This window comes from Calliopsis andreniformis, chromosome 3 (genome assembly GCF_051401765.1).
Source record: "Calliopsis andreniformis isolate RMS-2024a chromosome 3, iyCalAndr_principal, whole genome shotgun sequence".
NCBI lineage: Eukaryota > Metazoa > Arthropoda > Insecta > Hymenoptera > Andrenidae > Calliopsis > Calliopsis andreniformis.
The window spans coordinates 19,303,651-19,447,829 of record NC_135064.1 but is presented as its reverse complement, the minus strand read 5'-3'; the positions used below and the strand labels follow the sequence as shown (position 1 = coordinate 19,447,829).

Genomic DNA, 144,179 nt, shown 5'->3' with positions numbered 1-144,179 from the left:
ACATTTGCAGTCCTTGGAAGCTGGCTGATCCCCAGAAGATTAAAAGACTGTCCCCGCAGTCTTTTCAAGCAGAAGACCTTTAGATTGGCACAAAAACGTCATTCTCTACTAATGTTCGAGGTATCGAGAAGCTCGAGGCCTGAGTTTACAGAGACTCAATGGATACCCTGTTTCAGCTATCGGATATCTATAAGATCCCTTTCCTGGAAATCGTTCCGTTTCAATGCAAGTGCATCTGCACGTCGGCGTATGTTACGTGGGATTCGCCACGTTCATTGATCCATGAACAAAGCTTAGAAGAAGTCTCTGGACTTGCCCTTGCTGAATGCTACAGCTTTTAGGGCGAGGGAACGCGGGCAGCAAAGTCGAAGCTCGAAGGAAATACGGAGCATCGGAATTTTTGCGCACGGTTGCCGCAACAGATTCGATTCGGATCACGTACACTTGGACAACGAGTAGATTGTCAAAGTCCTTGATTCGTTCGGTGACGAATAGAGCGGCGCTTTTCCCGCGACTTTGCATGAATTCGCAACGGTGACGTTAAGATAAATGCTCGTTGCTCCACTGCAACTCGCGGCTGTCTTAGTGGTTGTCAGCTGAGAGACTGTGGGAGGTTTGACAATTGTGCTCCAATAGTATAGACATTTCTCGAAGATTAAATTGGGGCGTGTTTATCCTTATGGTAAAACTACTGTCAGCGCTGTAATAAATATTATTTCTCCAATAAAACTGATTTTAAATTTTTAAATATCTAATTGTGAGATACAAATCTTCAATTTTTAAAATTTTCGAATTTTTAGACATTTAAAGCTTGGAAATTTTCAGGTACTTAAATATTAAAATTTTTTACTTTTACATCGAAATAGTTTCTGGAATAATATTTCTGAGATTTCATGTGTTTGTGTTTTGCTGTGATAAAGTCTGCTTTAGGTTTTCTTGGATTTTTCATTTACTTATGGCTTTCTCTAAATGAAAGTTCGTATTGTAATTCACGAAAATGTTCACTGTAATGTTAAATAGACCAATCTGTAACAGCGGTGGCTGCAGCTGCAGAACGTAGAGCACATGCTGCTCTTTTTGCACAAAAGATGACACAAGCGAGAAATGCTGGGAATGCAAAGGTAGTCAACACGTCGAGGGGCTGTTTGCTTTTCTTCAAGCGAGTTACGAGTGCAAATAACGTAAATTATTTAACGTTGAGACGAGTTTTTGGTGCAGGGCTATTCGCAAAGCGAAATAATCTGTTATTTGCTGCTGGATATTTAAAGATAACGGTTGAATAAACGCAACTTTTTGCTATTTTCTGAAGCTACGAATTATTTGAAAAAGTATTTCAATCAGTGCTTTTACCTTAGCTTTGATCATTTTTAAGAAAATGCGTAAAAGGAAGGTATACATTTTTCTGTTAATCCAATGAAATCATTTATTTGAGTTTGTAAATTCGGAATTTTATACACATTTTGGTTCTAATAATAGTTAAAGTTTCTTCTATCTAATCTAAAGTCCAACATTCCAAATGCTTCCTAACTACAGAACTTAACCATTAACTAGTCTTTCCAATACAACAGATCAAAATTTTCCATCAAATTTCTGTAACAAATTAAAAAAAGAGAACAAAAGCAAACTAAAAATTGTAAGAAACTAAATTTACATAGGATGAAATAAACGTTAGAATTTGGACAAAAATTCCATAATTCCAAAATCTAAAATTTCTAGAATGAACATATTAGCAATTTAATTTCAAAGACTACTTTTTTACTTGAACCCACGATAATCAATTTCTCGCCCCTCTAATTATCCCCCACATTAATCCGCGGAAAGAAGAAATTGCATCCCGCTAGACGTACACAAATCCTCGACAAATCCAGCTAACGACTACAAACAGCATACTCTCCAAGCCTGCCTTTACCAGTTGCGCAAATTGCTATCCACAAACGTGCTTAATGCAATTTCTTTCGTTTATAACCCGATCGTTATGGCGACCCTGAAACAGACCTCTGCTTTGTTCGTTTTGCGTCCAATACAACGGAAACGGAACGGTTGCAATTACGCGGGGCAATAAGCGCAAGACAAAAGGTTAGAATGGCCCCTTCCACCTAGAGAGCCCACTTGACGAGTATTTGAAAGGCTAACGTTACTAGGAAGTAGTCCTTAGCGAGGATTCTCGCGACAGAAGAGGCGAACCATGTATTTTTCTAATCTTTAGCGAGCGGAATATTTATTTTTTTAAAGAGACTGTTCCAGACGGTTGAAGCAACCTTAACTTTCTTTCTTACTTGCTGGAAAAAAATGCTGTACTCTCTGCTACTAATGAGTTTGCAGATGGCAGACGTTGAACGACTTGACGGTTATTAAGAAAATAAATTTCTGGGGAATGGGTTTTAAAACAAGGAAAATGTACATGATTCTTGTTGTATAGCGTGCTCAACATTTAAGGATCGAAATGTGTTGAGACGAGAAGAATGTTGTATAAACATAAACGTACAAGAATTACAGGCTTTTTCATTAATATAGAAAGTGTCTAAGTACATTAAAAAAAATTTGTGAAAATGTTTGAAATTGAGAAATTGAAAATTTTTTAACTTGTAAAAACTGTATATTTAAATACCTGAAAATTTCAAAGCTTTGAATATTCAAAAGACTGAAAGTTTAAAAATTAAAAAAAGTATTTAATATTCGAGGCACAGTAAAATTTCACTGCGCTATCATCGTAAAATTCTAAGGAAACCTCTTTCAGTTATTAAAAATTATGCGCTACGTTAAGAAGTCGATAGCCCACGACAGAGCCGCGAGATAAAAAGTACCGACTCACGACCGCGAATTAATTATGCATACAAGGATACTCATTAAGGATGCCAGACTCACGGAGACCGAAGAGATGCTATCAATTAATTATACAACCTGGAATACTTTTTCTAGTGATAAACAAGGAACAAGTGATAGTCGTATATCTCTCCGTTTTTGAGCCCCTATTGTTATCGGGATTACGAAAATCCTGAACGCTCGAGGGTAGTCTAGTCCTTGTTCCAAGAGCACATGGCTCGTAAATTGAACAACCAGGGTGGAAATGAAAACATAAATATACAGCAGCAGATTTTCATTTTAAACAGTAGAGAATCGTACCTTAAGAAAATGTGTCGCAAAGAAGTTACACTTTTAATCAAAATAAAATAGTCTGGGACACAGTAATCGAGAAAATAGAATAAATAAAAGAAATTTACAATTATAAGTTCAAGAGACAAACTTAAAAATTATAGAAAATACATTTTTACTTGGCCTGAAAAACTTGGCACTTACTGTTATTAATTTTATTTCGTACAAATGGGAACAAATTGTCACGTGTTATTGAAAACCCTAGTTTTCAAGGAACCTATAATAAATTAAAATCTAAGCGTAAGTTTTTCAGTCTAAGCCAGGTGCCTATGGTTCGAGAAGACTCGACCAGAATTCGTGATGCATGAAACGAGATTCGACTTTCGCCGTAATTAACACTAACGTGACTGGGCACACATTTTCGGTAACGCGAAGTTCGAAGCTACATACGCGGTCGCGTTCTCGTATGGTCACGCAAGTACAACATTTCCCAGAACTTTCGACCTCTCGAATTCCCTATTTCCGTGTATCGGGTTAATAGCTCACACGTGGTAGTAAAAAATTAGCATTCGCGAGATCGAACGGTCACCTTTCGTTCTCGACACGCGAAATTCATTTGCAGCTATTTAAATTATTCATTTAACAGCGATTAATTAGAATTGAATTTCTTGCACGTAATCAGTCAAGCACCACCCCAGACTGAATTCTACTTTATTTATTCCAATTGTAAAAAGATAGATGAATGTTACACGAATGGTCAGAAATTCGATGGAATTTGTTAATCAGTAATACATGAAATTTCTGCATATATATAATTAGAAATAATATTTAAATTAGCAATTAGGGGGATTACTAAAGGAATATCTTGTGGTTTGACATCTATCCAAAAAGTAGTTAGAGTAATGACGTAGAGACTACGACTGTCAGACTGCGCGAGGAACTAGTAAGCAAACGTGAAGTAGTCATAGACAGGATTGGTCAGGCAGTAGTATTAGTTCGAGTTGGTACGGGAGCGTTGCAGTGATTGCGATCAATGGATGTTGGGATAAACTTTCTGTTCGCTAGTCACGAAAGCAACAAGACTTTACTGCAACGCGAGAGCTTCAGCATTAGTTTTCAATTAAATATTACTAAGCATAAGTAAATGAATACAATATAACGAATCCTAGTGTACCAGCTTGTGCAAAGTGCTACCTTCATTTTAATACACTAACTTAATTCGATATCAATTTTTAACTTGATAAAGAAAATAGTTATTCTACCACATCTTATTATTGCATTACTCCTACTTTGTTACGACATACTACTGCAATTACTACTTTACAAACAAGAATAATTAATTGTAGCTTCTCCAGAATTTCTGTTCTCAAATTTACTTAGTTAACAGAGGCTCATAGTTATTGAATATGGTTCGTGTATTCAGTTACGTAATTAAGTAATATTTTTAGATCGACATCCAATAAGTGATGTTTAACAGAGTTTCTGCGTCGGGGGTAGAATATCGAACTAGAGAATATTAGATACCCAGCTCCTCGAACAAAGTTTATGCACAAAGTAGTTCCTAAATACGTCTCGACATACACAAAGCATTATGCCAGAATACAACTCTCGTTATCTATTCCTTTCTGCACGCAAATCCAGCCTAGTCACGTCACCTTCAGAATGGGCTTAAATATTGATTTCCAATTCCTCTTGCGAGTCCCGCGCTATTCTTACCGTTTATAAATATATCGCGCTAGTACTTCCCGCTCTGGCATGGCTGAAATTTTTAGCCATTATGAAAATATTCTTTTGATAAATATTCTATTGACTAAAATTTCAATGAAGACAATTTTCCCGCTGATTTTTCGTTAATAAATTGCTCAGGAACACTTTACCCCTCATTTTCCACGTTTCCCTCATACGAAAATTTAATCCTTTAAGATACAGTTTTAACGTTCCTTCCATTATCTCGTAAAACTTTCTACTTAATAACTGTGCCAGAAAAGTATTCCAAAATTTTGCTAAATAATATAGATTAATGAGATATCCTGAGATGGTAAATGCACGGCGAAATACACCCGCAAAATCCACTTTCATGGAGCTTAAATAGATAAAGGTTAATGAAGGATCGAGGATCTTAGGTGGTTCAAATATTAGTTAGGCAAGATACGAGGTTTACACACTGATACGTATTTAATAATAAGACCGCTCAGGGGGATATTACACTCGATGGTAGCTGTTCTATCAATAATTAATACAGCATGTAAGTTTCTCCTAAGATACGTGCAATAAATTCCATCTTCGTAACTTCTCAAACTCGTGTCACAACAGCGCAGGGAATTTCAATTTAAGCCACTATTCCATGAATGAACTTATGAATACACAAAACAGAAAGAAAATATCCCGATACAGAATGTTTATCTTTCGCTAAATAAATACTGCATTCAGTAAACACCATAATGTAAACTTAAAGGTACGTGTAATAATATTTTTGCTGAAGTAGCAGAGAACGTAAAGTACACAATGTTTATAGAATTCGTGCTATCAAAAAGACGAGAAATTCGTGAATTTCTACTGACACGTGTACACTGAAAAATTGCTCAACGATGGGTATCAAGTGTTCAAATTACTAGCCTCCTATTGCCGAGATAGATGAGGGTTGTCTACGATATCACGATATAAATCAAGCGTCGGGATCAACACCCCAACCGCGACAAAACTATATCTTTCCTCTCCGATAACATCACTCTTCGACTTCTACAGATTAACACTTCTGAAAACACATTGTAAGCATATATCACTTCATGGTAGCATGAGTCTCCGAGTAATCGCCGATATAAATTCAGGAAATGCAAAAGGATTTATTTCGGAGCGCGGAATTGCAATAAGCACGTAAATATTCGTTTATGAGGGATGAATAACTTATAAGGCAGATGGCACTGGACCTTTGGAATCAGCCATAACCGATAACGCTCCATCAGTCACGGTACAGACACTCATGGGATTCGTAGGATTCAATATCGACAAAGATAAATTTATGGCAGACGAAATGGGCAATGAGGGACGCATGGTTTTTAATGTATATGGTTTCAGAATCGTTCAGACCCACGAAACTCTAACCTGATCGTATTAGAGATAGTACTCGAACCTTTGACGATGGCAATGGCGATGTTTGACTTATGGGGTTTGATAGCTACGATTTTGTGCAAGATGTCTCGGAAGTTGCGAAGTTTGACTAGGTAACTCTGAACCGAAGAGGCTTAATATATTCGATGTAAACACCAGTTTATGTGAGTCGATAGTGTATAGTAATATAATACAGAAACCTATGTGCACGATTAGATGTGGGATTAGATCGCCTTAGAGTCCAAAGAGCCTATGAGAATATTCTATATTTTAGAAGGTTCAGGATTTGAGAGTCCTAAAGGTACCCATTAGTTTGTTCTCAGCTTCCATGGGTCAGTGGTGTCCTGAGGCATTCTAAGTGTCTTATTTTTAAAAATTCTGGGAGATTTTAGTGTTTCCTGATGAATTAGCGTTTTGAAGAATCCTAGGAGTTTATCTTATTTCTGAAGGGTCTAGAGATTCCTGGTATTGTAGAAACCTCTTCTTTGGAGAAAGTCCTAGGTCCTCCTAATGTTCTAGAAGTCATTTATATTCTGGAGGAAGTCCTAGACATTCCTGATGTTCTAGAAGTTCCTTATAAATTAGAGGTCCTGGACATTTCTAGTGTTCTAGAAGTCCCTTATATTTTGGAAGTTCTATATATTCTTGATGTCCTAACCTACTTAGTCCTTTACATCTTGTAGGTCCTAGACTTCTCTGTTCTTCTAGAAGTCCCTTATATCTTAAACGTCCTAGACATCCCTATTCTTCTAGAAGTCCATTGTACCTTGAAGGTTCTAAACACCTCTGTTCTTCTAAAAGTCCCTTACACCCACTTCGGTCTTAATATTTCTACAACTCTACAAGCCTCAGGAGTTTTAGGAATGCCTGTCGTATTAAATCTCCCAAATCCCTTAAGGTCCCCATACATTTCAGGAAACCCTTAACTAATAAGTCTCGACCTTGTTCGCGAAGTTTCACGAATTCATGGCCATCAGCACCGAGTCCCCCGAGTTTCAAATTCTCTTTATCATGTTCCACAAGTCTAGTTCCTCCTTATCGAGTCCTCCGTATGTCCCACGAGTTTGGAGCTGTCTTTATCGAGGACAACCAATCAAGCCAACCTCAGTACGAAGTTCCAATAAATTCTCGACCATTGATATTGACTTCAGAGTCGTCGTATTTAGTTGCCTTACGCCAAGCTTTCAGCTTACTATTATTACATTTATTACATCCCCCCTTATGTTATTATACTATAATCGATCCTCCGCGAGGATTTCGTACATTTACTGCAGCCAGGCGTTGCTGCATTCTGAACGAGGTCTAGTTTTCAGAAATGTATGGAATTTATATCGGTATGTAATTCGACTAGGAGATAAAGAGGTATTATTATATATTATATAACAACTCACGCAGAATAGTTTAGCGATTACGTTTCGATGGAACATATACTTACGAGAAAGAAAATGGTGCACCATCCGAAATAAAATTTATGAACCTTGGCACAGAGGAAATGGTTGCGGTATGCGGGTGTACACACACCACTTTGGAATTACGCGTTCACCCACGTATCCGACATTCGTATCCGCATTTTCCGCGGCAACCACTATTTCCTTGCCCGAAATTTAAATCCGACGCCTGGTTCCTCGAGACTTGTTCCATGAGAATTAATATTCCACAAGGATGTACAGTATACAATAGCCATTCTTGGCATGCTGTTTTACTGTACAATCAATAGTCTGTTGTCAGACCTGACCGAGGTTTCCATGCCACGTACTGAAATACTAGGTACTCAATTTTATTTGACATTATACTTTTTGCAGAGAACACAGAAAAATCTTAAATTTCAAAAACGTAGGTATAACTAAATTTCAAAACGTCTTCAAGACTGCTAAAACATACAATAGCTTCTTTTAATAAGACAAATTGATCGAAACATCGCAAAATAATTGGGATTACAGAGCATTTATACTAACTCAAATTTTAGTTCAGAAAATACTCATGGATAACCTATAGAAATTAATAAATTTAAAAATTGTAAATTTTCTGTACTCTACTTTAAATTATCTTCATAACGAAATCATAGCAGCTTCAACATTATTTATTGTAATATTAATAGTACCCCAGCTGAAGATTAATGTTAAGATTCTTTCATACTTCGACTACTGTACGCCCTAAAAGTCCTGAATGCCTTTTCCAGAATCTATCCAAGGATATTTGTGTCGCGATTCAAGCTTCCCCTTATCTGGCGAAGTTACGAATATTCCCAACCCTAATGATCGGGAATTTCTATTCAAGCCATCTTCACGTATTCAGAGAAAACATCCTCCCTCTTCCTTCCCCACGTGGTACGTGCTTTATGAATGATCGTTAGCGCGGGCTACGTAGTGAGATAAATGTCGGATACGAAAAAAAGTAGGCGGAGTGGCTATTGAAACAGATGGCACTGTCGTGGGGCGGTGGTCGTTCAGCAAGGGAAAAATAGGATAAAAATGACGAGGCAGGGAGAAAAGTGCAGGGTTTCTACTATTTTCGTGGTGTGGCAGGCATTACCAGATTTCGCCTCGCGACGATTCATTGTCATCTTCAGGGCAATTTTTCTTCAAGATGCCTGCCTACGAGCACTCGATGGCGAGCGTGTAATGAAAACGTACGATCCCGAAACTCTCAAGTACGACGGTGTCCAGTGACGAATGCTACTTAGAAAAATTGGCCCTAAAGTTCCAGAATTCTTGTTTGGTTTGCACGTACAGCCGTCGCCAACAAGATAATTGCATCTGGCAGCCGAAAACTTGGCGTTCTATTCCAGAAATTGAATTTCCGAGTTTGGCAGATGGAGAGCACGAACATGTTCTTCATTTCACTATTTACCTATGTAATTTTCAATTCTCTTTTTCTATCTTCTAGTAAACTGATATATTTTTGAACGTTACTGTGTGTATGAAAATTATTAGTAAGACTCATTTGAGGATATTCTCGTAAATAGATTTATGTCGTGTAAAGGGAACGAGGTTTATTCAATTCCATGATTAAGTTGACAGTAATTTTGAATTTACTACTCCATGCCTCATTTAAATCCCTAAGTGGCCCATACATGTGATATATGGAAACCTTTACGTCGTGTATCGGGATTCGAAATCAATTCGCAAATGGGAGCAAAGTTATTTGGAAGTTGCGGCAGTTTGGGAAGTCCTTCCCCTTAGAGAATGGAACAGGGACAAGATATTGCTGAAGTTAACGTCAACAAACAAGCATGATTTTATTATAGATATCTGCAGTTCTAGGGATCTGTCCTTAAACGCTGGATTGCAGAGATTAGTAAAGTACTAGACTACAGATTTGCGAATCGACGATAGAACTTGAAGAAGAATTACTAGTTGTTCTTGGAATAATCAATTTTTGTGTCTGAAAGTCTGTTCTAATAGAAAGTTAATCTTTTAGTAGATTTTCTCTTAAAATAAATTCATATATGGAGATCTGTAGAATTTAATTCAAGAGAGAAGAGAGAGAGAGAGAGAGAGAGAGAGAGAGAGAGAGAGAGAGAGATTATTTAATCTGTGCGAATAAACAATGTCGCCTCGTTACCTTTACTCGGAGTATTGTCGTTCGGATCGTTAAATGCAAATGTTCGGAAAGGCACACGGATTTATAGACACGAGTGTTGCCTCGTCTTGAATGGCAATTTCGACGATAATGCGTGTGATTCAGTATTATTCTAGGCTTATAGCGAGACACTGCCAAGGATGTAGGGAGATTTCTACGATAATGACGTAATCTCGACCTTGCAAAATAATTCCATTGGAAGAAACGAACAATATACATATCTTTTTGCTATAAAAAATAGCAGCTAGAGCAAAAGTGGCAAACCTTCAGCGATTTTAAGTATATAAATAGAGATTAGTCTTTCAACCCATCTGAATTTATGCTTCAATTGAAATATTAAACGACAACTCGAAGAAAGTTACGTTTATTGAAGTCGTTGCTTATTGCTTCTTCTAACGAGGTCAACGTGTACTTCCTATTAAGTATTTCTCGGTAACGAATATAACTCGTCTTTCGTTTGAATAAAATTAAACAGGAGGGACCAAGCGTTAATTAGTTACTGGAGGAAAATTTATCACGAATTTAGTAGTATTTCATTAACTGACTACAGAAGTTCTGATAGTAAATGAAGTTAAATGCTAGGGGATACCTTTAAGCAAAGGTAACCAAAACTCGTCTAACTTGACAATTTGTTCTGGAAACGCCCAAGTATTCGGAACGTAACTCGCCTTAATTGACTTATGGTCGTTTGTCGGCTGGGAGGAACAACGATTTCAAGGACCATAACTTCCTCGTTACGACAATTTGGGAATGGCAAGAAGCTCAAGTTAAACGTACAGCTGGTTGTGCATGAAGAAAGGATATAGCACAGAAATGGGTTGCCTCCTGGAAGCGTAATAACGTTAAAGTTTGATGGGTTAATTAAGTTCCAACAAAGATGTTGGTTAGTCGAGGCAAATCGCCTTACGAATTCGTTGAATATCTTTGATGCAGAGTACACTCGAGCGCAAAATACAAATAGACTTCTCATTATACAAAATAATCCCTGGAGAAGTTGGCACACGTTTGGAGAGGTGTTTAGAAAGTCGAAGAAAATTAGGGAACCAAAGTGTATACCCCACTTTTCCATGTTAATGAGAGAAAAATATTACAATATTTTTTAATGAAAGATCCTAGTATACTGAAGCAGACATTTTATCCTTTCGATTGTGATAAGAATAGCGCCTGAAAGGGGACACCTGGCGATATCTACGAGACCTGGAAAGCTGAAGGACCTTAAATGAAAGTGTTCAAGGTGAAGCGTCTTACGTGGAAATCAAAATGTCGGTAATCGTGCCTCCGAGGGTTGGCTACTCTCTGCTGTTTTCCTATCGACTGTTTTCTTTCCGACAGTACGCGCAGCAACCTCGCCGCTGGTAATTTTATTTTTGCGTCCATCCGACTATTTTTCTGTCCTTGCTTCTTTCAGTTATTATGTTGACACAGTATCCCTGAACAACTTTCGTTGACATGAAATCGAAATGTGTGTCACACCTTCTAATTCCATCAGAATAATTTTCCTATTTCATAGGTTTGCATTTCTTTTATTTGAGAACCTTAATTTTATTTTATTTTTGAAGCAAGTCTCGGTGCAAACTTTTCGTACGTGACTGTCTGCCTAATAGTTATACTTTCGCCTCTGGAGATGCACGAAATATAGAAAAAGATAAACAGGCCGTAAGATTATCCCGAGTCCAGTTTCCTACGAAGAAAGTTAGTCTTGCATTGTATACATCTTTGTAGGTCATCGCTATTGTCTGGACTTATTGCTTTGTTCTTCACCAAGTGTACTGTCTTATCGTTTTCCTGCAGAATGTTTGCCGTTCCAGAATTTTTCTATTCTGCAAAGTGGTTGACACAGAAGTCAGTGGTGGTGGTCTCTGACTAGAGTTACAAGTTGAAGAAATCGTACATTGTAATAGGAAGATTTATTATTTCGATACCTTCATAATAAGACTTCAGGAGGCAAAGTGTTATTATCAATTTATAAATTAAAACAGAAACAAGGAATGCAAACTAGAATCGATATCAAGTGCACGAGTACTGTATACTCATAAAATGGAATCTCGATACTTTTAACAGAACCTTGTTTTGTTTATACCCCACTATGGGATAGGTAGATTACTTAGCAACACGAATAAAAATAAAAGAAAACTGATAGAAGGAAATCCAATCCCATCTCGAAGCAACCAATTGATTGTTTAGTAATTTTACCCATTTCTATATTTCGTTATATGCACCCTTAGAGATTAAATAGAAGATAGTAGTAGAATATAATAATAGAAACTCAGTAGCAGAAACATATACAGTAATCCACATAATTTCGTTTAAGTACCAAACAAAGGAAACTATTTTCATATTCTGGTCTATATTTCACAAGGAACCACCTGTTTCACCTTCACCAGGAGTTGCATTTAACTTCATATATTAAAATAAATTGTTCTAATCTGTTGCCAACATGAAGAAAGAATCTCAACTTAAGTTTCATGCAAGAGATCCCGATAAGAACTCATTACGATCCGAGAAAGGTCCATTACCGAAATCTAACGCGACGTGTATTCATTGTCTGCGTCTTGGGAGGTCTTGACGTCTACTTAGTAGGCATTTCACGGCAGCTTTGTCCGTTAAACTCTGATGAAGCCTCGAGTACCGTAAATTGACGTTGTTGTACGTATAGGTAGCAACTATTGACCGAAACTGCACAGTCGCATCCAATTATCTGAGTATTCGGAACAACCTACATGTTCACTGGCGCCTCTTAGACTAATTAGTATAATGCACGAGGCAAACTTAAAGCTGTATTGGGAGTTACATTTTCCAGAGTAGTTTCCAACTCGTTCCGCGTGTAGTGGCCAACATGTCGCGTGTAAAATCTCTCCTCCCAGTTGTTTTTTCAGACAAGCGAGGTCTTGCGGAAAAAGCAACATGAGCTTTGCGTGAATGCAAGGTTTAGACATTAGAGAAATTACTGTCCTTAGAGGGAGAATTTGAATAATCGAAATTGAAAAATTAACTCAATTTTTGGATCATTTCTTGGGTCTTGCAAAATGGCCTTCTTAAAATTCTGATTTTTTAAATTGAATCTTCATGCACTTAATCTTCGAAGAAATTAAGGAATAGTCCAACTTGTTTAATTGAAGCTTCTTACTTTTGGAACTGTAATAAGTATTGACACAACCATATTATCTAATTATCATCAATCTTTATAGTACCAATATCTCTAAAATACACGAACAAACGTAAACGCCTTGTGTCCCAATTCCCGATTTTTCTATCACATGTGAGACAGGCTTCTGCATTCGCCCCTTTATTCCATTTCTATCTTTCCACCAGAGTGAACAAGAGACACACAAAAGACACAGAAAAATAGAAGACCCGTTGATATTTCCAGCAGCCTCTGAGGCAAGGCCGAAAATGCTAAGCGTGAGAATCGGGGTGGAATGCTCGTGTACCTGTAGGTCGAAGGACAGGCGTTAACAGGGAGATGGCGACAATCCTAGGCGTTCAAGCTTATGTTGTCAAAGTTCAGACATGACAGACGGCGAGGTTAGCCTTTCTCTAACCGAAGCTGGCTCTCACCTAACCCCATCGCGATTCAATCGATACCGCAGCCTGCATACTGTTGGTTCCTCCTTCTATCGTGGGATAATGCCTCTGCATAGTGTTGCATTCGGGGCTTTAACTGCAAATAACAGTGTTTCCTATCTCGAAAGCTAAGGAATTCAGCGTAAAGGGGTCAAACAGTGAAAACTCTCAAGGATTAACATCAAAGAATGAGAAAAAGGAATATCGAATAATTGATTGAAAAATAAAAGCTTTTGGTGGTTCATGGAAAAAATGGTCATACAGATGTTACAAAAGTTTTCTAAGTAGACTTATGCGAGGTGAACTTTTGTAAGATCTGTGATAGACCTTTGTAAAATTAACTAAGGTAGTTCGACTATGGTAAGAGCAGCTTTGTTAAATTTACAAAGGAGATTCTAATTGATTCTATTAAACTCAGGCCTGTTAGAACACTGTTGTAAATTCTACAAGAGACTTCAACAACTTCAGCTTAACATTTTTCCATGTTAGTGGAAGGGTTTCTTATTTTGGGTTAAAAGGTTGAAGGAGGAGCATTTTATCGTAATGATAATCGTGAAGAATTGTGCTGGAGAGACTGAAAACTTGTTCGTGACACGATAAAAACGCTTTGCATACTGCTCCCGTCGTATTTTCAACTTATGCACACGAACAGCTACGTTCCAAGGAGCGTTAATCACGAATGTACTGATTATTCGGAACTGGGGAACGCTGGGGTTCCAACCTGTTCTGACAAGTCAGAATACATTTTTCTTCTCCCTATGATTTAATGTTATAGTTGAAAGTAACAGTAACTTAGCTTTTACACAGTTATTTTTTTAATTTATCAACTAAATGCTGCTCTAACTACAAATGTCTCTATTTAAAAAAGAATAATAATTTGATAACGAATAAGGTAAATTTAATGCGAGTCTTCATCGATTTCGACGATTTTGAAATACATTATAAATCCCAACATTTTGAGTAACTTTTTCCTTTGACACAATTGCCAGTCGACCTTAGTTTCCCAGATATTCGCAAGAAGACTTTCATGTATAAACACTTCACAGCGGCGGTGTGCAGCAAGTGTATATAACTGGTGGCTCGTGTGGTGTTGCACTTGCTCGAAAGAAAAACTAACTCAACTCATACCTAACTACAGGGTATTAACAGAACACACTACTTTTAGTACTATATACGTACCCAGATCAAACAAACTTTCTGTGAATATCTAGGAAACTAAAGTCGACCGACAATTTTGTTAAAGGCAACAGTGGCTCAAAGTCAGGACATTTATAATATATTTAAAAATCATAGAAATCAGCGAGGACTCACATCATCAGCAACTTTACCACGAATAAATTTCGAGCGAGCATGTAGACGTAGATTCCATATTAAATAGTCAAAATTGTTACACATTTAAAACGTAACAAAAGTTTTGTTTAAAAATACCAGAATTAATCCATTACAAGTTCCCACATTTACTTTCTGTCACGTTCTCTTTCTCCCCGAGGAAACCCTTAAGTCTTAAAAGAAAAATAGATTTCGGATCGGAACAAGGGAACGAATGTCCCCAAGCTCGAAAGCACATTTATCGCAACAGCGAAGCTTGTTACATCTCTATTCTTCTATACCGCGCGTTTATCATCCGACCTCGTGAGAACCGCATAAATTTCGACGAGGGAAAATCGTGGTTTCGATAGGAAATCCCAACGCGCATACAAATGGTATTCGCATAAAGCACTGTTGAAATATTGCGCGTTACCGATAAGCGTGTCAGGCTACTCGACACCTCTCGGATTTGCGCTATCACTCGTCCTGGGGGGTGGCTCCGTGGGCAGCGAGAATTTAAGTAAGCTCGATCCATCATCCACCCGTGTCATTTTTAACGCGCGTTGTTTATCGGAGGGTTCTCTAAATGCGAGCAAAATAATGTAACGATGCCAGTGAAAAGGTCACGGTTGCGATGCCTGAATTCATGAGCCATTACATCGTGAAACTTCACGAGTTTGTTATGACTTGGTGCTACGAATTGATTTACGATGAAGACCAGCTATTCAGAGTCGTCAGCTTAGTCATTCTCGTGGAGTAATTATGTTGTATCTACAGTAATAGTCGACAGTGGCGGAAAGAGGGTTTATTACAGACGGTGTTGCATAAAATGTTCGGTAAAGGTAGATGCACTTATCGTTTTATAGGATAGGTGCTTAACTGACCAGTAAATTTATCATAAAATTAAATTAATATACAGGAGAGTAAAAACATTAATACTATTAGTATTGGAAGCTGCTTTTTTAAAATAAATAACACTTTAAAATTGAAATATGAATAACTACATGTTTTTTTCAATACTACTTTATGCAGATGAAAATATTGAACAATTGATTGTAATTATGATAGTAGATAATAATACTACACCTAAGTCATAGTAGTATCTTATATTAGTATAATGAAAAAGATGAAACTGATGTAAAGTCACTTGTAAGCTTAGCTTAGGAATAGCTAAATAGTATAATGGATGTGATCTTCCCACTGTGGTAGTCCAATGGATGTATAATATTCACCTAAGTCCTAGAATACTATGGGATTAGAAGAGGTAGGGAAGGACTCACCAGTGGTCAGGGCTGACCAGTGCCAGCCAGGGGTAGAAGGGTCAGGGATGACCCATGAGCCACGACCAGGGATCAGACGAGTCCCTCGGAGACCACCAGAGGATCGACAGAACGATCCGACCCCTCCGAAGTCTCGGAGACGAATGAGGAATTAATTGACCCCGCAAGGGTATTTATACCTTCGCGATCAAAACAGAAAAAGTCACGTGAATAACATTGTGGTTTGACTGAAACCGTGAGATCAATTTAGCGGGGAACAATTTGCACAAAATTTATATTTTCGATAAAATGATGACCCTAGTAATAATTTATTATGTACGTATTATTAACAACTATCTTACGTTCCTTCATGCAAAATATGAGAATTAATCGTGTACAATATTGGACTGAACTTTCTCCTTTTGTAGAATTTTCAGTATCTCTAGCAACTATTATGAAGTTTATGGATTTCATAAAATATACTGAGGACTATTTTATTTTAGCTATACTACGAGTTTATTCTCCTTTTTAGAGCCACTTGAATAACGTAAAAAAGATTTCCTTCGAAATGGTGGGGAGTTTATCTTAGCAGAATTAAAAAATAAAGAGTGCATTGTAAATATTTTTCTGTAGAGTAAAAATACATTGTTTCGAGAACACTTCGCTGACAGTTCGATACTCGTTGTTTTTGTTTACCCTCACAGCTAAAGCTTCATTGGCTGCGACCCTCCCTTTCAGAAACTTTACGCGAACGACTTGCTTAGAACAAAAACGGTGTTGCAGTAGAATTGATCTCACCGCGTGAAAATGTAATTTGAATGACTAAGAAAAAGACAATTATTTCTATTCTTTTGTACATACATCTATACACGTGAGTATACAGAGCGACGTAAAGCTTTGGGAAATATTTTAGTAAATTCTTATGACAAATTTATTGAGAAAATAAAGAATTGAGAACAGAATTAAAAAGTAGCAAGATCTCTCAATGAAAGAGATTGTTAAGTATGTTAAGTAATTAAAATGATAGAAACGGCACAAAGAAAAAGAGCTAATTTTAGGAAATACTGTCTTTTAATTCTGCCAAGCTTTAATATCCTTTCTGCTAATGGTACGAGATTAACCGGAAATGTTGGACTTTCGTAATTTCCGGTAGGGGTCGGTAAAACAGAAAATACCTGGAAGCTGACCGTGCTTTCTGCTTCGGTCGTGGTGGTAGCTGGAACCTTGTAGAGATATACGCAACGATATTACAGGAAACTGCACGAAATTGTTGATAATTGTGAATCGATTCTTGTTTCGCGAATCAGTTAGGGATTCGTTCCCGCAAAAGCACATTACTGATGTACTGAATCTGATTAATTAACTTTCAATAACTCGATTTTGTACATACTAGATAGAATTTACAAAAAAATTACTGATACTTAAACTTTTCAAACCTTGCTATTATAAGATATGCTGAATTCGACAAATTTCAGTAATTTTAAATTAGAAGCCTAAACTACACAAGCTGAATCCCCACAATTTTTATGAAAAGCTTTAAAGCTTGTAATTCTTGGATTTATTGAACTACGTGTAAGTCGATTTAAATTTAATAAATCTTTCGAATTCCTTAATCCACTTACAAGTTAGAATGTAACTCGAACTCGTCGCACTACCCAAACTTTCTAACACAACGAACTCGTAATTAAATCTATTGAAGAGGATTTTGTCGAGTGTCTGCAGATGAATACACATGGTCAGACCCAAACTCGAAGCGCCGAATATTCGTGTAATGCCAATAAACTTGTCCATTCTATTCATTTGAATGTACTACGTTGTTATTAATACAGTTCTATTACGCGTGGCAGCGTAAGCACGTTCCTGTTATCGACTTTATTGAAGCAATCGTATACTTTATATGAAGCAAACGGGGACGCAGTTTGACGTTTAATATCGACTGCTTCTCATAAAAGTTTATTGTCAAGATCCCAGTGAACCAACTTTCCACGTGTTTGTCGTCCATACAGCAGTATCTCATTATATGCACACTGACAGAATATACTTGCGTGCACATAACGAAACAATCATGCCTGGCTGAGATTCACCAAAGTGAAAGTCCATTGAAAGCAATGAGGATCCTTTCATATTGACATCAACGACATTATCGACAAATAAAAATTAAAATTTTAAGAGTTACTTTAGGATATTCTTGATATTGCACATGTGTTACAAAAGTGGCACAATTAAAAAAAGGATGTCTTTGAGGGGAAGCAAAAAACTATTCTTGAGTTTAGGAGAAAATTACTTGTTAAATATAGAATATTGATATGAGGAGTAATCTTAATTATTAAAAGTTATTTTACTTGAATAACTAGTGTAAAAAAATAGTTACGTGTTACCTGTATTAAATAATTTTCTTGTTATTATTTAAATAATTCCTAATTTACATTTAAACAGTTCTTTGAATAAATTCTATAATTTCGATCTTTAACGAGTCAACTCTATAACGAATATAGGTGCATTTACCAAACTGATTTATAGCTGTAATTAAAAAACCACGTTCCTGAATTGTGTCATTTTTGTAATACGTATGCAATATAGAATTTTCGATAAAATTAAAATGTTGAGAACATTAATCATAAGATATCTAAATCCCTTGTCTTTTAAATGCATTAACCATTCAAGTAAATCTCGAGCTGCAATAATCCTGTACCCTAGCAAACATAATTATAGGTAGCTGCTATAATCTCCAAGATGCTAGCACCTGCAGCGCTACTGGAACACCACAATCTTCCCGAATGAATGCACCGATAGCGATCAGTTGCACGTCACTGTCTGTCTCCCTGACATACGCAATAAAATTTCTATCGGCGATAACGCGTGGCCGATAGACGACGCGCCAGTCGTTGGTACCAGCGACAGGCCTGCTTCCGTTTTGTCAGGCTCGATTTAAGCTGTCCTAGCGATAACGTCGCTGAGTTATCGATGCATACTTCATTACAACGTATTGCAATACATTCCAAGAGAGGGGATATCCAAAACATCCGCAAGCAAAGTGCCTAAATTTCGATCGAAATTTCCTATAATTGAACCGATTTAAACAATACACACGATTCATAGTCAAATGAAATGTACATGCACTTGTTATAATATAAATTCTAAAGTTATGTCAGAAGAATATGGGAAGCTTCTTTTCAGGCTTGGACAACTCATTAGAATTGCACCTAGGGAAAAAATATCCTTTTATGAATAATATTCTCGTGCTTGAACAAGAGTCACTGAATTCTGTTTCACTTTTATTTATGTCAAACGTATTGCTGTTTTTAGTATGCCAGTGCAAATAGAATTTTCAGAAGTTGGTCGAAAATGTCCAAGTCTCGAGACGAATATACATACTTAACATGCATACGACGAGTTGACGTAAACGTGTATACGCGTACTGCTTTGGATGGTGTACTCGAAACTTCTCAGATTTACATGCCGAGTTGTCGTAAATTTTGACAGCGTAAGGAACGAAGGAAGAGATTTGCCGACTTTGGTATTCGGTTAGATGAATGAATTTTATCACACATTTTAAAATCTATGTGTATTGAGTACTTAGATATATGTTACAGATACAAGGTATGTTACTACAAGTCTCCTATAAGTGTAATTTATGCTGTTCAAAAATAAAATTCTGTGAGTTAATATCTAAATGTTAATATTTATGTATGTCAAGTGCACTTTAGACTCGTTTCGAATAAGGCACAAAGTACATCGCATTAAATATGCGTATTTTCATCGCATGCGCATTCGAACACAAATTCTCTTTTATCGAGCAGAATGTACATACTATTAGTGTACTGTCGATTACAGACTACAGTACGAGTGCATTTCGACATGCACAGGTTATGCATCCCTTTTGTAATTTCTATGAGCGTTATCTTGTTCTATTTGTAATATTCATTGTAGTTTAGTATCACGAATTAAACTGATTACTTTGTTTAGACAATAGCGTCCAAGAATAGTTAAACGAGCGCACATTTTGTCTTCTAATACGATTAACTGTTTTAGAATCTGAACTTAATGTTAATGAGTAATGCGTTTATTATGGATATTTTAATCGTGAGTATTATCAAGGATAACTTGGAAGTTATAAAACCTATATCCCCAAAATTGGCATAAAACTAGTTTCGTAAACGCAGAATACTAGTTAATTCATTTAGCAGATTTTCAATTACCATTACCTACCTCAAATTCTGTTGCGTGGTTTAATTACATAGGTCAGTGGTAATTGGGGCAGGATTCAAGTATTCGCGGAATCGTTTAAATCAAGTTGGGTGTAGCAGAGAGACCGTAATATTCAGTGGCCTCTTAATGAACCTTTTTCCCCTCGGTAAAATTGATCTACGAAAACATTTACCGAAAATTAATTGAATTTAAACAACTGTTTCCAAAAGCCACGTAATTTCTTTTGCCGTCACAGATGTATTGGACCGAGCATTAAATTTCCATTTACATTCTTCTGTAGGATCGTTTAGCGTTATATCGAAATAAACATAATACTTGTCAAACATAAATTTAAACAAATAATTGCAGCAGTTGCGTATTTCCTCTAAGAATTTTGCGAAACACTTTGCGTGCAATAACGCTCGACAAAAAACATATTCATCTACATTTTTCTAATACTTTCCGCATATATTTCCCATTTCGAAGCGTTATCGCGGCGTTCATATTAAATTCTTGGGATGTTATTCGCGTTGCATATATTTTTTCCCTCTCCCCATAGTCATTACTCGATATTACTCGGCACTGTCCATCACGACGCTTCCCTCTTCGCGCAGCGAGTTTGCTCTTTCAGGGTCGATAGGTTAAAAGCAAGCATCACTTCGTTTACGGCCTATGCATCAAAGACGAAAGTGCTTCTCGAGCAAACAGACGTACGGCCCTGCTTTTAAAGAATATTAATGCCTCGCTAGTAGATAAACCGCAAGTAGTGAAGTGCAACGAGTAATTTTGCTGCAATATTCGAAGATACAAACGAGCTCAATTTAAATTTTTTGTGAAGGACGATTTACTTGTAGACATACATGTTATAGTATTGTCTCGTTTTTTAGAAACTGAAATATTTTTTAATTAAACTGAATTCAGATATCTTCTGGTGAAAGAGAAATTGACTGACAGAAAGTGAGAAACGAGAAATATTTTTATTAATAATACAAATTTAAAAAAATGTTGAGAGCAGTCGAGTGACTTAATTAGAAGTAGATATTATTTTTGAGGATGAGAACTTTACCAATTTACACATATAGAGCAAACTATAAAATTATGTTCATGTATCCAACACCTCGACCTCTCAAATACTTAAATCTACATTTGATAGGATTATACATGTATCCCTAACTTCGAGTATCCAAACACCTCTAACATTTACCTGCACAAGTATTCACTTAAACTGTAAACAGAATTTCTTCAAAAACAAAGCACAATCTCAATTTTTCTTTCACTTATAATTTTTACCTTTCTCTTGCATACATATAATCGGTAGCAGTTCTAAAGTCCCTGAATAATGTTCAACTGAAATCAAAGAGGGTGAAGCAAACTATGAATCCCAAAGATTAATACCCTCTCAGCTTTATTTGCACAGCGACTCGTAAATTAATCCCGCGATCCTTAAATACAGTCTGTTTTGACCAAGGATTATTTATCATCAAATCCGCTTTGCACGTCGAGGAACCTCAAATTACCGATACCATCGTCGGCGATTTGCACTCTGACTCCCCGTAATTAATATTCCCCCCTCGAACGAAAAACGTATCCCCTTTATCGTTTATCATCAGAACGTACGCGAAGCGACACTTAATCGTGCACGAAGGAAGAATAAATCTACGTAGACTGGGGCAAACGACAACAAGGGTGGCGTACGAAACGCGTTTTAATACGGCTCGTTACGTTTCTCTTCCGTCTGTTTAACGAGTACACGCGCATTAATTGATGGGTACACAGTGGCTGCGATACTTTCCATTAAGTGCTCGCTCCGTGATGAATGCTAAGACCGATGCATCACCTGCAAGCCTCGTATCTTTAGCAGAGTGCATAAAAACGTCGACGACGTTTGTTTATTCGGGGTGGATCAGTGGATATGTGACGAGGGGGTCAGGGGGTGCTTCTACTATCTACGCGTGTATTCGCAAACAAATCTACTCCTCCAGCTTTGCTTTCCTTGCTTTGCATGCATGTAAACGCTGGTTCGTGCGTTACTGTGGGCGCGCGACATAAAGAGATAAGATATGACGTGTGAAGGATGAGTGGACACTCGAGGATTCAGTGGTAGCTTTAGTGGTAGCAAAGTTGAAATGATGAGATGGATTTTTGCGATTGGAGCTTCAGTTTTGAGAGATGTAAATTTTGGATCTACATATGTTAATGTTGTAAGGGGTACATGTAGCCATATGGACGACGTGCGTTCTTGTATTATGAAATATTCGATTTCTTTTTTAATAACGTTGGATGACCAAGCTTCTGTTAGCCATGTGTTATCGATAAGCACTGCTAATTACTCCTGTTTTCACTTTCTATATGGAAGTATAAATTCGTCAGGCTTACTCATAGTTATCTAAGGACTCTGCTCATCATCTCTCCATCATACTAAATAGTCTATATAAAAGCGTATTCTCAGACATTCTTAGACATTATACTAGACTGTACTACACTCTAACTCTCAAATTAAACTCAGACTCAGACTTCTAAGAAAATACATACTTAATTCTGCATAAACAATAAATACCACATTTCACTAAAACTGGCTTCAATTTTCAATACAATGCCCCACGAGATTTGCAGACATTAATCAGTGTCCCAAGAGCATAAAATCGAACAAGTGTAAATAAAAGATAAGAGCAGGAGGTTTGTAGCAGCTTCGACAGATATGAAAAAAATTATACGAGCACGGGGTATCCGAGCGGACTTAAAGGCTTACGTGAGGTTCAGTTTACGACCTGCCCGCGCGGACGGAATTTTCACGCGAATATTCGACTGTGCCTTTAAATTATTCCGCCTTCCGGAAAGCCGAGCTTCCGCCCGCGTTAAATCGAACAACCAAGATAATCCCAGACAATCTTTCCCCGTCGACGTTCCAATGTCGTTTCTGAGTGTTCGCCGTCTTCGAGTTATGGTCGAGGATCTCAGGGAGCTCGTCTGCAAACGACTCGAGACGACCGAGTAATTAACGTAACGAGAGCTCGTTTCTTGATTCCGAGTTTCCGCGAACAGGGGAGTACATTAGCGACATTTCGCTTAGCAAGATCGCGACTCTACTATTGGAACGCGTGAAACCAAGATTTTGAATTGATCGTTGGGATAGCTGTGTCAGCAGTTCCACTTGGATTAAGCGCGGGAAGCATCCGAGGTACTGCGCAGAGCTGGTAAATGTACGAATATACCAGAGTTCGTGAACTGTTTGCGAACAATGTGGAAATTGATTTTCCTAGAAATCGTTTGTTCACTATCTGTTTGTATACTGTGTTTTGTGTTCATGGAAACATCGAGTAATGCCGAGTCCACACTGCAGAGAAATGTTTGTGAACATTTTGTGAGGAGCTTGTCCATATTGAAGCTCGTGAACAGCTTGCGCTCTGCTTTCGAATATTTGTGGGCTGTGAGTTTGGGAATAGACTCTTTGATGTACTGCTCCTCGAGTGATCAGTGTTCACAAACTATTCGTTGGTGTGGACTCAGCTTAAGATTGCACTCGAGATACATTTTGATATAGTAGTAATTTTCTGTATACGTATAGGGGTTACGTCGAGTTAGGTAGTGGTTTTAGAGTCCCTGAAATAGAGAGTCTTGCAAATCGTTCGAACTCCCGTGATTGGACACGTGTCAAGTGTCTTCAGGAGGCAGCGCCAATAAAAAGCTTTCTCGTAAAGCGCGAACAAGACAAGAATTTAGAAGATCGTATTTGTAGCGTTGCTTGTTTCACAAAATGAAATGGAGAAAGGATGACAATGTAGTAATCGTATTGATATATACACACATTCAGTGACATGTGACATCAGTAAAAAACACACATATTTACGTATCGTCACCATTTTGAAGACAATTCGCTAGACTCTCTACATTTCAGGGTCTCTAAGTAGTTCTGATTAGTTTGGTTACTAATACGCTACATATGAAGTGCGTGTGAAATCAGGGAATTCTATCTACTGTAACCATATAGATCGACATTTTTTCTAGATGCAATCTTACCAGCTCTGTACAGTAAATCATTTAGGTTAGTAATTGGGTCTCATTGGAATAGGGTGAATTCAAAACGATCGACGAATGGAATTGGTAATTACCGAAAATTGAGAACTGTGTAAATTAGGGGCGGTTAAAGAGACTGAATGAAGCGGAGGATTGAAAATTGGAAAGGGAAGAAATTGAAAAAGTCAAGACAAAGAAGGGGGCGAAAATTGGTAGCTGAGAGTGGAAATTAGAGGAAATTAACAAGTAGGGAAAGATCGTGAATTTGGAATTCGAAAGTTTGAGGAATTGTAAAATGAAAAATGCGAACTAAATTAGGACCAGTAAACGTTGTGCTATGTAAGTTATACATTTGAATAAAGTGAATAATAAGAACGTAAACAATTGGAAATTACTAAGAAATTTCAAGGTGATGAAAAATGTATCTAAAAAGAATATAAATATGTATCTAGGACCTACGATACATGCTCGAGTTTCAAACAAATTTTGTAACTTTCACAAACATTTAAAGGAAACTTTTATTCTCTTAAATAAAATCTAAAATTCGTAATGCTAAAAGAAACCTCCACAATATGTAACATGCATCAATAATATCAATATCATTAAATGCAGAAAACTATCGAAACGATATTCCTAACCTTCAAATTTCTACACTGTTTTAGAAACCCGATGGCTTGAAAACATCATGACAAATGATCCTTTCACTTGAACGCAGACATTACAAGTGCTTTCCTAATCGACCGATTTGAATGCTTCAAATGTCGTATTTTCTAAAGAACAGTAACAAGGTCGAGCATTCCACACGCGGTAAGGAAGAAACCAAATAACAGACAAATGCTCTTATAACAACACGTTGTAATCAAAGCAGAATGATCAAAATATTCATATTGTTATTCCAATAATTCTAGAATTCAATATGTTTGCGTTAGAAATGGTATATACATGTCATAAGAAAGGTTCTGGAAGCGTCTCATAAAATTATGACAAACAGTCACTATTGTGTTTGTCACATAACCTCTCTTACGATAATTCAATTAACAATCATTCAAGAATGGAAATTAAATTAACATAGGTAAAATAAATTACGTACTTGGGATAGAAGTTCATGAGAAAATTGGATGAACAGTTCGACGATAACCAACATGGCGGTTCTCCACTGACCGAGCACACAGTCTTCAAATGTCAAAAGTAATACACTTCTCAACTATTACACTTATACACAATTAGGTTATTTATAATCACATTTATCTTTACATAGTCCCGTATTAAAAATTTTATGATAAAACTTCAGTAAATATTTATGTTGACGCGATCGAAAAACATGACTATCTCAACCGAGCGCTCGAAATGAAATGCCACTAATGGCGCGCTTTTCCAACTCCGAGGCCCCTCGGGTGTCTTCGGCGTCGTCTTCATCGAACTTCGGCTTTCTTCGGATTTTGGAACGCGGGAAGCCGCCGACCCGCGTATTTTACTATTTTCAAACGTGTAATCAGATACAAAAGTTCAAAAAGTAGATTTACTTTAATTAAAATATTATTAATTTCAATTTTATGAAATATATTTCAAACTATTATTAGCAAAACTTGTAGTGTATAAACATGAATTATTAAAAATATAGTTTAGCAATTACAATAATATGAACTAACTAATGGAATAATTAATATTATAATTCTTCAATTATTTAATGTACTTACGGTGTAAGTATCGTTTCTAAAGACTTGAATAATGTAGAAAAAGCAAAGTAAGTCGAATTACATGCAAATTCCTCTAATTTTCACTTCATCTTCATTAATTACAAATTATCTTATCCTCCTTTATTGTCACTAAAAGTTCGCAAGGCTCGTATGAATACCTTCATCTTTTAAAATTCTCGTAATAACGAAAAATAGATTACTCGCAACTCACTTAGATGTATTCAGGTTATTATGAGAAATGGTTTTTACTTAATGCAAAATTCAACAGCAGCGGCTGAGTCAAGTACGAGGCGAAACGTTGACGCTACTCTTCCTGGGGAGAACTATAGCGTGGCTTAGAATTTCCAGAATTGGGAAACTCATTTTTCTGGACTCATGCCACGTTCCCACAAATTTTCGAGCTGGATAACTTCTTATTCATCACGTCGGAATTCGTTATCGACATTGCGATAAATCGTCCTGGAATGCTACTCGATCCAACTCGTTCGAGATTCTTCTGTTGGTTATCCGCCCAAAGGTATCTATGAACTTCTGAAAAAGGGAAAGAGTGGTCCGACCTACAGGTAGTAATGGCGGAGAATAAAGCCACTCGACTGGAGAAATATTAGTCGTTCAAGTGTCTACGAGATATCTAAAAGGTAAAAACTCTATTCAGTGTACATCTTGAATGCATGAAATATTGTTAATCTCTCATCCAATAGAGAGAAAGTAATCGAGTTATTCATGCTACGAAAGGTTTGTCCTTTAATTGCAAGTACTTTGAATTAAATATGAATTTTTTAAGCTACTCGTATAGAGCAGCTTAAAATAAGTTTTTCTTATACAGCTTTTATTTTACACAGTATTGGAATGAATCTTTTTTATAGTGTTGAGTATTTTTATTAAGGATATTGTATGATAAAAATGTATATTTACTAACTAATAGGCTTTTTATAATAATTCTATAATCGTGCAAAAATTTTAGTATAATGTATAATAGTATAATGATTTTTTAAGATATGTACATGTACTTAAACTATGTAAAAAAAATAAGATTGAGCATATGTCAGAAATATGTAAGAATTAGAGCCAATTATGTCTACAATGAAACACAATAAAGAGTCGAAGAAGTTGTTTCCAAAGTAAATATTGGAGGTCTGACATTTTTCAAGCAATACGCAGCCGATAAAGTTTGTTTGGAACGATTTAACTTTGAAGATACAGATCAACCAATTCCAAGGGGATTTCTTTCAAAGTATACACATTAAGACCTCCTTTTATAATAAGAAAAATTCAAGATTGTTGAAAATTGTCAAGAGTTTTACAAAACAAAATTTTCAAATACCATACGATCACAAAAACCTTGGAACTCCCTCCAACGTTCTTTTTAAAAAACAGAGAAACCCTTTCATATAAAACAATAATAGACAAGTAGAAAATAAAGAAACAAACTAATGCAACCAGATCTCCTAAAAATAGAAAAACAATTATTCATCACGAATCGCCCACGTATGAAAAACACAATCAAAACTGATGACGTTCTCTGATACGGTTAAACAACACGCAGAAAATTAAAGAAGCAAAATAAAAAAAAAGTCGCCATTCTGCGTCACTGGAATTCCCAGAACGCGGGCGATAGTACAATTCATCAACGTCACTGCGTACATCGTCGAACTTTTCGCGTGGAAAACTACTTTCCTCTTCACACTCCTCCACTCTGCCTCTAAATACGGTCGCAGTCAAATCGAGCCATTACAGGAGGAAACCGCGGGAACCACGGGTTTGTCTCTCACAGAGTGAGCCTTTAGTGACTAATTTACTACCCTTTCGAGGCGAGCTTTATGGATATTTCAAATGGGGGCTTCACGGAGGTGTGCCCAAGATGTTGCCAAGATGAAGAGAAAGATAGATGAGGAAGGGACGTATAAAGGATGATACGGTTGGGATGGCGAGGTATATCCACGATAACGTCGGTGGTGAGGCGTGACGGGGCGAGGGTCTACGAAGTGGCAGGGGATCGTGTCGAACGGGGGTTGAAGCAGTTCGGTGGATGCGGTGAGGCTCTCTATACCAACCCCTTGAAGCTGAGGTTTCTGCACGCGTAACGCCGCCGTGTAAAACAGATGTAGCCACGTACAGAGTTTGAATTTGAAATGTTCCCTGGCTTCGGCTATAATATAAAAGGGATGACGGTGCTTTGAGTGGGAACGTTTGGATTGACGTACGAGTTAAACCACCCTGATGGAGTTGAAGGAGGTTTCGCTATTGGTAATTATGATCTATATTTGGCGCAGATACCACCCCCTCCATTCGTTCTGTAACTTCGTTTATCAGGCGTGGAAAAATGTGAAACGCGTGGAGTGTAAAATAAATGTCACGTTCGAAGGGCTGTGTAACAGCGCGACGCGTATCGCGCGATATCGTTGATGACAGATAAAGGATTAAGTTGCTGTGTCGTGCATTAGAGTACATTAACGCGCTGATCTACACCCGTGACACAGGAATTGAATTAGGGATTATTATCTCTCCAAAAAGTTAACGCTGCTTCAACGAAGCCCCTTATCGACCCCTATTACTTCTGATAAAGCTATGGGCATGAAAAATGTTCCTCGTCTGATTCAGGAGGAAAGTGTTTTTACTACTATGAAGACTAGATTAGTATATTCTGTTTCTTTTTGTTCTCTTTATTACGTGCAAGCTCGAGTGATGTCATAAATACTGTGCAAAAAGTGGACAAATTTTTTATGGTCTTTAGCATGGTAGAATTTGAGGTTTTCGATGAAAACGTGTTAATATAAATATGTTTAGCTCTCGTTTGTTTCTTTTTTCCAGTTTCATATTTTTTATTAGATCTGTATCCTGAAAATAATAAATTCAAATATAATTTTTTTTGAATTATTTTTCATTCTTCTGCTTTAGTAGAATTTGACTCTTCAGGTAAATAAATTTAAGAACAGAAATAGTACAGGTTGCTATAACCCCATACCTATATTTTTATAAAGTTGAAGTTAGTAACTTGTTTGTTCACACTGCACAATAAACACTGTTCTTTTACACTGCATATAGAAGTTTACTAGTGAAATGTGAAAAACATGTATTCCTTGAGGGAGTAGTGTCTATAGTAGGACACTCAACAATCAACTGTATGCTGAACCTGTTCACTCCTCTGAGGTTTGTTCAGATACGCTGATTACTCGGCTGACCTGTTTGCACTCTCCCCTAGGGGAAGAGAAGCGCAGTGGAACAGAGTTAATCGTATGAAATTTGCATGAATCTACAAAAAAGGAAGGGAACGATATTAGGGCACCTCTGAAGGTTAGAAATGGAAAGCTTCAGCGAATAATCAAAGTTAAGTGTAACTATAAAAGATTCAGTTTAAATATTCAATATCCCCCAGGTGGAAAGAATTCAGTGGCATCCATAGCCAAATCTAAAATGAATTTTTCTTTTGAAAGCTTGTTCAATTCATCGCTGTTACAATAGTTTACAAAAGACATAGAGACAGAGAGCCAGATTCCATTAAAATCTACAAGGTCAAGGGCGAAGGAAAAGGCGTTAAAGAGGCCGAAGAACTTCACCAGGCGTGAAATTGTGGGGACAATAAGAATTATGGAACAAGTTTTCTATGGGACACGATTATTGATACTTTAAAAGTGAAGAGACCTACTGAAGGAAATAAGGGAAACAAGATTATTCACGGTATAAGAAGACAACAAACAAAGATGTCTGAAGCCGACTGCGCGACGCAGGTGTCAGAAAGCGCAAGAGGAAATACGACGGCGAAAGTGGCGTGTCGAAAGGATTGGGTAAGGGGTAGTTTAATGAGAGAGGTGAAAGGGGAGAGTGTACACGAGCCGTACGGAAAAAATCTTGCAAAATAACGAAGCACAAACGAATGACTCGGCGGCTGTAAGGGCGCTGAAAAGTTCTGTAATTATTCCCGTGGCAGGACGTTCCTCATTTGCATTGTTCCAGAAATTAATGCTTCTCATTTCGATGCTGCGCGCGATCAACTTTTGTTTTATTTTCCCCCGCTGCGCGCTTTCTTCCTGCAAATTTCGAAGCGTGTCTTAAGAATGCCTTGCAAAAAGAAGATTAAAAAGGTTGGGTTGGTAGTTGACTACACGATGACGGAGATTTTAAATGACAAAGGTAAGAGGGTTAAGCACGGGGATGGGAACGAAGGAATATAAAGAGATGAATATGGTAACATTCAGAGTAGACAGAATTATGTACTTTCTTGCCTTAAATGACTTTGCATTAAGTACCATCGTACAATTTTTAATGTCAGTGCCCTCGATAACAGCAGTTGTAAAAAGAGTACCATCATAAATAGAATAAGTAGTATACCTCGAGGTAGAACAGTATTATTCTCTAATATCTTCAGTCATAGTACTACTTTATATACTTTAATTATACATTTTAAGTACTCTGTTCACGAGGAAGTACCGTGACCATTTTTGTTGCTTGTATGGTCGATAGAAACGTTCAAGAGGAGCCACGATATTCTTACACCAATTTAACATTTATGCAATTACTTGGGGTAGATATTATTTAGTTAGTCTGGTTGGTTAAACAGAAGCCTTAGGTAGATAATTCATATAAAAATAAATTCATAACATTAAATATTCATGATACATAAAATATTAATTAATCATTATGTTATCATTAAAATGAGGTTAAATCTTACGTAAATCCATACTAAAATACATGAATATATGTAGACTTTAGGAATCCATTGAAGAAGAAGAATAACATTTAAAACTGAAAATTAATTAAAACTAGAATGTTGCAATACAGTGCACGCATCTTCTTTACTTTAGTGTAAAGTGGTCTCTGTAGATTGTGAACATCGAAATCACAATTAGCCACGAATATTTTTCTCATTATTTCTACACAAAATGTGTTCAAGCTTCACGTCCCTCTAATTCTCTCTTTCTATTCATAAAACATCACAGATCGATTCCTCACCCTCTCCGAAACCCTCGATCCACCTTTCTCAAAACTAAATCCCTCTCTCCCATCATCATCAAAAGAAAGTCCTCAAGATAAACTACCCCGACACCACCCACATCCACACACTCCACACTCCACCTGAAACACCCCATTCGCTCCACTAAACGAATCCTAACGAACCAGCTCAACAGATTCACTTAAACCCCCTCCTACCTCGACCACAGCCCCCCAGAAGGCAGTATCCTCGTCTCTCGAATACCCCCGCGAAGACGCTTTAGCCAGAGGATACATCGCCACAGCGGCGCGTGGAAAGTGTTCCCGGTGTTTACCTGAGGGCGATCGCTACTCAGCAGGCTTGGGAAACACCGTAATGCCGTGGAACGACGAGTGAATTGTAGCGGAGAGGAAGGAGAGCCAATGACACGGAACGAACGACAGAGGAAGAGTGACATACGGTGGGAACGAGAGGACGACGAGGAAAAGAGGGAACCGTCGGCACGGTGGAACGGAGGGAGACGGAGTGATCGACTCTGAGAAAGGTGGAAGGAGAGCGAGAGAGTGAGAGGGCGGCGTGGCGGGTCGGTCTGAGGGTTCCCAATGGCGAGGAGAGCGGGAGGGGGCAGCTGGGCGAGAGGTGGAGGTTTCGAATGGTTCAGTTGTAGCGGTACCGCGGCTCAGGTCGCACGTGTGTCTCCGTGTTTTCGCGTGGTCGCGTGTTGTCATTCGCGCGCGTACCCTCTCTCGCCACGACCCCCCCGCGCCACGTCTCAACCCTCACGCCGACAAGAACGACCGCGCCGAGCCCCTCTGGCGCACGAGATCGCCGCGTGACGTCCGACCAAGCACGCGGTTCTTCTACTCGCGCGCTCCTCTCGCGAAAGTTTGCCCCGCGCCGGCGTTTCCTTGGTTCCCCCGATCGCGCAATGCAGGCCTGGGGTCAAAGTTCTGCTCGGTCAGCTCGCGGCTGCGATAAGGGCTGAACCAGCTGTCCACCGCGATACCAGTTTCGACGAGTGACCGTCTGGGGAACCCGTTTCGCGGATATCGATCGTGACGATGGATTGTCGGGGCAATTAGCGGCAGTGAAAGCGGCTAGCCGACTGTCGAGACCGCGGGCTCTCGAGTGGCAGGGGTAATCCTGGGTATCGAGGAGAGTGACGTTAATACCCGAGAAAGACGATAGTGAACGATTTTGGTTATTAATAAGTGGTGAAGAAATACTATAGAAAGTTTCCGCCCGAACGACATCCCTCTTTCCTCGGTTCACCAGCGACGGTTAAATGCCAGCCGTTTGAGGGGAAGACGCACTGGAGGATCGACGGATGAAGGAGGGATCCCGATGATCGGCGGCTGTCGCGAGATCGATCGTCAAATGATAACGCGCGCCGTGCGCGTGCAGGCGCGCCGGTGCACGAGCGGGCAAACTGAATTTAACGTTATGGTAACGTGAATCGATCGCAGGATATAACCACCCTCTCCATCACCGCTGCCCGTGCGTGCACGTAACGCTGCAAACGGCACCGCGAAGAAGGCGAAAAGGTAATTGAACCATCGCGCCTGTTCCCTGGCTAAATATCCACGCAGGAGTCACCCTATTCGAGGCACTCTGGGGACTCGGTTTACAACGAGCCCTCGAGCAGAGAGTCAGTCAGCTCGCGCGAAATTTCCTGTCCCGTGTGTGTGCTTTTGGCGGCGGCGGAGCGATCCATCGATCGTCGGGGAACTTCAAAGACGAGTGGGCAAAGAGCGTGGCAAAGAAAAAGGGGTGAGAACGGTGTCCATGGGTGCACTGTTTGCGCTGACCCGAACCGAGCCTCGCTTGGAACACGTGTTAACACACCGACGCCAGTTTGGTGGCGATCAATCAGTGGAAAGACCCGCCAGCGTGGAGTGTGTCCATCGGGGAGGGATAGTGGCAGATCAACGTCCCTGTTTATTAAAGTTAACAAGAGAACTTTGATATATTACTGTAATATTAATCTAAGACACGGAATTTCGCGAAGAAAGACGCTGAGGAAGCTGAAACGACTCGTCGGGCCAAATTGACTGTAATTGATTACCAGGATACTGTATTTATGAGGGTCTTGAAAATTGTATACCTAAACTTACCACCAAGTTTCCTCGAAAATATGTGTACTCACATATAATCTCGAAAAGGATTTTGGGCGCATCTCTTTAATCGCGCCACTCTGGAAGAGTGCCGAGATCGTAGGCTGCATAAAATATTTCCGGGTGCCTGCATGGCACGTATTTGCCAGTAATTTCGAGGGTATACGTGACGAGAAAGATTCCCGATTCGAGGAACGAGCTTGTCAGGCGAACCTCGTCTGTTGGCTGGGGATCGTTAGGTCGTAATCGGCGCGGCGGGGTCAGTGTTCGCGACATAAATTTTTGCGGTAGAGGAAACCCTATTAGGCCTCGAGCAGGAATGCCTGGGAAGGTGTGAAGGGACAGGGGAGAAGAAAAGAGTAACGAGAAGCGTGTCTATTTACTACCAAGCTCGAGCTATTTACTTATACGCAACACACACGAAGACTTCGATCCCCCTCGAAGAGTAATTAAATAAGAAACCAGAGTTCTCGGCAAGTCAGAAATAAAAAGCCCGCGCACTGGATGGCTCTAGAATCCACAGGTCAATAAATTAAGGATCAACGACTTTGGAAAGGGATAGGAACTTCGCGTCTCGATCGATTCGCGAAAGTGGAATGCCCGTGGAAAGGTAGGCAACCCGTGCCACGCCGAGGACGAGATTGGCAACTGTCGGCCAAGCGTCACGGAAGCTCAAGAGGCTCCGTTTGCATTCATTGGCATTTTTCTAGAGGTGAGTCGATTTTGAGTCGACGTTTCCCGAAGAGGGAAATCGGCGCGAGGGAAAGCTGTTGTTCGAGAAGTAATCAGACTTAGTTGAACGTAATTTGAAAAATCTTCGGGTGGACGGAGCAGAGGAGCGACACGCGTCGAGAAAGTTTCCGCGAAGAGAACCCTGCTGGCAATCTGAAGCCCTGTGCTTGAAATCAGCACAGCCGGAAGCAATTCCAGAAGATAAACAAGCTCACGGGGAAACACTGGGTGTGCTCTGATTGTCATTGAAGTTGATCAGACCTGGGAGCAGTTTAACAGCCGGGGATTCGTTTACCGGAGAGAACTGTTGAAGAGCAATCAACAAAGTGAAACAGGCAGACCGAAGTTTTCAAAAAGCCACTTAAGAACGATCTTTGTCATTAGAATATCCCAGGTGTCACAGAGCTGTGACCCGAAGAAATTCACAGGACACTGAAGGGAAAAGGATAACCCAAGGGTCTCTCCTAGAGACACGAGATAAATTGTTCAACACACATCTCTGACAAACAATACCAAAGACACCATCAAACAACAGCTCCGCAAAGAGCACATACACCGACTTCATAATCGCGATCGTGTTTCGATCGAAATCCGCGGGATCTTCCTTCGTCCACGGCTGGCTGATCCTCGAGACCTCGCGATCATTCATAATTCCAGCGACGGGAAAGGAGGAGTCTAAAGCAAGATTAGAATTTCACCGCGTATTTCGTGGTTGATCAACTGCGTCCGTGACTCGCCCGCTAATTCACGCGAACAGCAGACCCAGAGCAGAGACGATGGTGAAATAAATCGAGGGGCATTGCTGGAACGAGAATTTCGACTCGTATTGTATTTCACGGCCTCTAAACAAACTGGAGGACCCTTTAGAAGCGAGCATCGGTTCGTTAGAGCGCGAGAGGTTGACGAGAAGGGCAAACAGAGGTAGGGGGTGAAGGAAAAGCGTGGAACGAGCGAGGGAAAATCGCGTGTCGCGTTCGAGGCACTCTGTCGGTCGGCGGTGCGAGTGGAACCCTGGTGGGGGTGTGAATCAACGGCAATAATGAGTGTCGAATGCGTGCGTGGAGGTCTGGATAAGCAGTCGGTCGTGCCAGAGTTCGGTGGATGGTCGCGTGGCTAAGTAGACTGGCGGAATGGCGCGGAAGTAAGCTACCTTTCTTCCGGCTTCTCCTGGAGAAGCGGCGTACGAGTGGTGCAGAAGAGTACGATGATGTCTAGACAAAGCAAAGACCCTGTGCAGAAGTGCCACTCGGACCCAGGCGCTGCAAGTACCGCTGGTACTCCTTGCAGCCCTGGTAAGCGAATTTCTCGCAGACTTGTGCCAAGCATTCCGAGCTCCTCCAACACACGCAAGTGTGTTCTCACCTTGGACGGCTATAGCTACGTGATCGGTGAGTATGGAACGATGATAAGGGACGAACTCTTTCGCGTCTACGGTTGTGACTCGGGGGCAAGGGTGTCTTATCTCTGCTAGTCAACGGCGTGGCGCGTGCGAAGTATTACCGCCGTTATACTATACGATCCCATGAAGACAACCCTCCTGCTCGGAACCTTCTTTCATACTGTTTTTATCGGCGCTCTGATTATGGTAGTAAGTTTGGTACGAAAAGATCGAAGGGACTGCAACCGTCTGGATTTTTTGCCTGGGCATTCTTGTCTGATAGCTAGATTAGTGTCTCGGGGGAACCACTTGACTCGTCCTCTTTTGATTTTCTTATTTGGCTGAGTGGTGGTCTATGGGCTCCTATTGATTAATGTGCAATCATCTGGGGGATGTGAATCACCGATATTGCGTATCGTTATGAGGTACTGGTAAACGTACTTGGATATTTTCCGAGCAATTTTTCGTGGAGAATAGAACTTGAACCTCTGAACTTTGACGTAACTAAATTAATTCTGTGTACCATCGTGTTGGTTAAAAATCGTTTACACGTACACTATATCATCGTAACATATAATTTCATTTTTTATGGCTCTAAGATACTAAGAATAGGAGCACAGGTCTGTATCCTGTAACTAACAGTTTGTATAATAAAAGTCAAAGGGGACAAATTGACTTCCGTCCTTGCGTTCAGGATTCGAGGAATTGATAGTCACGATAGGGTTTTTGTTTCTTTTCTACTGCACCGTTTCGTGTTATAAAGACGTTCGTTATCGCGAGTGACTGATTCATAACAATCAAAAGTTTCCTGCTCGAATTTGTTTTCGTGCGTTTCATTTCCCCTGTAGAGGATTAGTCTTCTTTAGTACAGGCACGCACAGTGACAGTAATAGAGGCCGCAGTTTCAGCCGCCTCGTAAATTGCATTCTCATATACGTGGTCGCTGTGTTACAGCGATGTTCTGTCTTTCACCCTAATTAAGCGGAGCACGCGTGCCTGTTCGGAATTGAAGGAAAGGTGTCGCAGAAAACCTGTGCGAGCTTAATTAATCGAGAGAAACGCGCGAGTGGCCCGACAAAGGGAAGAGTGTATAAACACAAGCGAATTCCGTGAAGCTGGTTCGCCTCAGGATTTTCATTGAATCGTCTAACGAACACGCTCCATTCGTTATCATTCGACTCAGAAATGCGCCTGTTGGGTGAGCCATCGCGTCATTATAGGTATGTCGATGTTATATTAACGAAACTCTCGCGAGGTATTTCGAGAAATTGTTACTGTTCGTTATTATTCCACGAGAGATATTTACTTGTTCGCCACGGAATTATTCCCTATTGTACAGACTGCTCATTTCATTTTGGCTCGATATGCAGATAGGTATGGAGAAGCATCTTCGTTGTGAACGTGACAACTTTGCAATGGTGCATGGTATTTATCGAAGTTCAACGATAATTTAATGATTAATGGTAATATTAAAAGTGGGAATTGATGTATTTGGCACAGAAATTTAAACAAAAGAGCCTTAAAGGTCCAGTTATGCAACCGATGAACCGAGCATGAGCTGAGCCGAACGATTACACAGATAAAACACGTATTCATTGTGTTTTATAATTTGTAATTGTGTATTTGTGATTTTTCGCTAATATATATAATATTTGCTCGGCTTGTCAGTTGCTTAAATGGACCTTTAAATATTTTCAAATTTCCAGAGTTATACATTTTCAAATCTTCAAACCTCTAAATTTTTAATTTCTTAAGTTTTCAAATTTTCAAATCTTCAAATCTTTAAATTTACAAGCTTTAAAATTTTCAAATATTAAAATATTCAAATACACAAATCTTCAAGTTTTGAAACATTTAAATATCTAAATCTTTAAATATTCAGATACTCAAACCTTCAAATTTTCAAACTCTGAAATATTCAAATCTTTAAGTTTCCAGTCTGGGTTAAGTCTGATTTATATTGAAATATATAAATTTTCAAGTTTACAAATGTTCAAATATCTAAATGCTCAGATTCTAAAGTTCTTTATTTCTTGCAATTTTTTTAGATATGGATAGCTGTTTCCCTGTGTATGTGTCTATACACGTATATGTAGATATTGATTCAAAATCAAATAAGTCCTCTGTACCCGCAGACTAAATCCCACTATGCGAAATGCAAGACTGGATTTAAAAGGAAAGTTTTGACGAGAGACCGCGGTTCCAGCATATGCACGACGGACTTTTATTTCTAACAATTAGACTTTTAATGACTTCTCCTCCGGAATGAACTTCCGTCACGAACGGATACCGAATATTAGTTTCCTCACCCCTTTGTGAGAGGCGGAATGTTTTGCAGCTAGATTAGATGAAACACAGTGTGCTGTTTCTTGCGACAGTTTATAGAACTAGTGAACGAACAAACATTTCATCCATATTTAGGAATTTACGTAGGTGTCCAAGAGATAACCATTAATGAATCTCTCGTTTTCGTTGTGTATGTATTAATAATAAAGGAGCTCAGGCTCTGTTTCTTATTAATGAAGAAAGTTTAAATAAGAAGTAATTCTTTGGGCAACTCAAACCTTGTTATCAACTATTAAGTCATTATCTTGCTTGAAGACATTTGAAGTAAATGAGTCTTAGCGCGTCGCTGGTAACTTTGCTGTTGGCTAAGCTTGAAATACATATTATACTTAATTTTATATTCTTCCATTAGATCTTGCACAATGAATCTATAGTTCAATAAAACTTGTTTCAATCTTTAACGAATCTCTCTTTTACGATTACTCTATTATAACAAACTACCACCCCAGTGAAATATAACTTCAGAGGCCATTGAACGTTCGAAGCGAGTCCACCGTGGAAAAAGGGGAAGGAAAATGAAAAACCACCCCAATGAGCTTACTATTGTCGCTATTGTTTATAGAGCGCTAAAGCATCGTCGTTATTAGGCTCCGCAACGATGCACCTTTTTTGCAGTGAAACACCTTTCAGGGGTGCACTGTCTCCCTGTTACGTCGTTAATTTGCGGCGAGTTCATTTGCATTGAACTTTGTTCGAATGGAGGTCTATTTACGGCGCTCGCGCGTAAATACGTCGCCGACGACGACGAGGGCCGCACGTGCTCGTTAGGAGGCAAGAAAGGTAACGAAGGCGGAAAAGAAAGAGAGGAAAGGGACGCTTGCATCGCGTGCAACAGACTCGGGGAAGTTGCGGGGAAATATTTTTAACGTAAGAACATGCACCGCGGCGCACGAAATTGCGAAACGCCTGGAACGAAGTGATTTTATCATTTTCGTAGCCGCTGGCATTCCCTTTTATTTTCACCCGCGGTAACCGCCCCGTGTCATTGTATTCTCTTTCTCTGTACCGCAAATTAACCCCGCGCGCGTTGCATCCACTCCGCTTGGAGAGGGATCCTGCGTCGTGATGCATTCAATTTTACCTACGCAACTTTTTCCCTTTATCCTTCCACTCGGAGAGCTTTCCTTTGAAGGATCTTCATTATGACGTTGCTGTTCATTTACGAATTATGCAAGACTGATGAATTCTGTATTGGCTAAAATGTGGGCAGCTTAATCGTTCGATTGAAATATCATTGTTTCAATCCTTTATCACTATTACATGGAATGAAATGAAAATACTGTTTATTTATTTAATTGCGCAGTGACTGCATTAACATCGTTCGATTGCAATTGCATTCTCTGTGAGGGTTCCTTAAATACTTGGAATATTACTTTCTGTATTCTGTTACGGTATAGTTGGATTTAATTTCGTGTTAATTGCTTTTGTGGAAAAGCAGTTGTAAGCAGAAAACAGAAAGTCGGGAGTATATATGTGTGCGAGATTAAGCGCAATTTATGTGAAGATTGTGACAGTTTGAGAAATTCTGTGAGGAGTTCGTCGTGTGCAAATGCGAATCCTCGTTAGAATTCATTCATGACTTTTTGAAAAGTACTTTGAATTGAGAAAAACTCGGGAAATGAGAGGAAATGAGAAGAGTGTTGAAAATTAGCAGAATTTTGGATTCTTGGAATTCTCAGATGAGATTCTTAGAACTCTGGAACTGAGAAACGTTCGTGATGTTATGCTGAAGCTTTCGAACTTCACAACTTTAAAATTTATGACATTCGAGTGTTTCGATCTCTTAATTCTATGATGGCTTTGTTGAATATTGCAAATTTTTATAACTGAATATGTTACAGTAATCTGAAACCAAATTTTAAGGGAAAATATCGAGAACTTTTCATTACAAATCTTCATTTAAAAATCATACAAAGGCATACATAAAACATTATAATTTTTAATGGCTGCTATCACAATTTGTTCCGAAATTAAATGTCAACTTAAGAAAAGAGACACAAAAACTTTTCTCTGACTAATTTGTTAAAGAAATATTTATTATTTCAAGTGTATTTGTTTGAGAATTTGAAGATATTTCAAGAAAAGTCCAAGATTTTCACTTTATCATCGATTTTACGTAGTCTCATTATAGGGCGCCCAGTAAGCGCAAACAACTAATAGGTTCACTCATTAGTTAAATTATTGGTATTCCACGGTCTCTTCGTGGTCTGGGTAAATACCATTTTTAAGGGTTAGTAGACGAATTGGAGGGTTGCTAAACCTTACAATGGGCTCTTAGCCATCTCTCTCGAGGAGGCGAAACTCGTCCCACCTTCTTCCTCCCTTCGGGCAATATTATCTCTTCCTTTGCGCGGATACGACTGCAGGATATTACATATAAGAAATCCGGTTAGAGTATTCCTAAAGAAAGAGCCGGGATCTTCGCAACAAAGCAGAACACCTGCGCGATTTCATTCACCTTGGATCATATAGGAAAACGGAAACACCAGTTGCGATGTCCTGGGTACATTCCTACGATTTTTAGGATTCTTAACGAGTGGTATTCAACACAACACTATCTCGATCATTTGAATTGAATAATGGTGATATATAAATGTCAGGTAAAGAATTCGTCAGATAATAGAGCACTGACTTCTTTATATTATACAGTCTTCATACATTTTCTCATGTGATCTCATATTGGGTTTTATAAAATCTTTTCAGGAGTAGGACTTTGTACGTTAGTACCTTCAGCGAATTTAATCAAATAAAGTTGAGTTCTTTTTAACCCTCACGTCATGTCAGTTTTCTCTAAAGCTTGAAATCTTCAAAAATGCTGGATCACGTCTACAGTGTCACTACTTTTTATTTATTCAATATGCTGAAGTTATTCGAAGAAATGGATTTTTCTCAAATTTGAATAATCAAACTAAGCAAAATATTAATTTTACTTAGATAATTGTCTATTGTGCTTAAACAAACGAGTCTTGAACATTCTGTACATTTGGACAGTTCTGTTTTGAGACGAACGATAAAAGAGGTCATTAATCCATGCTTCCTCAAAACCCAACGAGAGTAGCTTCTGAATGCAGCGAAATTGATATTAATAATACAGCTTTCGTGCTTGTAATTAACGTGCGCTTTGGCCGACGCGTTAATTAAGCGATGCATTCTGCTCTAAATATTGCGATGTTCATTTCCGATAAAACAGTCGTTAATAAGAAAAGAGGGGCAAAGAAATATTGTCGTATGCAACCGTGGAATTCAGGAACCTTGTTTATTATGGATTATGTAAGCACGCGTGATTATCACGCGATGTGTCGTGTGCTTATCTCATTCGTAGCATCGTTAAAGCAAGAAGTGTGTGCTTTTTCTTACGCTGCTGGGACATAGATGCAGGTGATCGTCGGTCGGTGACGTAACAGGAAAGTAACTGTTATTAAAACAGGTTGGGCAAGCACCCATGGAACCATAACACATTTTAAGTTAATAGAAGACACAATGAGTTGATTGTGAATCATCAGATTGCATTCAGAAACTTGAAAAATTTGAGATTGAAACATATATTTTATTCATAAATCTAAAGAAACAATTCTAGGGAAATAGTATCATAAAACTTGAGCAAAGGTTACGAACTAATATTCAATAAACAGTAATTAATCTTTTTATAAAAGAGTAAAACTTCATACAGAGAAAGTAAAGCATGAAAGTAAATAAAAATACGAGTGTCTTGTATCCCGACAGAATTTCACGAAGAGAAGCTTCACAGAAATGATCTGAGCACATGAATGTTCTCCTGCAATTAGGCATACAGGACGTGTAAAGGCCTGGAATAGCCGTCTTTAATTACAAAGTTAAACTTACACGCCTGGCCAGCCGAAGCTATCGGCTCTGACAAAGTTTCCGAGGTACTATGACCTCGCTTCAATGTATTCATCAAGAAGTCTCAAAGCTTATTACAAAGGGCTGTCGTCAACCATGATACCTTGTTCTTGCTGCTTGTCGAAGGCGAAAACTTTCTTAATCGTCGCTATTAAGTGGTACACGTGTAGCCGGAGTATCGAGGCAGAAGAATCGCCCAAAGCGCTACACGGAGACATGTAAGTAACGTTGAAGCAACTGTTTCGAAATTGGGGATTCGATTCTGTTAAAAAATAGATGGCAATATTATCTCAGAATTTTCTTAATTATATTTTTTTATCATTATGTAGAGATCTTCAGATCACAAAACTTTTCGTCTAAACTTTTTTCTTGCAGAATTCCTGTAGAATGTTATGGACTACATAGGTATAAAAAGTAGATTTTCATTGTTATTATCTTAAGAGTATTTGCAGTTACTTCTAGTATCCCTGGTCGTTTGACGAAACGAAAGTTCTCACTATCACCAGAAAACTTTCACAGTCAATCTGTAAGTAGAACAAGGGCAAAGTGGAAGAGGAAGTTGATGATCAGGCAAGATTGATTCTATAAAGTTTGTAAGAATCTCCATAAGACTAAAATTGACATATCTGTATAAATCGGAAACAGTCTTCGTAATCGATATTGTCTAATAGTTTGCTTCGATATTACAACACACTGTACAGATGTACCTAAATTGTCACTGAAGGCGCTAATTAATCAACGTTCTTGAATAGTTACGGAACTCGGTGAAAGTTCGTGATTTAGTAGTTTAAACTTCATTACGAAACCAAATTACCCAAGTTGAACCTAAGATAAGGTTTGTTCTGTCTACGTAGGTCCTCTGATTCTACACGTGTACTGTCATATGTTATGCTGCGATGTTTCAAAGAGAACAGAACTAATTATATATTAGTACATAGCTAGACACTTGACTTAAATACATAATATTTGCAATATTCCAATATTTCCTTGTTGAATATTCGACTTTCTGACAAATTGCCAGGGATCGATTGACGAATGACTGGGTCTCAAAAATGTTATCCACGTCACTTTGAAATATCGTCACCGTTCCTCACTGGCGAGCGTTCTTCCAGCAAACACTGCGTTATGTTGAAGGTATACTTTCTCAACCTCTCCGTGAGAAGAAAATATTATTTTATGAAGTACATCGAGGCTTTCTTGTGGAACTAATATTTCCAGTAGAGATCAGTCTGGAAACTGATGGGTCATGATCACTCTATCAAATTTCTCACGCCGATGACGAGTGCACGACGCCATAATTCTATATACGTCATCCCGTCCCTTTACTACGTCCTCAAGAATTTACCGCCTGAAATCTCACTGTCTCATCTTCGTAACACTCTCCGTTACCTTTTACTCTCGCTCCACGTTGCGGCATCATTGATCGCTGGCTGGCCATAGAACTCCTTTCCCTCATTTTTTCGTCGCCACTGTCGAAGAATAAAACCATGATCCGACGACCTTGCAATTCGATTGTTCTCGAACGAAACCACTTCTTCACTCAGAGGGTTCGGTGAATGGTGTCGTTCTTATTCTTTTGCATCGAGAAACACGTCTCACGTTGATAGAGATCCCTCAGTGGTCCTAATAATCTTGGCGATAGCTTCTGTCCTGACCCCATTACGCGTGAACACGGTCCAGCATTTTCACGCAGCCATTTCAAGGCCACTGATCAATTCACTAAGCAACGGCTGCAGATGTTGGATTAAATTGGAGGCGACTCCTATTCGTGGACCGTCGTCTTGACCCCGGACGTTATCGTCGGATTCAATTTAGGGAGTTGATGCAGTCAACTAAAACTATTCCAGCGCGGAAGTTAAAGGCCATTACTTCACGGCGTGCATAACGTTTCGTTTGATTCTGATCGTGGCCACAGCACGAGTTGCTTCAGTGTTGTTTCAGTGTTGTTCAACAGTAATTGTTTCACTGTTGCACCGTGTGAATCAAAATCGGTTAATAGGTATCGCGTTGCAGTCACGGGAAATATTCGAGGATTTCAACCTGCTGGAATTAAATCAAATATTTTAAAATGTAAAACAGACTTTGTATATTACGAGGAAAATCATATAAAATTTATTTTTGGGATAATTGTCGGCATTAAAATTTTTTATTATTTTCAAATTAACAAGCCTCGTGAAACGTGCACAGGTATATTCGATGAGAGATATGCAGTAATTTGCAACTGAATCTTTTCCTCGTGTTTTTTATTCTGAAACGTATAATCAAGTTATGCGTAGTTTGAAAATATTATGCATACCTTTTTTAAGATCTTAACCCATATCCCAATGACGAAATTGTAGATCAATCAAGTTTAAATTGTATGACAGATAAAAATAAGTACACAATTGGGCCATTTTAATTTGAACGAATCAGGTCGTCCAACTGAAACGGAAGTTCTGGTCAAGGACTGGATTAAGATTTAGTTGTACCCTCAATGGAGCGTCAGAAACCGGTTCAGATGAAATTTCGGCTACTTGTAGGCTAATCAAAATTCAGACTAACTAACTACTCTCCATGTAAAGAGATCTGCAGGCTCAGGAGGTGATATTTTTAGTGGCAGGTTGTCTGCAGAAAATGATTTACTCCCAGGGCCTTGACAAGTCGAACAATAAAACTCGAAGGAATATACTGCTTCAATATTCCCTCGATATCTTCGGGAACCCTCGTATTCGACGAATGTTATTGCTTCGCGTTCTTTCGAAATATAAAACCCAGGAAGATGGAACAGGCGGCCTGTTGCATCGAAACACGATCGCTCTCGGTTTACACGTTTCCATTTTCGAGGTCGCAACATTTGCGCGACGACTCAATGCCAATCAATTAATCGCGCGTGGATATTAGAGTCGCTGGGAAATTGAAAATTCCATCTACTAGTGATCGAACAACCCTCAGCTTGATAGCACAGGGCTGCTGTCGTTTCATTTCCTGCCGACGCGACAGGCAACTGTTACAAACTTCTGAATCTCGAGAACTGTTGTCTGTAGCGACGATTCTAGTAATCTAGCATCGATTTGCGAGTGCTGGATGAAACATGGCCTCTCCTTGGCTGGAGACTTACTGTGTTCTATGCTGTGAGCGTATCTACTTCCAGGATCAAAATTTACCCCCCAGTGTGCTAAGGACGACAGAAAGCGACCATCTTTATGGGGCCTGAGAGCAATATAATTTTCTGGTATTGTAAGTAATTTCAGTGGGACTCTTTTTATGAGCGATAATATGAACAAGTTAAATTTTTATTTATTTTGAAGTTGCAAGTTAAATTATAAACCAAGAATATATTTTGTATGCTTTCATACAGGTATTAGAAATTATTCTGTGAAGAACCATTGAAGGGAATTTTTTTAAGTTTTTTTTAAATTGTTATACATAGATAATTTTTATTTTAAAGAGATTTTGTAATTGAGAGAAAATTGCGTGTGCTTCTTTTTATATAAGAAAATTTTAAAACGAACAGGTTCAGTCACTTCGGTTATTCAATATAAGGAAAACGCTCGCAGTCTGACCACTGATACTACTCAATCTACTTAAACCCGATCTCCCAACGCCTTGCACTTTCCAAGCCCCTCAAACTCAACTCTAGTACACATACGCCTGACTAAATCTCAAAATCGATTTCCTCTCAAATTCAAGACACCATAGAATCTTGTATTCCATATTTCCAATTTATTCTTTCCTGTAAACTCGCAAGCCTTCCTCTTAAATCATCAACTCTGAAACCCCAGTATTCTATAAACCCTTATCGCTACTCTCAACAATTAAAAAAAATCACACCTTTAACTCTTTCTATAGCCACATAAAAGTATTGACCATCGATTCTATTCTCAGACTCTTCGACAAATAGTCACCCTCGTCCACAACAAACATCTCTAAAGCTGTTGGTATCGAGTGTCACAGAAAAATTGTGCTGAAATTAGCACAGAAGTAACCAGAAATATTCGCGACATTTCCCGCTAACGTGAATTCGTAATGTCGACAGGAAGGGAACGAGCGCGCGAAACTCGCGCCTGTTTCGGGCCAAGTAGGAAGTCCGTAATAACTGAAACAGCTGTCATTTCGACGAGCGCGAAAACGTCGTCGAAGAAAATTGCGATTCCCCCGTGTATTCTGTGGAATCGTCGAAACGGCGCGCATGTAAATTACAGTTACACTTTCTCCTCTCGCGCGTCGGGCAAAAATAAAAATGGTCGGTGGTGAAATACGTCGCGGCAAAGTGCACCGCGAGAACCGCGTAACACGCTCCTCGAGGATATTACTGCGTTAAGGGAAAAATTGCACGTCGCGATCCTTAAAGTGCGTCGTAACTCGTCGACGAAGGGATTCGATTATTTCTCGCGTAGATCAAACTGTAAAATTCGCGTCGTGTGTACACGCAGGCGTGTTCGCCTGCATCGAGGAGAACGTCATTGAAGATATTGAGTTTCAGCCAGTAGAGCGTAATAACCATTCTGTTTGGTCTTTTTCTGCGTTGGAGGAAGCAATTTTTTCTAGGGGGTTTGCTTGTATAATTGATTTCACTTGGTTTTCAGATACATTCTTCAACAGTTATTGAAAATATAGAGGAATTTTGGGGAATTGCTGCGAAAGAAATTGTGAGATGCGTGAAATAAGTACAGGATGGAATATTTGGAATTTCTTTTATATTTAAATCTGGCAGATGCTGGAAAGTTTGATAACCTTTTGCTTTAGAAAGCTTGTGATACCTTTAAGAACATGTTTTCCTTTGTGTTGGGGGATTTGGTGAGAGATTGGGTGAGACAGCGTAGTTGCAAAAATGCAATATAGACAGCCTTAGAATCGTGAAATTGAAGTCCTTCGGATGCATGGCTTACGTGTACGATTTCTCCCCACGATACTTGTACCGCTCGTACGATGTTGAAATTTCATGTTATTCGAACCGCAATTTTAATAATTACAGTATATCTATCTGTTCATTCATATTGCATTTATTTTTTTCTCTGACGAGAATTAAACATGATTCAGTCTTAATTATTCTTCCTTGATAAAATACTGCCTTCTTCAGAATAAACACGCAGAATGTTGAATTACCGATAAAAGATACGGTGCTGTTTTTATTTCCTTGTGAAGTAATTTATAAAAAAGGTTTAATAAAATTTCATTAAAGTGTAAAGTGTAAGTTTTATGTTCTTGCAGTTTGAGGAAAACAGGAATTAAATCAAATTGTAAAGCTTTTTATTAGCCGTGTTTATTCAATGCTTTTTCTGTAGTGATTGTTAATTCAATTAATTATGGATAGTGCCTCCTCGAAGTAATTGTAATACACACGTAAAAAGAGGTAAACATAGTACCTGTTGTGCAAATGATGAGGGTATAAAAAAACGTATTACAACGATGTTCGTTAACATTAATGCAATTCTGTGGGCGCGCAAGGTTGGCTAAAAATTTGCATTACAGCCATTTCGCTCGTTAGTTCGTTAAATCATTCTATTATACTGTAATCGCACTGACAACTTCATCCTGTAATTTTCGTTCATCGAATCGTTTACAGTCTTATGTCTCAAGTCCTACACATGCTAATTTCGTACTTAAAGCTTCTAAAATTGGCGCGATACCTCCGTCGTATCGACTATTTTCATATCATACAAGATATTCACTTAAGGGGTATGTAGGATAATTATTCATCATTATTAATTTACTTAGTTAGTTTAGTCTGAAATTGTTCCATTAACCTTTGACGATCACATGGGTAGAAAATGCTTAATAAAAACCACTATGATTACTCGTTTAATATTCTGAAGCATTAATATCCAAATTAATTACCTAGAAATATACTTTCAGAAAACCTTACTCACCTCTCACATTAAAAAAAAATATTTTGATATATTCCATTAAAATCGTATGAAAAGTTTTAATTATATCCTAGGTACATTTTCACAGTATATCCAAATGCTTTCAATAATTGGATTAATTAGTGTAGTATAGAGAGATATATTTCAGCATTCAAACTACGTCACTGAATGGAAAAACTCACACACACCTTTCAACCTACTGATTAAATTTTTGTTTCAATAAAAATGAGATTTGGGACCCTATAAAGATCGTATATAAAACGAACGTAAAGTAACAAGTTACTATCTCCAAAATTTAATTCCTTAATCCAGGATATAAAAAATTGCTATCCAGGATGGAACATGTTTAATCCCTGCAGCCCTGGATCTTCATCAACCTACGTTATTTCATTAAAAAATTTTATTCATGCACTGTACATGTTCATGCATGGGAAAATTAAAAAAGGGTAGAAAAAAGTAGACTAAAAAATTTACATTCCTAATATTTAATAATTTGTGCTTAGGTTCTGCCTTTTGATTAATCTTCACCAAAATATGAATCTTCAAAAACATGTACAGTCTATTCATTTATTATGCACACACATACCTCTGCTTCCATCGAAAGCGTCTCAAGGCTACCAAGGAAAGGTAGTATTTCTACAGTGACCAATCGGCCATCCAATATTTAACCGATAATCGAATCGCAGCGGTTGGCTGTCGTAATCTCTCACGATTTGTTCCGTTTAGGCTGTCGTCGAGCAGCTTTATAAGCAGTCTACTTCTCGTAGAGGTGTTTGGATCCGATCGCTTGACCTCGATTCCAATCGAACTGGACCCACTGGTCGGCTCTGGGTACACCTGTTCTCGGTCCAGTGGCTTTTTATTATTACAGAAATAACGCGAGCCCCAATTTAGCGACGCCCATTGTGGGGCGAGATAGCGTCGACGTTGCAGTCCATTCCTGTGGTTCGATCGTTAATTGGATAATATCGAATGATGTGAAAAAGCTGGGACAGGGATCGCGCGTCGTTTCACCGCTCTTCATCTACGACCAACGGGAACTTCGCTTTGTCACTGACCTCTGATGGATTCAGGATTGCCAGAGCTGCTCTGTTATTAATAGCGAACTGAGTTATGCAAGGTGTTTCAGCAATGGGCGTCTTACTCGGCTCGAGGATGACAAATGGTCCTATTAACGTGAATTTAGAGAGGTTCCGTCTTTGAAGCATAAACACTTGTTGTCTAGGATGGAGATACTTCATCGAGGAAGTCGCTGAAAATGATCCCCCGTCGAAATTGATGACGCTGCAACATTGTTTCAGTGTTCTGATCTTTATTAGACAAAGCAGCAATGGGAAGACATTTTCCTTAGTCCATAGTAGATAATAAATTATATCAGATAAAACAATTTAAAGGTAAAAAGAGGGACGAGATTGTGTAGAAATAATAAAAACAAGAATTATACTACAATTTATTTCTTCATCGTAGAGTATATGAAATTTTGAAGGATTAAACGAAAAGCAGGAGAAGAAACCAGGGAATATGGCTGGAAAAATGAGACTAGAAAAGACTGCAGGGATCAGAAGAAAAGAAGTAGACACTAGACGCGTGGGATTAGGCTGTACTAAAAGCAACTAGGAAAAAGAATAGAACGAAGAAGAAGGAAATGCTGCCATCCTTTTCCCTTCTCCCCAAGATTAATTCCCCCAGGGGTTAAGGTCGAACACGAAGATGAATAGACCTCCGTGACCCTCTAGCGAGCAATGAAAAATACATTTACCATTTCAATCCTCGAGGAGACCCTCCACCCTCGCCAAATTTCTCCCATTCTCTATACTTTCACTTGCCACGTCGTCGATCCTCGCCTAGCCGTCAAATAAGCAACATTAACGCAGCCTGTTCACCTCAGCGGGACAGATACATGCGTGAGTGGGTCGAACAATGTCGAGGAATAGCCTGGTCGCCGCGAAAGAGCTTCCGTCGGTTAGTTAAGCCGACCGCAGAAGTTTCGAGCTCCAATTGGCCAGCAAAACGAGCGCGTCGACAACGGACGACTAAACTTGGAAGAGAATCCTACGTGCCCCGCATTGTTCGCATCACGGCTGGTCGTGCAACTGGATTCTGTCCCATTGCGATTCTCTCGAAGCGGTCGCCTTCCGCTTCCTCTTCTCTTTTTTCAAGCGACAGGCCTCGCCATCTGCGCGTCGCGATTCGTTAACCCTTGCCCTGGATCGCTTTGAGAGGAGGCATGATTTTCATTGTTCGACTCGACTAGATATTCGAGACGGGGCTTTGTTTATGCGGACTGATCTAAAGAAAGAGCTCGTTCGACAGACGGGGGATGATTGAATGTGTCTGCAGCTTTGATTCTTGAGTCTTCTTTAGATTAGTCGAATTACTTGAATTCAAGCGACTCGACTGCAGGTGATTTAGGGTAATTTGGTCAGTGTGAAAAGTAAAGTGCAAATTGTGGTACTTGAAAGATGAAGCAGATTTTCATTTTGGTTCCGTTTCTTTAACTGTGTTTATGAAAATATGAAATTGCATCAAAATCTACAGTCTAGCGAGTAGAGTCATATTTTGCTTATTAGAAGTACTCGATAGCTGGACAGCTGAAATCTCTTATAGAGGTACCGCAGTAATTATCTGAGGATTGTAAAGGGTAAACATATATGTTCTTTCTCATATTTTATGCATATTGTCTGTCTGAGTAGGTATTCAAAATCGTACCCATGATTGATGGAGATTTAATGAGAATTCAATTACTTCCTGAGCGTTGTTCGCGTAGAGAAATTACAATTATCCATATTTTCAAGCACCAGAAAAGTAATCGCTCAAGTTTTAATAAAATGCTTCTTCGAAGCGATTGAAACTGCAATATATTTGAGAATAATGGAAATATCGCAGTTACTGTTTCGCCGATTAAACTCTCGTGTTTTATCGGTGCATGGATGTCGGAAATAGGTGGTCAGACTCTGATAGCTTATTCTACTTGATTAGAAGATGAAACAGACTTACGCGATCAATCAGCTTAGCGTTTTATTACACAGTAATAAATCTATGCGTCAAGGTGAGATTAAATGTCTATAAAGATTATAAGTACTGCTAAAACTCAACTATAAGATATAAAATAAACTTTTCAAGCTTCCTCATTCGTTCGTGAGACACTCCACAGGCTTCATAGATTCTTTGGTGCACAGTGTTTAACAGTATACGCTCATTATCAATTCTACTGCCAATTACATCGTCCATAGAAGGAAAGCCTTGTCTCTTACGATCAAGATAACGATCGAAGGAAGCATCGTTTTCTCTGAATGATCGATCACATATCAACGATGATCGGATCGCGGTCGAACCGAGTTTTCTGTTCACGATCGACACGTTTCACGTGACTGTCTAATCGACCCAGTTTCATGACATCTAATTCGAAAGAGGACCGGTTGTACCGGTAATTCGTGAGACTGGAGTTTTCGTGGGTCGACGAGCAGAGGTCAATGACCTGGTTCATTCGATCATTGCAAAATATTCCAACTAGTTATTTTCAGCTTGAAATTACGATGTCAATACTTATTTCTATCCATACAGTTTACTTCACAATTTAACATCTCAGCAACTCACGAACGTCTCTCCAAACGAAGATCACATTATGGACAAAGTCGCTCGTTGCCACTGTCTCAATGAAAGATAACGAGACACCATATATTACTGAAGTCCCTTCTGTGTTTCCTCCATAAGTAGAAAAATTAAAAATAGACCAGTCATTATGCGTCACACGGATCAATACCAATCGAACGAGAACCAAAGTTGTCACATGAAATTGCTCAGTCCTATATAAGGAAGTTAAGAAATTGAAAGTTTGATATCCTCCATAGGTAGGATGCCCCGCAACTCATTACAGATTCAAAACGAAATTTCTGCTGCAACTATAAATTAAAATGTCAACAAGACAGAAATACTGTCCGCCGACGTGGGAAGGCGCGCGCAAAAGTAATCAAAACTGTTTCACTGGAATTGCTTGAATTTCCAGCGTGGTCGGGCGACGTAAGAAAGTTTCCCTGAGAAAGAGACAGATACGGGCCGACTAACAAGGCGCAATTTTATTGTGCCCGTCGTTGAAACTCATTCTTTCAGTCGGTTTGAGAAACTGTCTGTGTCATACTGCGCGAAGGGACGATATTAATGGTCGTCGAGGATATTCCTCGAGATAGACATGCGAATGAGCGTAACGCCTGGAATAGGTTCCTGCAGTTTTGGTTCTGCACGAACCCCCGCGATTCTCCCTTCGACTTCGTGGAATTTGGGACGATATATCGTGGCGTGGAACAATAATTACAGAGACTATGTTTGCGAGCTTCTCGTGATTGTTGATTTATTTACTTTGGGGAGGCTGGGCCTCCAGCTGTCACGTCGGCGGGAAGAGGGCTGATATGGAAGAGGAAAACTTGGACTAAGTTCACTCACATTTTTCATACAGAAAAGTGCCACCATTAATTATGTTCTTAATACGCTTTTTCTAATTTAAAGGAAAACGCATTGTGCCTTCTGTCACATTTTTTTTATTTCTTTAGGTTTGTAAAGAATATGTAAAAAAACAGGTTCTCCACGGTTATCTAATTTTTTTAAGGTTCATAGGAATCTACTATTGGCTTCAATAGTCCTAATTTCTTATTTTTAATCATTGTGATTTCACTTGGGCACGGGAACAAACTCGGCTATTTACAAAAATGGAAATTTCAAAGAGAAGAGAGACTACAAAAAGATGGGGAAGGTAAAAAAAGAAGAGAGGTAGGAGGTAAGAAGTGTTGAGAGGTGGTAGAGAGAAGTGACGATAGATTGCTGACATGACAGATTGTTTAAATGGATATAATGTGTTAGACGAAAGGTCAATAGTGTCACATATTTCCCTGGTGAAGTGAGTCGTAGTAATAGGGTTATAAAAGTGGCTTGTTCGAGTGGGGTGTATTTACAGTGAGTTCTGAAACGTGCAACTAATTCAATAAATTGGGACACGATACTACCGATATCGAAACAATAAAAGTAAATTTTAAAAAATCAAGCTATAATAATACCTCTTAATTTGAAACTAATAGCCACCCTAATAATACGTTTTATTATTTTTTTCTACTTAAACAAAATTTTTAAAAACTACTTGCAAAAAGTTCCACTAGCCTAAGTAAAAAGTAAGGTAAACATCTCAGTACCTGGACGCTTAAGATACATGTCGCAGTAAGTGAACAATTTTGCATTTCAATAGCTAAATATTTTACTTTATTATACCTTTTTTATTCTGAAGGTTTCTTATTAGACACATAAGAATTTAAGACCAAAATTAAATAAAATCAGCGTTAGTGTCCAGGTAATGGGACATGCTCAGCTACTGGGACATTTATCTTAGCTCTTTTCTCACTATAATAACATCTTTAGAAAAGAAACGCGATATTACATGTAAAGAGTACAGCAAGACACAGGCTAGCTGACGCTTTCGCCCCGAATAGAGAGATCGCGTTACAGTTTCGATGGGTCTCATCGATGCGAGAATTTCGAATGTCCAAGAAAGCCCTAGGTGTTTGGTATTCGGGTCGGCGGGTCTTTGTTAATCGGGGGGAGAGAAAAATCCAGTGGGAGAAATTGGTTTTCGATTCGTCGGATATGAAGGCAAGGAGATACGAAGGTCCGCGAGAACACAGTTGGTTAGCATGTAGAAATTGGATGGAACCGATGGAAACGCTGCCGTAACTAACTTCCTTTTATCGGCCCCAGAGAGAATTACCCTTTTCTGCCTCTTCCTTGTACTCGTTTCACACGAACTCCTGCAGACATGCACCTCAAAATGTGCTCTGAAACATAGAACAGCCCCTCGGCCTGCTGCGTTGTCTCCGATCATTCCTCAGTATTAAATTGCCTGTAAAATTTCTATCGATATTCTAGCTCCATATGTTCGTAAATTGGTTTGGAAATTTTTAGAATAACCCTAGAAAACCTAGGTATATTTCTGGGTTATTTGAAAATGAATTCTTCTTAAAATACTTTTGAATAGAGAATTAAAGAATTACATCCACCTAATGACCCACAGAAAATTTACAAGTTCAAGAATTTTAAAAAAGACACCTGTCAGTGGAAATGATATGAAAGGTTTTTCTGGTGGAAGATACATCTCTTAGCTATATTATCTTAAATTTTCTTCCAGAAATATTAGTGACTAAAAGAGATATAAAATTTAGGATCATTTTTGCCTGAACTTTCGAAGTGAAACAGAGTATAGCAACTTCTATACACATTTAGAGAATTTTCGCTCTACAGAGCACAATGTAATTGTGTTTTCTGTGCCCAGGAGCCATTTTCTGACTGTAGCTATTTGCACTGCTTTATGCTATTTTCTTGAAACAAATGCTGCCACAGTTTTCGGATCCTGAAGTTCAGATCCACTTTTAAAATTGTTTCCACTCAGCGCACCAACAGAAATGGTTTTCATTTCTTTCGTTCAGCCCTTGCGTCATCTAAATCGTTCAAAAACGTCTGGGAATCTTTCTGTGCTCGTTCGATTCGCTATTCCGCTAGGTTTAACATTACTCCTCGAACTGCCTTCTTCCCTTTGATATGATAATACATTAAACGCACTTTCCATACTTTCATTCACAGAGAAAGCAACTGAATACGTAGTTCGTTCGAAAAATTTGCATAGTTCACGATTCATCACACGCAGCTTGATCCGAGCTAGCCTGGGAAATTATGCTGCTGCGATTGTCGGTGATAAATCACTGATTTATCCGAATAATACGTTCCAAACGCCTCCTATTCAGCAAGCGTCGATACTTCAACGAACATGCATAATTCATGGCTCGACAGCAGCACTGAGTATGTACGGTTCAGTGTAAGTTGACACGCGCCGCGTAACCTTTATCACTTCTTCCTCTCTTATCTTGTTTGCAACTGTTCCCCCTTCGACGCTGTTCAATCTGTGGGAGTACCACTTTTAAGCAAAATTCCCTCGAATTTTTACTCAGACCTACTGTTATCACAGAATTTACCTTAAAAGTAGAAATTTTTGCACTAATATCTGGTATTTATATTTAAGTCTCGTTAGTATACCCTTACTCAATTATAAGTATATTGGTAAATAATCTTTTTTGAAGTTTTAACTTTAAATTTCACCTCTTTTATGAGATCTCTGTCTTGACTAAAAGACCAACTTTTAGAAAAGGTAGAAAAAAGATTTCTGTGTTGTACAGATAGTGTAAATTCACATGTAAAAGCTACAATATTTTGAAGACACTTTTATAGAATTAAATATCACAATAAATCATAACTCTTTTAGGTTTCCATCTTCGTATAATCCCTCAACAGAAATTTCCCTGTAAACTGATATTATTTTCTAAGAAATATGTAACCTATAAACTATCGAGAGGAATCCGAACACACAGCCTCCTTCCCTGGGTCTGAAAATTCCTCTTAGTTGTCGTTTAACATTTATTTCTGTTTTCTATTCATGGAGCTTCACTTCCAGGCTCGCTTTTTCTTGAAAATCGTGAATTTACGAGGTCGGTCGCATCTTTCATTCCCAAAAGGCTTGTTAGGTTCTCTGTTTACGAACAAACGCTTAGTGTTCCCATGTACAGTTGGTTGGCCCAGGCTTCGCTGTTTCCAGCCGCAAACACGAAGCGGAAGAATTTCACGTCATATTAATTTCATGTCGGCGTAATTAACTTATTGATTAATTTCACCGCGTGTTCTTGCTCCGCAAGTAAATCAAGCCGCGGATAAATTCACTCTGCGGTGGGCGGTGTTATTAACCGCGTATTCTCGAGTGAATTTTAGAGAACCACTTGCTGACTTGCTTCTTTCTTTAGGATCTGGGTTGTAAACGATCGTTCGCGGTTTATTCAATTTTGCAGACTACGTGGCATTCAGACTTCTAAAGCGTTACGTTTATATCTCCTTGGTACACTCTTTTGACGTCATTGAAGAATAGATAATTGAAGTTTGCTTCTGTTGCTGAGGTATTTTCTTGTCGAAACATTTTTGAGGAAAATTTTTAAGAGAACGCTAAACCAACATTTCTGAAGATTAAATATTTCTTTAGAAATTAATAGAGAATTTTTGTAATTATTGCACTGGTTTGTGAGTAGGTACAATTACTATGCAGTATGAAGATGTGTAATTTGCGCCTTTTGACAAAAGCAAGTTTCACCATAAAATTCTCAAAGCACTGTAGTAAATCAATAACGCTGCTGCTGTACACTTAAAAATTTTCTTGCGTTTTGAACGTCCACCGTCATAAAATTTTTATAGCATCCATAGCTTAATGGCATCGTCCCCTGACGCAACTGTTTGGCTGAAGATGACCACTGGCGCCACTCGCAAATGGGAGCACAAAAATTTGAATGTCTTCACGTGCTAAGCACGCGAATCGACGTTAACTTTGCGGAACAATAAACTCTTAAACATTTATCGTAAAAGACGAAAAATTCACGAGTTTCAGAGAATAAAAATCTCGATTCCTAAAAGCTACTTTTAATAGAAATATCTTAAATTATCTTTTCGTAGCACCACAAGCGCTGAGAATTTAGCTTACTTCAACTTTCCCAATTCTTTATTTCCTATTTTTCTACTTGTCTCATAAATTGCTTAATAGAGGAGGAACTCTTCTAAAATAGAGTTCAGAGTGTCAAGGCAATTACTTACACACAGAACTGGAACCACGAATATGGGGATCAGTGACCAATGACAGGTGTTGATCGCTCAGGATTCTGGATCAGATTACGGAAACGTATAGCAAACGATATCTGTACCTGCGAGCAATGCTTCGTCTCCTGTATGCCAGAGATTATTGGTTTTTCCGTAGTCCACAGAGAGGGATGAAGCAAACAATAGAAACTTACTGGAGCGTGCCTTAAAACTGGAATTCATTAAAAGGGAGATACAGCGTAGGCTCAGTGTAAGGTTCAGACAATCGTTGTTGAGCTCTACCAAAGGAAAAGTGAGCTAGTTCCTTTGAAAAGAAACTCTTCAATATCCAATCGGTTCATTTTTTATTGATGATTCTAGGGTTAAAGAAGACCTATCGATAAAGTGTTCCGCGTAGCTATTGACTCATGGAACGTTGAGAACTTCGAATTCTTAACTTCTCTTATTTTTGGTCGACATACTGCAAGTGAAAGCCTTCCAATCTTTCTCGATATAGGCACTCTAATTTCCTCGAGACCACTTTAACTCGTTCCAACTTGCTTTAATTTGTTCCAACTTACTATAACCTTTTCCAGTTTGCTTCGCGTGGCTTTCAAGTGACCCATAGACCTCAGCTTATGGATATCATTCATCATCCTGTAAATTAATTGTATTCATACACCTCAATACGTGGCAATTAAAGTGTCGAGGGAAGGTATCTGTTCCCTTTGAACGTTCAAAGTTTCCTACGCTCGTGTGCCATTGATAAAGCCATTCAACTCGCGTTACGAGTAGCTGAAGACAGATTTGCAGAGGCGTTCGTCTAGCAAGCGTATCACATCGCGATCAGTGTCTGCCAGAGAAGCCTCGAAATATTGGGGTAGTTGACAAGCAAACGACGTTGTGTGACAAGCTGCTGCCAGTCACAGATATCGTTTGACGCGTTTATTCGTGCAGAGGTGTAATCAGATGTTACAACTGTTAGGGAAAAATATAGAACCTCAGCTGTCGTATTTTAAGTAGCGAAAATGATCGAAAACTGTCCTAGTTCGATGACCTCGACGTCGAAAGATCCTTTCGGGATCACGTCGGAGAGAAGAGATGAGGGAGTCGAGAAAAATTCAGAAGAAGAAATCAGGTTTACACGCGAGCTTATCTCGATCGTTTGGCCGAATTCCAAGTCCGAGTAGTAACGATCGTAACTCCTCCTTCCACGTTTCTCTTTCGTCCGACCATCGGCTCGCAGGTGGGAATCGATGGACCTAAGTCTCAGCTTTAACCAGTTAAGAGATAAGAGAAGTGTGATTCACCATGATTATTTGGTCTGCAGAGTGTAACAAAAATTACAATAAAATATCAGAATTAAACGCATGCATCTATTTCTGTTTTTGAGCTTAAAGTATCTTAAAGGTATCTTTCATTCTCAAAAATTGTATAAGTACTATAAAAAGAGGAAGAAAAAGATCCACTATAAAAAAATGGACGACAAGAACCATATATTTGTTCTAAATTTTTATTCTCAGTTATCGTTGCAATTTTGCCAATTTAATCTGAAATGTATTTATGACCACTATTTTTCCTACGCGCTGTACAAATCAAATGGAAAGAGATATCGGTCGTGTTTTCTCGATCGTCGCGATGAAACTCGATTTTCTTTCTGGCTGATTTTCGTTTACGGGGTCGTTGTAAAATTCCGCGCAACAGGTGTTTAATAAAGTTACAGCTGGAGTATTATGTATTCGTCGTAATTGATAGGATCGCGCGAATCTCATTCGTCGTTGATATGGGGAATCGTATCCGAAATATTTGTCGAAATCCGAGAATCGTTAATTAAGTCACATCACTGTCACTGGTTTCACAGAAATACTCGAATAATGAGACAGTAATTTAAGTAACGCGTGTCAAATAATTAACAGAGATGCACATATTGTTTTGAACAGTACTGAAAACATTTGTGACACGTTCTAGGATATTTTCGTTTGCAATTCTATTTTGTTAGAAAATCGTTTTGAGAGTTTAGAAAATAAATAATTTTAATTCAGTAGATCTATTTTCACGACGCGCACGCAGATGCTCGAAACTATATTAATTAATGAATTTTCGCTTGGTCGATTATTAGCGTTGCTCGCATGTTCGAATAACCATAAGTACATTACCTCCAATTCGGGCATAAATTGATTAATCGTTCGCTAACTAAATAACCAGTTATCCGATTTTCAAGACCTCCGAATGATACTGAATTTAATCCCGTCTTCGTACAGAATTCGATGCAAATCTCGTTATATGGGAAAATGGATTCACATCCACTGATCTTATCTAGCAATATCTGTATTTATGTAAATTAAAAAGTTCCTAAAAAATACTTCACGTACTGATATAATGTCTCGGCTACATACTTCAAGGGCTCAGATTAAGAACACCACACAAGTATTTTTTGTCATATAATAACTTATCTTGTTACAGGCAAATCGTTTTGCAATAAACAGTCATCGATATACTTTATCAGATAGATTTATTTAGAAACTTATCACTAAAGACATTGCTCAATATAGTTGTTGATTGATTATAATTTTTAATTTACCTTATGCTCACGTTGCATGATTTCTTCATGCCTCTGTACTTTAGAAGAATGATGAGATAAATAACAATTCTGTGTTGCAATTTCAATCGCATATAGATACATGTCATTTGTGACATTTTATCCTCCTACGATCGGAAGAACGAAATTAACACAACCAATAGAAGACTCGTGATGGAGTAAGTGGCCATCATTGCTCCAGATTTTGGGGTAGAATGTAGAACTACAGCTGCGTCCGCAGGAACGTTGAAAGTCGATGAGCTTAGGACAGTGCTGAGAAATGAACAAATGTTATTATTCAAAGCTGTTTTTTATGAATCAATCCTATAATAATAAAACTTATTACGTTAAACGTTAGAAAATTAAACAGCTAACTGTTTAAGTAACGTATCATCTTTATCATTCTTTTTACTCACTTTAGAGTTAGCTTAGCGCCCACGCTTTTCAGCAGTATTTTCGTGGATTTCTGTTTCGTCACATTCGACAGATCGACCGGGACGGTTTGATTTTTGAAGTTTATCAAAAGTGTCAATGTATCATTGACACCTTTTCGCATGACCATTAATACATCTTTCTTCAGAACATCTGTCACCAGAGTGCCATTACTCAGTGGTTCAGAATTTCGTAAAGCGGTTAATGCTTTGTAAAGTTTATAATGAGATTCAGTGTCGTTTTTCTGCTTCGCCAGATTCACCTGTTTGTAGTTGGGGTTAACATGTAACCATGTTGTAGCATTTTTACTAAAGCCTGTTCAAAAGAAATAAATGTTTTGAAATTACTAACAGCTGTTCTTCTATTCTTTGCAACATTTCTAGCAGCTCGTTAAAAATGTAGTAAGCAAGATTAATTTGGTAATCTCGTAGTATTAGTATATTTCTTTAAAGAATGAATTTAGTTTATTCAGTGCAAAGAAGTCTTCAAGTGATAAAGTATTTTCGATTTTCTAGGTAACTCTCTAAGTAACAGTTTGAGATCGTCATATGATTTTTCGAAACTATAGATAATCTAACTGATTGTAGGGTATCGAAGGAAGGAGAGTGGATGTACATACATATAATTATATTTCGAAAGTAGGTGTGTAGTAGTAACTATTTGCTAACCTGCGCTTGTGCTATTGTCCCATTGGAATGGTGTACGACAGCCGTCGCGAAAATCGAATACTGGCTTCGCTGTCAATTCTGGATCGTCTTCCATGCCAATTTCTTCTCCATAATATGTCACTGCTACACCAGGCAAAATCATCTCTAGCATCACCATATGATCTCCCTTGCCTGGATAGCGAGTTCCGACACGAACTCGGTCGTGATTTCCCATCTACCGAAATGTATTAGAATATGTACATGATGCATTCTTGAAAGTTATTCAGATTAGTAAAAAGTTATAGACAATTACAGAGGTAGAAATTGAAAATTTAAAAATTTGAAAATTTGAAAATTTAAAAATTTGAAAATTTGAAAATTTAAAAATTTGAAAATTTGAAAATTTGAAAATTTAAGAATTTAAAAATTTAAACATTTTAAAATTTTAAAAATGGTATATCATTTCTTCGAAAAATTCAAAAACTAAGTTGATTTAAATTGAAAGTCCAGTTGAAGTCAAGTTCAAGGTTTACTATGTGACCCAGTATCAAGAAACGTTTGAAAGGTCAACCAATTTCGGGAGACCCTGAGCTTATTGCTAGACTTAAGTGTGTTACCTCATCCTGTACTTACGTTTGCTTTCGTATTGATTTTATACCAGACGTTAATAGTTTCTAAAACCTTCTGCAGAAAACTACAAACTATATACTTCTGCAAAATCTACATACCACCCAATTAGGTACAGCATCGGTTCTGTTTGGTTTCATTTGCATCCATTTGTTAATAATATTCTTGAAATCATCGGCGTTGGAATTGGTGTTTGCGTCTGTTATGAACTTGAAATTAAACGGTACGTTTGAGCCAAAGCTGTAGTATTTCATAGTGTTTTCCCAACTGCTGTACGCCTCTGTCAGTAACACCTGTTTTATAAAACAGACAACGTTCGATTTGAATACTCTTTGTATGTTTAAATCGAAACTATCAAAATGCCTGTTAACGTTTGGCGCCAAAAGTTCTTCAATAAACTGTTTCCACTGTTCGTACTCATTTATCGTACGTTTTTTCACTTGAAACAGATTACGTTAATCGATAACCATTATCGATCACTATCGAGTATGAAAATAAAAAGAAAAGCATATTTGATGTGTTGCAATTAAAATCAGAGTGACGTGTGTATTTATAAATGATCCTAAGTCGAAATACATTTTTTTTAAATAAATAATTCTTTCTGTTTTCTACTTTTTTCTTATTTCATTCATTTAATTAAACGAATGATGTGCTGAATATAGTATCCTAGACTCAATTTCGCTGCACTCCTTGGATCGTTTCTAACGCGGTCTCGTTTTTTTTAAGAATACAAACTTTTGTAACTTTAAAGAACATATAAGGAAACTATTATCTTCGTCTTCTATTTCTTAATACATTAAAACTTCATTGTTTTCAACAGTAACATAAACTACGTTCTCAGTTACAAGACAAAGTCTTGACATTCAAAATTCGAACAGTTGATTCAGCCCGTACATTAACACGATTGATTCTGCTCACCTTTTCGTCCTGCCCACGATCTTCCGCGTATTTGTCCACGTAGTCTCGCCAGCTCTGTATCAACTCGTAAGTTTTAGGCTGGTCTTTTGTTAGAGTGTGAAGCACAGCGAGATGATCGTCTGGTCCAACACCACTTATATTACTCGGAGGTTCGTCTTGCGTTATGTTGCTCTCGAATAAATGTGGCACAGCGTCTATACGGAATCCGTCAACTCCGATGTCCAGCCAAAATTTCATTACCTCCTGAAACATAAATCTACGATCTAAACCTCGTAAGCTATTCGAAGTAAAGATGGAATTGAAGAATCTGAACTGAAGACATCCGTCGTCTAAACTCAAGCTTCATTGCTAGTTTTCGAAATTCTGTTAATATGTTCAGTATCCTAATTATAATGTACAGGGTGTTCGACAACAGGTGTCGCTAATTTCAAGAGATGATTTTACATGCAGAACACGACGAAAATCAAGATTGACGAAATTGCGTTTGAGACTTCATTTTAGTATTATATTATTAATCATTGCAAGAACGTTTAAAATTCACGTGAAATGTGTCTGACTGAGGACTTATTCTACTATCGGCGTACATTAGTCAGGCCAGGTCAAATACAGTGAAATCAGTAGTATAAGTTTTTCCCGAGACGACCATTTCGTTTTCCTGGGGTGGATGCTTTTGCACGTGGCGTGCCGACTAGGAATTATGTAAATGGTTAGTAAGTAGACGATGGTGATCTTGTGACAAAACTGTACTTTATTAGAGATGATACGCCATCGACAGTCGTGATCGATCTCGCGAAAATCGCCCCAAACAAAGATCATAGAAAAGTAAACAAACAAACAAAAAACGAGATCGCAATTCCGAACAATAAGTTTTACAAAGCACCTCAAGCATTTACTTGTTCAGCATCGTTGTCTGCAAAGCCTAGACTATTTATTTTATCTTAAAAGTGCAAGTTTGGTAGGTACGGATATATATAGGACGCTGTCTAACTTGCTGACGTGGACGATACGGATAAAGTTTCGCCGTGGCTTATACGATCGGTTGTACATGTACAGAAGAAACAATAATACAATGATAAAAAAGGGCACCTTCATTTCCTTCTGTACGTCTTCATTCTCGTAGTTCAAGTCAGGCTGTGCAGGATAGAATTGATGATAGTAAAATTGTTGTCGCGTGTTGTCCCATGTCCAACCTGTGCCGTTGAACACACTTTTCCAGTTATTTGGTGGCACACGCGTGATGTTATTTCCATTAGTTACATTTTTTCCATCGTTCCATATATAGTAGTCCTTATACTTCCCTGTCTTGTTAACGCTCAGTTGGAACCATTTATGCTTATTGGACGTGTGGTTAGGAACCAGATCCAGGATGACCTGAGAATCGTGGTGATATTCATTGTAAATACAAATAATTTATAACTTATGTTGAAGAGGTCTAAGGGATAAACCATCGATAAATAAGAATTTTTCTTCAATAAGAATTGATCACGTGTTCGTAGATTTGTGATCTAAGGAGTAGATATAAAGTCTGAGAAATAATTATTTTTTATCTGGCCTGTTATTTGCTATCGTGTATACGATTAAATAGAAATTGTACTGTGTAGAAACGTTCTACAGAGAAATTTGGAAAGCATCCTTCTTCCCTCATAACATACTTACATGCATAAATCCCATTTGCTCCCAACAGTATCGTATACCAATTTCCTACATTTTGCCTTCTAATATCTGATAGCTAATGGCTAAATAATGGTAAATGCTAAACACCCGATTAAGTTGGATGGTATTTAGATAGTTTACTATGTTGTTCATTGTCAGTCTCTTAGCGACCCCTATTATTAACTCTGTCCCACTCAACAATACTCGTGCAATAAAAAGTTACAGAGGGACGATATACTGTACGATAAAATGCAGAACTAAAATACGAGTGTATGAACTCTAATTGTGACGTGTAGGGTTGTACAACTGCCACTTATTGTACGGTTTATCGTATGACATATCGCGACGTCTGTAAACCCTTTAAGAGTGCCGTGCTTGCAATAGGTATTACGATAACTGGAGTTTATGCGATAAATAACGTTCTAGAGTCGCTCGTTATATTTTCCCACTATTTCTTGTAACGCAACTGGCAGCATAGCGCCAAGTTGTCAACTCTATCAACGAGTTATTGTAAATATATCGTAATGTAGCTAGCCATGAACGTAAAGAAAGAGTACCTTCAAGTCGAGTTTCTTTGCTTGCGCTACAAGTTCTTTGAAATCGGACAAGGTCCCGAAAGTGGGATCGACATCCGTGAAATCTGATATATCGTATCCGAAATCAACCATTGGGCTCTTGTTTATCGGCGACAACCAGATAGCTCTCACTCCAATATCCTTGAAATGTTGCAGTTTCTTTGTTATACCTGTTGCAAATATCAGAAAAATTTCAATTAGTTACGTATAATTTACTATATCTTATGGTGACATTTAAGAATTGGAATACGAAAGGGCTCTGTATTATTTCGAAATTGATCGATCAAACATTTTTATAGATTCGTGGCTGCACTATGAAATGTGTTCGTTGCGAAGTGCATCAGAGAATTCTTTTCATGATTGTACCTGTAATACTGATAGTTACTATGTGCAGTGGTTAAAAGCGCCAGGGAACGTATGTCGATAATGTTGGAACATTTTGATCCATTTGATCGGTAAAGGGAGGGAGAGATTGAAAGTGATGGATTGGAAGTAACATTAAATGCAAAACACGAGTAGTGCAGCAGAATATGTTTTATGGAAATAGTGTGATTTCTCTTTTTTCTTTTTTGAATTTTTTGTTTTAGTAATTAATGGATTGTGATTTCATTCCAGGTGATGAATGCTACTGGCTGTGTGCATTCACTTTTGAATGGTTCATGTAGTAGAATATTAGTCTAAGAGCTTTCGTATTGCATCTCATGAAAGTTGTGAAAATGGTTCATTAAATATGTGTTTCGTTTTTCGTTTCAGGTAAGTCAAGTTACTTAAACTACTACTATCGTGTCTCCCATCGATGCCACTTAGAGTAAGTAGAAACCCAATGAATTATCAGGTTGTCGATTTTTATGAAAGTTCAGAATTTTTCACAAACATGGAAACATATATGTGCCTCGTTAGCGATTCTTTTAATTACGATTATGCATACAAAGACTGCCTGTATGTTACATCACGTACATTACAGAAAGGAAGCGGGATACCCACAGTGTAATTATATTTTGCTATATGTAAAGACTCTTGTTTCCTCTACTCGTAAGTGACGTCATTTTCGCACATTCAGTGCATAAAGCAAACGTGAAAAAGAAGCAAAATTTTTCAAATTAAAAGTTCCCTTCTGGGTAATGACATGAGGTTTGATTAAAATTTTTTATATCCCAAAAAACTCCGTTATTTAATTTTACCTTTGTAGACGTATAATGAGATCGTGTTTAAATAAAGAATAATTCTTTTGTCACTAATTAATTCAAGAAGAATTTCTTTCTAGAACAACGATGCATACTTTGAAATAGAATTGCAGTATTCCTTTTAAATAAAACTGAAAAATACTCTACCAAAGATCAGAGAATGGATCACATATTTTTCTAAATAACTGCCTCTAAAGGTCATCACTATAGAATAAAAAAATCAAAATAAATAAAAAGAGACAGTAAAATCACAATACCAATCCAAATAAATAATAAAACCAATCTGAAGCAACCTCTATTACTTACACTATCGAACCGAAATACATATGTGCACCATTGCCATATGTAATCTCATTGTATGCATTTATACGCACCTGAATTCAACCACCCTTCGAAACAACAATGCAACAATCCACACATATTTCACCTACCTTTCAAGTCCCCGACACCATCGCCATTGTCGTCCATAAAGCTTCGCGGGTACACTTGATAGAAGACGCTGTTTTTCCACCAGCCCTTGTTTTTGATCTGGGCGGACACCGCGGTGACAGCCAACAGGAGGCAGACGATGTATCCAATGCTCTTCATGATTAAGATTACGCGACGCGCGATCACAGGTGTCCGCTTATATGGCAGTGTCCCACGGTAAAAAAGAGTGACGGCTTGCGCATTGTTATCAACCGAGGTCGGAATAAGGTGTAGTCGATAAGTGGTGTCTCATCAAATTGATAAACGATCACGCGAATCGACATTCTTGCTACTGGACCAGTCTTTCTTAGCTATGCAAATTGCGAGAAGTAGAGTGTGACGGGAGGATGGCTTCATGTGCCACCTTTGACTGGCTTCGAGGACCCTCAACCCCTTGCACGTCGCGTCGCTGACATTGAGGAATCCTTGGAGAATTCGAGAGGGAGTTGAAACTTTTTTTGTTGGACTCGAAGTAATCTATGCTTATAGTAGTGAATTTTGAAATATTTGTCTTTTGTATTTCTTTTTCTTTGCGTTAAGGAGTAAAAGTGACTTAGAAAGTAATCTATTTTTTATATCTGTGTGTTTAAAGGATATTTAAATTGCAACTTGCAAAGTGCAATTTTATGACATGTTATATCTGATTTTAGGAATATTCCTGTTTTGTCGACTAGCATGCAATTCGTTATGAGTGTTTTCTAGAGGTTGAAGATAAATCCATTGTTCAAGGGGAAAAACTACTGGAATTTATCACAAAAGTGATATAATTGAAAATTTTATTGAGAACACTTCAGAATCACGTTTTTAAACACGCTCAGATTATTTTCAACGTCATCCATGTTTCTTGTTACGAAAATGACTGGTTTATTGATATCTCAGTGACTTACTGCGTGCTCATCTGGTATTTTGTATCTCTTGCTCATGTACAGTAATACATCAAATTAATATCCATGAATTTTCATGCATAGGTTTCTGAAGTGATTCTGACGTTAATTATTTCAGGAAAATTGATCACGTTTATTTTTAAAATATAGTAATACCTCATCACAATGTAGTTATATTATCTCAACTATAATCACTGATATGAGTTTTTCCATTCTCTTTTGGGAAATACCCGATACAGTTATTCTCGACTTGGGTCTAAAAATCGAAACGCATACAACCAAACGATGAATCATCGCTGTCATACAGCTCTGACGCATAGACCTGATAGTCTTGTTAGTATGTTAGGAGTCAGTTACAAAACTGCATTCCACAATTGACTGTAATCACTTATTGTAATTGCATAATATTATAAATATGTTGCAGTGAAGAAACGGTGAATGTTACATCATTTTGACATTTCTCGAAATCTTCAGGAAATATTGCACGCAATATTTTGCCTTTTTGCTCTGGAATATCTGAAGAAATTTATTATTGGTGCCGTGAAAGTTCTTAGCTTTCTTTGCACGGAAGTTAACCAGAAGTTTCTCTTCTCTTTGTTCATCTGCGACGGGAGGAAATTTTTTTTTATTACAGTGAGCTTTAAAACTTGTTCACTGATGTTATTTATAATCTTTCACTACTGAATGCAACGTGATTGAATAATAATTGAAGATAAAGCAATAGTAACGAAGAAATTTAAATACATAAGTGATAATAAAATTATACAAAATGATTCTATTGAGAGGTAACGCTGTCATAAATTGACATTATCATAGGATTTTTATTTAAAAATATTCGAACTAAAATTTCACGAATTTGGGGACCTGAAAAACTACACAATATTCATATAAAATGCATTCAACAGAAATGCTTTTTCTATGCTTCCATCGTTCAGTAGAAATACGATTCATAATTTTGTTACATCGAACAAATTTGAAGTAAAAATTTTTCCATCTCACTTTGTAATTTAAAATTTCGTCCTCGCTTTTTTCAAATTCAATGGAGCGTTCCCATTTGCCCCTCTTATTATAGGGAATAATTATATAAATTTTTGTTTAAAATCTCTGACGTGTTTTGAATTCTCAATATAGATTTATCCATATTATGAGCATAATAACTAAACTTTTGACGACTCTCTTGTTAATTCGATAATCTAAAGAAAAAATATAATCCCCAAAAATATGTTTATTGAAAATATTTAAAAACAACAGCTTCTTCAGCTCCTCAACGCTGCCTTTTTCCTAAATTCTTTTCTTTTTATTTCAACTCAAGCACAGATGATAACCACAACGATCTAGATGAATAACTTCTTTAGATTGCCCAGATTTTCAAGAGTAAAAAGGGTGAGTTACCATCGCGAAATGAATGATTCATTTCATCGCAGCGAAGGGGTTGCTCACGAAATATAGGACGGAAGTCGCGTCCCAGAATCGACTTCCTTCGTCGTATCTAGATCTCAAGATTGAATCAGTCGACACAGTCGGTGGCTCTAAAAATTCTGGGGATTTCGAGGATACCACGCATCAAGGGATTTAGGAAGAGTGAAATTCTTGCGGTAGAAAGTCTCGAGAAGAACCATACATTAGACAGTTATTTCTCCTTGACAGTGAATTTCTATGATACTCTGAGGTATGAAGTATCATAGATAATCCAGATAAAGAATTATTAAGAGTAAACCATCGAGGTTACATAATTTTATTCCAAGTACAATTTGCACACTGTTTCGTTTCCCTTCATTGTTAACCATCGTGTCTTCGTTTATTGTTTGTTACTGTACATTTGCATGAACCGATTCCTGTAGGCAACTCTGATTCAGACAGTATCGTATCAGACATTGTTCTACGTTGACGTACATACGTCAGAGAATCGGTGCAAGCGCAGTCATTTGCGTATTTATAGAATTTCCATGAATCCGTTTTGCATTGAAATTAATTCATTTCGGAAATCGTGTAGTATTATTCACGGTACCGAGAATATCGGAGGGATACAAAGTCAATTGAAATAATAGCGCGTGACGGAGTCATTGAGATCTCTGTCGAGCGATCTGTGATATTAATTAAAATTTCTCGTGGGGGAAGAATAACTTGACGAACTATTTTTCGGTTCGAATACGACCGAAACTATCGATTCCACGAGATTACAGGTCTGCTTCTATCTAGCGACGCCGTGAGCTTCACACCCCTTGGGGATGGAACTTTTTCAAGGTGAGGTATCGCGTTCAGCGAGATTGCCTGAGGAAGTGTCGTTCTATTCTATTAAATTGCCAATTCTTTTAATCATTGCGAAATAGAATGCACTGCAGAGATCAGATATTTCAAATTGAATGGTATTTTATAATAACAGTAAAATATAAGAAGAAACTAATCCAACTCTGATATCCTGAAAAACATTTACAAAGAGTGGTGCTTGCAAAATTGTCTGAAAAACTGGCACAATTTTTCAAACATTCTCTACACCTGCTGTCAACACATACACAGGATCGGTAATTAATTTTCCAATTAATACTCTGATTGTCACGTCAGTCATGCGTGAACGACAGGTCGATTTACATTGGTATAACAGTCATTTAAGCAACACTTGCCTGACTCACCCAATGTACAATAATTTTAAGAAACTCCACAGATCGTAGCTCGAATCCCAGAAACTTTCGATCGAGCCTCCCCTTTAAGTGCGTCTGCTTTAAGAGCGTGCAAAGGCAGCTTTCCTCGAAGCCTTCTCGCGCCTCCGAATACATATCCAATTCCGTCACTTGTCACACAGTTCGCATCTGGAATAATGCCGCCGAACGGGAAGGTAAAACAGCGTCTGCGAGCGAGGAAGAAAATGCAGTAGAGAGCGGCAGCTGGTTTTCGGCGAGCGCGAAAGAACTTTGGAAAGTTGACGAGTGAAATCCCGATGCATACGGAGACGGCTGTCGCTTTGTGAACACGAGACACACGTCACGAGCATCCGGGATTTTGCGACGATTTTAATTGGCAGAGGGATTGACAGCGGCTACGTTGAGCTCGGCGTGATCAAACGAAACGGCTGCCATCAATCGTCGCGTCGCTCTTAGATGGTGCCTTTCGGGGAAGAGTGAGCGATCCGAACGAATCGAGTTCTGGACTCTGTATTGCGAATATTTGACTGGTGTCTAGCTGTTGTTTGAAGGAGGGTTATCAGAGACCACGATTTGTTGGCAAGTTATAGGTGGTCAAAATACTTTAGGTCACAGTGAAGTTGCTGCTGCGCTGTCTTTGAGTCTTCTAGTCCAGATCCCTCTATAGTTGAATTTGTTTAGAGTTTCTGTTTAGATCTTGTATGCTATAGGTACATAAAGGAGTTCCAGTGAATTTTTATCCAAATTTGGGATTTGAAGATTTTATAGTTTCTCATTTTGCAAGACTCTGTGATTGGTGTACTGAAAGTTTTTCTCATTTTTGGAGATTGAATTTAGATGGAAGTTCATTGCAAAACACACTTTATTATAAATACAGAATCACAATATTCTGAATACATTTTCTAAAATATTTGTACGAAGTAAAACTAAGTTATAAGTTAACGAAAAAATTGTCTAGTTTGAATATATTAAAATCACCGAAGTGATTAATTTTACTGAATTACTATAATCTGCGTTAATTGTCCTGTGATGATTGACTGTTGCTAGTGTAGATCACTATTCCTGACGCTGGAATCTTCACATTATTGATGTCTTTTGAAGCGGATCTGTATTTGCAAATGGACAGGCAATATCGTTAGAAAAGATGACATTTTGTGTTTGGCAGTTTTACTTGGTCAGTGTCGAGCAAGTTCAATTCTCCCTTCGCGATAGTATGCTAGCTCGTGGAAAGCGAAACACGGCGTAATTGCACCGATTTCTCACAAGTGGTGAGGTGCAGATAAATAAAAATTGCAGGCGTTACGCAAAAAGTATGCACTTACCCTGGTGTTAAATCAGAGCCAACCGAAGTGTAAGATACTATCACTTGGCTTGATACGTTATCGAACGCTGATAAGTCCACTGTTTCTTCTTTGGTTCCGAGATTGATCAGTACGTACGCAGAGCCAGCCTTGGCAGATTCCCTAAAGAAACAATGAATAAATCACTAGGATCATACAGCTAATCTTATAACAATATTTGAAGTAGAATTTGATCCAGTGATAAATAAAGAACGAAGAAAATATTTGTAATTTAAAGTAGATAATAGGTAAATGTAGTTTTTAATAGAGTTCTCAATCAAAGGGAAATTCTACTTTTATTCTTTTCGAGTATTCACGTTTTCTAACATTTCTTCGATTTCTTTAAAAATGAAATGGTGCAATATTATAACCTAATGAAAAGTGTTGTTTTTGCGTTTACTAATTTGTATAAATTCTGTGAACATGGTCCACATAGTATGTCTGCAAAAGTCTCACTAAAAATGTAATTTTCCTAATTATGGACTGTAACAAAAACTAGTAGGGATATTCAATTCTTTTAGTCATAATTTAAGCCCATTTTAAACAGCATTAGCAACTGCACAATTTATGTACACAGATCTAGTGAATGACACTTAAACAATGACAACGTAATCGAGCGTATGATCGCAACTGGTTGCTATTCGCTTTTCACGCGATAATTGTCTGCTTCAAATCCCGTGTTTCATTTAACGAACATAATCAACCAGGAAATTTATTCGATTAGGACTTGCATGGAGTAGTTTTTCTTACCTGGAAAACGCTAGAACGTTGTCGTTAAACACTTTCGTGTTTAGGATTCCCTCTTCAAATGTTGCCGAATTCCTCATTTTAGCAATCTCCTTATAGAATCTGTAGTAGGAGTCCCTTTCCTCCTCCTCTCTTTCCAAGTTCACAATTGGGTAATTATCGTTGACCGGTAGCCAGGTGTGTGGGTTTGTGGAGAATCCTGTGACACCAAATTCTCAAGTTAAGTCATTTTTTATATAACATAATGTTAGTCCACTTAAAAGTGGCAACAGTGAATGCGCAACATTCTTCTTCTCTAAAACTTTTTTCAATGATATACTTCTTTGGAAAGGACTACTTGACTCTTGGTCAGCAATTACTTTTTTTATTTAACATCGTCTGTAATCTGGGTTCCTTATATCCACCAAAGATTCTTTTGATGGCCTAGGTCCCTAGACTTTTAAAAAATCTACAAAAACTCTATGTTACCTACTTTTCTTGATCTTCTCCTCATCGCTGCACATTTCCCAAAAAAATCACGAACTCACCAGCCGAAGTGCTGTTGTCCCACTGGAACGGCGTTCTGCAGGGGTCTCTAGAGGCCGTTTCAAAACCATTCACACCAGCGTTACATCCTTGCGGATCCACCGTCTCCTCCCAAGAGATCCACGTGTCTTCCATGCCTATTTCCTCGCCGTTGTACGTCACCCCGATTCCTGGCAGCAGCAGCGTCAACAAAGAAACAGCTCGAGCACGTTGTGGCCCGAAACGCGTCACCAGCCTGGGCCTGTCGTGGTTTCCAGCCTGCGTACACAGAACGTTCACCACCCTCCAGAAAAAATTCGAGCGCTCCTCTTTTTCCCTACGATTTCACGCGCGGTCCCGTTTTCTTTTTGTCGCTTGGAATTTCACGATCGAACAGGCTGCATGCACAGAGGAGCTGCAGAGAGGGCTCGGGCAAGAGGCATTCGAAAAAAATACGAGTCGATCGGCCCTGTTTTTCCAGTCGCTACGTGGACACTTTGAAGCTCGTTCACGTGTTGCACTGCTCACGTTCGACAGCTGTTTGAAAGCGAGCGCGTTCTTCGAATTCGAGAATAGGTCGCGCTGGGTGGCTTCCGATCGAACGAGCTTCTGTGAGGCCGACGCTTCTGGAAATTCGATTTTCCTCCCTCGCACGACTAAACTGCCGAACGAGTGAATTTGTTTCCTGCTATTTGCGCGACGACGCGACAGCGGCCGCGTGTTGCCAATTGATTCGGCTGACGCGCTTCGACGGCGCGACCTTCGCTAGCGAATCGGAAAATATGGGAAAATTTGGGGGCTCGCTTGGGAATAGACTTGAAATACTATTGTTTCGAAAAATGGAGGATTTCTCTGTGTGGGGCTTCATTTTTCTGTGTACTAGTTTTCAAGGCTAGAACAGACTGTGGCCATTAAATAGTGGATTTGTATGAATTCACACAGAAATGTACGAAATATTGAAAGTTAAATACACTTTGGAGGGTAGTTTGAAGGGCGAAACAAATATTTACTTACACCTCTGTATAAAAGCATTGAGACACCTGCTCTGTTCAGTTATAGAGAGAAGTAGTAACGTAGTAAGAGAAAAGAGAGAGAAAAGTAATAAGAGAAGTAATCAATTATAGAGAGAATTGAATATTTTACATTCAGAACTATACCCTACTGTTCCTCCAAATCAAGAATCTATTTACCTCTGAAATCTCTGATCATTTTCAACTTACCACCCAGTTAGCAGTACATCCAGCAGGCATGTTCGTCATCCATTGGTCGATGACTCTCTTAAAATCAGCCGCTGTCGAATTCATGTTCAAGTCCGTGATAATTCCAAAGTTGAAGGGGAAGTGTGCCCCAACCTCGTAATACTTCATTGTCATCGATATGTTCGTGTAAGCTTCGATCATCATGACTTTGCTAGTGTTATACTCGTCCAGGACACCTCTCCAGCCTCTTACTATCTCGTAGGTTAGTGGTTGGTCTTTTGTGTACGTCTTCTCCGTGTAACCATAATTGTTGGGATCGTTAGTGGTTCCTGACAATGGTTCATCCAAGAATTGGCTGTCTTCGCAAAGATGGGGCACAGCGTCTACCCTGAAGCCGTCTACGCCTTTGCTTAACCAGTATCTCATGACGTTCTACAAAATACGTGAAATATTGAAATATCAGGCGTATAGAAAAATTTGGGGTACTGTAGTTCGCGATAAATTAGACGTCAAGAGTGTATTAAGAATACAAAATAATGCGGAAACTGCAGGTTGTCTCACGAATCGTATCGTTGCTACAATTTGTATTATTGATGTTGGTTTTTGTTCGATTTCCTTTCCGAGAACTTTGTTTTAGTCACGAAGATAAAGTTTCATCGGATTCATTCAGCCGATGACTACATTAACAGTCCCTGAAGCGTTCCAGCGGAACGATATCGCTCGAATAAAGAAGGAGGTGCGATCCCCGACGGATTAAACCGAGCGTAAATCACGGAAATACGAAGCAGTTGCAAGGAAAATGTTTTTTACGTGATTAATCTATGCTCGTTGGGTAACAATTATTTTACTAAAACGTTTTTCTTAATATACTCGACTTTAAAGATGACGGTATAGGATCTATTTCAACATTAAGAGACTATATATCAAACTTGTGGGATAGAAGAAAGAAATTCAATTAAAAATTAAATTAAAAAATAAATTCTCCCTACAAGTTTTGCTAACACATTTCCATTCATATGATAGCAAAAATAAATATACATTCGATATTCATGTCTGTTTAAAAAGGGTCCTGAGTTTGTTAAAGGCCTTTAAGTAGGCGTAAGATCCTAAGTAAATTCAGCCATACCTTAATGCTACCTCGAAGTGTCATAACTAATACAATATGAACGAATTAACGCAGGATCGTGGCAAATTTCACGAATTTTGAGCAATTCAGTATAGTTCTACAAGCACGTGTGCATAGAGGCAGCTCGATTTATGCAAATTCAGCGAATTCCCATCACCTGGCGTCCCACACTGAATATTTCGAGACACGTTCGTCGAAATCAGACGCAATATTTGCGTCTAGTGGATTTAAACAAGCCTATAGGTGTATCATTCTAGCACGCATATTCTACCTTACTGCTGAATCTGAGCTATTAACATTCAAATTGGATGCAGAAAATTTGGAAAAAGTTCCAAGACTCTAGGGAGACACTGATACGATTGAGGTCACTCGAGGATTTTCGATCTCATCCTAAATTATTCGACAAGTGTCGTAGGTATAACGTCTTTAGAGAAATTATAATTTTTCAGTAGAACAAGGATGAACTCTATCTACCTTTTTTAATATTTTGGCACTCATTTCATTAAACTGTTAATTGATATTGAAATTTAAATAACAACTAATGATTCTTCTGTTAACGAAAGCAAAGCAGGAGATGCTAATTGATATTTGAAATAAAATCTGTACAAACCCCCTTTTGCTACTTTGATCATTTAATAGACTTTATATTAATCTATTTTCACTTATCTGCTTTCCTAATACACATAATAATATTAGCACAATCTCCCAAAATTATAAATGACTGCCTTTAGTCACAGTAGAATCTCCCAGTATAGTGGCAGACATCGATTAAATCCGAAAGTTTCTATAGCAAAGAAATCTCTACTCGATAAGAACCCTGAGAAAGAACTAACGTCATTTTTAGTTAACGAGTGGCTTGAATGGCGTCTCTAATTCCCATCCTCTGCTTCTTTTTAACACTCTGTCTCTGTATTTTGTTCTCGAAGATACTAAAGCAGTAATTGCAACAAGAACCTTTGCGACGATTCCATGGTGATATTTGAAAATTACTGTCTTTTTATTGGTTCTGTGGCTGATTTATTATGACAACAATTATGGAACTCCCTGTACCGATGGTGACATTGAAAGAACGATTGACCCTCGTCAAGAACCCATGTGGCATTTTTTTGACAAGTGGCGTTCGATGAAGAGGTTTCTCTCCTGGAATAAAAGACAAGCCAATTGTGCTAGGTATCTACTCGTGACGTGCGATTGTCGTGTCAATGATCGTGAAGAAGGAAAGGTCTGCGATTTGGTGTAATGTATACGAGAAGGTCCTTTCTGTCACTTGACAATAATCTCATTGTTACCATTCAGAATATCAAAACACATGTGCCTTTTTATTCAGGCCAGGAGAGAAGCTGATGTATATGCTAATAATTAAGAAAGTGGTCTCAGTAAAAAATTTTTTAAATTGAGTTTATCATTTATTTGTATTACAAAATAAGCGATAAATTCATAGATGCAGTTGCAGTATTTGGTATCAACTTCCAACGTGAAGATTCGATAATGGAGACTTTTAGTTATTTAACAAATTGAAGTATATCAAATATGGATTTCGCCATCCACTGAATAACATTAATATTGCGTCGAACTACTTTTCCAAAATGCTGAAATACTTTTCCATGCGTATAGATTGATTTTAAGAAAACAGATAAATGAATTCACACATTTCTATATCTGAATCTATCAAAGAGGATACTTCCTTCTATCACAGATACTAATCTGTAGAGATTCCATTCTGCTAACCAAATTACATAAGCAATTCCAAAGTGGGAAATATTCCTAACAACTACTTCTTATCTTCAGATAAAATATCGTGCATTTGCTTGATCGTGTCAGATAGCAAATTTCCGATTTTCCTGATAACAATAACACTTGCTATCTTGTCAAAAAAGTTGCTATCGATACAACTGTTCGTAGTTCAATGAAATCTGTTAAGAATACTGATAACACAGTGATAAGAGGAGTGTTCGATATCGGGATTCCCTTACTGTTTCGAAAATTCAATCAGAATCAAACCAGCTTAAATGAAATTAGAATGGACAGTCTCTCGACTCTAACGTAACTTGTCATCGATATAATTCAATGTAGTCGATCTACCTCTGCTTAATTTTGGCAGAAGGAGGCCCGAGTGGAATTGGAACTTCATCGCTGGACCATCGGTAATTGAATCCTCGAGAGAATTTTCTACTGTCGAACCATTCGATCAATGAAACTAAATAGAATTTACAATTTTAGGTAGAAAATAGGAAGGCTAAATTCGACTTAAAGGGCTGGAAGCTTCGAAAAGCTTCGATTTTCGAAAATGTCATTCAGTGTAATAGACGGCAGAGTTATTTTATAGAAGTAGGTATAGAACATTTGTAGAGAGTGCTTCACATAAAGTGCCACGAGTGTCACGTAACATAGAAATGAAACTAAAAGAAATATGAGAGCAACATAGTGCAGAAATTGATGAAATTATCTACTTCTTTCATATTGCAGCTATAATATTTTTTATGAATGAAATAATTCTGCACCTCAGAGCTACAGTAACTCAAGTTCTTATTTCTTATCTTTCAGGAGAGCCGAAGAACAAATGCGATTTACCTACATTAAATGTTCTCCACTTACAACGTAGCATGACTAAATTCCTACTATTCTAATAAAACAAAGAGAAAGCAATAAGATCCTGTAAAAAACTTAATTTTGAAAAAACAGACTTTGGTTACTCTAACTCTGAGGTACAGAATTACTTCTAACTGAATCCCCTTCCACTAGAATCCTTCAAATAAACATATAACTTACAAAATTGCTTAGAATTCGTACTAAAAATTACTGTTCCACCCTGCCTACACGATTTTGAGCATCCAAGCTCTATCCTGATCCACTTTCATCATTCTCAAGGCAGAGCTTGAAATAAATTCGTGATCGAATGAAACAGAACCGAATGATTTTCAAGTGAACCGTGGAACCACAGCAAGCCCTGACATCGCTGTTCATCGAGCGCAACGTTAAAATAAAGAACAGATCCTCATTAATACCCAAAACCAGTATCAATTTCCAGCACGTCCGCAGAACAATCCAACCATAGGAGGTCGCGGTTTTGGCTGTAGCCGCGTGCTTAATTACGATTATTTCGCAAACACCCACGCCCCTGAATACCCACCTGCATCTCTCGTACAACGTTTTCGTTATTGTAGTTCAAATCTGGCTGTTCTGGCGCGAATTGATGCAGGTAATACTCCTGACGCTCCTCCCGCCACGTCCAAGCTGATCCTCCAAATACGCTCACCTGTGTGCACACACGTAATTTATCAACTTTAGCAAACTGTACGAGAATTTGAAAAATTGTAGTTTCATTTCCCGCGACGTGAACACGCGGTAAAAATTATGGTACAGATATACAAGTTTTTATAGCTGAACATTTGTCGAATGTAAAATCGCAGTTTGGAATTCGTTGCGTGGTTTTAACCAAATTTTGGGATTAGGAATCCATGAATAGCCATATTTGCTACTGTTGGAGGAATGTTTTGTGAATTATTTGAATTTTAATGTAATTTTTTTAGTAAAAAGGATGGTACTGTTACACAAATCTATGAAATATGTATACGTCGATATTTCGCATAGTAAAGTTCATTTGAGAGTGAAAAATAAATTTGATATTGCTATTGTGTCGTTCGTACGAACCGTATCGTAAAACATAAAGCAATAAAATCATTCCAAAAATGAAAAAACAACCTGCCAGTAGAAAACACGTTCCCATTGGAAACATCATCGTTAATTGTCGGTTCCATTTAGTTTTTCGATTTTTCTCGTAATCTTCGTTTTATCGAAACACGCTTTTCACTGTGAACGATCTTTTAAGGCGGGTTTGCTTCAAATGAATTTATTCCACGTGTGCTTTTCCACGAAAAAATGAGAGCTAACAAAAATACTCCTATGGTCCATATTTTTTTAACAAAATATGTATGTAAAGTAATATTCGCCTTTAAAAAAAGAATGATTTTTCAGAAACTGGAATCTAACCAATGGAGCTGAAATGCGTTTGGCAAAAATTGTAGAACAGTTTTCGCGTGTGCCCTTATCGAAATGTCCATAAACAATGTCGATTAGATCGATAGAAGTCGATAGGAGATGTAATCGAAGGAGGCGGACATCGGCACTCATGATTCGTGCCCTTCGATTGAAACAGTGTTGAATCGCGTTATCAGTGATTACGCGCGCTGGTGTACGTGTGAATGGAAACCAGATTCGAGAGAACGTGGGACGAGTACTGACAGATTGAATTTTTGAGGAAATTAAAACGATTCGAAAGCGGGGTCCCTTATTCCCGAATGGTTCACATGGTTCCCAATGAAAATTGTAATTGAAAAAACCTTTAAATTTAATGAGCTGAAATTGCGGCGGAATATAAATTTCAGTGAACCGTCTGCCGCTATTTTGGTAGGCAGAGGAATTCCATCAATGCGCGATAAAAACTTATCGCAGTGGGAATCTCTCCTCGTAATGTGAAATTTAATGAAAGTGAAAAAGAGATTTCAATCGCTTAATTCCCTTTTAATGAACTCTAATATCAGACGTATTCGCCTCCAAAATTCTGCAATTAAAATTTGTCATCGATTTTCACTTATCTGTGTCTTTAATCTTCCCAGGTCAAATTAATTTCCGTGAAATAACTTTGCCGCAGCTTCCTGAGATTCCGTTGGCAAGTTTCAGTAAAATATTCAACAAGATTCTTATGTACACTAGCGTAATGATTATCGAATTAAATAGATACTACTTAATTAGCATAGTTTTCGTAAGAAGGAAAAGTTAGAAATGTTGCATTAACTTATATAAAGTTTGAATAGTACGAAATTAATTTGAACAAAGATCGAAATATAATTATCTGTAAAATGATAGTTAATTTAGATAGGTTGACTTTGAACATAAGTTACACGAATTCTATTTGAAACTATAAAATGATTTTCATCTTTGAAACTCATTTCATCGAATATCATCCCAAAGTTTCGAACACGTTCGTCCAACTTGTAGCCACTCCATTATTCACTATGTTGATGTAACCCCAGCTTAATTCCGAGCTAAACAAAACTTTACACTGTAATCCCTTTCACTACTATCGAAAATCAAAATTACACTGTACGAATTCCCTCAAATTCCACTGCTAATTAAAAAAATATTAAAACTGCGATTTTAACAAAGACAAATTTGATCTCTGTCTATGTTTCACAAAAAAAAATTCTTCAGAACAAATCAGTCTACAATTCTCTATTATATTATCTACTAAATAGTAAATCTCATCAGAGACCTATTTAATTAGTAAACAACGAAGACTTACCCAATTATTCGGTGGCACAATGGTGCCGTTTTCAAGTACTCGTCCTTTGCGCCACACATAGTAGTCCTTGTATGGCTCAGCGTTTAACAAACTCAGCTTGAACCAGTCATGTTGGTCCGAAGAGTGATTTGGAACAAAATCCACAACCACTTTCAAATCCATATCATGTGCGAGGCTCACTAAATCCTCGAAATCCTTCATGCTGCCGAAGACGGGGTCGATGGATAGAAAATCGGATATATCGTAGCCAAAATCGACCATCGGGCTTGGATAGAAAGGAGACAGCCAAAATGCGTCCACTTTCGACTCGACCAGGTGATCCAGCTTGATCATTATGCCTGGGGGGCGAAAAAGCAATCGATTCTCAATAGAGTGAAGTGTCACTGTAATCTGGGTTACTGTAGGTGTGGAATTCTCTTCACTTCTTCGGCTATTTCTTGTCTAGACAGTTACTTACTTAAGTTACTATATTTATTTAAGCTTAGAAAGCTTGTTATTTAAACGAACATTTTTAGAAGAAGGTAAATATTTAGTTAATATTTGGATATAATTTTTTGAACATACATTTCAACTTCTTCTGTATAAAAACATGTGGAAGTTACAGTGTTAAAGATCCAACATTCGCCATGGCTTACAATTGCATATCTACGTACTTATCTCTGCATTGGACTCAGAGATTGTCCATTTCAAACGGAAGAAAAGAGCAAGATCAATAACAAAAGGTTCTTTAGAAAGAAGATTTCTTCTGTAAAGAAAAGAACAGCTTTCAAACAGAATGAAATCTACTCTGAAAGCCTGAAGATAATTCAGATTTGAATCCCATTGAAGATTCAAGGATCACTATTAAAGAAAGACCCAGAAAAGTCCTACCAGCTGAACTGTGCAACACTCTACACTATTGTTAATTAGATTTCAAAGTCTGGATACAAAAAAGTTCTATTTAATTTTCTCCACATACTTGTACTACATTTTCCAAAATTTCTACATTTCTAAGATATTCTAAGAGTCTCAAAATGTGTAACTCATACTTCAGAGATAAAATACGAAAAACCAAATTCACGTATGGAAAGAGTCTTCGATGTGGCAACTCTCTTCAAAAAATCAAATCTACTTTCAATGACCAGCCCCAGCAAACGTTAAACACCATCTAAAAAGAAGCTCTCGTTCCTCAACGAGCAACGATCTCACTCGTCGAAGGAAACCTCGCGCCTCGAATCCACGTTTCCTCGTTCTCCCCCTCCGCTGCATCGTTCGCTAATCTTTTCATTCCAGTATCGTACAAGGAAATACTCTTACCGCCAGTATGATCGCTCGTTTGCTCATTGTTCGCGCGTCTCCTCGTCGCTCTCACATTTTTCTCCATCAAGAAGATTGGAAGTCTCAGAGAATGACGCTTGCCTCGCCTCTTCGTATTCAATTACGAGGATCCTCGCTAAGTTGCTACTAAACACCTCGTTAACAGAGGTTCTTAACGACGCCGAGCTCGATATTATTTTTCAACGTCGTGGAATTTTCGCTTCAGATTCGAGGCCCTTTGCCGAGACACGTCACCTCGCCTGGCTTTCACCTGTCAAAGGGGCGGAGGTGTTCGCTCACAGACGACCTGAGTTTCGTTCAAATTTCTTCCGTTCCTTTAAACGGCGCTAACTCGTGATGGCGACTGATCTCGAATCACTTCGGGGATGTTTCGAAGCTTAGAGCTCCTGGAAGTCTTGGGAGATTTAATAGGTCTTGAGAGAGAGGTAAGAATTCAAAATCTTAGAAGCATTTCTAATATGTACCTTCGACCAAGCAGTAAGGTAAATAACCCTGTAATCGAGCGCTTAAGATGTCACATGATCCAGTAAGTGGGCAACCTAAACATTTAGGTTGAATGGACACTTGAATTGCATTCAAGTATCTCAATACTATTTTTTATTTTTTCTCTTATTTCTCTTTATTAGGTACACTAGAATTTAACCTTAAAACTAAATAAAATTAAGGATAGTGTCCAAGTACCGAGACATGGTAGGTTACTAGGTCCTTTACCTTCCTATTAGCATAAAGTACTACAGAGAGTTTGAAAAGTTTGAGTTATCCTTCAAGACTTTCAAGAGTTTCAGGCTTCGAATCACGTTCGAAGTGATTCGAATCTTTGTAGTCTCGAAAAACTTCGAATCCCCTCAAAGTTGAGATTCGAACTCCCGTCACCAGTGACAACCTTCGCCGTGACGACTTCCTTCGTTTCCCTTCTTCAGTTAACTCCTGTACGCTTAGCTTCCCTTGTTAATTACGTCCGCGACCTATACTGCGCTGTTTTGCTCGTTGTCACCGTGCACTGTTACGTAAGCGCGCAAACAGATCGAAAGACTGTGGGACGAGGACGAAGTGGAAACGTAATTACGCTCTCGTTACCGGAGGAAACTGAGGTGATTGCAGGCGCGAGAATTTCACGGTTAATTTCTGCGCTGCTCGCTTGCGCGCGAGAAAATCTCCGTCGAGTATCCTGACTGCTTTTAGACCGACTTTCCGTGGCGAATTGAGGAATTCTTTTAATGTTAGGGTGACTTCAAAGGCACTGAATTGAAGGGAAGTTGAACGCAGCCAAGGTGAAACGGCAAACTATGGTTTATGTTTAATTACTGGTTCCTCGATGTAATGGTGGCTTGTTTGTTTGGTAAAATTGTGAGGGTTATGGAAGTATTTTTAAGTTCGCAATTCGTTTATGTGAATTTAATTTAAAACTGAAATTGCAGAGTAAAGTTTGAATATTTATAGTCACATAATATAATCTTCATTGAAACTGCATTGAGTAATATGGGTTCTTTTTATTCAAAATCTTTTAAACAAACTCTTATTTAGGTTCCTTTTTTTACCTGTGTATATAAAAATATGAAACTGCATAAAAATGAGCAGTCTACTCATGACCTTCATTCACTTAAGAGAGAACCACGTAATAAATTATGCCAACCGAGTCACTAATAATTAATTATACTAATTAAACTCGACAACTAATTCATTTAAAAAGCCAGCAGATGGTTGAAGAGGAAAGCTCACCTTTAATGTCTCCCACGCCATCGCCGTCGCTGTCCATGTAGCTCCTAGGGTAGATCTGATAAAGGGACATGGTTCTCCACCACTCATCGTTGTTCTGATCGTGTCCAGCCGCCACGGACAATAACGTTATACAAAACACTATTACCGCTCTCATGTTTCCTAAACACACAGAGAATACGCGCTGTTGAGTACGAAGTTAGCCGTCTAATTAATCGGGTGAGTCGGTGCCGTCCCTGCCACTATACAAAGCGTCGCGGCTGTGCACGAAGCCCACGGAAATTCGGCAATTTGGTCAACTGTAAGTTCTTGAAACTCCTTGAATCCCGAATTAATTTCGTACGAAAAAGAAAAACGTAAAGGTAATCGATTGAAGCAAGTCAAATGGTTACCACTTGATTCTCGAGTTGTACCGTCGCTATTCTAATACCAGTCACCGACTACTTTTGGACATTTGTCAATGCTAACGTTGTAACGTCAACTGCAGTGAAATACGACGACCCGTTGCCACTTTTATAGTGGCGTTGTGTAATTGGAGCGGGGTAGGGTCTACAGTTTCCGTAGGAGATTGGCGAACGTTCTATACGTGTGATTAATGGATCGATCGTGTGAACTTTATCGACCCACACTCGTCATCTGTTTTTTGAGGGTAATCGCGGCGTTATCATCGACATATTTTGATTGAGAGCTTGTTCGATCGTTCGAATAGCAAATATTGTGCCCATTGTCTTCGTGATAAGAATCCATGAAGATGCCCCTGTATCGGTTCATCTCTATTGGCTCAGTTGATGGCTACTGGCAATGCCTACTGTTATTCGTTAACGAAATTTTGGAGAATAGGAGCTTAGAGCTACCCAATTTCGCCTAGATTTTAAGAGAATCCTTTATGGGGAATTTTTATGCTCTGCAGGGAAATTATGTTTGGGGAGAGCGAGTTGAGGACTTGGCTGAGTAAGGTTCTTTTTATTTGCTCTTAAGAAAATTATTCAAGGGTTGAGGAGAAAGACGTGCGGTGGACCTTAGAGATAGATGATTTCTTATTATTGAGAGTAATAACGTGGATGTACTGTAGAAATAGAGGCCAATATCCATTAAACATTATTAAAGTGTTTCTTCGTTGTGGATTCAACACACGTACAGGTAGTTCATTTGTTAACGAGAATGTATGAAAGTAAAACGAAATTGGAGGATTATAATGAGGATGAGTTGTATCAATTATTTTTCCTCGTTAGAAAGTTACAATATCTAACTGACTAGACATGAGATGGAGATACGCAGACAGCAAGACTTTTCAGTGACTTCCTCGTAGTATCCAAAATAGATTTGGACGATCATCAGAATTGATATTTTTATCATCAGAAGTATACGTGTAGAACACTAACTGAGGCAAATTGTATGCATACATATTGCCAAGGAACATAGGAGACGATGTGTAAATGTAACAACGTTTGCTTTTGCATTCGGTTACCTAACCATGAAATCGATATTTCGATAGTCCAAACGTAAAACTTTCCTGACACTGTGCAGCCAAGAGCTCACGTTCCATCGTTAACGAATTTCCTTTCCAAATGACGCGATATTTTTCCCCTCTTGCTCTTAGACTGTTTTTAACATAATCAGCCTCCCTATAGGGCTCCCTGTCGAATAGAAATTGAATCTCCTCAAGCTCGAAAGTCTTTGGATAAATTTAAGTGAGAAGTTTAAGGTCTGATAGGGTTTTCAGAGAAATTCTATTATGAACTCAGTCTGATTACAACTGATGTAAAGAAGAAATTATAATACAGAACAAATGTTGCGCGATCCAAGCGAATTACATGACTGCCGCATAAGGAACACTTCCTTGGTTGCAAATTGTAAATTGTCCCAAGCGTGGAATACTAAACGAGCTCCCCTTACACCATTTGAATATTGTATGAAAAGATAACAATACGATGCTGATGGTTAATTCATTTCATTATTCGAGCGCTGTGTTTTGCTTCACGAGAAAATGTACCCATATTGCAAATTTTCTTAGATGGTTAATTTAATGTGTGGAGAAACCTTCCGATATATTTTCTAACAACATTACAAGAAGATTCGTAATAATAGTTGAATCAGTTATTTTGTTATTAAACCTCTTGCATATATTCAAAATGACATCACTTCGCGGATTAACTCCTCGCCTTTATCTTATCGTGAGTTCAAGCCATAAATAGTTTCTTTATTATGGGGTCATAACTAATGCATTTATAATTGAGGAGTAAGTATCTGACGTCAGGTCACGTATACTTATACTTTTTTATACTCTTTCTTGTCTTATCGTCAAAAATATAGACTGTGCTAGGCAACTATATAATCTAAAGAATACTCAAGTTACTTATAGTCTATTATATAGATATCAACGAGTTTATAATAAGGAAATACTGTGGATACAGTATTTCTCTTATTTTCCGACAATTAACGTAACAAAGTGACTAAATACACTTCAAATTTAAAAAACGCAAATACGCAAACGTTGCAAAGAATTTATTCAGTGACTTCTGTTAGCAAATTCCCGAAAATACCATTTTCCAAATCCGCAAACTCAAATAGCAAGTCGAGAGGGTATTGTTTGCAAATCGAGCGAGTAATTCGCGCGCTTCGTCGAGGAAGGATTTGCGTCTTGAAGGATGCGGAGTTAAGCCACAGATTAATTCTGTTCAATTTTAACCCGATCTCGTAAGCCGCTGGTTCAAGCTTGGCTTCAAACGCGAAGTTCGAATCACGCTCTATACCGCGAAATACAAACAGGATCTTCATTGTCGGGAAATATGGGCCGCCTAAGGGGATGGGGGTACTTTTTCCATTTATTGGAGGACTCTGTATAATATTTCTATGGAAACAAAGTATTGTACACACAGGAAATAATAACAGGATCGCGTGTTCGTTTGTGTCACGATGTAATCCCTTTTTTAAACCGATCCCTTCGATATCGTATGGATTCACGGTTCGTTTCGTGGAACGAAAATAGTCGAGGCGATCAAATACACGATGCTTTTGTGAATGTTCGTTTTATAACGAGCACGGGACTCGTAAAATTGATCATCTTTTGGAAAGGGTTGTTTGAAGTATTGATATCTGTGAAATGATACTCGTTCAACAACGATTTTATTAATGTTCCAAGTATCTTATTAAATTTTATTGGCCTGCACGATCCGTCGCAATAAAATGTCGTGAGAAAACTCGTTATTACATTTTGGTATAACGAGAGTGAACGTTTGAGGATGGCTTGAAGTTTCTTCGTAATTTTCAGAAATTATATCTGAGTTTATTTTTAGAATTAAAATTTTATGCGAAGTGAATGGGTAAAAAATGATTTTAATGAAGGTTGTATATTCAGAAATTGATTGGATTTGTTTTTAAAATATCCTCTGGGTTACTTGCTTTGTTAACTTTCAAACAGTTTATTTTTCCTCCTTCTGGTTTTCAGTCGATAGGAATATTTGGATTACCGAATCTTTAGTGGAACGATGTTATGGAAAATAATTGAAAATAAAATATACTTGTTTGATACGTCAAACTTCAACAACCAATTGATTATGTTCCCACGATAAGGATCCCCTAAGTATATCTACTTATCTTACATGGAGGTACATTTGCCTTCGGGACAAAGGATCTATATCTAATATAATAATTTAATAGAATGTGGGATTCTCATATTTTGAAGCATGCAAATAAATTGGCGCTGTATTGGATTCAAGATTAACCATAACTCCACGGTGGAAATCGTTCATATCTATGACTCTTGCGTATACACGTACTCATATTTCATATTACCATCACCATATTACATTCATGTAATAACAATGTAATAAACACAGCCCTGCTCGATCGTGGTTGTTTACGCTTCCCAGCTGACGAATTGCAATTTCAACAAATTGGAATTGCAGAGATTTTACGTTCGCAAATTACTGTTTTTGCCCTGAAAATATTGAGATCTGTCGACAACATATACTATACTAAAACACTTTCTAAACGAGATAAGTTTTTTAAAAGTATCACTGATTAAATATTACTAATAAAAAATTATTAATTGGAGATAACGTATAGTGAACTTAATTAAGAAATTCCTTGATAATCACCTTTCCAGTTATCTTTTCTGATAACTGATGACCCAATTAAATCATTGATCGATTAATTAATAAGTAGTCAGAATGAAAGTATATATGTATAAAGGTGTATGTCACGTTTACTTCTTAGTGCCTTTACTACAAGCTTAGAGTGCCACTGAAATTAAAAATTCTGTGTTAGAAATTAACTTTCGAAACAATAACTTACCGACGAATCATAAGGTACGGAAATTCCCCCCTTAGATTTGATAAAATCTGATAACGCGCAAAGAGCATAGTAAACACTTAATGTTCACGTATGAATGAAGGTCATGAAAATGCGCAATCGTAAACGAGTTAATAACACAAATATTTATATCTGTAGTATGTTCGATATAAAACAGAGCTTGTTTGATGGGAAGGGATAACAATAAATAATTTTTCAGCTAACAATAATTGAATTCAGAATGTTTCAAGTTAATAGAATGCAAAGAGCGCCTAGTTTTCTAGTATAAATAATTACTCATGCATCAAGTTACTTATAATATTAGATAATATTTTCTGACGCAAGCAAATCTATTTTTTCTCTCATGTAAAGTTTTCTCTTTCATCGATTTTCAACCTTCTCAAGTTTTTCTTACGACAGTAACATCAAATTCGTTTAAAAATTACATCAGCAGCAGTTTTATTAAAAGATAATACCTTTATACAATACTCCATTTCGTACCTCCATGTCACATCTCCCTTCGTGCTATCTGTATGCAGTCCCTCTCCATTGAATCTGAATTCCACTGGACTTTATAATTGTGCCCTTTTATGGGAGTGATGAAGTGCTTCGAAAGCATACATTTTTGCTTTCTCACAAAACGATTCTGAATTGCGGTACTAGCGAACCTTATTTCGAATACGAGGATTGCCCATATTCTTCATAATCTTCTCCTTCTGATGTTACAAATAACATTCCGTGAAATTGAAGCTGCACTGCTTTCCGCAATTGCATTTCACGACATTTTACTCGCACATCCCGCGAAACGTTTATACGACCCCTTTAGTCGCTATAAAACAATGTCTCCACGATTTTTGTAGATAAAAAGAGATGACTCTTCGTTGCCATGGAAACTCAGGAATAAAACGAACCTGGCAGGAAATTGGATATGAGAATCAAAACAGTTTTACTTATCATTCCGCAATTTTCCCTTAAATGGTCCAAGTTAAACGTAAATAAAAAGGGAATTATAAATTGAGTAATTCTCTGCGAAATAATTAGACAGTGTAAGACAATGTTAGACAGAGTTCTTGTGTTCAAAGTTTTCAGCTTCGATACTATCTTATGGACCTGTGTCTTCTTGAACTCTTATTTTTACACGAAAAAAATCTTTTGAAGCCCTTCCTTCTTTCTAAAAATATAAATTCTATATCCTAGATTGAGGCCTTAACTCGAATTTTGTAAGATGTGACATAGATTAAATATTTATCAAATTACTTTGACGTTAACTGTTACATAGAAACTAGGTATGACATAAGTTTTATTATGAAGTCTTGTCCTGAACTCACACGAAGTCTATCAAAGTCCATGTCAATAGTTATGAGTTAAATATTTTGAACACTATCTTCGATAGAGATATCGACGATCTAACGATACACGAGTACAGATAAATCACTGTAAACAGTTCTCAAGTTTAGCTAAGATTTTGCGTGAGGCACACATTGTAGAATGATCTTAGGAATCTCGTGTCAGCAAGTGGAGAGATTCTTGTCTTCCTGTTTGATTAGGAGAAGCTTCGCGGAATCTCGTAATTCGAAGTGGAATATCCAGATCATGGCCAGCCCTGATTCGACGCGATAACAGAGGAATGGAAGATTTAGCGGACGTTACTCACCTATGTACGCATCGATCCTGTTGTAGCTACGACAAAAGGAGCAGCCATCGGCGGGCTCGTAGTTTATTTACCTTGACTCTAGCAGTATGTTTGGTTAATCGAGCCATGCAAATGGTAGAGTTAATTTAAGTGGTAATTTTTCGATACCCGAAGTGACTACAATGTGACTAAATGAGAAACGAGAAATTTAATGATTCTGTTATAAAATTGAGCTAACAGAGAGAGAGAGTAACGCTATTGTGCTGATGAGGGTGGTTCATTAAAACACAAATTTAATATTAGTACTACCAAATCTGTTAAAATGACTGGTATGATTGTTCCCTGTAGACATTTTATCTTTTACAAACTTTATTTTCTTTGTCGATTAATGTTGAACGATACGAAAGAAAAATATAAGTGAACGTTTATTTCTGTAAATTACATAACTTTTCAGAGGTTTGTAATTGTGACACATCGTTAAACATTGACATAGACACACACTAGGCACGGATTAAACGCGGTATTTCTAGTGTTAAGAATGCTGATTTTTACTTACTCGATAAGATGGGGAATAGATACTGTTATTGTTAATTGTTAGAACTTTTTTTTAGATTACTGAAGCAATACCTACTAGAAAGAAATTGAAGAACAATTATTCGGAGGTTCCAGAATAATTATTCTGTTACGTCAAATTCACATTGGTTAGGTGAGAATCAATATTCACCCATCTATTCATTCGTGTACATACATATGGCTCATTTGATTCTGACCCAATATGCACATAGGTAGGGAGAAGTTACCCTAGTCGGGGTATGTGTTAACTTCACCCTGATGCGTGCAACTGGCCATCACCATCCAGAATTTGATGACCAGTGATAATTTGACGATGTTGTTAAACGATAACTGATGTATTTGTCTCAGAAGCTAACAAATTAAAAAGACGTTAAAAATTTGAAAATTTGAATATTCGAATATTTGAAAGTTATAAAATACGAATATTTCAAAAATACGAAAATTTGAAAATTTTATATTTTAAAAATAGGAGAATTTAAAATTTTGAAGATTTAAAAATTTTAAAGTTTGAAAATTTAAAATTTTAAAAATGGGAGAATCTAAAAATTTGAAGATTAAAAGACTTTAATGTTTGAAAATTTGAGACCTCTTTTTTATCATTATTATGGCTGGGAAATGAAACTTTTTGGAATACAATAAAATGTTACACATTCTACAATGCCTATTAATACTCTTAAAGATCTTATTTAAGCTACTTGTTTCAAAAGAGTGTGATGTCTGATAAATATGAGAGAAGTAAAGAATTTAAATAATTCAAGTAATGTAGAGCAAGAAATAACACCATTTTACCTTAAGAACCTTAAAAGATCTTAAAAAGAGTCCGTATAAAGAAGAATTAAAAAAGGAAGAAGAAAAATTAGTACATCTCACTAAGAAATTAATTAAGAAGCCAAATACCATCGATCAAACTACGCTAATAAAAGGTCAGACTAACACAGCACTTCCTAAAATAAAACGTCACTGCGGCGGTGTAAACCCACCTTATGACGAATAGCTCGGTATCCATAGGATGTCGATGACATTCTCCAAACTCGAGGAACATTTTGCTGGTGGATCGACGTCGATGCCAAGGAAGCATTTTCAATCTTGCCAGCCATGCTGCACAACCTTGTGTTTAAGTTTACGTTCACTGATACGATCTTTGGGGAAGAGTTTCCAGCGATACTGCGATCCGATGGATCGTTGGCGGAATCGAACGATATGAGAAGGGAATTCGAGAGGGATTACAAGGGACTATCAGGGGTGAGGCACACACGATCTTCCTGGTCGAAAATATTTCCTGCGAATTCTTCGAGAGTATGTCACTTCAGTGATGCTTGTTATTTGATTGCAATTGAGACGACGAATAATCGAAATGATTAGAATTCGCTTTTATTATATAATTAGACTCACCCTGTACATATATGTATATATATTTCGTATTAAATTCATAAATTCTGATTTAAAAGGTTTGAATAATTAAAAGTGGTCTAGTCTTACCTGGCACAAAATCAGGAGAGGAAATATAAACTTAGTCGACAATGAGACAAAATTAGAAAGACCTGTGAAGACACTTCATTGATTTCACATCTCGTTAATTAATTCAAAGCACATATTTCTCGCCTGAATAACAACGTATTATTCTGGTTATTAATGAAACGTAAACCAATAGCTAAATAATATTTAGCTATCGATTTCCGTCTAATTTCATTATGTATTATCTAATGAAAACATTATCCGATATTATCCCACAACATGGTCGTCGTTTAAGTTCAGATTATAGAATAAGTGCAGTGATTATGATTATTATTACAGAAGATTTGCCGCTATCCTTCTCGCTCTAATGATATCATAGCTTACGTCGGTTTGCAACTGCACTCAGTTGTGGCGCCGCCGAGACGAATACGAGCTGTATGGCTGTAGCACTGATTGATAATCAAATTTGCATTCCTATCAGAACTTCAACGCCCCATTTAAGTCTGTATTAGAAATGCATCGTCTCCTAAATTAATTTCAGACTGAGGGAATACGATCTTTTCTTGATTGATTTTAATAAAATATTCACTCTCATATACAGCAGACTTTATTAAAAATTTATTACTTTCTGACATGATTAAACGATAAATTACTATATATACAGTGGAATTAAAATTTAAAATTCAAATAACACTGAAGAACTTTTACCTTCAGATTCTCATTTTAGAATTAATGGTCTCTAAAATAGGTACATTATGAATTATTTCCTGAAATTTGAGCGAGTGATTTTTATCTCTCTTTACATATAAATTGGATCACGAAAACACGTGTGTTTATGATGATAGAGGAATTTTATTGGAGATACCTGTCAGTTACATGAAATAGATGCAATTACTTAAGCTTAGTTTATATGCCCATAGAAGGTACTCCTTTTATCAGTAAATGATCTTCCACCATCTAATTGTAAGTTGCCGTGTCCACGTCTAAACTAACACGGAATGCAACTGACGCGTGTTTTACTAACGTCTCTTTAATCGATATATACGGTTGCAATGTTGCACCAGTTCGAATCGCAATCTTGTCTCTATTACTTCGTTTTCTTCACTTGTTTTCATTTACTCCCTCGACGCGTGTATTAATCTTTATTCAGCCCTTCAAAGTTTTCAACACTTTCGAACAACTAGCTATATATTTGCTGAAAATGCAGAGAAAATTCAAGTCCAATTACCAATACTACTAATATTACATTACCTCATACAGATTACATTAAATTACCCCAAAAAAGATACATTTTCTACCAGAGAAGTTCCTAAATGAATGCAGGGTCACTTTAACTCTAAATAGAGTACATAACGTCAGAAGTATAATAAATTTATTTATAAGAATCGTATAAAAAGTACACTTATTTCATGAATCAGACCTATAGAAAACTTGCGTTTCTCTATATAATTCCTTCCCAAAATGAATCTGCGACAGGAACTCTATTCGTCTTCTAAGGGTTAATTAATCGCAACAATCGAAGTCAAGATTAATTCCACCACCTATTCGCCCTACAGGCCTTTCCTCTTCGAATCATGGTACCAATTGTCCTGGAAACAAAGTAACTAGGCTAAAGTCGATGAAACGACGACCAGACTATTCTTTCCTTTAGTATCCACCGCATATTCACGTCACGTCGTGCAGTGAAGAGGGAAAAGGGAGGGCGAGTTGATAGGTAACAGTCGGGAATAAAAGTTGATATTCATGGTTCCGTGAACGGGCGAGTCGATAAAAAGCCAATCATCTTGACGATGTTTCGAAGGCCTCTAGAACTTTTCGGGGGCTGCTTTACTCTCCTGAATACACCGCATTGGTGATGAGATCTAATATTTGATGTTTGCGATTGAAATTCGCCCACGGGGATAAGAATGATTCCTGGCGGAAAATTGGTCTGACAACAGCAGAAGGAGAAACTTCATTCGGTAGATTTCAGCGAAATTTTTTAAGCACATCAGAAGTTTGCCTTCCGTTCTTGCACCTTCGAATTTATTGAACTGAACAGCGTTTCTTTGTTACTGTGAATTGTGGAATAAATTTAGTAGAAGGGTGTGAGTATTCGAGCGAAGTAAACCCAACGAATCATTCCAGTAATTATGCTTCGTGGTTGATCGATGGACCGATGAAATAATTAATTTAGTCACCCAGCGATGTCTGAAATAATTAGACTGTGGTCGGATATTATGTACACTGCAATTTAATTTGCTTCTGGTAATTAATATTGTAGTTTATTAATTTGGCTGGAATCGGGCGCTCCAAATTCAATAGCCGAAAGCGTGTGCACGTATTAACGATTGATCAGTGACACGTTTGGAAATTATTCTAACAGAGATTCTATATTTAGTAAACGTCCACGTAGAAGCACTGTATGGAAAAATATTAGTCCTTCAAGTAAAATTACTAGGACTATTTTTTTATATTGATATCATTGCCATTAAAACACCACATCTGGAACCCTAGACCCCATTGAGAAACCCTGGTTTAGAATATAATGGTTAAGGAACAACATTATCCCTAGCCTGCTGTATTATTTACTCTCACGAACAGGAATAACTAACATGTTGCGCACTAATCTATTCTGCAATCAAAGTTGAGAAGCGTTCCCCTCAGCTTACGCTACTCAGGTTCAAACTCATGCGTCAGCTAACAGTAGTGTACGCTACATATTTAAGCAGATCCACGTCAGAGAGTGTAGGGATTATTTTAATTAAATCCCGCGTGTGTAATTGAAAGCTGACGTAAATAAATATAAAAGAATTTTAAGAATTTAACACTTTCACTCAGGGATCCAAACACAGTTTTCAGATTATTCGAGAATATCAAATACTAGACCTGTCTTGTTCTTCAACTCGCCAATCCAATTATCTCCAACCCCTATTAACCCTCAAAAGGCGAATGCGACTATCTCCTGACCCGAGACTCATCTGAGCCACGTTCATCCTAAGAGGTTTAAAAACTCAATTCCACCAGTTCAAATCCAATCACCCCAGAGCCCAGAAGTTCATGGAGCAAGCGAAACAAAGTGATTCATGCACGCGGAAGAGTAGACAGCCAGCACCTGAGTCCACAACGCAACAGAACATTTTCGTACGCGAAACTCTCGCGGGGCCTTTTAACCTTTGTCCACGCGAGCACGTGTACCACTGCTAGCGCAATCTCACTAAGGACAGTTTTAATGGACTTTAAATTCCAGCTCACAACTGTACGAGACGGAAGTGAAACAGTCTTTACAAGTTCTCCGTTATTCCATCGAGTGGTAGTAGCGCAGTTTCATGATTCCTGTCGGTCGTTACAAAACCCCATCCAGCTGGTTCGAAAATTACACCTCTGAAAGCTTAAAGAGCTGGAAACGTCGGAACATTCGCAGCGAAAGAATAAAATCCAGGAAAGTGGATATCCACGTTTATTTCTCCGCTTTCGCGGGAAGTGGCTTAAATTAATTCGTGGAAAAACACGTTTGAAGCTCCTCGAAAGGGCTCGAACGGCTTCAGAAGATTTCAGAGCACGTGCACGTGCATTAAATCGCCGCGTTGATATTTGACACGAGGCTCCTTCAAAGGACAAAGTTGGAAAGAGAATTTTAACTTCACCCCCTTTGCCAGGCCGCGACTCTCGTTTGAATTTTTATTAACAGGCCTCCTCTGTAGGCCTCCTGTCCAGGCTGTCATGGGAAATTGCGGTATCGAGTGTCCACTGGAACGGAACCAACAAGGTCGCAATGGAAGGTTGGCTATTGTCACATGGCTGGCATTCGTGGCTCGCGTTTAGCGGAAGATGATGCACGATCCCGCGTGTTGTGACCGATGGAATCGTAAACTCGATTACAATCGCGACATCGGGACCAAATATCTAGCTACTGTCAGTATCGACAATGAACGAGACGGGCTGGGCCGCGAAGATTTATTACTCAATAAAGTCTCGTTAATAGACGATCCATTAACCTGGAGTTCAATTTAATTTGGCCAGATTTTCCTTCAAACCAAGCCGCATTAATGAGGCTTCCTCTGCTGGCCTCGTGACTTACGTGGAATATCTTGCTAAGCTCTTATAATAATGCAAATACGTAGCTTCAAGTCATCTACATTACTTTAGAACTTTGCCCATTTTTTAAGCCCACAGTTGGCGAGTTTATTTTTTTATATTCTGCAGGCTAAGTAGGTCGTTTCCAGTCGAGTCCAATTCTTTTAGTGTTCTAAGCTTTAGAGAAATTCTAAAAAATTGTGGAATGCTTGTCGAAGTCTCAGTTGGTTTTTGAGATGTATTTTTAAAAATTTTCTTAATGAGAATGAAAGTTTTGAGAAAAGTCTAGAATACGCACAGTTTACTTATGCTGTCGACGATGTAGATTTTCTCGGGAAGGAGAGTGTGATATTCATGCACAGCCTATAGCGTTATATTAAAATAATTAATGATTACAACTCAAACACTTTGGAGTGAGGGATTGAGTGTCTCCGTTTTAAAAGGATATAAGTGTTAATATTCACGCAACAGTGAAGGAGGAGTCATAGAAAGAAAAAGAACAGAAGAGTGATTCTAACAAAAGCAAAAGAGCAGAAAGTGTATCTTAAGAAAAAGATAAAATAGACAAAAAATTATGCAGTAAAGAAAATAAGAAGAATGCAAGAGATATACCAGTTTAAAAAATTCTCTGTTAAGAAGAAATGTTTGAAATTCTCATTTTTAGCGTTTTCAGTATGGCAGAAAGACAACTGCGTTTTGAAGGCGGATTTAGCAAAATATTTTAGAAAATTCTTAGCGAATGGTCGCGCCCCGTAAACCCCATTTCATATTTAACAATAAAGTTTCATTTCAACAATAAAATATCAACGTGCATCTCGCGAGTCTTAAAAATTCCCGTTTTTACGAGACACTCGCTGCATCGAGGAATATAAATCCAGTTAATGGTTCACCATTAAACTAGCGAACAAAAAGACGTCAATACAATTTCCTGCGTCCGCCCTTTGAAACTTGTTGGCGACGTTCAATGAATATTGCATTCCCTAGGACATATTACGCGCCCTTCAAGGTAATTTTCATCCTTTAAAACCAGATATGTGTTTTTTGAATTATTACACTTTTAAGGGTAAATCTTTCGCTATTCCTGACTTTCTGTTTCAGATTGCACTTTCAATAAATAAGGCAATAATTTATACAGCCATAAGTGATTCACCTTATTATCCTGTATAAAACCTATGTAACAAATTGCATTTTAACTTAAATGTATCAGGATCAATTTTTGTTCAATGTCTGATCACGATTATAGTGCAATATTGCTGTTTCAAACATATTGAAGAAATGCAATTACTTTTGACAGCACTTGAAATGGAAAACCATTTTTGAGAGAATCACTTTTTAGGAAATTATTTTTTCAGGCAACCACTGTTATAGAAAGATAACGTCTATAACTCCAGTGACGTATGAAACTACATATACATTGCGATGGAGATATACTAACTTTTAATTATATTCCACAAATTCATTTTCCAAAACAAGACCTTTTCCCCAAATTACGTACCGCAGTAGCAAATATAATTTCATTCGAATTAGTTGATGAATCAATTAATAAATACATGCACGTTTAATTAAAGTTGCGCAAATGTTTCAGAACAATCGATGAAAACATTTTCACTATGCGCCCTGCAAGCAATTACAGGCTAAAACATAGGGCACTGGTTTATTTATACCTCTCCAAAATGCAGTCGTTTAATGTTATTATTAATACCAAAACTAGAGTTACAGATAATTCTCATTACAACCACAAAATTAATTGCAGGGTTTCAAGGTGGAACAGGTCTGAAAATGAATTAAATAATCCATAGTTAAATAAATCCTTCCAAAGAGAATGGATTACAAATTTAAGGAAAAATCACTTTTAAACTACGTAAATACATTTTCAAAGTTTGTTCGTCAGAAGTTCCAACACCCTACAGTTACTTGAGGCAGTTCGACGGTCCTTCTGGTTGATCAACGCTTAAGCATCAAACGAGATTCACCGCGATTCGAGGCACTTTCAAATCCGTGCTTTTAACGAGATTCCTCTGAGCCTGCGTCTTCCGAAATCCAATTTTCCTGGCTGCGAAGAAATTTAATAATGAATGCATTTTCATATAACGCTGTGTGTACCGATGCTCTGCAAAGACACGTCCCTCGTGCGTACTCCGCCATCGGTGACGACACTCACGAATACGTGACAGGCGTTTAATGAAGAATTACGTCCATAAAAAAATTGCCTGGAACAGAAAACCATTGGTGCACGAACACAAATTCTAAATAAAATAATGGTAGAACTAATGGGTATTATTAGCAATGTTAATGTTAACAGACTTTTTCAGATTTATCAATTTTTTCAACCATAGAAATTTTCATTTCAAAGTTTCTTTCACTCTTCCCTTCGCGGAGCTCCAGAGTTATTTATCTTCCCAGTGTCTGCTTTTATTTCAGAGTCTCATTAGGAATGAGATAGAAGCTTGACTGAAAGAAGAATGGGTTGATAATTACGGTTAATTTGATGGGAAATAAGTGCGTTGTAATGATACCTGGTGTTCGTTCCAAAATTAGAAACACTTAGGTTGATTAGGTGTCCATCGAGGTAAACACACCTTTACAGTGATACGAGAGAATAAAACTTGCGATGCACTCCGAGTTGACTATAAATGACGCAAGGGTCTCATTTCCTTGATGGCGTGAAACAGCTTAACGCGCAAAGTGATCTCATTTTGCAGTATGGATAATCCTTCATTTCAGATATGTATGTGAAATGGTCACGACGTCATATTAGACTGACGTTAATTATTTCTCTCGCATAGTTCTCCTAAAGAAAAAGTAATACTTTCTACTCATTTAATTTCAGTTTCATATTGCATTTCCATTTCGCACAGAATACGATATTTTTAACTCGTATTATATTTTACGAAGTATCTTCTTTTCTATTTATCACAGAATAGAAATGTAGTCTGTGGGTAGTGGCGTTAAACTAATTATTGCATCCTGATTCTAGTGTTACGAGAAATTGAAGTGGGCCTAATTTGTAATCCAACGACATATGACGGAAATCAATAGCTCTTTCACTATCCTTCCTCTATACCGATCCATTGTTTTACTCGTCTGTCGCTTGATGAATCAATTAGAGTGATTACCGTGCCCCGTTGTCTGTCGAAGGAGCGCGTTGAACAATACTTCTGTATAATTAACCCTCACTCCAAATAAATTCGCTTTAATTAATTGTAATCCTATCGGGATATCAAGTGTACTCTGTTGTCAGTACAGTCGCCTGAATTCTGAATGAAAACTATTTTTGTGCGCAAGGTTGACTGGTGTCAAAACTTTTAAGGACTCGTGCTACATGCTAAAAAAAGAAAAAAATGAAAATAAATGAAATTGCGTTTGGAGCTTCATTTCAGAGTTAGTCGCGGCATAATCATCTAAAATTCGCGTGAAATGCGTCTGACTCGGGACTTATTCTACTGGCTCCACTGCGTCTGACTTCATTAAAGCACGCTGATAGTAGAATAAGTCTGAAGTCAGACATATTTCACACGAATTTCTGAAACGAAGACCTAAACACAATTTCATCGTTCTTGATTTTGATCCTATTTTAACATGTAGAATCACCTTTTAAAATCTTTGATATTTATTATCAAATACTCTGCATATTATGTAACGATATTTTAGGTGAAACAAATGTTAAATAATATATTTTTCTTTCCACTTGCAGTTGCATCTCCACCAGATCGAAGAGTCACCAAAGACGATATTGCAGTGTCCTCCCCTGGTGCATCACCAAATGCAAATTCAACTACGAGCTGCACTGGCACAACATCATCTCGATCGTACAATGCGTCCTCGCCTGGTCGAAATGGCCAGCTATCTAGTACGTAATGTAGCTATTAAGCTGTATCGAATTCGTAGTTATCTTATGGCGAATAATTAATACGCATTAATAAAATATGAGCTCCCCAATCTGCGATGCTATTTCAACCCTGTTCGTTGACATTTGGTCGAAATGTTTCATTTAATAGTCTTTTATTCACGATTTTATTCTGAAATTGACTTTCAGACATTAATTACTGATTTCTTTGAATTTTGGAATGAGTACCTAGTGATTAACTTTTCGTTTAATTTTATGTGAATCTCATTTACGAATGAATTAATTTCCAGAATGTAATTGGGTTATTCCATGCGAAATTCGACACTTTTTAGAGTAACATCTAGAATCTTGTTCAAATTTGCATATATTATAGTCTTTAACGATATTTAAACTTGTATCAAAGGGTTTTTTGAAATTTTTTGAATTATGGATTTTACAAGTGACTGAAGTAGAGTGCTAAGTTTCTTTAAATATTGATAACTCTTGAACTAAAAAATGCACGAGGATCAACTTATACATACTTATAGTAAAGACATTGAGCTACTAACTAAAAATTAATTTCCTTTAAAAAAGAAGTTATTTTTAACTATATTTTCTGCAACTGCTTTAAGCAAATGCATTTTTTTGAAATTCCACAGTTTTTGAGAGGACCAAATTTCGTGCAAGATAAATTCCGTCGCTTTGTTTTATTGAAATAAATAGGTCTAAGTTTGAGAGTACATAATTAGACGAGTAAACATGGAAGTGGCTTCGTGTTGCATTCCAAGAACGTGTAAAGTTCCCTCTCAGCAACGTCGAGGCCTTCGAAACTTGAAATCTTCTTGTTTCCGCGTTAAGTAGAATGCTGTTAATGTTCCACCGTGGTTGTTTGCGTTTCAGAACAAGGCACCCTAACGATAGTACGCCGAAGTTCTGGTAAGAATAAGAGCATCGGCGGAAGTTTCGAAAGTTCGCCGCCACCGCACAGCCCTGACACTCTTTCGTCAAGTCAGTCCGTGGATCTTGACGAGATCCTTGATAATGTTGATCTAACGACCGACTCGCTTCCCGCCGTTGACACCCCCGACGCTTGCGACAAAGCTGCCCTCAGGTAATCTTTCCTAATTTTTTACTCAATTATTCTGTTGTTAGTGAAGATTCTATTATTATCTGTTTTGATTCGGATATGGAACTAGTACTATTTTTTAACCAATTACTTGATTCATGTATACTGAAAAATTAAGTTTTTTAATTTCTGTTGTCCAAAAATTCCCTTGTCTGAAGACTTGTGTCTTTCTATTAAATTTGATGCTACAAGTCGTATTCTAGTTAAATAGACTGAACAAAAGGGTAAATAAATAGCTAATATTTTGCTTCGTATTATATTTTAAAAAGATTGAAGCTTTCGAAAATGTGAAAATAGAATGAAAAAGGGGTTGTAGTAAGCTTTTATCGTGGAAAATTCTCATTTTCTTCTGGCAAAGGCGAAACACGGTGTTGATCTTTTTTGCAGGCTGAGATGTTTACTGAGGCAGCTTCAGCATGGCGAAATATCTGCAGAACTGCTCCAACGAAATTTGCACTACGCAGCACGCGTGCTGGAAGCCGTCTTCCTCGATGAAACCAAGTAAGTTTCGCTCAAAATATACTGATTTTTCAAATCTGTGCTTTAAATAATATTTTCTCAGTTACTTTTATTATAGGCACTGACAGAGAGCTGTTTTAATCATTTATTGAATGAATCTCCTTGATAGATTTTTTAAGTATTGTAAATATACCTTTGCATATCTATTCTACAAATTTTTAATCCAATTGTTTATTGTTAATATATTTTTAAGCGTAAATAAGAATTGAATTATCTTGAAGGCACAGCTAGTTTACTATTGTTGTTGATCAATTAAGCAGTATATTATATTTGATTAATAATTATTTCATAAACCACGACTCACGACACCTGGAAATACGAAAGTATAGATTATAATTTTCTTAAACAATCTACATGAGTTATTTGTTATTTGTAAGATATAAATTGTGTTAAATGATGGAAATTAATTCTAATTTCAACCATCGTAATGAGAATCTGGCATTTCACTGTGACCTCGGGTTCAAGCAGTAGTCTTTGCAAGAGCGCCTCTTTAGCTCAGTGGTAGAGCACTGGTCTCGTAAACCAGGGGTCGTGAGTTCAATCCTCACAGGAGGCAAGCGAGTTTTTTTTCCACTTTTTTCTCGCTGAATATCAGCGAAACTGTTTGACAGTATTTATTGCTGAAGATTTTATGATTTTTATCAATTCTTCAAGTAGTCATTCCTTACTAATTCTGGCGTCATTAGCGGTAATTATATGTAACATATAATTAAAGCGATTCGTGATATTTTCAGTCGTTAAAGATCATTTCGTTGGTATTCGTCGTTCGCTGAACATGAAAGCAAGAATTAGTCATGAAATTAATGACATTGCTTTACATTCCAAAACAACTATATTAAAATTAAACTAAAAACAAGAAATTTACGTATTTCGTATTTTAGTGTTCCTTCTCAACTCGTTCAGCATTTCTCCTTCCAATCCGTTCAAATTGGTAAAACGAACCTGGGCAACGTTAACGCTCGCAAAAAGTGCACCACGTTAACGAAGCTCTAACCGAGGACTTTTAGGTGTTTCCAAAAGTTTCAAACTTCTGACCCTTCCGATAACACCTCGAATCGGCGATGCAACGAACGATGTGCCCGAAAAACGCGCAATCGAATTTCTCAGCGCGTACTCCAGAATTATTACAGCGAACCAAATACCTGATTCTAGCAACCACGAATCGACCAATTGTCCACAAATCTAACCAATTAATTCCCTTTACTATATTATAAATACAGCTACAATCATCTCTACGACGTCTAGCTGCGCGACAACGAACCTTCCTCGCAGTATTTCACATGTTTCCAATATTTAGGTACAATTAGCTCGTCACAGCGCCATCGAACGAGGTTCACCAGGAAGGCCGCACGAACGCGATTACAATAAACCCCAGGCAACTCGATTTATCTAATCTGTCTAGCCGTAAGCGACATTTTCAGACGATCGATGTCACGGTATCCTCGCTCCTGTGGAACGCGATTGTTTCGGCCCAGACAGGCACCAGACGGCGGCGCGCTCGAACGAGCCGATCCTCCCCCTCGGTGTCTAACGCCCAGGCGTGATAATGCTAATGATAGATTAATAAGGAAAACTGTAATGTTCTACTATTCTGTTCTCTGCTTGACACGTGTGCACTAACAAGCAGTACCGCAGGGTGAATTCAGGCGGGGCTGAGTGCTCTCGGTCGTCGCGTAGGGGTGCGGGCCTGTCGTCTTCATCCCTTGCCAGCGCCTTGGACTCGGACGGACAGCAGGGCCACGCGGTGGTAACCCAGAAACGGAAGCTTCGCACCCCCGTATGGGCAAGGTTGCGAAATATTCACATTTCCGACCTCACGCGACTGTTCACCCCGACACCTGAACCCCCCGACCCCTCTTTCTAACCAAGACACCACGATACCCCGATCACCGACCATCTTCGTCCCAGCTCGACATCTGTTTCTCGATCATGTACCGTCAGGATCACGATCATGCGTCGATCGCTCTCGATCATTGACAGGGAATCGAACCTAGCGACCCGAGAGGCTCGAACTGGGAGCCTCGAAGCGGTTCGAAGGGATTCACGAAATATGAGCGCGGGGACGGGGGAGAGCGAAAAATTTGAAGGGTGGAGTTGGATTTTGAAGGGAGGATTTTTTTTTATTTTGAGGATTTTAAGGTGGGCCTACACTGTAAGTTACATAACTTTTTAAAGGAGAGGAAAGAGAGGTGTTATAGGTGTCTTTTTTTTTATTTCTGAAAAGTTACATAACTTTGTTGTGTAACATGTAGTGTAGACCCACCTTAAGAGACTTTCTCGTTGGTACTTTGTCTTAAAACGTGGTGGAAAGTATAGACTCTGATATGTTAATTGAGGGTGGAGTTTAATTACGTGGAGAAAAGAATCTTTTTTAAATAGACAGTTCAACTTTTCTACTTATATCAATATTTCTAGTATATAGGCATAGAATATGAAGAAAATTAAGAATTGAAAATTTAGTCTAAAGGTGCGTCTATGGTACATGTTTTATAACAAAGTTATACAATTTTGTTATATAATAAGTAGTGTAGACACACCTTAAGATGCAATCATTAGGTTGTTTTTATAAATTAATGGTAATAATTTTACTAGGTACTATAGTATTTAATTTTAGTGTCATAATTTCGCTCTCTCAACGTCGATCCAGAATAAACTACTATATCGCAAAACTACATTACGTTTTCTTCTTGTCAATTAAGTAGTATTAGTCATTAACCGAGTGGATAGCGTAGATCTTGCGCACAGAAGACGATATTCTTGTAGTACACTGTGTATAGTGATCTTTATATTATAGTATCTTCGAGACTGTAACTCTTTCTTCCTCCGGAACCCATTTGCTCACATCTATAGTGCACGATTACAAACAAACAGAATGTTAACAGACACTACTAGACTATAACAGGTAAAACGAAGAAGAAGCTAATATCCAACCAACTTATACAAACCTATTACAACAAATTCGACATATTTCAGAATAAAAATAAAGGAAACGAAGTTCTATAAATTTGTTGAACCACTTTCTTACTATCGATTTCAATTAACCACAATACATCCCCCAAATTTGCTAGCAGAGCTACATAAACTGATGATAAAAAGCAGAACCGATGCGACGAATCGTAACATCTAACACATATATATCCAGACACAGCATGACGACAGTACCTCAACCTGCCTGGCCTGTCTCTCCTCTCTTCTAGCCTCTTTTTAGATCTTTCTAGGTGTAACCTGCTCACTTCTTGGATGACTGCCTGTATACGAGCTGTATGCATCTTAAAAGTCGACTCTCCTCTCTATCTGTGCATCTCCTGCGTATACAACAATCTGCATGCGATACATATAGGATGTCCGCTGATAAAAGTCACCTGTTCACCGAACCAGGTGCACCGTACCTACATGGAATGCTCGAACGTCCCCTGTACAGCCCTAACCCGACGTCGAGTCGTTCATATGCAAAACTCTCTGCGAAATTGCTCCAGCAAACAGCCGAGAGGCGATGGGACACGGGGCGCGCGATCCTAGCTCCGTTTCCCTATCGATTCTCACCTCACCACAGGCGGACGTTTCTTGCTTTCGATACGGTTCCCACGTACAGTGGAACCTCATTTATCCGAACGAATTGAGGCCTAACCTCTAGTATACCAGCTTCTAGGTGAGCCTCTGTTATCCGAACTAAGGTTGAGCGTAGTCTCGGTTACCCAGACGCGTATTCTGCACTCTGTATAAGTCAGTAACACATATAATTGGCCTGTGTACAGTACTGTACAGTGTTCACGCGAGAAGACCAGGCAAAAGAATGTGGGTCCTATTGGCGTGTAGATCCCTCCTCCAATTCAAAAGTCCTAAACATCGACCTGCTGCCACACGTGTTGTCAGTATTGGCTGAAAAAAGTGACGAAGATCGACAATAACAATGTCAAAAGCAAGACAGATGATGGTCAGACATGAGGTTACACAGGCCCCTTCTGACCCCTGTGCCATCTCGCTAGCCTTCTTCTCGCGTGAGCACTGTATTGTGCTCCGCTCAAGAGATGATCTCCGAAAGGTATGCAGGTCTAATTGGTCAGAGTGAAAGAGGACACGCCCAGTCTCACATATACTTTCGGCTCTCGCATACGATTCGTTACGGCACCCACACACGCAATATAGATCGAGAGACCTCTCTTGCCCCTGTACCGTCTCGGGGAACATCTCTTGAGCGGCGCACTGTACGTACTGTTCAGAGCTGGTAACCTTGCGCTCGAGAGGACACAGGGGAAAGAGGGTTCCCTCGCTTGCACCAATCGATTTCACCTTTTGTCAGTAGCTGTGAGTACTTCGGCCAATAGTGCGCTTTAGCTGAAGGTAGGTGTGAGATCAAGCGGGGCCTAGCCACTGTGAACAATTAGATGCAAGTTTAATGTCTGTGGACAGTACGCTTCGACAATAAAAGGTGGTAGGGATACCAGGGGACTTTTGTTTAACGAACGTCGACACCTCTGTTATCCAAACTAATAAGGAAAGGTGGTGGGGGATACTGATGCACCTCTGTTAACCAAACAACTCGACTGTCTGATCTACCCTGTCCCCTGATCAGTTCGGATGAACGAGGCTCCACTGTATGCGGTCTATCGTTAATGTGACACACGTTTTTCTTGATGTTTGGGATTATAGAGACGCTGAGCGTACGGAGTCAGCCGCTACTTGCCGTCAGGGTGTGCGACGTAGGTTCGTTCAAATATTTGAATAACAAAACCGCAAATCCCGTTCACGTCGTCTACCGCTCTGACCCTCTTCAATCTTCTGTTGTGTTGCGCTGCGCTGCCGCTAGTGATGGCAGTTCGAATCTCAACTTCGAGGCGGTTCGAAGTTTTTCGGGACTATGGATTCGAATCACTTCGAACATGATTCGAAGAGTAAAACTCTTGAAAGTCTTGAAAGACATTTCAAACTTTCCAAACTCTCTGTAGTACTTTATGCTAATAGTAAGGTAAGGGACCCAGTAATCGACCATGTTCCGATACTTGTAGACTATCCTTGATTTTATTCAATTTTAAGTTTAAATTCTAGTGTACCTAATAAAGAGAAATAAGAGAAAAAATAAACAATAGTATAAAATAGTATATTCACTTACTGGAATGCAATTCAAGTGGCCATTCAATTTAAATGTTAAGGTTGTTCACTTACTGGATCATGTGATATCTTAATCGCCCGATTATTGGGTTATTTACCTTACTGCTTGGTCGAAGGTACATATTAGAAATGGTTCTAAGATTTTGAATTCTTACTCAAGACCTACTAAATCTCCCAAGACTTTCAAGAGCTCTAAACTCCGAAACAATTTCGAAATGGTCCGAATTTTTCGTCATGCGTACAGGTTCGAAACATTTCAGTTGCCATCATTAGCTGCCGTCGCTGACGCGTCGAGACGCGACAATTCTCGATTGCAAATTGCAGGCTCGGGTGTCGCGTCAAGGGGCAACGCGAGACTGTTTTCCTGCCTCGCGAGGGAAAATTGGATTTTTCAACGCGACGCACTTCGAGCATTGACGAGCTCGCTTTGACGGGGACCGTGGAAACTATTCAACGACATTCCAGAATCACTTGAAATCCTGTCTTTCGGAAACGAGACCTTTTAATGTGTCTTTTTTTTGTGGCTTTGGTTTTGTCTTTGTCGGTGTTGATGCTTGGTATTTTATATTTGTTCCTTTGTATGCGAGAGTGGAGGGTTGGAGTTTTGTGGAATAGTGAGAGGTTTTGATTGAGTTTCGAAAAAAAGTGGTGATAATATTGCGGGAGTACTTTTACATAATTGCATATTTTTAATTATAGTTTGACATCGTATCAACTGTTTATGCTAATTATTGGCTACAAAAGAAAAAGATAAGGAAAAAGAAAAAAAGTACTGAATACTTATGTTTTGTTTTTTAATGGAATTTATGTGTATATGAAATGGATTGCAATTTTGTTTGGTTTTGAGAAAAGTTTCTGTGTTTCGTTATATAAGCTTCAAAAAATTTTACGAGTTTAAATATTTGCTCTCCTACGTAGATTCTAAAATAAATAAGCCACAACAATTTAGAGTTATTGCTTCACTGCTCTTAAAAGCTACTATAATATATGTATACGTGTATTCCTTCAGAAATATTGCACTCATAAATTTTAATTACTTTCTGAAAGTAGAACAAGCATTCCAATGATCAAGTGAAGCAAAAAAAACACCAAATAAAAAAAAAATGAATGTAGCCTCTGTAAAACATAAAACCTGCAATATTATCCACAATGAACGGTTCAATAATCTCGCGTTGCCTCCTCCAATTAACTTCAAATACACAGATCATCCACATTCTGCATGAAACACCGTTCACCAAACAAAATCCCTCCACAGTCACAGTAATCCTCTTGTAAATACACACTTAAAAAACCTAGTGCATCGACACTCTGACAATATGTTCCCCAAAATTGCAATGTTGGTATTCATCGAACTATATGTGACAAACCATGTGTGCATGTGTGTTTGTTGTTCCCACCTCATTTGTAAAAAGTCCTATTAAATGAATATTTACTAAAAAATTCCATTGAAACTTAATTCTATCATACTCAAACAACATGAGCAATAATTCTTGTAGAAGTGACACTAAAAAAGTGTGTATCAACGCTCAGCAGAATTTACCTAATTCCCATAATGGATAAAGTAACAAGTATGATGCCATTCTCGTCCCATTGTTCCTCTTTTACAAGCAAGTATTTAATCAGTGCAAACTTTTCCATCGATCGGATGTAAAAGTAATTGAAATCGGCACTCTAAAAAATGAGACGCTGAATTCAAAGAAGACTACTTTTTTTCGGCCCAGTACCACGTTATCTGCCGCTTGATGGGATCGCGCATTTTGAAAGTACGATCGCGGTAGGAGTATTTCTGCCGTGTCAAGTTCCAAGCTTGAGAAGGAAGTCGAAAAGTGTTTCAGCTTTCCTGAGAGGATTGAAATTTTTCACGATAATCGATTGCTCGACTTCGTGAAGCGTAAAGCCCAAGCGGATGTGCTTTCCTCTGCTCCCCTAATTTCTTTTAAGCGTTAATTGCGATACCCTGTTCAAGCGTTCTATCGAACCCATTATGAAATAGGAAAAAGTTTCCCCAGGACGATCAAAGTTGCCGAACTTTGGCGTTGAATACTTTTTCACAATTTTAAATGTTGTTCAAACTCCTTTGAAGTTCCAGGTAATTTTGTCCTAATAAAGAAATATGTTTTTTAGTGCCAAAAGTTGTACTCTTCTAAACTCGGAGAAAAATGTTTAAGTTCTTCAAAATTAACTGTATTTAAAAAATATTGAGTATATAAGAAGACTCTCAGCAGGTAATAACTAATTTTTTGAGTTTAGCGTTTCATGTTTTTAGAGGAATTTTATGTACCTTTAATTCTACATACCTTGCACGTGGAGATATTAAAAACATGAAAGATTGATGTGTATAATATTTGTAAAAAATTGTAATCCAATTCCTGTGTTTTTTTTCGACACTGTTGACACTGAAGAAAACTTGACACAGAGATGAAATTCATATTAAAAGGTTAGATACCTACTGTAATCGATGCGTGAACTCATGATCGTCGATTTGGATTAATTGACAATAGGAATCCACATCCAGGCATATACAAAAAATGTTTTATCGTACTATAAAAAGATTTTCATAGTGTAACTCGTTTAAGATTCAATGTTTCACTTCGCTTGCATTGCTTCGCGCATCATCGTCTCTTCATTATTAAACGTTTCTCCACCCTTAGGGATTAAACAGTATTATCGATTTTAATCACGTTACTAACTATCTATTCAATTCCATAATTATTAAACTCTTACCTAATAAAATTATAGTATCACTAGAAGCTTTCAAAAGTACCTCACCAACTTTATTGCAAGAATTCTTCCCAAAATGAAGCAGCTTAAAACTGTGAAAAAATCGAGAATAGCATCCCTTCTTTTCCCCAAACACTTGTAGCTCGTCACGCGAAGCAAACAGAAAATATAACAGAAACCAGACACACGACAATGCAGAAAAAAAAAACAGAACCATGCAATACCAACGTCACCGCAAAAACAACCAGAAGCAAGCAAATTATTCAAACAACAAACAAGAACATCCCAACCAACAACCCACACCGAAGTTCCTCAAACACTCACCAAAGAGAGTAACAAAATAATTCACCAGCTCATCCCCTCAAACCAATCCCCTCACGATCCAAAGCCTCCCAAATAAAATACAAACCGCGGAATTAATAAACAAAATCCCTCTGGAGCGTTCCCCCCCCCCCCCCCCCCCCACACTACTCATTTAATATACACAAAAAATAAATAAAAAAAAAGAAAAATTAAAACAGAATCCATAAATCCTCCAACGACCCATGACACGTATCTGTGTGTGCCTGTATGTCTGTCTGCGTGCGTGTATGCGTTCTCCAATCGAGCCCCCGTTGCTCGAGAATCGGAAAAAGCGAAAGGGGTCGAATCGATCAGTGTTGGAAGTCGAGCGTACCCTAAAACATACCGAAGGTAGAGGTATTCCATCGTGATCGAACGTTTCGCGCACGTTACCTTTTGGGTCTAACCGCGGATGAATAACGAGACGAACGTTTTCCTTAGACGGCTGGCCGACGAGGACGATGAACTGTCAGAGGTGCAACCGGACGCGGTGCCGCCGGAAGTACGCGAGTGGCTGGCGTCGACCTTCACCAGGCAGCTCGCGACCACCAGGCGGAAGGCAGACGAGAAGCCGAAGTTCCGCTCTGTCGCGCACGCCATCAGGGCGGGGATTTTCGTCGATCGGATCTACAGGCGGGTCACAAACACCGCGCTGATGCAGTTCCCCCAGGAAGTGGTTAAAGTGCTCAAGGTAGCTGACTCGCGTGTGCATCCGATAGGCTGACTTGGACTTTTCTGACGCCCGGGGAAATGGGGTGGCACCGACAGAGGGGGTCGGGCCGGACGAGACAGGTGCATGATTGATGGAGAGGGGAGGAAATGCGCGCTGGGTGTACCACCTAACTTTATCGCCTGGGTTTCCTGTATTTACGGTGATTCGGAAAAAATGACTTTTTGTGGGACGTCTGGGGGTGGGTTCGACGCGCTGACTCGAGGCTTGGTATTATTGGATGGTTTTTATTAGAGTTGAAGTCGACGAGGAAAGCTGTTTCTTGTTTCCTGAGGTTTGGTTTATTTTAAAGTTTGGGGAACTGCTCAGGGGAATCTGTATTATAAATAATGTATAAAGTAAAATGTCCTGGGTCACTGGCTTTTGTTTTTGAGGTACTGACGTTTAGTTTTCAACTGCAATACTGTTTTATGAGCTTGTGTCTTCTTGAATCCTTATTTTTAAACGAAAAATTTCTTTGATGCTCTTTTTTCTTTCTGCTAATATAAATTCTGTGGTCTAGAGTTTGATGAAGACCTCAAGTCAAATTTTTGGAAAATATGACAGATCGTTTTACATTATACACTATCTTGCATAGTGGTATTTGGACAGTTTCATATTACTGCAATATGTAAAATGCATTGAGTAAAATTTTATGATATAGTTTTAGTTGCAAGCCTCATCTCAAATGATTACATAAGATTTATAAATACTGATGAGAATGACAGTTAGTATGAATAAAAATGTATAAGTATTTTATGAAGTTCCAATAACGTGAAAGTGTCCACACGTTTATGCACGGTAGTGTAGCTACAGAACTATGTGGATGCTTGTAAATGGAGAATATTTAATTTTCGTTTTAATTTTAAGTCAATACTTATTCTGAATATTTATTTCACATATGAATATTTAAAGTTGAATAGGGAAAACACAGAGAGAAATTGTTTTCAATTTCATCGGTGATAATGAGAGTAGCGTGTGTAAAAAACGCGTAGTTTCGTGTTGGTTATCATTTTAGTTAATTTATTATGAATTTTGTAGTGAAATCTTATTGAAAGCATATGAGATCCATTGATAAAGCACGCTTGAAATTTTCATTTTTACTATCCGTGTTTGTCGGATGACTTCTTTCTTGGAATCACAAAGATCGTATGAGATATGTGAAATTCAATTATATTTGAATTTTTTATTTTCTAATAACTCGAGAGTCCTGTGACACTGAGCGTTTCAATATGCTTGTGCTAAAAAATTTAAAATACACCGACGACACGCAGCAGAACATCTAGTGAATAGATAATAGACATTTCTCACGCTAATACTCTTTTACCTAGTAGGTACCTCCATATCGATTTCTTTCGAATATTTACTCTTTTCATTATATAAAAAATTGACATAGAATTCTAAGATAGGCACAATTTTCATTTACAAATCCATCTAAGTTTGTAAATTGAAAATTCATGCCACCTAAACACCCAGACCACAATGTTACGTATTCATTAAAAATAACATTCAACTTTTAATTGTAATAATACTTCAAAAGGTTCCACAATACCCATACAAAAGAGTTTCGTAACATGAAAGCAGAAAATATCCCTCGTCATGCATGTTCTTCAGCCAGCAAGCATTCACAGAAGCAAATTACTTTCACGATCAAATTCCACAGAGTCACTTCACCCTATTTTACTCCAACGAAACGTAAATTTACATTTTTCTTTAAGACCCTGGACGACTGGTCCTTCGACGTGTTTTCGTTAAGCGAAGCAGCGATGGGGGCTCCTGTGAAGTATCTTGGCTACGATCTACTCAATCGATACGGCATGATCCACAAATTTAAAGTACCCCCCGCAGTGCTCGAGTGCTTTTTGGGGAGGGTCGAGGAGGGTTACTGCAGGCATCGGAACCCTTACCACAACAATCTTCACGCAGCAGACGTCGCGCAGACTATGCACTACATCCTTTGTCAAACAGGACTGATGGTGAGTTTTTTATGTGAAATAGTACATATAAATATTAGGTCCAGCGATACATTTCCATAATACATATTTCATCGAGAGTATAACAAAGAAGAACAAAGTTAAGAGCTACTATTATTAATGTTAAAAATTACGTTATATAAATACCATGACGCAGTTATAAAGTAGAAGAAAATCAGCTTTCGAGGGACACACGAGAGATTAAAAAGATAAACGAACATAACATCAATGAATATTGCATTAAAGAATTGGAGAAGGTTTTTCTATAAACCTGATAACAACAATATACAAAATTGTTTGAAAGAGATGTGTATCAAAAGCGATGGATCCACTATGAAAGAATTCAATTTACAATATTTTTCAATAGCCTTTTTCAAATATTTGTTACGTAAAATATTTTATCAATATTTTGCGAAATTTATCCCTCTAAATATCGGTGCATTCATTCAACATACATTCGATTCCTGAATACGTACTACGAAATCTAGTAATTTCACCCTCAGGCATTTCTTAGAACCGCAACCAGCGACGGTCCACTTTCAAATTCGCTGACGGCATGAGAAAAAAAAGTGAAAGCCAGCAAAACTCGAGACTGTCTAAATGATGAGCAGTCGATCGAGAAGGATAGAGTACGATAATCTGTCTCGCTCTATCTCACAGGGCGTACAGGGAACTGACTTTTTCTACTGCCTAAACTCGTTGGCTACTAGAACACGTGTTTACAGTTTTTTCTTCAAGGAGAAACGTGTTCACAGGATTTTTACACGAGTTGTAAAAAAAACGGAATACAAGCGTACGAAAAATTGAATAAAATAAAAAACAGAGTATTATCTTTCTTTCTTAAATGACAACTCGCAGTGTGAAGAATTTTTTAATTTTTTATTACTTCTTATTGATCGCACCGATCTTCTCATTCAACCGAATTACTCTGTGTCAAGGGAAAGTGTCGTTGCTAGTCCCAAGTCATGAAACCAGTACAATTAAATTTACATAAACAGTAAATCTTCTTATTTGCTCATGTAAATCATATTCAGCTAATTAATTAGATGTGTTTGCGAAGAGGAGGAGCCCAGAAGGTTTGCAAGCTCTAATTTGAATAGTGCTGCTGGATATAAAAGCAGAACCTTGAAAGTAGAACTCAATTTTAATGAATTAACTTAACTCCCTCGTCTACTAAGGAAAATTCTGCTTTCAAGGGAGCATCAGCGCAATAGAATCTTCATTAAATAGGTCTTAATTATTTTTAGTTTCTTTTCTTGAGGCTTATATGTACTCAGTGTATCAACAGCAAGTGCATTGCTACATCGATCGAGACTTAATTTATAATTAAATAATAGTCAACCAAAAATAAAATTCTCCATCAGGTGGTCACTTCAAGTTTGAGTCTCGTGTCAAGTCACTTAATCGAGCTTCCACTCTACCATCCCAAATTTACTAGTTCACCAAGAAAATCTTTGTAAATATTGATCCTGTTCTTTTATCAGTTAAAGATTTCTTACCTCCTCAAGCACAGAAAGGCAAACAAGCTTCAATGAAGGTCGTTCATGCCCGAAATCGTTATCTGAGCTTTCCGCAACTCCCGTTATCCCAATATCCGCGAAGTCTGTTCAAACTTCAATCCGTGCTCAAGCAAGAAACGTTTCATCCAAGAGTCTTCCACTTCAATAGCGTCAGTTTCGTTGAAAAAAAAGAAACAGAAAAAGAGTGAGAAAAGAGAAAGGAAGAAAAAGAAACGGCACGGTCCATAAGTTTCCCGTTTAAAAGTTTGCACACAGTAGTTATGCTTCGCGCGCAAACAATCCAAGTAGTTTGCGAACGAATCCCATCGGGGCCAGAAGCTGGAAACGAATTTCGGTTTTCTCGCTGCTCGAAGCTATTCGTGGGACCAGAAGTAGCAACAATTCTTGTTTGTGGATAATACGCGATATATTAATAACGAAACAGAAGGAGAACTACGAAAGATCCAAAGTTTAACACAATGTAGATACAGAGTTCGCCTGGTCAAATAATTCTAAAATTCAATGATCACGGACAATGGTCGTAGGTTTAAAGCTCGAAAAGCTCAAGACATACTCAACGATATGTTGAGTACGTGTACTTTCTCATTTTATTTTATTTCTACGAAGAAAGTTTAGTACGCTGTCTCTAAGCACATGCTGGAGAGCTGTCAGTTGCAGCGACAACGTAAAATTTATCACCAATGGAGAGGTTTCAGGGGGTACTCTGAATTCCATCTGCACAAGGAGAACAAGCAGATTAATAATTAAAATTGCTTTGGGTTTCTTAGCCTCCTGAAAAATATGAAAATTTGAAAGTATGTACTTGGATATTTTAAACCATGAATATTTAAAAATTTGAATAGACATTGGAATATTTGAGTATTTGAATATTTGAATATTTGAATATTTGAATATTTGAATATTTGAAAATTTGAAAATTTGAATATTTGAATATTTGAATATTTGTATATTTAAATGTTTGAATATTTGAGTACTTAAATATTTGAATACTTGAATGCTTGAAAACTTGAATAATTGAATATTTACAAATTTAAAAATGTGAAAGTTAGAATCCTGAAGCTATTTATATATCTTTCTGTATCACAAATTCCATAAAACCGTCTAAAATAATAAAAGGCCTCATAAAAAATCCTTAATACCCATTTTCGTCCATCTCTTGGCAAAATAGTTAATTCCTTGGTAAATTACAGGCGCGAAATAATTTACTCTCGATTTGTTGCAGAATTGGCTGACCGACCTGGAGATCTTCGCTACCCTGGTGGCGGCGATTATTCACGATTACGAGCACACTGGGACCACAAACAATTTCCATGTAATGTCCGGCAGCGATACGGCGCTTCTCTACAACGATCGAGCCGTTCTGGAAAATCATCACATCTCCGCGAGCTTCCGGTAGGTACAGATCGAAAGGTCACGCGAAATCAAGCGTACATACGTGGGTCGACCTAGGTGGGCCTGCAATTACCTGACGTGTTCGTTCCAATTTGAGCATCGTTAATGGCGAATGACGTTTTCTCTGCCTCTGACGTTTCTTGAATCCCGTTGTTGCGAACGATGATCGATCAAATTGTTCGTCGGCGCATTCGGTCGCTCTTTAAGGCGTTTCAATGGCTCGTGTAGAGTTTGCGGGCGGAACTGTGAGCATGGCGATAAGAAGTAAGCTGACTAAGGAATCTTGTACGAGGGAGTTAGACTCGAGAAGTTTTGCAACGCTTTAGGAGAGAATGTTGTAGGTAATTGGAAACGTTGGGAATTTTGTACTCGAGAAGCTTCTGGATGTTCTCGACAGGTAGAAAGTTTTTGGCTTCAGCTGAGGTGAAGAATGTAAAATAGTTGCATAGTACTACGTAATTATTTCTTATTGGTGGAGTGAATGATATCACATATGTAGAATACAAAAGTGACACGGCTCAAAAAAGTATATTTTTGAGAGGGAGCAGAAGACTGTTTATGAGTCTAGGAGAAAATTAGTTATTAAATACATTATGTCGACATGAAGAGTAGTTTTATTTAATGAAAGTTGTCTTACTTTGTTCGACAGTTTCCTTTTTCTATAGATAATAAAAATAGGGATAATCAACGATAATTGGTGTATTACCTCCTTTAGGATATTGAGGGAGGACGAGTGCAACATATTGCAAAATCTATCAAGGGAAGAGTTCCGAGAGTTCCGTTCCCTAGTGATCGACATGGTCCTGGCGACCGACATGAGCTTTCACTTCCAACAGCTGAAGAACATGAAAAACATCTTGAGTCTGGCAGAACCAAGCGTCGACAAAAGCAAGGCTGTCAGTCTTGTCCTCCACTGCTGCGACATCTCGCATCCTGCCAAGCGATGGGACCTACATCACAGGTAAGGAAATGTAAAATAAAAGATAGGTAGGGTATGAGACCCTATTACTCTGCCTGAACCTATTACAGTGCTACTACTATGTTTTCCATACAAAACCTACGTAAAGCACTGTAACAGGTTCAGGCACAGTAATAGGGTCTCGAACCCCAGTGTCTGGCTACACACACAGGAATTCTACTTCTCGAATGTCTGACCTGGAACGGGACCGTCCCAGCAGAGTACTTCCGCTCCCATTCCAGCTCATAAAATTCTTTAACGTGAAGAAATATCTTTAGAAATGTAATTAAGTGCTCTTAAACGCTGTTAAAGACACCCTTCATAAGACATCTTAAGAAATACTTCTTACCAGAAAGAGGATTTGTAATTAAGCTCCTATTTTCAATCACAGCCCACTCCGGACATATTCAATAGCGTCCTGCATTCTGCCATCATCTTTTTCAATATCACGAAAACCTCTCCATTTCAACATCCAGTATTCTGACTCACCTCTGCAATCGACATCTCACAGATGTTTCCCTCAATAAGAAAAATATTCCCTTAGATAATCATACCTTCATAACTTCGTACTAAATATCCAACTGCACCAAATAAATGAATTAAATTGCAATTCTTCTCGCTGTATTATTCTTCTTTATTATTATTCTCAGATTACAACACAAAATATAGTCTTTTCATCAAACGCAGATCATCGTGAAATGGGGTTCTAAAGTGAATGAATGACGTTATTTCCCTCCCAGATGGACCATGCAGCTCCTAGAAGAGTTCTTCCGACAAGGAGACAAAGAAAGAGCTCTCGGATTGCCGTTTTCCCCGTTGTGCGATCGTAACAATACCCTGGTGGCTGAGTCTCAAATAGGGTTTATAGAGTTTATCGTCGAGCCCAGCATGCAGGTGTGCAGCGATATGCTAGAGACCGTGCTGGCTCCGCTGAATGTCAAGGAGAGCGTGGATGAGGCCAACAACGGTGAGCGAGCCGATTTGCGTCGCCCTTTAATGCGTATTCGATTCGAGACTGTGCTTAAACGATGAACATTCCACAGGCGCCAACGCGGAAGCCAGGAGGTTCAAGATTGGGAAGCCTTGGATTCCCTGTCTCGGGGAGAACAAGAAGATCTGGAAGGAGCAGGCCGTTCGAGGTACTAGAAAAATATTTTTTTATAAAAATCTAGAGAAACACGCAGATTTAGAATTTCTTATGTGTGGATTTTGTGTTGTTTCTTCTTTTACTTGTTGGACCACTGATACTGTGATATTACTTATAGATACCTCATTAAAGGAGATTCTATATGCTTTTTGTATATGTGAACTTCAGTATTTTTTAATCAGTATTGTCTTATTCGTGAGTGATCTTTGAACCCATTAAACAAAATTAAAGGAATATATCTTATATATTATATACCTTACACATTATTTTGTATAAATATCCAGAAAAACTGGTATATACTAGTGTTATAAACCCTTGATTCTTTCAATCTTCAAAACCTCATGAAATCCAGATCGGATAGGAGAAATAGCAAGCTTTTCTTACCTCACAGACGCCGAAGCGAGGGCGCAGAAGGAGCAAGAGCAGAAGGCGAACGAGGAACGCGAGGACAGTGACACGGCGCAGCAACCAGCGCCGGAGGAATGAAAGATTCGGCGAGCCGTCTTGTTCCTGAAGAACATCTGTAATTTTAGGCTACGAGGAGGCTCGTGATCGCGTCGGGGCTCGCTCAGTGGTACGAGTAAACGCATCGCGCGTCCCGACACCAGTGATCGCGCTCGACGCCTGGCCGAGCGTGAAAGGTCACCAGTACGATCCAGAACACTACCACGACCGTTTGTACTATTTCTTTATCGCGACTCTATTTTATCGCGTGACGTTCCATTGATCTCGTTATCGACCGAATCGATGTCCCTTCGCGTGCCCTATCGATGTATCCTCTCGATGACACGTCTCTCGCAATTAGCCGTAGTCCTTTGCATGGCCGCCCACGCGACACCATCGAAACAGCTTGATTAATCGGATCGCACAACGTTCGCGAATTGTACATAGAGAGAGTACACTGGATTTTCTTACGCTCCGCTATTCGGGATGTTAATTTGTAATTTGCATCGAAATTGACGCCTCGACTGGGGTAAGAAAATTCGACGAAGTTATTAGTCAAATTTCGCTCATTAGAGTTGTAACTTCTTGGATAAGATAAAGGGTATTCCTTCGTGATTGAGGATTAGAGGAACTTATTTGAGATTTATAACTTCAGTTGCTTTAGGAGAATTTTGTAAAAGGTACTTTAAATCGATGTATTTATCGTTTCAGAGATATTAATATTGAAACACTCAGATTATTAATATTTCAAGAGTCGTAGCTCGCGAAATTAGTTTGCGTAAGACGTGAGTTTCAGCCGAAATGTAGAGAAATTTGACAAATTAATATTGCACGAGAAGTATATTTGTATGATAAATTGAATACGTGCAATTAAAGACCACAGTATATGGAAATAAAAAAAATACTCGTAGTTAAGGTGTTGGTTTTTAGGCTCATCTCACTTCGTCGAATATCAACAGGTTCTCCGCTTGAACTCAGATTATTGTGAAATCGTAGAAATAGTTGGTCGAGCTCCCAGCGTAATTGTAGCCTAAAGTTACCCACCTGCGATAGGCAGAGAGAATCGAGCACACCTCCAACAAATTAAAGAGGAAAATCATTAAACGTACTTAGAGCACAACTGATCGTTTGCGATGAAGCGCCAGCGAATGATAGGACACTATGTTAATTGTCGACGAGATTTCCATAGTGTTCCGTCATTGGAACGCTGTCTTTATCCGTACCTGTTTTTTCTTACAATTAGTGTGTAATTAAGAGCATACGTTTCTCATAGGAACGAAGACTTTCATCTTAGAAAAGAGTACGTTTCAAATTCGACAAGTAAATCGAGTGAAAGGAGAAATTATTTTTCTGATCATTTGCAGGATTTCAATGGTTCTTCCGATTTTGAAATTCGAGGTTTTTTCAAATGTGCTCGCGTGCGACAATTTTTTATATTTAAATAAACAAAATTTGGATTGTTTATTAATCTGAGCAACTTTAAATTAGTAGCTTAATTTTTTTTATTATATTGCTTAGTTATAAAGGTATAATTTACATATTGTTATTTTAGAAGATAGAGAAAATTATAAAAATGCAAGTGCATTTGGAAAAAGACCCTGAATTTTTTTAACGAATTGCAAGTGATTCCATTCATGATGAAAATTTTCGCTTGCAAGCATTGTATGTTTTGTACGCTCAAATTGTTTGCACGAGGTCCATTTTTTAACGTTTAACTGTAATAAACGATCGAATGTTACGCAATGCCTTCAGGAACGATTAAATACGCTTGACTATCGCACAAGTGTCGAAAATGCAATGTTAACGAACAAAGTGGAGATTTTACTTTGGAAAAGCATTGTAAACGTTGAAGTTGAAAGTCTTCGCGCAACGCCAAAGCCCTATTACCAACGCGCTCGCGCGATTAAAGCGGATGTCCGCGAAACAAGAAGCTTGGCGCTTGCTTCCTCGACTCTTCGATCTGTCGCCGAGATGGAAAGTCACTCTTTCTTTCGGGCCCAATTTTCCCTACGCGAGAGTTGAAACTCATTTTCAGAAGCTTTCATAGAAATTTAAAACTGAGTGCACTGCTGCTTTTATTCAATTTGTAAAATTTTAAAAATTCATAGTTTCCGTGGAAACGTTGAAAAGACAAAAATTGAATTTCTGCCTCGACCAGAGATACTTTTTTAATAGTTAAATGAATTTCCACTCGCTTCGGCGACAATAAAATATAATGTCACTATTATAATATTCCTCGGCATTTTATGACCTAGAATTTGAAATTGTAATAAAGGAGCCTCGAGCCATGAAAAATTGGGCCCAGCAGCTGCGTGGACGCTAACTCATCCCATGGGGTTGCAAAGTCACTGTACATACTTACGTTAGATGTGTATTCGTATACACGTGAAGGTGCAGCTTTAATGTATGTAAACCTAATTGTAAAAGAGATATCACTAATGTTTACTCGTGTGCTACGTTTCTTGTATATGTACATATATAGATGCATACACAGACACGAGGAAGGATGGATCGATGTATCGGTAAACTCTGAACGAAGGGACGTCGCCGATGATGCGTCAACGTAAACTCGAATGGCAATTGCGTGTTGTACACCTAGTCTGAACGGTATAATATCGAACATATCGAGCGTTTATGCGCGTTCTACGTCATGCATTAAGCTAAGGTGGCGAAACGACTCTGCACTGTGTCTCTCCGTGATGGACTTCTACCGACGGCGCGTAAATCCTTCAAAATCTGAATGCTCGCGTGGTCTTAGCCAAGCGACTCGCTTGGGCGACAGGGATGATGTATTGAAGCCTTTGACGCGCGCATCACCATAAAGAAGTGTTATATCGTCATAGGGGATGCGTAAGATAATGTTTCTAGCTCTGAGGTTAAACATATCCGTCCTATATTTATTTCGTTTCTCTCCTTCGAATTCAATTCGTACGCGTCGCTTTATTGGCGCTGGGAAAGGCGCTCCCTGGGACCTGTGAGGCTCGAAAAATGATTAAAAAATGTACTTCTAAAGATTCGAGGCAGTACACAATATTTAAAAATAAGGGCAATAGAAATATAATTGTAGCACAAATATAAATGAGGCCAAATCACTGAAAATTGTTTTTATAAGTGATTCTATAAGTCGACTTCCATAGACAACAGTAAATATAATTAAATGCCTAAGTTATTAGAATCAGTTAAGCTAATTCACTTTGATAATATGAAATTTGTTACTGAACCACTAAACCAGTGGAGCTCTTTATTTATTATACTCGAACAATTATCTCGTGAATCAATATTCCCAGCAAAAGAACCTTTTTAAATTGTTGCACAATTTTGATTAAAAGTATCGCGACTATATGACCACAGATTCAAATAGGAGTGACAGTATAAAGCATGCACAGAACAAAGCGAAATCGAAGAAGCTAAGACAAATAAATTCTTAATGCAACACGATACCAGGGAGACCTATTCAGCGTCCCACTTTCGACGGTTCGTTGTTTAAGTACGAGTAAGTTGACTGTATATAAAGAGTTGTAGGCGGGATCAGTTGCCAGAAGAGCGTTCGCGTATTTTCTTCGGATGATTCTCGAATAAGACTGTGCACGATGCGGATTATTTAAGAGGAGCATGGCAAACTCGCGCTTACGCGTGATTTCGATTCTTTTGCACGATCGTGTTGCATCGTCGTTTCAGCGACAGAACACGCTTGGCTAAGTTTTGCGTTACGTGCCGAGCACGAATTCGTTTTTCTTCCTGCAGCGGACGAGGGGCCAAAACGCGTGATAGAATTAACAGTACATTGGAACCATGATCGTACTAAGAGAACATTTCTATAATAAAGAAGCGAGCGAAGACGGAGCACGAGTGTCGCGGCTTCTAGGCGCTGAGACGCTAATTGTAACTCGTTAAAAATTTACAGGTAAGAGTATTGTGATTGAAAGGCACGAAGTTGTGCAGTTTGGAATTCAGGTTCTCAGCATGGAAGTCATTTTCACAAATATTTTATCGTTTTTTAGCGTCCTTTGAGTCGTCGATCCTGTGGTTCTTTTAAATTTGTTACTGCTTCTTAAGATATGCCTCAATTTTAAAATTAAAACATTCCATGACACTTAAAATTGTGATTGGAATATACCTAAAAACTTAATTTAATTCACTGAATACTAGAGACCAGGGAAATTTAAATTCATTTTTGATCCTACGTTTACTAGAGTTAACTATTTCCAAGTAGCCAAGTAGTTAACTACTTCCAAGGCTTAATTACCAAATTCTTATTTGCGTGCACATACCTGAGTCCATCTTGAAATTCTCTAAGATACTATAAATTTGTCCCGTCTTCGGTCGCGTCGTTCACTTTCACCTTAATCGTCTAGAGAACTCTTTTTCGACAAACACTGGCCTTTCCTTGTAGATTCGGTGCACGGATCGAGATCTTAATAGAAGAAGGAGTGAAAAACTGTGGAATACGATCTCGATGCGTGACATCTCGATAAAGCTTCGCTCTTAAGTGTACCTATAGTGAAGGAACATAGTGTTACAAAAGGCGACACGATGGCTCGATAGTGTACTCGCAAGACGTCGCGAGAATTGACATTACACCGCAAAGAGGCTTCGGGCAACAATACTCGACCAATAATCGTAACTCGTAAGATAAGTGACTAAAGGAAACCAAACACACATTACACGTACAGATATGTATACACATATACCACCTACATTCGCGCAAAAAGAACCCATGACTTTTTATTCGTCTTACGTGGAGTATTAATTAACCGTGAGACCCGTTTGTCCGTTTAAGTGTTTTAAAATGAGATTCGAAGTCGAGAGATTGTACGTTTTCATTCGTTTCGTTTCCCTGGTCCAGGAAGATTCGTTTACCAGCACAATTTACCGCGAAGGATGTGTACATAATCAGTAACTTTCAGCACCGTGTCCAATCGATGTGATGTAATTAAGTAAAGACGTAAAACAAATGGGAGAAAATATTAATATAAATATAAATATAAAATATAAATACACCTCGTGTATGATTAGTATTGTATTCTGCATACATTTACTGAGAAATAAAAAATACTCAATTAGTTACTGTTATTACTTATTTCCTCACCCTTTGCGAATTTTAATAATGAAATACAACACGTTTAGATTTTGTTATATTATTCAAATATAACGAAAAATAATTTATGAAAAGTTAATAGCTTCCACATTCGTTAACTAACAATTGTAAATGTTAATAATTTGCACAAGTCACTGTATATGATTGTTATTAACAAAACATGTACCAGAAATGGTTGCTGGGATGAATATTTTGAGGAAAACGTCAATTTTTCGCAGAATATTGTTCGTTATATCAGTTTCGAAACTCTAACTGAAGAACTTCTCTAACTGGTTTCTCATCTTCCTCGAGACAGTATAAATGCCCTTGCAGGAGCACGAGTGTCAGGAACGTGAGCTAAACAGAGAGTTTTAATAAACAGAAAAATAAAAGATTTTAATTTTATATCAACTTTGTCATTTGTTTATTAACTTATCAGCATACCCTGTATATAATTTCGCTATTATGATTTTAATTCTTACCACTCAAAGCGCTGGACTCTTATTTCATGCACCACCGTTAACATTGAGCGTGACAAAAAAAATGGTAATGGGGTTTTAGATCCCCAAAAATGTGGGACAGGAAAAAACATTTCTTGTCCAGTCTATCCTTAATATTCTCCTGTGTTATTTATTTTGTTTACAGCGTTTTGGCAGTGCCAATAGACATATAGTGCCATCTATCGGTAAATTTGAACTATAGAACCTTCCCTGGCATGTGATCTCGCATTAGTGTTGATCAGTGTAGGTTCGCATCGAACACGAAATGACACTTCCGCAACCTAATATTTGTAAACGTTAAAACATCTTCAATGTATGAACATTTAAACAAAGAGATAACATCATAAGTCTTTTTAATGTTATGATACTTATTCGACCGTATAGATCAGTTTTACCAAAATGTGGAAGAATGACGAGGATACCTTTTGTAAAAAATTGCGAAAGACTACGAAAGAAATTCATACGCTCAGTGACACTTTAGTAAATGCAAAATTAGCGTTTGGTAAGATTTAACAAGATATAAGTTAAATTTGTTACTTTGTTCCATGTTCTGTTTGTGATGTTACCATTCCTTGTAAGATTTCTCCATGAGACAGTAACTGTGTGAATCTTAGGCTTACATTTCTTTATATTGCCAAGTGTTATTAACTTTAAACAGGATTCTTTGATGATTCTGTGTGGGCTGATGGTCTTTTGGTGTTTTATGAAATCTTTCGATACTTGGAGGGTGCCATGGTTAGACTGAAAAATACCAAAATAGGATTGTTTCCACTTGATAGACTGGAGCGTACAAAAGCTTTTGAACGTGATCTTGACTTTTATTTAGGGAAAGGATGGATGAAACACTATAGTCCTAGGTATAGTTTTTATGTAATGTTTGTACATACATGTTATCCACTAGTATATTTTTATGTGTGCATTATTTTTACTAATGTTACATGATTTTCTTATTTATATTCTAATATTTAAAGGATATATTTGATAATTCAATTACGGTTTAAGATCATTAGTATAACATTCAAAAATATTGTTTTAAACTCCAGGGAAAGTGTTGTTAAATATCTGATGCACTTGAGGGAAATAGAAGATACAGATCCTATGTTATTGATGGCATACATTTATCATCTGTATATGGGTCTTCTTAGTGGAGGAATCATTTTAAGGAAAAAAAGACAACTTATGCAAAAGATTTTCCCATTTAAAGAAATTCAGACACATGGTAGTAATATTACAACCTTCGAGAATAACAGTATTTTTGAACTCAAAAAAACTATACGTGATACGATGAACAGAATTGCAGAAACATTGGATGAAGATACAAAAAATAAATTGATAGAAGAAAGCAGGATAGTGTTTGCATTAAATAATGAAATTATTAAAAGTGTACATGGTACAGGTAGAGTAATTTTTAAGAAAGTACTGTGTTTTAGTATAGCTCTTGTGTCAGTTATTTTTGCTGTTTTTCTTTTCTTCAAGTAGGAACTGTATTCTAATATTTATTTTCTACAAATGTTAGTACACACTTTTGTCGATTGTACTGTTCTATTTTGAAAGGATATTCCTTCTTTCAAACAAATCCATACAATATTTTTTACCAAGCTGTGACAAATATGTTACTTGATCCATAATATAAATACGTATGCGTATATTTAAACAAAAAAACAATTTTATCAATTTCAAACTACGTATAAAATAAGCAAATGCATTGTCACCGTATAATCGGAATATACATTGAATGTTTTTATTGTTCAAGATGTTAGTACTCTAAGCATGAGTACATTTGTATGGTACATAATTTATATTACTAATTGGACTTTTAATTGTTATAGCAATAGATCGCTTCATTCGCATTATTTATTAAGTTATTATTGATATACAAACAAAAGAAGAAAGAAGCATTAAATATTCAGGAAACATTACGAATTAGTAATGTATTTATCTTATCATTATATTATTGTACATGATAAGATCAAATGAAAACGAAATACAGTTTAATAAGAAATTGTTCTGAGATCGCAAATATTTAAAATTACATTCAATTGTAAATTTTTATACGCAATTGTTCGTAATTTCATATAAATATCGTACAAAGTTCATATTGTTCTGAGCATGTGTTTATTGAGTATAACTTTACTTTTAAAAACATGACATCTTATTGTTTAAAGACAATCTTATAAACAACTAAGAATCGCTTGTTTATCAAATCTAAAGTGTGCCCAAACCATTGAACTAAACTCTGTTTTGTATTTTTGTGTTCCGATTTTGCTGTTCTCCATCATGGCAAATGGTGAAGGTATGGATTTTAAGTCTGTTTGCAGTTTACTTGCTGCTTTACCAAATAATAAAGACTTTATATTTCCTTCTGGAAATTCTGCACTTCGAAATTCTTTGGCTTGAGATACTTGATCTGAAATAAGTAGAAACAATTACTGTCAACACGTACTGTGTATATATACAAAGATTTTATATTTATACATCAAACCTTTTGCTCCTTTTGTAAAGGTTTGAGCTTTATAACTGAAATCGTTGCATTTTACGGATTGGATAGCTGGATCCATTAGAAATGCACAAGATTGTTGACCTGGACTATCCGTTAATTGTTTAGCAAGAACAGACGAAGTTTCATCCTCATTTTGTTCACCGAATAAATTACGTTTAATTGCCGCTTTGGATATAGCATTTTTATTATCGTGGATACCGCGACGACTTCGCGCAGGTGAAGTATTAGATTGTCGAAAATTCTTAAAATCTTTAAAACTTGGGATTTCGTTCTGAAAAGAATTTCAAAAATATATAACATTCGTATGAAACATAATTAATAAATACAATTATAAAAATTACTTGAATAGAATGAGGAAGCACTTGTCGTTTGCCCTTTGGAACACTTTCAACATCTCCAAGAGATCTGTGTCTGTGTCTTCTAATTGTGTTTACATTTTTTTCTCTCAAATGCTTTTCTTGTATCCAACGTCTCATCCTCCTAACAAGAAATTAATACAAAAAAAGACTATTAAATTATAGGTAAACATTAAATAAATTAATTTTCATTTAAACTTTATGATCACATGTTCAAGTTTAAACTACACATTTTCTAATAGGACACATAATCTATCTAACAACTACAAAGCTTTAGCGGAAAATCTCAGTACCCATACAAACAATATTAAAATGCTTAGCGTTTTCAACTTATAGCTGACTTTTACCTCACAAAGGGAATAACCATGAAAAATGCATTTGGACCAACTCCTATTTTAACTTTTGGAGTCATGTCTTTCTTGTTATTAGGTAAGTCAGCTAAAGAGAACCATTCCACATTTTTTATCTCTTTCCTTGTTTTCGGTTGAAACTTGGTATCTTTTTGGACACCACATATTATGTATAACCTTACTAACTGTTCATTTATCACTGATTCTATGTATTCATTTTCATCTATTAAATTTGAAATGTCAAAACCAGTTTCTTCTAAAACCTCCCGTACAGCACAATGCGACGGATCCTCATCTTCGTTGACCTTGCCTTTTGGGAAACTCCAACTACTTTTTGCCCAATAACTTTGAACTAATAATACCTTAGTTAAATCTTCATTTAATACAATCGCCCCAAAAGTTGGTACATTTTGTTTATAGTCTCGCCATTGATCAAGAATATTATCTATGTTAGCCACATGTGGTTTTAGAAACGGTATGTGAAAAAAGATGTGCGTAGCAAATTCTCTCATACTACATGGCTTTAGCTTTGGGTTTTCGTCGGTACAATAAAAATCTAAGTAAAACCAGTGGGCTAGTTCGATTTGAAAACATATTCGAACTAAATCTTTCCTCTCTTCTTCAGGAACATTGATGATAAATCGACTGAAAATATTGTTTCAATTAAACGATTGAGAAACGCATGAAAAACAGTTATTCTCGAAACGAAACACTAAAATCAACGACACGTTATACTTATAAAATCTACTTTATATTTACAAAAATTATAGGTTGATAGCTAACCTGCTCAAATCATCAAGAATATCAGACGGTAGCGAATGATCCACCATTTCAAAAAGAATAAAACTGTGTCAATACTTTTCCAAATTACTTTACGTTTGAGGATCTAAATACTTTTATGATAAAAACGTGTAATCATAAAGTAGATACATAACCATCGTATATACTACCGCGCATCAAATGTCAAAAACTCGCTCCTACTACTCTAGTGATACAATTGCATCATTATCATTTAATTCGCTTTTTTGCATATTCGCGCCATCTAATTTCAATCGTTGAATTAAAAAGAATAATAGAAAATATAAACAAAAATTGTTTCGTAAATATAATAGAACTAGAAAGTAAAGAATTAAGTTTTTACTTAAATAATTACTTATATTTAATTTTTACATTATTACGTGTTGTTACGTAAATTAGATTCTAAACTTTTCTTAAAGGATAGAAAATAATATAAAATTTTTATTTCACACTCATCAAAAATGTTCCATGTGTCTTCAATATTATGTTTCCAATTCCTACTATTTCTTGTACGACCATCTGTTACATTTTTTGTACATTCTTTTGTATTAGTAAACGATTGAAAGTAATACAAAGTAATCCAACAAAAATACGAGATCGTAAAGACAAGATTAGCAGCTGTCATTAAAACAATGAAAAAATACAAGGCTTTGTAATTGATTGTAATTAACAACACTGCATCAAATTTGATGTGTAGATTTTTTTTAAAACCAAACAAAATTTGTGTGACTAACACAGAAAATTGCAGGAAATGGGACTACGTAAATCTATTTGATTTAAGATAAACATCGTGCTTGCATTGTGTAAGGACGTATAAATACAATAGCATTCAAAATGAAACAGTTCTTTTTTAACAGAATTCCTAGAAGATGAAGTTGCTTAAGATACACTTTCTTTTTCTTGTGCTGTTTCTCATGGTAGTACTATTTTCACACTTAATTTTTATTTCGTTATTTCCTATTAGTATTAAAAATGAATGGTAGTAGCTGAAATAAATAATCATATTTACATACTTCTATGAATCGTGTAATACGGGCACGTTAATCATGGTATTTTTAAACTAATTTATCTGCAATGTTGAGGGCGTGACTTCATCACTGATATAATTGCCTTGATGCTTTATAGTAGAATATTTCATGCATTTTTAAAGTCTGTAATTTTCGCTAAAAACAATGTTTTTTTAGTATCTTATAATTATTTTAATTTCCAATATATTGATATATTTATGAACTGTGTATAATCATAAATACTTACGTGGTTACGTGTAAAACATTTCATTTTTTCCTTTTTTTAAAGGCATTTATGATACCCATGAATATTGGGGCCTTATTGCGTAATCATGCGAAAGGAGTAGCATGTGGAGGTGGAGGTGGAGGTGGAGGTGGTGGTGGGACTGGGGGTGGTTGGGGTTTTGGATGGAGTTGGGGATGCGGACCAGGATCGGCTAACAGTGGCAGTAGTATAATGAATGTACCTACTAATAATGGAAACAGTACAAACCGTGCTTAAGCGGGTGGGTTATAAATCTTTATAATACCGAAAATGAATAATATATAAATTAATTTGTATAATTTTTTATCAATATTTTTCAACGTTCATTGAGATTTAACCAAAACTTCTTATATTTCGAAACAATTTCGAATTTATAAGGCTTAAAGTATTACTGTGGGACAGTGCGCGAAGACACATTGCGTATAATTATGTTTATCTATACAGGTGGAGGAAATTGGGGAACATGATAAACGTACTGTTTATCGTAAAGTTTGTTGAACGACGGCTAGAGACCAGGAAAAAGTAGTAAAAAAAATAGCAAAGTTAAATCTTTCAGTAATTATTATATAATGTATGTTGTACATGCATATTTTTATGCAAAAATAAAACATACGTAAAAGAAAATAAAATTATAACTTTTTCATTAACTTTTTTTTACCTTTAAGATTATTTTTATATTTCATGAGCTTTTATAACATAAAAATCGGGATTATATTTAAATTTCAGAAAGTTAACACAAACGCGAAAGCGATTGAAATTTTTTTATAAACTGAAGGAAAAATTCTCTTGTAGGAAGTGAAAAAATTAATATAACAATAAAATATATACATATAAATCTAATACATTGTGATTACATCATCTATTATTAATAATGTACCGTAAATATAATAATTGTAATATTAATTGTAAAGATTTATATTTATATACAAAATTTTTGTTCTCTAATTTTTTCAAATAATGTTGGCAGTGGGAATAGAAATTCTTGTTCATTATTTTTTTCTGATTAAAGTATCTCACCACACCAAATTTTATATTACATTATACTTATGACATATAAAACAGTAACAAACAATGAATGAAACTTATGTTCAACATGTGTTATGTTCAACAATACATGTATACTTAATTTTCTATAATTGGTTAGTCTATAATGATATATTAACTTGTTATCTTCTAGTTACTTTGTTATCACCTAATATCTAAAACATCAATAGTTTTATTAAAAAGTACATTACTACAAAACAATAAAAACTATGTTTGTATAAATGACAATTTGTATAAACATTTGTACATTTTCTATTACATTTATTTTAAAGGAAAGACATGCGTAGGTTGAACATATTGGTGTACTTAATTGCACTGATTTAAATAAAAATACATTTTATTCCTAAAATATGTTTAAGGAAGTTAGTCTATTATACATCACTATAAGTATTTTTATACTACAATATTCATGTCTGCATCTATTTAAGCACTACAAAGTATCTTAATTAACATAAAATACTACTGAACAAATTATTGTAGTAAAAGTAATCTTGCATACCAGGAACATTTTCTTCCACAATTGTAGCTCAAAATATTTAATATATATTGTCATTCAAATAAAATATTTTGTTTTTGCATATGACAATATTAATTTATTTTACACAAGAAATTGAATTAACTGGTTGTAGATTTATTAAGTTAACAATCCTTTTTATAGAGAGTTACCTCTTTAGTAACTTTGTTTACGTTCAATAACATTATTAGATTCTTGCAAAATATTAGTGTTATTCATATACATTACAAAATAATTTATCACAGCACTTTCCATTATTTTCAATCTGGTCAATATAAATATTAGAACATGAAGTTATGTAAAATTTAATTTAAATATTCATAATAAAAAATTTATTCAAAATATTCATTTTTAACCGTTTATAAAAGAAAAATTAAAGATGATTTTACTTTCAACAAATGAAAAAGCAATTTGTACTTAAAATCAGCTGTAATTTTAAATACATTATATAAGAAAAGAAAGTTAAAATAATGAATACGCTGAGGAATACGCAAGTATCTTATCTCTATTATGCTGTTTCTTATAATGTACATTATTATTCTAAACTATTATTACAGAATATTATAAAATAAATTTACAACATGAGTAGTATATGTAATCTTATACATTTAATTAAATAAAGGTATATTAAGTTTGCATTCCATATACGTTTTCAATTTGAAAATGTATGAAATTTAACTTAACCCTTAAAAAGAGTCCAAATGGACCTAGGCATAGCTTCCTTCCAGATTGTCCCTCCATTCAGGGGTTAATGAATATTTCTGTTTTATCATGTACATATTGTTTACTTTTTTAATAAATGAGTAAGGTCTTTATTTTGTTTCTGTAATATTATATCAGTTCTTTCAGTTTTATCTGTTATATTATCAATTAAATCATTCTGCAGATCCATTTCTTCTGATAGTCCTATTGCTAATCCTTTTAATCTAGCTAATGATCCACTCATTTCATCCAAATTCTTCTCTAATACCTTGCTTATATCATTAGTCACAGGACTACTACTCTCAACTTCATCATCTAGGCCACGTAACTTTAATGCTGGGCTTGTATTAGCCAAATTAGTTTGTACTTGTTCTAATGAATTAGATAACGCAGGAGATGCCATTGAATCTGAACTAGAGGACTCTGATAATTTAATTGATCGTATTGGTGCATCCATTGATTTACCACTAAGGTAATTTTTAAGACTCCCAAATACACTTTTTATTCCTTGGATATGTTTTTGACTGAACCTTAAAGTACTATTAATATCATCTAATCTTTTTTCTGTTCTTTCTAGTTGTTCTCTTTGTCTCATGAGCTCCTAGAAACGAAATCATAGTACACGTATACCATCACAAAATTATGACATTCTTTTAGCTTGGCAGTAAGTAAAGTATGATTTCAAAATTTAATTACTTTATCTTTCTAAGCATTCTATTTAGTTTTCAATTAGTAGTAAATTCATTAATACACAGATTTCTTCAACTACAAAAAAAAAGAACATTTCTGCAAACATGTTTTCTGACTAATATTGAAAGCAAGCAGATAAAACTGTAACATCCAATTCGCAATAACATTTTTTAAGAAATACCTCTGCTGTGGCAGCTCCAATCTGCTCAGAATCCCTCAATAGTGAAATTGATCTTTCCGATGATTTTATCGTACGATCTTCGATCTCCTTTCTTCGATGTAACAATTCTTGGTGCTTTTGCTCGAGATCATTGTCGAAATTAGTGTAATGATTGTAAGGCGTACGACCAGAAGACCTTGGTGGTGCGCTTTTCAGGAAAGTTTCGTCATCGATGTCATCTTCGAGAGAAAAGAACGGGTTCTTCGGATCACTTAAATAATTTTGACTTGCCATATTAACTCGTACTCCACAACTTTTGTACACAAGCGGTTTACAGGGATGATTACGTTGCTCGACACTGTTACAATCGTGGCTATGCAAAGACTGTGCATACGTTACTTAGCAGACATTTGACACTCGATAACCTGTACGAATAGTTGTCAATGGTTTTCAAACTGTGGTTGAATCACAGACAATGTACAATATAGATCCATTATTCCATATAACTTTTTGTCACGCGTTCTAAACCGTGCAGGCTTATGGAAACAAATGTATAAGCATAGCTGTCATATTATACGTACACATTCCACACAAATGTGTTTCATAAGTAGATTAAGATGCAAGTAGAATTGACCTTTAATCACAGTCGAGGTGTAGGAGAGATGCAGATATCTAAACCATGAGACATGTAAACTATCATTCTGTAATGATAGTTCTAGTCTTATACTAGTTTGTGGAACAAATTTTAAATATTATTTAACATATATTTACTACTTTCTCCACTTTGAAACCATATTAAATAAATATTAAGCAGAAAACAACGAATGTCTCATTTGAAAATTGCCAGTTATTTAAAGAAATTTTGTATTAACAATCATTTCATTCTTTGTTTATTCCTTCAGAACGCCCTCTTATGGTAAATAGTCGCAGTTTGTGCTGCGCCAAGCATAAGTTTCTCGATTGCCCAGATTTCGATTTCGATATCGACTAAACTCGAAGTCGAAGTTGAATCCGAACCGGAAGTCGTGCCCGAATAGGAACCCGCGTAGTCGAAGCCGAAGCGAAGTCGTATTCGGCGTTGATTTGATTTGATTTGATTTGATTTGACCAGTCAATTTGGTTCGACAGGCCACTTAAGTAGCCAGAGAAGTGCTTCAGACACTCTGTTTAGAAGATCATCAAGACAATCCATCCCCTGCCGAAGAATTCAGGGCTCCCATTCAGACTTCGAGCCCCCTAAGACAGGCTCCGACGCGACAGTAAAGGTATCTATTATTCAATCGAAAATTCCATACGGGGAACTGGACAGAATAGTATCAGAAACCACTACTAAATATTTAGTAGTACATCAGTTTAAAATTTACTGAATTATTAACCCATTCAGTTTGGAAAATGCGGTTTCGAGAAAAGCACGTTTAACATGTAGAATATGGAGGATATAGCTACAGTGTTGTCGCGAGATAAATGTGAAATACATGTCCAAGGTATACAGAGAAAATTGCATCTCCTCTATTAGACGGATGTCTTAGAATCAGTCAAACAATTAATGTGATATTTTAATGATTAATTTGAGATCCAATTATTTCTGCATTCAATATGTTAAAGTTTTGGGTGACCGCTCATAATCAGTCTTTATAGTCAGCATTTCATCCTCTTGATGCAAATGATCTTAATTTAGGTGTATTTAATTTTGCGTAAATTACCATGATTTATCATAATACACAATTCTTCTTAAATTTTTGTTAATAATTATATAAAAAACTTTGAATATTTTAATTTTTTTTATGTTGTAACGTTTCCAACAATAACTAGTTCCAATTCTTGTCACCTATAGCGCTGCAATCTTATTTCAGACTGAATCGATAACATCGAAACTGACAGAAAGATGGTAACATTTGTGGCAGAAGAATACATTGGATGGTAGATCTACAATACATGTCGTCGATGGTCGTACGAGTTACGAGGAGAGAACCTTGCCGACATAAAGTAACTTCATTTTCCTTTATCATCAAAAGGTAACATAATACTTTTATGTACGTATACTATGTGCATGCATAATTTTTAATCATACAAAATAATTATTTGAAGGCGATTTACTAAGAACTGGACATATATAATTACTCAGTTTTAAATCTAACCCTTTTCGAATACTTCATACCTTTCGATTACATAAAATACGTATACATATATGCATACATATTTGTGTACTCTATAATTTGTGAAACTCCTTTCCCTTTTTAAGGAAATGCTTTCTTCGCTGCTTTCAATAGCCTTAAAATGTTGATTTTAATTTTTGAGTGTAGCAACTGAATGTACACGAATGTCGATAAGTTTGCCTTCATAAGGGGAAGCGCGAGGTTATATCGTCTAAAATTCTTATAGAAGTAATTTGATATTTCCATATTATGCTTAATTCATATGTCAAGAATACTTGTTTTAATCTTGTAAGAATTATTCTATCGTAAGAAAGTATTATCACATTAGAAGTGAAATTTTGTACATATTTAATACAATTTCGCAAACAAACAGTGACAGAAGATACTTAAAGTTTTAACTATTCGTGAAACAGGATTATGCGCCATTGCTCAACAGAAATGTATTTTGGTCGAATGAATTTTACATGCCAACAGAATATTTTGAGAGGGTTGGGCGCCTACGAACGCAACCCTCTGTGAACTAATCACTGGATAATGGACAAATTTATATTCGTTCATCGTACCCGCCCACCCTTAGTACTAGCAAAATGTCATCTCCTATATACATAGTTATATGTATTTTCTTCTTTTCACAGTTCTATCCACTGTCAAGTTTCTTAATTAAAAAACCTTTTGGCTGTTTGACTTTATTGTATTTGCTGGTACTTGGTCTTTCTAAATCACTAACATACAGTAAGATTTCAACACAATTCGTTCCCAATTCTTTCCTACTATATTTCTATAGTTTTTCAGAAAACTCACACCCTTAACTTTATGAATACTGTGCTCTAAGCACAGAGTTCCTTAAACCCACACTTCTTACACATTGATCCTGAAAAAATTATTTCCACAGCTTCTGCATATCTAACATAAAATGTATACATCAAAGAACTGTGAGAACTGTGAACCCAAGGACTACTAGTATTCCTAGGATTACCATACTTAATCTTTAATAACCATACCCATGTTAACACGAGTATGTCTACCCTGCTCAACTATGTATAAAGAAAAGCAGCATCTACTACAAATATTTGCCTGCTATTTTGTACTAAAACAAGGCATCAAGTATCCAAAATTATCCAAAAATACCTAGCCCGCGTCAGCGCCTAATAAGAACTTTCCCCAACCAGCCAGCCACGCGCCATCGCGTGAGACTTCTGCATCCACTTAAAAACGAGCTGCATGCACGTCAGTTTCAAAAAATCTGTCATTTCCAGTTGACACCGACCCTGAAAAAAAAATCTGGTTACTAAGCGTTTAATATCTTTATCCGAAAAAAGACAATTCTATCTCATCCCCCTCAAGTCGACCAAATCCGAAACCTAACCGCTGATCATTCCTCTAAAATCAATGCCAGGTTGGATCCAATCAGGCCGACGTAACGAACGATTGCCGCACGTCCTTTCCGCTACGGTTCGACGTGCTTTAAACGGGGTGCGCGTCGTTCTGCTCCAAATCCTCCTAATTCGTAACCAGCGCGACGGTAGCGGTCCCGTCGTTAAGCCAGCGCAATCTTTCCTCCTTCTACATTCATCCACTCGTGCCTCTGGCCCCCCCCCCCCCCTGGCCCTCTAGCCCCGAGAGATGGCAACGGTTCGCTGACTTTTCGCGATCGAGAAGATCCGTCAGGGGGTGCGCGCGCACGTGCCCCGCGAGGACCGCAACCTTTCCGCCGCGGCTGCGACCGGTGGAAGCTCATTCGAAAATAAAAAATGTGGCACAAGGTCTCCGGGGTATATTCCTGCGGGGTTACAGCTTCTGGAAAAGAAGGGTGCCGGGGGTAACGGGCCGTGTATAACGAAGCGGGAGAGCGACGGAAAATTCGTCGGCGAATGCTCTTTAATTATATAGCACGCCGCAATGGGCGCGTTGGAGAAGCCCCGTGCCAGCGGCTCGGGTGGGTGGGCCAGGGGCCGCTTCGAGGGGACGTGGGAGGGGGGGGATAGCGTTAAAAGGAAGAAGACGCAGGGGCGTAGGTCGAGCGAAATTGGGCTGAGGAGGGCGGGGGCGAGGAGAGACTTAAATAATTATTGTTTCGAAGCCGCGTACCGCGGAGCCCGAGCCGAGGCCGCATCTGTTTCTGATTATTAATTAATATCAACCAACCCGAGGCCGTGTTCGCATGAGCGAGCCCGTTGCTCTCTCATACGCAGAGCTGACGTCGCCCGCGCGCGTCGACATACGCGCGGAAAACCGCCTGTACACGCGCGCGTACCCCGTCCACGGTGCACAGCCGCAGATATCGCGCGCGCGCTCGCCGCTGCGCGCTGCCGCCAGACAGAAAGGGAACAATCGGTTGGATGAGGCAAGGGTGGGAGAGAGAGAGAGAGAGGGTATACCGTATTCATATGTTGCGCAGAAATGAACAGAATGCTCGGCAGGCATTAAAATTAATGAAACGAACGGAACACGCGTTTTAACGAAAATGTATGTGGGCGATCAGCCGGAAGCATGCTCTCGGACATGGAGCCAGGAACATGCAAACGCCCCCAGGCTTCGAATATACGCGCCTATCTGTGCCTTGCTCTTTCTGTTTCATTCGATGCTCTTCGGTGGCGCGTACCACTTCGCTCTTCCACACCCTTGCCGATTCGTTGGTTCTGGTTTACGTGTACAAGATCCAGCGGTTGGATCTAGGTTGGCATTCAACGAATTACCGTGTTCCGAAGGAACTGCACTTTTGGATACTTGGAAAAAGAGTTTTCGTTGCATGGAAGCAAAATCAAGGATAATGTACAATGTGCAGAGTATCTGGTATTATTATCCTGGGAGAAGTCAGCTGGAAAGCATTGCCTTTAATGTTTTCCAGGAGACTTCTCGTGGGACACGAATAGTAAAGGACACTGCAGAGTAAGTGACGTCTTCAGGCATGGATCACGACGAGAGAATGTATTGGGGATCCTAAGTGTTTACAGTCGTGGATTGTTCCCATTACGGGATTGTTGCTTTTGGAAGTGTAGTTTGCATCCTCTTAAGTGGTCCTTGTTCTTGTTTCTTAAGTAAATACTCGGTGTAACGTGTTGTAATTTATAAAGTCCTGCGCAGAAGTTTATGGATTTTTAACTGGAATTAGGACCAGAAGGAATTTTCTTTGTAGAAGGTGAATAATTCTGATGTCTTCTACGTTACTGAAAACGAACATTTTAATATCTATATCCTCTGTCCATCTCAGTCTCGATTGACGATTCAACAGGATCAAGAGAGTTAAAGAAGAATTTGCTGAAAATTCGAGGGAACCATTTCCGGTTCCGGTTCTTTCAATGCATTCGACGAGGACCTAGTACTTATACCCCCGAACGAAGTCGACACTTTGCTGTGACTGCGAACAGTAGAGGGTGAAAAACTCGACCAAACCCTTTTTATCCTTTTTCTGCTATTCTTAAAGGCGATGAACAGGCAGAACCCCCCAAGATTAAAAAGAACGCTACGCGTAAATTGATTTCACCTCTTTTCCTTGTTTCTTCCATGGAAGGTGCACAAGAGAGACAGAAATTGTGTTCACATTACAATGTAAAAGATACCTTTAAATATTCCAAATTTTCTAAAGAGCCAAGCCAATTATAAAAGTTGAAAAAGAAAAGAAATACGAAATCCTCGAGTACGCTTTCCAAAGCTCTTCTCTTTGCTTCTCGTGGTCTTCCGAATACGCCTTTTAAGCAAAAAAAAGTACTCAAGAAAGTGCTAAAGAAATCTGGGCGTACTCGCAAGAAAAGCTAGGAAAAAACGAGAAGGAAGAAAAACCAAAAAGAAGCAGAAGAAGGATAGTGAAGATGTGAGGAAGGGACGAGTGTGGGAGGGGTGGCGAAATCGTTCGGCGTAGGGTAAATAAAGTTTTAAATTTCCGCAGTTCCTTTCGCGTTTCTCTCCGGTTGGCGCCTCCACTATCTGCATAATATATCTCTAATGTGACGGAGGGAAAAGAGGGTGGCAAAAGTTGCCTCCGCTCGGTATAATGTAAGAAGAAAGGAGAAGGGGGTGGTTTCTGGTGGCGGTGGTTGGGAAGCGGCAGTGGGCTAGGTGGAGACCCTACGAGGAACCGGGTCCTCGCAGGAGGCACGGTGCTTAAATAACGCGAGTTTGGATTTATAGTAATACTTTTATGAAATAATGTTAGTGGCGGATATTAAGGCAGACACTGGGAGCGTCGCTGGCTGAGCGCCATCCTGCTCGCTCCCTTCCTGCTTCCTCCTATCTTCCCACTCGTTCCCAATTCTTATTTTTCTTCTGCTCTGCCCATGAAAAACTTCCCAAGATCTTTCTATTCCTATCGTTGACACTCGTATAAATTTGTTGATTACGGATTCCGAGCCAACTGGTTATCGTGCTAATTCGAAGAAATGTTCTTCGTAGAAGTGCCTCTGTGACAGTTCTAAAAATATGAAAAGTATTATTATATTCTAATATTGGTCATAACTTACACCACTGATTATTATTGTAAAATTAATTGATTCTGTACGAGTCAATGTTTATAGGATGCGATTTATTCAATTATAATCTCTTCAAATTGTAATTCACCTATAGAATGTTAGAAATATTAAGTGTTTCTTGTCAAAAAGAACAGTAGATGTAATCGAGTTAGTAGTATACCAAAATTTTTCGTAAAACATAGTTATAAAGTTAAAAAATAACGTACAGAACCTCTATCAGTATACTTTTGTTACAATATTAATTTCACTACCACATTAATTGAAAGTTATCTGCATACATATTGCATTAAGACAATTGAATCACAATTAGCATACTCTCTACTCCTGAATGAACTCTTTAGTCTCTAATTCTCGAGACAACTGTTAAACTTCACGTCTCAATATTCAAAACATGTCCGCTATTACACCCCAATAGATTTTACTGTTGACTTTAACACTCCACCCATGGAACATCCCTTCGAGCACACATACGCACCGCGATTATCGTTCAGAGTGTACCGGTTGGACTATCAAACGCTTCGATCGGACGGAATCGTTTTAAAAGTCAATTCGCCGCTGAATATCGGTCCACTTTCGCACAGCCGCGTATGTACACACGCATTTTCGCTCGCGTTTTAAGGCTTTCTCTGTCGGCGTCCTCGCTCATTAATTTTTCACGCTCGTCCCAGTCTCATCCCGCACACGCGTTAGGACTTGTTCGGACCTTGAGCGCCCAACGAGGCGAACTCGCGCGAACGAGAATCGCTCGCTCGCACGAGCAACCCCATAAATATTGTAGCGACGCGAGCCGCGGGAGGGTTTTCTGACTCGTTGGCGCTAATACGAGCTCTCCTGCTGCTTCTGAAGCTTCAAGGGCTTTTTTCACGTCTGAAAACTGCGCGAATACCCCGGGACTAGGACGAGAGCAAAACGAATTAAACGAAACCTTTGTCTGCTACTTTGACACCTTCCTTCCGGATTTAATCCTTCACGAGCTTTTAGATGTTTTTCGTTTATAGTACTGTGAACCTCCATTGTTTTAACGTGTGTACTAAGAGCCAGAAGATTTCGTGAGTTACTGTCGCTTGTACCAGTTTCACCGATTAAGTCTCTCAATTAATTTAGGGGTTTTATGCTTAGATTTGTCTTGAATTTTTTAGCGATTGCTTACAAGATTTACTGAGAATTTACGGAAATGTTGATGTTTTAGGGAAGAGAGCGAGGAACTTCCTTTATTTTTCAATTAGAGGATTCAGTTGTAGTTAACAATGTAGCAAGAAGTGCCTAATTTTAAGCTGTAACAGAGGTTTTGTTGAATTGTGTCTTACTGGTTAGATTGATAATACACTTGTGACAAGATTTTTGCACTGTAGATTTGCTATAAGAAGAGTCACTTGTGCCTCGAAGATAATTACGTATCTTACATAAGTCTGTGCATGATGCGCTCATTCTACTTGAGTAATTTACGGATACTCTAATAGTTTCTTTAATCTCTGATATTTCTATACAGAAACACTAGTTTTCTATAACTATAATTCTGATCTCAATAAATTTAATCATGTATTCATTTTCACTAACTTCAGTGTACATCCGTTTATTTTACTTTAAATTCTTTTCGCCATGGTCATTAGATTTTCAGATAAAAACCTTCTGTGTATATATTACCTATGCCCGCGTTTAAGCTTAAAAAGGTTAAACCTAGATTTGGTCGCTAACTTAAGAAGAAAATGCTTTTAAAGGTATTCCCTTGCGCTACCATAATGGGCGAGGAGAAAGCATTCCGAGTAACGTTGAAATCCACGCAAGTTCGATTCAAGGCGGTCCATTCTTTTGAAGATATTTTCGTGGAAAAGTTCGTGGCAAGCATATTTCGCGTGTAGTCCGTTCCCTTCTGCTGTCCTCACATGTATTTACTCTTCTAACCGCTGGCAAAGTTCGGATTTACCGAAATCCTCGTGTCCGCTGGCACGAAATCGTTCGGTTGGATAATTTCAGGATCGGGCGTGGCCTTTCCTCACCGCGATATATGTACACGCGATAAAACCTGCAGCAACGTTGGTTAAAAATTTATAGATCCCGCTTTAATTCCATTGTTCCACCCTGCGTCTGGTCAAACTGTTATCTGAGAATTTAAGGTTACAGTGCTTGCTAGAGAGCATTAGGAAAATTTGACGCTAAGATTTTGTCTAAATAACATTCATTTTCCTACCTATACATACATAGATATTCTACCTATCTAAATAACATTAACACACCTACAGTTACAAAATACTCAAACTGTTATTCCTATTATATCATACCAATTCACATGCCTTCAAGACAACTAATAATTAAGCAGAACATTACAAATGTTAATGAATCTCATAGTACAGGTTCAGTCAAAGACAAACCTTCTGAGGGTTTAACGAGTCCTCTGGTAAATTAGGGAAACCATGATCATAAGAGAAACTAATCGCTGAAGTGCTTAAGCACGAGGTCCTTTGTTCTCCGCTATTCGGTCTGTCCAGCAAAAGGATGCAGGAATTACCGTCAGCCAGGTTCGTTTCCGGAAGAGAGATTGACAGAAAGGTTTTCTTGAACACGCAGGAAACACGAGGTAGCTGGAGGAGGTTTAAGCGTCTCTTCCTTGGTCTCTTCGTGTGCAATCGATTCTTCCACCATATCGCACGGACCACTTCAAGGGGCAAGAAGGCACGCGTGAACGGCGGAACAGCACAACCGGTTAGAAGGAGAAAAAAGGAGAGCGTTCCGCACGAGTCTCGCAGCCACCCCCGAACACGTTCGTTTCGCTTTGCCCACCCGCGGCTGCAACGGGTACAATATTTACGGGCTCACAAACCGCCCAGTGATTTTCACTTAAACCGATTCACTTCGTTGAGAATTCGAGACGCACCCGTTCGCACGCTGTTTCGAGCCCGAAAGCGAGCGCACCACGCGACGCCTGCTCGACGAATGGAGAACAGTCGTTGCCGTGTGTTCCTTCTTGAGCAACTGCACTCACAGATTTTGATCTCTAGTACTTTAGAGGTAGACTGTGCTGGATGGTGAATAATGAAAGATGTGACGAAGTACAGTGGAATTAATGGAAATAGGATCTGGTTTTAAACGATTCTAGCAAGTATTGAGGGTGATTTGAAGTTTTACATTTTGTAAAGTAATGGGGTAACATAAATAAGTGGTCTTGGGATTGTGATTAGGATAGTTTTGGGACACAGTCGCTAATATGTGGTGGTTTATTTAAGGTTGAATAATTTCGGCAGTTTCAGATTATCAAATTGAGAGAAAATGATTTTCGAAAAATATGTATATAGCTTTTATAATTCTGTTGGACCTATTGAAACTTCAAATTGGAAGCGAGTTCAGACTTCGCGACTGTATGCTTTCATCAGTAAGAAAGTATGTGGCCATTATGCCCGATTAGTATTGTGATTGTGTAACCGACGCGATGTGACTCCATTATTCAGTGTGCTCGCGCGTGTCGCATTATGTCAACGAAATACCATTCAATATAATCGCCCAGCTCCCTTTCCCTCTCATTCACCGTGGCTCGACATTTGGTGATCGTCGACATTCAACTCATGGTACGTGTCATAAAAGAGGAAAAAAAAAGAAACGATCTCGCATCGAGTAAAACCTATAGCACAGACAATACTTTGATCGTTTATAACACACACTAGTTCAATTTAACTCTATCTAAATCACTTTACCTCAGTTTTAAGACACGTTTGTCCGACACACTTCAATTCACTTGATCTCGCACCAACTCCTACATCATTCCAATTTTCCCCAACCCCCTAGATTCAACTCGTTCCCAAGAGTCTTAAAACATCAGCCGAGATCTAAAAATCCACCACTCTCGAAACTATCTTGAAAGAACCGGTTCTCGTTCTACTTTCATTCCTCGTAGATTCTTCCCGAAATCTTTTTACAAATTCCGAAGAATACCGCGGTAAGAAGGCCAGGGGCAGGGGGCAAGATGCGACCGCAGAAGAGAGGCAGTTGCTTTTGGTGAAAGCAGAAACATCGGCAAGCGCCGCGGCACGATATTCGAGCGGCTTCCTACCATCACTCGCCGTCATACAATTTATTGGTAAACTTTGCTAGCTTGTTAGAGGGTTACGTGCGCTGGGATAAGAAATATCTAGAGTGGTATCCAGCTCCGGCAGGGCCTACAGCGTCTCCGTCCCGCCCCGTGCTCCCTGCCACATTCGCCCGTTCCTGTTACCGACATTCTTTGTCGCTGTGTGCACCGGCAGCACCGCAGACAGTACCTGGGAGAGCAGTAGCTAGCAGCATCAGCACCAACGGCACAGCCAGCCCCCTTCGCTGTAGGGTTAGAATACCAGGGTTGCCTCCATCGGGCCACTGGTCTGCACCACTGGCTTCGACGCTCTGCCAACCACCACCAGCCTCTGCCATCCTCTGCCTCTCGTTCCTCTCTTCTCGCGCTCTCTTCGTCCTCGCGCTATCCGACCTCCTCTTGGCGGACTTTGCCAAGAATATGAATATCGTAGGTGGATCCTCGGCCACGTTCGTGTGATCGTTTGTTTGGGGACCCTAATGAGTCGAGCTCTTCTTCAGAGAGATTTTATTTTATTTGCTTCTTCATTTACTTTTTCAGATCTGAGGAGGATGCAGTCTTCGGGGACGACAGGCGAAAATGTCTTGTGGAATTGGGAGATATGGTAAGTAGACTGATTTCTAATTTTTGAGAAGTATTTATTCGGTACTTATGAGTGTCTAATATTTTGAATAGTAATGTAATCAGTGCTTTGAAAAATTGTCTTGGAAGAAGTTTGTAAATTACGATTGTTATTTATGGTAGCGTTATTTAAGTATTTCTATTGATTGCTTTGCGATATTCTCTCATGTTCTTCATTGAACTCTCTATGTACCACGGTTAACTAACCATTGGTGGTTAATTATTCTCATAGATGGAACCGCTTAAACAACGAGTGTTAGCGTATATCCGCGATTTGCGTTGAACATCGTTTAACAGGTTATTCTATTAGCAGCTGCAGTGCGGCAGTATTTTGTGAGAGAAACGAAGCGCGGATATGCAAGACTATCTTTGTGTATAACTGCTGCAAGAACGCGTGTACATAGAGATATAGATACATATGTACACACATATAGAGATAGAGATGCATATACGGTCAAAGGGGTGGGAAGGTTGAAATTCCCTCGAAATTTCGCTGCCAACAGTCTGTGTGTGCTTTTATACCTATGTGCTTACTTCTGCTGTGTGCATTTATGTACGTGTATATACGTAACGAAGAGAAAGGATGGGGAAGGAGAAAGACGGCGAAGGAGGGGGGAACGTCGGGAGGGACGGGGTGAAACGGTGCTGGGGACAACAATCATAACAATCTAGTTAAACGTTATAAGGATATCTCGCGCTAAGAGGCGTGCCAAGCGTTGCATAAAATCAAATTGTACGCCGAGCCGAGAAGTTATTGTCATTTCTCATCCTCCGCTCAGTTTTCGTCGCCGAAAATTCAGCCGGGGATCTTCTGCCTCTCAGAGCTTCCCTATCCTCCTACCCTACTCGTCTTCCGCTTCCTTCGCAGCGTTGTCCTTTCTTTGCGGTTCTCCCAGCAACTTCTTCCTCGACAACTCTGATCTTCTTCGTTTTCCTCGTGCACTGTCTTTTGCATTTTGCTTCGACAATATGGGAGAAAATCAATCACGTTAAATTAAGGTTATTTGTGAGTAGTTAATTCTTTTGGAATAGGCATCGAGATAATAGTACATACTTGGTATCAGAATTATGTACGCTGAAAATGTCGATTGATAAGAGTATTACGATCTTTTCTTAGCGTTAGACTGTGAACTAGTACACTAGATTGTAATTAATAACTACTCGATTAGCTACTATCATTCGTTTCAAGAAAATACCTTATTTTTACACAGAGACGTGAACTGCTCTGTCAGTGTAAGATTAGTTTGGCCCGACTTAGGCTTAAATTATGGCTATAGAATGGCAGTATGGAGTTCTGGACGAAAGACACTTAAGATGTACGATCGAATTGAATCTCGTCGGTAATGGTTTCGTCGAACGAACAAGAGAGTTCATAATGAAACTTTCCATTCCGTCAACGATATCGGATAATTGCGTCCCTACTGTCGATCCTCGAAATAGGGTAATGGAGAACTCACGAAATCGGCTTGAGGGGTTAAATTGAAATTGAAATCACTCGAAATTACTTGCAGTCTCGAGAGCCATCGAGCAGATTCATACTCCTGTACCCTTGGAATCTGGATATTACTTTTGACGGGCGAAACAATCATTCCTGCAGTTCATTTCTGGATAACTCAATAACTATAATTTTACAGTAAGATATTTTTGAAAATTGAGTTTGTTTAGAATAGAACCCTTAAAACCTTCAAAATTTCTAGATAGAAAGATCTATTAGCTTCTGCCATCTAACCTCAGACATCTTGCTACATGAACACAGAACAAGAATTGCTATTATATAATATTTTCAACAAAAGCTATAGTATCCCCAATTTTGGAAACTCCACGCGCCTCCAGCTTCTTCCAAGTTTCTCCACTTTCCCTCGACTCACTAAATTCCCATACACCACTGCAGAACATAGAACAAGGATTGCTATTACATAAAATTTTCAATAAAAAGTATAGTAACCTCGATTTTGGAAACTCCACGCGTCTTCAGTTTCTTCCGAGTTTCCCCATTTTCCATCGACTCACTAAATTCCCATACACGACTACCATCGGCCGTCGTAGAGCATTGTCCCGTCGATAAAACCGCTCCTAACAATGCGAACACGGCGTCGACAATGTCTCAGCACGCAGTCAAGGCTCGACAGAAAGGAGACGCGGACTAGTTACAGTAACCAGGCTCCTCTGGTGTGTGTACCTCGCAGTGGGCAGAGGAGCGCGAGGAACAAGTTGCTGGTCGATCGGTTCGTAGTCGTTGCTGCTCCACCGACCGGATCGTCGCTGTGGGACATCGAAAAAGATGCTAGATACGAGTCTGAATACGGCGCGAAAGGGGTTGTAGGCACTCGGTCTTTTAATTATAAAGCCCACCGGCGATAATTGTCGTGTAGTTGGACCAACATTGTGACTGCATGTTTTCCCGCCACGCCCATCTCGGTGTTCGTCGCAGCGGGCGAGCCTTTTCTTCGTGTTTGTGCTGCCGTGGGACCGTGCCTACTTGGATCTTTATTAACCGTGCTGGAATCGGGATTCCAAGATTGATCGTGAGCTAATCTCGCCTCCTACGGATCCATCGTCTGGATTCTGCGTGAGAAAGGATTTGTTGGTGATTGAAAACAACTTGGTAATCTTTGACCAATTTAGAGGACGCTATTAATTTATCTGTGGTAGGATATTAAGGGGTTAGTGAGGAGAGAATTCTTTGGCAGTCTTAATATTCTGTTTTTTAAATTTGTTAGGTTTGTAGCTTTTAGTCGTTACAAATATTAGATAATTTCTGTTTTGAGCTGCTGTGAAATTTTTAAGAGCTGAATAATAGATACTATATTACTTTTAGAAGTTAATAGTACTCATTCTGTATTTATATTGAGTTCTAATTGAGACCAGGGTAATTCTAAAGGTGTTGTAATTTTCTTGGAAGCTTATAGGGGCGAATTACTCGAAACACTGAAATAGTAAAGAGTTGAACGTAGAACAATTTTTGTTTCAATATTCAAGACATTTTGGAGTATAAAATCTATACAAAATTATTATGTAATCTATCTTACATGGGTGACATGGTAATCAAAGCGTTAAATCGCTAAGTTACAACAAACCCTCTTAATTCCTAATTTCTTCGTCAAAGGAAAGTCAGTGGAGCACTAAAGACGCTGAAACCCGAGAATATTCAAAGAGGCACGCGAGAAGCTTTCACGGATCATTCGGCTCGATCGATTGTGGATAATTTAAAAACTACCCTGTCGTCGACGTGGCCCGAAAAAAAGGGAAACAGAAAGGGGGGGTAAAGTGGAGCGACAGAAAGACAGGGCGAGAGAATAGATTCTTCTTTTGGTCGAAATTCGATAGGCAAAATATTGAATTTCTGTAGAAAAGGGAGGATGGACGGTTCCCTCTGAATCGGGGATGCAAGAAGTCGTGTAACAAAGAGGGTGACTCTTTTCACCTTTCCTGTTCTCCCTTTATTCCTCACACGCGTCCCTCTTCTTAGCTTTCGTGGCCGAGTCACGAGGGTGAACGACAAGAACCACGACTTCCCTTCGAATTACGCTAGAAATCCCGCGGCGAGGCTCGATTCTAATCGATCCTTTGATTCCACGCCGTTTTAACTCTGCCCCGC

General features: G+C 37.9%; 7 protein-coding genes, 1 long non-coding RNA gene and 1 other non-coding gene across 14 annotated transcripts in view; 5 read left to right on the top strand and 4 right to left on the bottom strand.

The window, feature by feature from the left end:
* Nucleotides 1–538, top strand: part of LOC143177331 (uncharacterized) — a 6,818-nt gene extending 6,280 nt beyond the window's left edge. The window contains exons 3-5 of the mRNA XM_076375205.1: nt 11–120; nt 177–302; nt 335–538. Of these exons, the coding sequence (XP_076231320.1) occupies nt 11–120; nt 177–302; nt 335–538 (440 nt within the window). The remainder of the gene's footprint in view (nt 1–10; nt 121–176; nt 303–334) is intronic.
* A 34,088-nt stretch (nt 539–34,626) lies between these two features.
* On the top strand, nt 34,627–115,424 carry LOC143177503 (dual specificity calcium/calmodulin-dependent 3',5'-cyclic nucleotide phosphodiesterase 1). 3 transcript variants are annotated; one of them, XM_076375435.1, is made up of 13 exons: nt 34,627–34,977; nt 97,224–97,379; nt 98,256–98,466; nt 98,869–98,982; nt 100,636–100,788; nt 103,651–103,704; nt 107,614–107,863; nt 109,600–109,857; nt 112,597–112,766; nt 113,482–113,727; nt 114,465–114,691; nt 114,768–114,863; nt 115,224–115,424. In XM_076375435.1, exons 1-13 carry the CDS (start codon nt 34,794–34,796, stop codon nt 115,355–115,357), a joined length of 2,253 nt encoding a protein of 750 aa, XP_076231550.1. In that variant the 5' UTR covers nt 34,627–34,793; the 3' UTR covers nt 115,358–115,424. The 3 variants fall into 3 exon arrangements, with proteins under 3 accessions (XP_076231550.1, XP_076231551.1, XP_076231552.1); XM_076375436.1 differs by having other exon boundaries at nt 34,671–34,977; nt 115,263–115,424; XM_076375437.1 differs by lacking the exon at nt 103,651–103,704 and having other exon boundaries at nt 34,675–34,977; nt 115,263–115,424.
* On the bottom strand, nt 58,165–65,545 carry Aglu2 (alpha glucosidase 2). 2 transcript variants are annotated; one of them, XM_076375438.1, is made up of 8 exons: nt 64,709–65,545; nt 63,076–63,263; nt 61,952–62,236; nt 60,866–61,108; nt 60,049–60,240; nt 59,342–59,555; nt 58,658–58,988; nt 58,165–58,514 (listed from the first exon to the last, which is right to left on the bottom strand). In XM_076375438.1, the coding sequence occupies exons 1-8, from the start codon at nt 64,863–64,865 to the stop codon at nt 58,370–58,372; spliced, it is 1,755 nt and encodes a 584-aa protein (XP_076231553.1). In that variant the 5' UTR covers nt 64,866–65,545; the 3' UTR covers nt 58,165–58,369. The 2 variants fall into 2 exon arrangements, with proteins under 2 accessions (XP_076231553.1, XP_076231554.1); XM_076375439.1 differs by lacking the exons at nt 63,076–63,263; nt 64,709–65,545 and adding an exon at nt 62,522–62,651.
* On the bottom strand, nt 69,113–82,011 carry Hbg3 (alpha-glucosidase). The gene is made up of 9 exons (XM_076393593.1): nt 81,912–82,011; nt 81,523–81,681; nt 78,487–78,824; nt 76,315–76,440; nt 72,080–72,490; nt 70,883–71,138; nt 70,359–70,554; nt 69,591–69,731; nt 69,113–69,374 (listed from the first exon to the last, which is right to left on the bottom strand). Exons 2-9 carry the CDS (start codon nt 81,674–81,676, stop codon nt 69,284–69,286), a joined length of 1,713 nt encoding a protein of 570 aa, XP_076249708.1. The 5' UTR covers nt 81,677–81,681; nt 81,912–82,011; the 3' UTR covers nt 69,113–69,283.
* Trnat-cgu (transfer RNA threonine (anticodon CGU)) lies at nt 99,485–99,556 on the top strand. The gene has a single exon. It is a non-coding gene; the product is annotated as a tRNA-Thr (tRNA).
* A 5,715-nt stretch (nt 115,425–121,139) lies between the features above and the next one.
* Nucleotides 121,140–122,905, top strand: Ho (heme oxygenase). Of its 2 annotated transcripts, XM_076374924.1 has the most exons (4): nt 121,140–121,394; nt 121,551–121,749; nt 121,936–122,288; nt 122,722–122,905. In XM_076374924.1, the coding sequence occupies exons 1-4, from the start codon at nt 121,292–121,294 to the stop codon at nt 122,751–122,753; spliced, it is 687 nt and encodes a 228-aa protein (XP_076231039.1). In that variant the 5' UTR covers nt 121,140–121,291; the 3' UTR covers nt 122,754–122,905. The 2 variants fall into 2 exon arrangements, with proteins under 2 accessions (XP_076231039.1, XP_076231038.1); XM_076374923.1 differs by lacking the exon at nt 122,722–122,905 and having other exon boundaries at nt 121,936–122,694.
* Nucleotides 122,906–123,063: 158 nt separating this feature from the next.
* Dcp2 (decapping mRNA 2) lies at nt 123,064–125,023 on the bottom strand. The gene is made up of 5 exons (XM_076374922.1): nt 124,882–125,023; nt 124,096–124,743; nt 123,734–123,872; nt 123,375–123,663; nt 123,064–123,299 (listed from the first exon to the last, which is right to left on the bottom strand). The coding sequence occupies exons 1-5, from the start codon at nt 124,926–124,928 to the stop codon at nt 123,064–123,066; spliced, it is 1,359 nt and encodes a 452-aa protein (XP_076231037.1). The 5' UTR covers nt 124,929–125,023.
* A 318-nt stretch (nt 125,024–125,341) lies between these two features.
* LOC143177128 (uncharacterized) lies at nt 125,342–126,791 on the top strand. The gene is made up of 3 exons (XR_013001538.1): nt 125,342–125,813; nt 126,193–126,409; nt 126,613–126,791. It is a non-coding gene; the product is annotated as an uncharacterized LOC143177128 (long non-coding RNA).
* Nucleotides 126,792–128,211: 1,420 nt separating this feature from the next.
* Nucleotides 128,212–129,954, bottom strand: LOC143189029 (synaptosomal-associated protein 29-like). Of its 2 annotated transcripts, XM_076393636.1 has the most exons (3): nt 129,860–129,954; nt 129,300–129,703; nt 128,212–129,029 (listed from the first exon to the last, which is right to left on the bottom strand). In XM_076393636.1, exons 2-3 carry the CDS (start codon nt 129,570–129,572, stop codon nt 128,511–128,513), a joined length of 792 nt encoding a protein of 263 aa, XP_076249751.1. In that variant the 5' UTR covers nt 129,573–129,703; nt 129,860–129,954; the 3' UTR covers nt 128,212–128,510. The 2 variants fall into 2 exon arrangements, with proteins under 2 accessions (XP_076249751.1, XP_076249750.1); XM_076393635.1 differs by having other exon boundaries at nt 129,300–129,916.
* Nucleotides 129,955–144,179: the final 14,225 nt, after the last annotated feature.

Bases quoted from the DNA above. Each gene is read 5' to 3' on its own strand.
- Dcp2 (XM_076374922.1), bottom strand. From the start codon at position 124,928: ATGGTGGATCATTCGCTACCGTCTGATATTCTTGATGATTTGAGCAG. The intron at 123,664-123,733 runs GTAATTTTTATA...AATTCTTTTCAG, and splicing joins TGCTTCCTCATTCTATTCAA to AACGAAATCCCAAGTTTTAA. The intron at 123,300-123,374 runs GTTTGATGTATA...TACTTATTTCAG, and splicing joins CTTTACAAAAGGAGCAAAAG to ATCAAGTATCTCAAGCCAAA.
- Ho (XM_076374923.1), top strand. From the start codon at position 121,292: ATGTGGAAGAATGACGAGGATACCTTTTGTAAAAAATTGCGAAAGACT. The intron at 121,395-121,550 runs GTAAGATTTAAC...AACTTTAAACAG, and splicing joins AAATGCAAAATTAGCGTTTG to GATTCTTTGATGATTCTGTG. The intron at 121,750-121,935 runs GTATAGTTTTTA...TTTAAACTCCAG, and splicing joins ATGAAACACTATAGTCCTAG to GGAAAGTGTTGTTAAATATC.
- Aglu2 (XM_076375438.1), bottom strand. From the start codon at position 64,865: ATGAAGAGCATTGGATACATCGTCTGCCTCCTGTTGGCTGTCACCGCG. The intron at 62,237-63,075 runs GTACTCTTTCTT...CACGATTCTCAG, and splicing joins CAAAGAAACTCGACTTGAAG to GTCATCCTGGATCTGGTTCC. The intron at 58,989-59,341 runs GTTAGCAAATAG...TCTTTTGAACAG, and splicing joins GGACAATAGCACAAGCGCAG to GCTTTAGTAAAAATGCTACA.
- LOC143177503 (XM_076375435.1), top strand. From the start codon at position 34,794: ATGATGTCTAGACAAAGCAAAGACCCTGTGCAGAAGTGCCACTCGGAC. The intron at 34,978-97,223 runs GTGAGTATGGAA...TTCCACTTGCAG, and splicing joins CGGCTATAGCTACGTGATCG to TTGCATCTCCACCAGATCGA. The intron at 98,467-98,868 runs GTAATCTTTCCT...TCTTTTTTGCAG, and splicing joins TGCGACAAAGCTGCCCTCAG to GCTGAGATGTTTACTGAGGC.
- Hbg3 (XM_076393593.1), bottom strand. From the start codon at position 81,676: ATGAGAGCGGTAATAGTGTTTTGTATAACGTTATTGTCCGTGGCGGCT. The intron at 71,139-72,079 runs GTAAGTTGAAAA...CTGTGTACGCAG, and splicing joins GATGTACTGCTAACTGGGTG to GCTGGAAACCACGACAGGCC. The intron at 69,375-69,590 runs GTAAGTGCATAC...TTGCAAATACAG, and splicing joins GGCTCTGATTTAACACCAGG to ATCCGCTTCAAAAGACATCA.
- LOC143189029 (XM_076393636.1), bottom strand. From the start codon at position 129,572: ATGGCAAGTCAAAATTATTTAAGTGATCCGAAGAACCCGTTCTTTTCT. The intron at 129,030-129,299 runs GTATTTCTTAAA...TTTCGTTTCTAG, and splicing joins TTGGAGCTGCCACAGCAGAG to GAGCTCATGAGACAAAGAGA.